We start from the raw sequence: 135,622 nt of genomic DNA, 5'->3' as shown, positions 1-135,622 counted from the left end.
CCGCCCCCCGGCTCTCTCCGCTCCCCCCACGGCCACCTCTGACCCTGGGAGCGCCTCGCCTCGAGGCCCCGAGCCCTGCTCCCCTCCCCCCGCCCAGCCACCGGCCTCGGGCCCGGTGCCTCCCTCTCTCGCCCCGATTCCCCTCTCTCGGGCCCTCCTCCTCTCCCTGCCTCCTCCGTCCCTCAGCCCTTTCTCCTGGCCCCGGCCGGTCCCCCCAGCAGTATAGGTAGGAGTAGTAGGCGGTGGAATATAAAAACCTTGGCGATTTGCGCCTCGATCAGGGAGACGATGTCCTTGGCGAAGGGCACGTTCTCCTCGGCCAGGATGGTCAGCATGTTGATGTGCGGCTTGCTGTTGAACGTCAGGTCCTCCAGCGACGACTGGTAGTCGCGGCACGCGTCCTCCCGGGCCTCGCTGCTACCAGCGCTGCTCTCCGGGGCCGACATGCTCCTCCGACCGGGGCCCGCACCAGGACCCGACCCACCGACCGACGGCCCCCTCCCCGCGATTCCCCTGCCGCCGCCGAGCGACGCCGCCCCCCCGCCGCTGCCGCTGTGCTCCTCTACCGCATCCTCCGGGCTGCGGCTCCGCTGCGAGTGGCGCCGCCGTCCGTGCCGCCGCTGCGGTTCCGACCGCCGCCGGCTCAGTCTCAACGCTCACAAAATGGCGGCGGCGGCTACGGCTCGCGAACCGCTTCCTCCAACCGTTGCGTCATGTGAAATTGGGCTCAGGAAAACGGCCGGCGGCTGGGAATGCCCCTTTTGTTCCCATATCGCGTCCCCATTGGCTGACACCTCCTCCGCTCCGGCTGTGATTGGCTCGGCCTTCAGGAACACGGATCTGATTCGCTGGAACCGCCCCCCGCGCTGATTGGTTGCTGCTCCAAAGCCCAGCCCTCGCCCCTGAGTCCCGACTTGCGATTGGTTGCTCTTCCCTACTCCCCTGCCCGCTAACTCGCTGGGCCTAACGCTCCCGCCTACCCTTTCCGTCTTCAGTTCTGATTGGTGCTCTGGAGCAATCCCGCCTTTCCTCCTCACCCTGCGTTTTGCTTCTGACCCTCCCGCTGCCCCGGGCTGCGCTCGCTATTGGCCAGCCGTTAGCATGGCAACGCGGCTGCCCGCCGCCCCGGGGGAGCGCGGCCTGGTGCCGCCTCGCAGTGCTCGCGGGGCGGCCGGCGTCTTCCCTGTCCCTCGGGACTCCCTGCCCTCAGCGGGAGGAGGCGAGCCCCGCCCATCGCACACTCTTCACCTGCCTCCCGCGTTGGTTTTTTAGCACGTCCAGATGCTGGGAGCCACCAGCATGCTTTCATGCTTTTGGGCTGGTGTAGTCGTGGTAACAAAACATGCTCATGAGGTTCGCCCAAAGATGATAATAAAGCTTGGTTCCTTGTGGAAATAAACTTGTTGGCGAAGTGTTTTCTACACAGCCCTTCCGAAATGCTGCACGTTGTACTCACCACTTCTCCTTTGCCTTGACAAGAAAACGAAACCAAAGTTTCAGTCTCTGCGAGCCAGGCTGGCAAGGCCCATGACAAATATCAGTTATGTACCAGGAGTCGAGCCATAGCGTAAACTCAGTATGTTTGGCCAAACTACTGTATATTGTTTGGCTCCCTAGGGAAAATGGGGTGGGGAAATCTGGCTCCTTCCCAAACTGCTGTAGTTGTAAGTTAGAATCCTTGCTCATGCTAATTACTGGAGTAAAACCAATAAAATGAGCAGAACTGCCTTGGTGAGGCTGTCATGGGGTCCAAAGCTGCCCTCAAAGGGCAAACAGGTTTACCTGTTTATCTGCATGGGCTTATTATGAAGCCAATTGCACCTCAACAACTACAGCAAGAAATTGCCCGTGAGGCCCCCATGTTAATGAGCTGTGGGAACACTCCTTTCTTTAAGCACTTCTTGGAACGTTCCTAGTGGCACAGAAATGCGTAGTGAATCTATCATTGAACTGCCTAATGAAAAGTTGTTTATTACTACAGGAATTCATAGAATTACAGAATCATAGAGTCACCAAGGTTGGAAAAGACCTCCAAGATCATCCAGTCCAACCGTCCACCTACCACCAATATTTCCCCACTAAACCATGTCCCTTAGTACAACATCTCAATGTTTCTTGAACACCTCCAGGAACAGTGACTCCACCACCACCCTGGACAGCCCATTCCAGCACCTGACCACACTTTTAGAGAAGAATTTTTTCCTAATACCCAACCTGAACCTCCCCTGGCACAACTTGAGGCCATTCCCTTTCACCCTATTGCTGTTAGGTGGGAGAAGAGGCCAACCCGCACCTTGCCACAACCTCCTTTCAGGCAGCTGTAGAGTGTGATAAGGTCTCTTCTGAGCCTCTTCTTCTCCAGACTGAACAATCCCAGTTCCCTCACCCGCTCCCCATAAGACTTGTGCTTCAGACCCCTCACAGCTTTGTTACCTGTCTCTGGACTGAATTGTCATACCAATAGTATGTCTAATGTGTGGATTTATCTTTGCCTGCAAAAGCATTCACCATACACTGTGTGTTTTAAACTACCTCCCAAAAGCAAAGACATCCCATCAGCTTTGCTGAAATCACTGTTTAGAAATGCTTCTGGGACAAATATTTGCCACCTCTTCTCATCCCATTTGACATAGCTGTCAGTCTTTTTTTTGTCCAGATGCAGCTGAAGTTTTTGCTGGTATAAAGCTCATAAAAAAGCCTCAGGAGTAGACCTAGTAGTGGCACATGACCTGAGAATCACCAGTAACTGATAACTAAGGAAATCTTGCCGGATAGTTGTGATATAATAGTGCTACATGAGAAAATTTATCAGGGTAAGAAGCCATTCAAGAATTTTGTGCTTTCAATAACATCTACAGTTTTACTTCTCCTTGAGTTGGTGCTTGAGCTGGATTTTTTGGGAAGTTTGATAAAATTTCTTTGAACTGTTTTGCGGCTAGAAAACTACAAAATAAAATAAAAATCACAAAACCATCTCTAGGCACTCAGAAATGGCCTTGCAACTTTTATTCTTGTATTGTAAAACCAGTCAATAAATCAGTCAATCACATTTTTGCTCTTAGAAAAGAAAAACACAAATACTACAAGAGACAAACACTGTAGATTTTTAAACATTGGTTTAATGAGATGCAAATTACCTCAGTGTACATGAGCTGAAGTCCTTTGTTCTCCAGCCCAGATTCACTTAAGGAAGCAGACAGTGTTTCTTTGTGGTTCCTCCCAAAGGGGGAAATACTCTCCCTTCAAGCCTCCAAAGCAGCTCTGCTGTCATAAGCATTATTCTTCAGTCCTTCATCTGCACAACAGTCTCAACCAGCAAGTTTGCCAGTGCAGTTACAGTGGAAGAGCTGGTAAAGCCTCTCAGAAATGGGACAAAAGTTAGATCACTACAGTATATTCCTTCTGTCAAAACTGCAAAGGATGTTGCTCTTGAAACTACATCATAAGGTTTTCACCAGCAAACATATTGCTTGCTGAAGGTTGTTCTAGTCCTGACATTGCTAAGTCAGCAAAACTGTAAATATAAGCCATGCCTCCAAGCCCTGCCAGTCAGATCACTTGTTGTCCAGGTTATGTAGGACTGGTACTGCTTCTCACGCTTCTATTCACATTTAGAGTTGTACCTTGTTGACCTCTCTCAAATAACCACAAGCTTTTTATAGCTGGATTATCTCCTATTTAGAGCTAAGCACCCGGGTTACTCTGAATGTGAGAACCTGGTTTTGTTTGTAAGGTCAAACCATAGGAAGCACTGGAAATGCAAACTCTGGAAAGCCCCCAGAAAATTCAGTTTACTCTTCCAGTGTTGGTGGTGGGCAAGCAGTGAGGAAGTATGTTCCCACACGGTGAGGGAACCATCTGCTAACATTTCTGTGCATATGAAGTTCAGCATGTTATAACTTTTCTAATATGGTTTGCGTTTCATGGCCTCAGAAATTAAGACAACCTGAATATATTCAGTAACAGATCATTTGATATGCTGGTAATTATGAAAAATTCAAATACTGACTTACTGAAAAATATGTTTAATATGTCTAGACAAATCTGCTAACCTGTATCATACTTCAAAGCTTTGCAAGATAGTCCTGACAGCTTGTAATTTTCATAACGTTTTCATTGAGATGGGTTGCAAACAGCAACAAGCCAAGACCAAATGCTAATGACAGGTAGGGATAGAATTGTTGAATCCTTACATCCCTTTGTTGATCTACAGTAAATGCAGCGACATAAGAGTGAGATCTCTGAAACATTTTGGATAATATTAACGACCCCAGTGTCTGATATATGTACCTAACACCAATGCTGTAGGCCTCTGACTTGAGCTAGCTGGCTACCAGCAAGGGCCTGACCGCAGCAGCTCGTGTGGTCAGCAGTGGCTTGAGCAGATGTGAAGAGCGTGCTGAGCTCCCACAAAGGCTTGTGTAATCTTTCAAAACACTGTGTTGTCACAGCCGGGTTGTTAGCTGTACCTGAGTTAGTCTGAAAGGCCTTCTTGGGTCTTTGAGAATGAAGGGCTCAAGGTCTAGATATATTTTGCTTTGGCATTTCCGTGTCATCTGCAGCTATCCAGGCAGATATTTATGACTGCTCTGCATTACCTGTGACTGCCTGGGTGACATTTTGCTGGGTGAGGTTCTGGGTTGCTACAGAAACTGTCTCTGCAGATCCATTCGATCAAGCAAGGCTGTAGTGACAAGACTTGTGCTTTCAGCAGGAACATAAATAATTCACATTTTTGCTGCCCCGCTCTCCTTGCCTTCCCTACAAGCAGACTAATGGCTCGAGGGAAAGCAGCTGTGATTAGCTGGAACACATGTATCAGAATTAAAGGTGTGTTTACTAAAATATATTTTCAAAACATTTTGAGCCAGAGCCCAATATTTTTTTTTTTTTTTTCGGAGAAGGGCAACGAACAATACTCCCTGTCAGCAGTTTTTCAGAAAGATAACGGGACGAGCTCCTCTTTCAACCCAGACTGCTCCTATCGCATCGCATCACACCCACCAGATACCCCCCGCTGCAGTAAGCTACCAAGGAGCGGCTGCTTTCCTGACTGATAGAGCACAGCCGCGTGCCAGCCGCCAGCCTCCTCCCCTCAACCCACCCAGCTTCTGCTCCTCTGATCGGGAAGTTCAGCTCCTGTGACAACAAGGTCCACTTTTACAGCCAGTTTCAGTGAGTTTGGGATAGATGTCAAAGAACGTGAGATAGATGGGATCATCTGCAGCAGTGTTTGGGCAATCCTAGTTCTCATCCACCCGAGAGCCTTGTGAGTGAATTCCACGCGGGGAGATAGCGTTCAGATTGTGTACGGCCTTTGCTAAAGTCATGGCGCAAGCTTTTTGTCGTGTTTCAGTGTGGTCTGATAATAAGGACACTCTGTAGTATGTAATACGTAACCTCTAGACAAATAATTTTTGGAATAAGTCCTTTAGATGTTAGATGTCATTTCTCATCTCTAGCAGTCAGCTGCATCTGCTGGAGGCTGTGGTTCTGGGAGCTGCCATGCAAGCAGGCAGCCCCTCCTGGCCTGACCACAGCTGTGTCTAGTCATGGGATTATCTGTATTTTCTGGCGTTTCTGTGCATTGAATCCTTACTGAATGTTGTGAAGCGTGCGTGGGAGACTGTATCTGTTTTTCTTAGGTCCTCTTTTCAAATTGTTTGTAACCTGCCAGCTCTGTGCAGCAAACTATACAGAGCCTGGAATGCTCGTTCTGGTCTCCCTGCCAAACATCAACAGCATGTGGATCCACCTCGGGGCACAGACCTGTTCCAGCCACTGGGATCAATGCAGATGCCATTTCTAGCACCAAAAGCAGGGGCAAGTGGCAATGATGGATGAGTGTTGTGATCCATTTATTTTCCAGATTCTTTTGGAGGAAAAAAACAACTGCCTCACCAGCTCCTCCTCATCCCGTATTTGTGCCACTGATGGATCATGCCTGCGTGTTACCTTGGCATAGAAAGAAAAGTGACTGCAGTAATGAATCCATGGTGGCTGCTACTCCTTTCTTTCTAATCTCCCAAATGCTCACAAACAACGTTTTATCTGCTCCAGACTGAAGGAACTGAAGATGACTGGTCTTTAGCTTGTCACTTCCAAAAGCCAAATGCCTCAGACCCTGCTCCTCATTGATGGCATGAAAGCTGCTTGCCTTATGTTAACCCACTAGAAAAGCTGGAGGTGGTTTACATAACACGTGTGCAGCCAGCGCTACCGCTGCTCTCTGTGAAGCCCTGCTGAATTGGCTATCTTTCAGGCTTTTTCCCTCTCTGAGTATCTTCTTACCCAAACAAGGATTTAAACTGGTTCGAGAAGATCTTTTTCTGGTAAATTTATGTTGCTGATGTCTTCGTCACCTGCTACAGAAATAAAGGTATATATACATATATAAAGGAACCGTAATCACAGAATTGCAGGGGTTGGAAGGGAGCCCAAGAGGTCACTGAGTCCAATCCCTCTGCTAAAGCATTTATATATATCTATTATATATATGTTGTTTTCTTAGCTAAGTTTAAGATTCTCTTTAATTTAACAGAAGAACACTGCTCATCAGAAAATGCATGGTTTGTCTCTGAGATGCAAAGCAGTTTTCCCTGAAGTCAGCGGATCGGATGGGTGGTGTTTGTTCCTCCTGGCACTTTAGTTAGATTAGAAGGAACCTCTGTGAAGTTAATTTGGTGTTGCTCCTCGAGGTATTTTTCTGGGAAGAAAAGTTGTGATTCCTGGCTAAAAATCTCTTCTAATTTGCTTATGTACCAGGAAGTGTTGATTTTGAGGGTCCTTCTTACACTACTAGACTATTGCTTTATATTGTGCTAAAATTTTTTTGTGGGTGTACGGAATTGTAGAATCACGGAATCACAGAGCTGTATGGCTTGGAAGGGACCTCTGGGCGTCATCTAGTCCAACCCCTTTCAATCATTTAGGTTGGAAAAGACCTCAAAAATCACCAGGTCCAACCATCAGCCTGACCTACCATGTCCTATCACTGCTCCGTGTCCCTCAGTGCCACATCTACACGTCTCTTAGATACCTGCAGCGATGGGGATTCCACCAGCACCCTGGGGAGCCCGTCCTGATGCCTGGCCACCCTCTCCATGAAGAAATTCTTCCTGGTATCCAACCTAAACCTCCATGGTGCAGCTTCAGATCACGTGCTGTGTGTTGCAAAAAAATTAGCAGTGTCCCCCCCTCTATCCTCAGAATGACGTTTTAACTCTTCCTTATTCAACACGGCTGCGTGCCAGCAGCATTGATGCATGACAGGCACTCTGTCTTTTCTCACTCCCATCCAGGATGGCTTGCACTGCCGTTCATTTCACTACCAACCGCTCTCTTCCCTCTCTAGTTTTCAATCTGGAAAAACAACAACAACAACAACAACAACAACAACAAAGAATGCACACAAACAAAACAAAACCAGCATGCATGGCCCATAAAACAAATATTTTCGCAGTGACTTGAGCTTGCATAGTCATTAAACAAAATTGTTGCTAGCTCAACAGGATAAAAGCTTCCAAGAAACCCATCTCTTCAAATTCCAGCCTGGACAGTCCCTCTCGTGTTAAAGAATATTAAAAATAATAATGTAAAGATCCACAGTGGGCTGGACTCTGCGGTCACTTACAGCCAGGTAGCCGTGTAACGCGTTGACTACCAGCACATTGTCTCTTGTGGTCTCAAATAGGCTCTTCCCTTATTCTTCAAACAGGATTTTCCTGTTGCTGTGTGGGGGCTGGAAGGTTTAACTACAGTCTGACTCTTCCTGTGATTGTAATTGGCTCCCAGGAATCCTGGCAGATATTGAGTAAGGGTGGAATAGCCTTCCTAGGGCCAGCTCCTGTCATCACAAAACAGCTAAGCAAGCAAACCCCAACCCCCCAAACTCTTTACATTAAAGAATAGTTTTATACTTAAGCCTATTTTGTATCTCCTAAGAAGATTAAAAGAATTAAAGAGGAACCAGGCAACCTGTTTAGTCCATTTAATATTAAGCATATGACACATAGCTTCATCTTTTGCAGGGCCAGAGTAAGCAGAAGGACATTGTTACACACCTTTTATGCTGCTCTTGGCTTCCAAGCTGTCTTCATCCATCTTCAGAGGATCTCACCGACAATGCTCTTCTTCAAGAGCATCACAAAAGCCCTGGGCTGATTCCCAAGCGCTTTAACCATCCATTCGACTGAGTTCCTAACAGGGAAAAAACTCCAACAACAGTTTATCTACATGCTACAGAAGGAAAGGAACACCCAGCTAAAATCCCTGTCTATTCGCAGCGCTGTGCTTGTCCAAAAAAATGCTTCCAGGAAATGCTATTCGACGTGTTAATCATAAACAACCCGGAACACGCTGAGGTGTTCTCTTTGCACTGGGAGCATCAGGCAGGTTGGGGTTTGCTGTGAGGATCGCTGGCTGGAGGTGCTCCAAGGGAGGCAGCGCTCTGGGCAGGTTCCTCGTGCGGTCGCGCTCAGCTCTCGCCTTGGGTAGGGCCTACAGCACCCGGTGAGTATGGCACAGCGTTACATACCTCCAGACAAGGGGTGAAAGGCACGTGTTTTGTCATTAACCACTTCAGTGCTGTGAGAGGAGCCAGAAACTACCCTCATGCTGAAGCATACCCTGGGTATTCCATAGACGTGCGTACGTACTGAGGAGCTGCTGGAGTGCAGTGCGACAGCAGTGGGTTGCCCAAATAAAACCTGGGTCTATCCAGGTGAAAAATGGATCATCGGGAGCTGGTTTTTTCCTTCTTTTCTTTTCAGCAGAAATTCTTGCTTCCCCTTTTGCCCTTTTTTCACTTCACGCTGCTTCTGCATTAGGAATAAGGAAGCACACACGTACCTATTTTTTCCACCCATACAATGTGAAATGCTGCAAAACTTACACACTGGCACATTTATAGGGACAGCAAATAGGATTTGGACAAGCTTTACTCATGTTAAAAAGGGCCCCATGCTGCAAAATTTGCAAAACCACAAGCGTTTAAAGGGGAAAAATCCAACTGATTAATGTAGTCCAGTGCAACTTGGCTCTAGTGAGGTGCTTTAGGAGTCTTTCTCTGCCTTGTCCTCATATCACTCTTTACCTATGTACCCAGCTTGTGTAAATATGAATGATCGTGATTGCACCTTGATGCTTCGAGGCCAAAGTTTAGCAATGGATTTACCTTTAGATCACTACGTTTTGCAATCCAGTCTTGCTTTATAAATGGGCAAATGAATACACTAAGCACCGGGCAGCGGAACACCATTTTCAGCTTTTAACTAAGGAATTCCAATTGTAATCTTGCATGACAGCTACAGGAAGGCAAATGCATTTTGGAGGTAATAAACATATAATGATATTAGCAGCATGGTAGAATCAGCAGAGCACAAAACACAAAACACTTAACTCCAGGAAGTAGATTTTTACTGGAGCATGCAAGTACTTTGAAGCAGAGAATGCTTCTATTCAAGCAGAACAGAAAGTTCGTAAGTGAATCTTCCAAGGAACAAGATAGATAACAATGAACAGAAATAGATATAGAAAATGAACAGGCAGGAACAGAACGGGCACCGCCTCTGCAGGCTGGAAATTTGGCAGAGCGGCAGTGGCTCTTTTGCCCTGCAGGAGTTGGCTGCTGCCCTACATAATTGCCTACTTGGTCCTGTTTCAAACATAGGTGTTCATTATGGGCAAATATATTTGGCAATTGTTTATCTTGTATTGATTAATGGAGGTGAATAAAGACGTGCAAGCGCGTCCAAAGGCATGTACTTACAATTGATAAACAGCTCCATTCCCAGCAGTGCAAGATGGAAACTATCCTGGCCTTTGGTTCCAGGGATGCTGCAACCTATGCAGTCACTCGGTAGGCGTACGCAGGAGGCTCAGGATTTCACTCGCTCCGGAGCTGCTGCCTGCCTTCGGAGCCCATGGCCTGGGTTTCAACACGATGAAGTGAAGCAGCTCTCATGTCCTGGGTATGGACTGCGTCCAAAGGGAGAGTGCGCAAACATCAATCTCCCAAAGCGCATTGCTTGGCTAATTTACACTTAATTTCACCAGACTGATTAAAAAACAAAGCCGTGCTCTGTATTTTATCTGATTTTGATGGCAATTCTAGTTAAGTCAACAAATTAAGAGATCCAAATTATCCAGTCACCAAGTTAATACAGCAGATAACCAGATTACGTACACAATTCTTTTTCTAACCTTATCTCGGAATTTAACGAAGGTCTGGTTTTCTTTTAACCAGGAGAACCCGGCACCTGTTTAGCTAATCGTTTCTGGACACGGTTAGCATGTCACTGGGCACTGGTGGCTGTTGGATATTCAGGGTGTATTTGGATCTCAGCACAGGCCAGTGATGCATGCAGACAATAGCTGCACCCTCAGCTCAGCGCCGGGTGATCACACAGTGCCTGTGCCACCGCTTTGAATCCCACCGTTACCAGGCAGTAGCAGTTTGATGTTGTGCTCTGGCCGTACTGGATGCAGTAACAAAAGGTCTTTTCAGAGGTGGAACATGCAGATGATGGCTGAATCACCTCCGACAGCAGTTTGCAAACAGCACTGGATTTTCACTAGGAGGGATGGTGTTCAGGTTTCAGCAGCTATAAGAGGCAGGGCTTGCCCTCCTCCTCTCTGGCTGCGGCTTGGTGACACAGTACATGTGACGTGGGGTTCCTGCTCCACAGCAGATAATGCACACACCCCTCCCTGTCTGTCTCGTTCTCCTGCACCTGCTGCTGTGCCCATCCCAGAGCTCTCTTTTCCAGGAAACTCTCCTAAAATAATTCGGGAAGGCAGAGCCCGATGTCCATTGCATTCTGGGATGGCACTCATTTTCAGATACATTTCAAAACTCAACATAGATACCTTAGAAATCACTAAATTGCGGCCCCATCCAAAGTGCCTTGAAAGAGGTCACGTTTTGAAATTAATTTTGCTAATATTTGCTAGTTAACTTTACATAGATGCCTGCAGTCGTCCTCATTTCAGTGGCATTGTTAAGCAAAATCTGACGCACGGTCTAGTCCACGAAATACATATGCCCATTCTCATACACGAAGACTCCTGTTCCTCTGCGCACTGCCACACGCAGTGTGCAAGGGTTCTGCCTTCCGGGTGAGACTGCAAATGCAAGACCTCCATCAGCACCCATTTTGTTCTATGAAAATAATTCATATTTATTCAGTACAGTAGCTCCTCACAGCCGTTCTTTCCTTGTCAATCCCTGCTGCGCTCTCAGCATTTTAAAAGCACTCTGGATCTTTACTGCAAAGCAGCAGAAGAAGTGGCAAGAGCTCGCAGCTCATCTGGTTAGCTTTGGACCTAAAGAACACGTCTGTTTAGCATTTTAGAGGAGAACTTTCCATCTGTAGCTGAGCAATTCAAGTCTTCTTGACCCAGTCATCAGCTTTTTAAAAGCCCATGATGTTTTCCTCTTTGTGTGTGAGGGGCTGCTCAGGCTTGGGAAGACATGGGCTGCAGCACCTCTTCTAGAAAGAAGGGCTGAGGGAGCTGGGTTTGTTCAGCTTGGAGGAGAGAGGGCTCTGGGAAGACCTCATTGCAGCCCACTAATACTTAAAGGGAGCTTATAAACAGGAAGGAAATCTACTTTTTACATGGGAAGATAGTGATAGGACAAGAGGGATGGTTTTAAACTAAAAGAGAGGAGATTTAGATAGGATGCTGGGGAAATTTTTCGTTGAGAGGACAGTGAGGCCCTGGCACAGGCTGCCCAGAGAAGCTGTGAGTGCCCCATCCCTGGAGGAGCTCAAGGCCAGGTTGGATGGGCCCTGGGCAGCCCGATGTGGTGGTGGCAGCCAGCCCATGGCAGGGGGTTGGAACTGGATGATCTTTGACCTCCCTTCCAACCCAAACCAAATTTCAGGGACAAGTGAGGTAAGGAAGATGAGAGCTTGCCCTCCAGCTTCACTGCTGCTTTCAGTAAGCTCTTGGATTCCTGGGTACTTGGTTCAGCTAGATTTCTGCGAGATACAAATGCTCTGCATGCTGCTTAGCACCTCCAAAGTTCTAACATTGATCTTTGTGTGTTAAAAAATTGGCATGTTTTATATACACTTGGGTTTTGCACTGCCGATTTCTCTTAGAGACAGATGTATCTGTCGGAAGCCACCCAGGCCAGGCAGCAGAAGGGTAATGAGTGGTATTTTTGTCTGCTGTTGTACCAGTACGTACTTCCTTCCTTCATCTTAGTCTGCAGCATGTGTTGATTCAGTAGAAAACCAACCCCTGTAATAACTGCAAAGACTTTAATCATCGCAGTCCCAGCTAGTTGTAGTGCTTGTTTTACTTCAGCTAAACAGGAGTTCAAATAGCTTGTGAATAGATGTTTTCACTACAGTAAGTTCTCTTTCCCTTGGCTTCTCACAAGATGAAACATCATAGCATTGCCGCGAGGCACAGATGAGACATCTGGAGGAAAGGCAAAGCTTGTTTTGCACAGAAAGCATCTCTTTTTGAAACAGAAGTAGCCCCTCCTCCGAGCATGTGTTCTCTTCAGACATGGCACAATTTCCCTATTGCTAATGTCTGTCCCATCCATTCCTTCTTGATGTTGGCAGAAGGTACATCTGCATTGACTTAGTGGCGACAAATTCCTGCTCTGAGAAAGTAAGGTCCCACTGGGAAAGCATTAAAATGTTCCACAGGAAAAAAGCATCATGTCGCATTCATATTTCTCTTGCCAAAGATTTCTGTCTTGACAAAGCAAACTGTCGGCATCCACAGGCACTGCCTTTCAAACGTGGTAAATCGTTGTCTCTTTTGCCCTACTAATGTGATGTTGCTTGTTCCATCCTTCCTCTTTCTCTGCAGGATAATACCTGAAGAAAGGTTTGGTTGCAGGAAGGCACGGTGACCATACAACTGACATATAGATTATGTGCAAGTTCACTCCGTATCGGCTGGGTCCAGAGATAGTCAAGACCAACACATCACGTGTGGCACTGGGGAAGAGATGAGCAGGAACATCTCAGAGGCAGAAAAGAAGCAACACCGCAGCTCTGCAGCCTCCAGCTATTTGTCAGCGCACCCATCAGGCTGCACAGCCACTCTAAATGTTTCCAAAACTAAACTAAGCCACTCTGAGTACGAAATGGGAGCAACCACCGTGCTTTACTTAAACCCGTGTCATTTAAGTAGACAAGGGATACAATTCCCAGCTGTGCAATTCCGATGGAAGGATTGACGTTGTTTTCAGACACGTCCTCGATGTCATCCCTTTCAGGTCAGAGGGCATTCTGCAGGGGTTCAGGGGCGTTAGGGTCTCGCTCCAGAAGGCAGAAATCCAGCACTGCGGGGCACTGCAGTAGCCACCTTCCGGCTGAAGCCAGAACTTCATGGGTACCTGCATGCGTTGCACTATGGGAGGAGAAGTGGGGGTCTTGGCATGCAACACAAAGCAGTCTCTTTTTTGGGCAAGAAACCACTTCAAGTTGATAAGCAAGGGGGGAAGCTGCCCATAAGATGCCGGAAAAACTGAGGACAGGAGTGGTTGCTGCCATGACACGCTTACGGCAAAGAGATAGGGCATAAGAGCATATCACTGTAAGCCCTAAAAAGCCAGAGGGGCTTGTGGAGATGGCAGAAAAGACATTCATAGAGGACTGCAATCTTTGAGGCTTGTTTTCATGGGTAGAATTTTGGACAACGGGGTTTTGTTACTCAACAAGAACTAAAGCTCTCCATTCAGCAGGTGGAACTCAGTCATGCTAGGAGTTGAACTCGACTGTACAAGTAAGGGCATTAATGGGTGTGACTTCAGACTGGAAGGAAGTCGGTCTTGGTAACTACAGATCTGCAGTACAGTTTTAGGACACACTTTCTTTACAGTTTGGCTCTGTTTAACAATGCAACAAACACTGTCATCACAATGAGACTGCAGCCTGACCTCCCCACACCTCAGCTATCCATCTACATGGGTTGGCCATCGTAGGGGAAACAAAAGCAAACCAGAGCTTGCCTCGGTGGAAAAGATAAAGGCTAAAACGCTGGTATAATTTAACCTTGCTTTAGGGAATCAAAAACTAGAGCTCATAGTGAATGCAAATACTCATTCCCCAAATGAACAACCAGACACAGCTCATCTTTTAGCATTTTATTGTAATTTCAATCAACAGTGATGGAATTCAAAACTCTTCCCCAGGACCGAGCAGCAATTCATCCAGAAGTGATGTGCCCAAGTCAAACCTCCTCTCCACTGCTATCAACCCAAAGTATAGGAGGCGGCAAATGAGAGAGGCTGCTCAGGGAAGGCTAAAGGTTTACAGATGACTCAGTACTTCACTGCATCACTGCAAACAGGAAGAGGCTATTTTAAAAATAATGGGTCATTTCCATAACCTGAAAACCCACACGTACACCAACAGGTCCTTGCAGTGAGGAATCACACGCCAGGTTTTCCCTATTGTTAACCTCAAACAGAGCCCAAGCGATGGGCACGCTTAAAACCCTGCAGGTAGCTGTGCACAACCTTGTGCAGACTGCAAAGCACTGGAAGAGCCACAGCATACACTGCTGCCATGAATACATTCCTGCGTCTGCAATAACCTCATTTTATCCTTCTGACTCTTTTCCTTGATTCCTTTTAATCATTCCCATGGCATTTATCTGCCTTCAAATAAATCAACCACCCTCTTTGCACTTTGGACACAGCGTTGGGAACTGGTTCAAAAGGCTTCAGCCCTGCAGAAGGCAAGGACACAGATCTGCCTGGGCGTGTTGGCTGCCACCTGTGTTTCGTGGAAGGGAGAGCCAGGAATTATCTGCTGTTTGCAGCCATCGTGGAAGATGCCTCGGAAATCTTCAGTCTTTTGCTGGAGTTGGTCTCCAGTTTGTGCTATTTCTGCAAACTGATAACAGCGTTATCTACTGTAACAGTTACTAAGGCCTCAACTGTGCTGTATGTCTGGAACCATTCAAAATGAAGACTGCTGGTATTTTGGTGAGTCAGAGCACTTTAGACAGGAATTCAGTTCTGAAAACACAGGTCCTGAACTGAAATCAAGGATAGGAATTTTTGAGTTTTTGTTCAAATGTGCCTTTTTTTTTTTTCCAACATTGTTTAAAAAAGTAGTACAGTAGGAGAGTTCCCAACAGAGCATCAAATACAGAACATGAAACACTCTGTCTTAGAACATGATAAACTTCCCTCATCACTTACTACTGCCGTTCATTAGGTACTTCCTAACAGATCTCCAGCCAACAACACCCTGAACTAGTAACACATCTGCAATTGCTCCCATGTGGAATTCTACTGATTTTACAGAAGCTAATGACTACCTGCTAATTATGCAAGTAACTGTCACGGTTTATGCCATCAGCTGAGGAATCAGATCCCACAAAATGTGATAAGCACCTACAGACCTTCAGAGATGAGGCAGGCACTACCCAACGTCAGTCACATCAGCCAGCAGACACACTGGGTGAGATGTATCTAAGCTGGAGGTGTAGGCACCTCTGAGCTGTTCTAACTTCTGCTCCCTCTGCAGTCAGCTGAGAGGAACATCTCGAGAGAGAAATTAGCGTCCCTGTAAGACAGCATGAGAACTGAGCCCATTCCTGCATTATAGTTACTCACATAATTAACTGTCTAGTCGTTAACTGTCAGAAACAGAGGGATTCCACATGAGAATAATTATACGTGCACAAATCGTGTTTGGGATCAGGCTTTGGCTAGCCTGTGCCTGCAAACCTAGACTCCCAAGTCAGGATAAGAGGAGTTGGGATGCGCACGGTCCTCTCTGCAGGTTACAAGTAAAGCTATGGACTGGGCACCTGCTACGCACCTGAAGTCTGGCGATATGAACCCCAGAAACTCCACGCACAAATCTAACAGTGCCTTAGCTTCAGTCCCTAATCAATGCTGCTAATTTATTCTGTTATCTCTTACACGCATTTTGGTCCTGAACTGAAGCAGCACTCGGAACAGCCTCTCTCATGCCGAAGCAAGCAGAGACCCACACATCTGACACACATTTTGCAGCACTGTGCACTACCTGGAGACATGGAAGGCTTCAGAGGTGCGACCTGAGCAGTGGGAACACTGGGAGGGGCCAAGCTCCCTTCCCTGCCTGTTAGCATCATGGGTACTGAGCTTCTGCAGCTGAGGAACCGTGCCGCTCCGTCCCACCACACCCACAGCCAGTCCTTGCTGGCACTGCCATTCTGCACATACAGACACCTCCCCACGATGGGCTGTGATGGGGGAGATGAGGATTTCTGACTGCTAACATGAGCCACGTGCTCTCTGCTGCCCTGTTAACAACAGACAGGCTAGCAAGCCAACCCTGCCTGAATACTGACTCTGTGAGCGCATGCATTCATCTTATTTAAAACAACATGTGGATCTGATGGCCCTGCCTTGAAAATCTGGGCTATTCTTAAAATCGTTACCGTTCTAAAGAATTAACAAAGCTGCTCTATGTCTTGGACTGCAAGTATTTTCTGTGATGCAACAAAACAGCTATAAAAATGAGTATCCGAGTAGTCACAAACTATTGCAAGATTCAAGAAGTTATATGTTACCTACAGATGCTTTCCAAGGTAGCTTTTAGTGAAGTGGCATTGCTAGTAATCTGCATCTGAATGCATTCAAATGCAGAAATACTGTAGAGTGATACTCGCGTTGTGCCTTCACTTGATACCTCCAACACGGCACTTCTGTCTGTGAGGGACAACAGACAACTTTCGTGGCTTATGGCCCAATTTTAACATTAGGTAAGTGAAGAAAAGGAAAGAAGGGAAGAAAAACCAGACCTCTTTAGCAGGGTCTGCTGTGATAGAACAAAGAGAAATGGCTTCAAGCTTAAAGATGGAAGATTTAGGTTAGATGTAAGGAAAAAGTCTTTTACAGTGAGGGTGGTGAGGCACTGGAACAGGTTGCCCAGAGATGTGGTGGATGCCCCAGCCCTTGAGATTTTCAAGGTGAGGCTGGACCAGGCCCTGGGCAACCTGATCCAGCTGTGGTGTCCCTGTCCATTGCAGGGGAGTTGGTGTAGATAACCTTTAAATGTCCCTTCCAACTCTAAGTATCCTATGATTCAGTAAGAGTATTTGAGTAAATGTGTGGACACATGTAGCTGTAATGTAAAGCACGAAATAAATGCCTAAGAAATGTCATTTATTGGCCTTTGCATAAAAATGATGGCGCAAAATGGAAGGCTTCTCTACAGATTCTTAACTCAAACACTGACTAAAAAGTAAGAATGGATCAAACTTTTTTGCCCTCCACACCTCTCTCAAGGACTGTGTGAAAAAGAGTAGAGCCAATTCGTGTCACAAGCTCAGAGCCTTCTTGCTTGGCAAAAGATTTCAAAATCCTATAATGCAAGATTTCCACACTCAGGCTCAAGAAGAACATTTGATCCCAAGGCATCCAACCTTCCTTTTTTTCTTTCCTAGAATGATGGGATGCAGCGGTTGGAGGAGCGCAGCCAGTGGAGTCACCAGCTCCAAACGGCCGGACAAATGTGGAATTACGCTAGGGCCCTCGTGCACACAGAGAGTACTGAGTGTGCTGTGTATAGCTGACAGGGAGCTACTACAGAACAGAATACACACGGACAGCCGAGGTGTTATCTAGAAAGAAAATGGTGACAACTCCAGAAGCCCTTCATGGGTGCTGGACACGAGCAAAGGAACACTTCGTATTCACCACCACGCCACTGCTTGCTGAGGAATGAGTTCCAGGCAGCCCAGGGCAGCCATCCTGTTGTGCCCCACAGCGATACACACTGCCTGGAGAACGTGCATTTAAAGACCTACCTAAGCACTGGGAAAATTCAGCTGCACGCTGGCTTCGGGAGGAATAAGACTGGGAAACTGACTGTGGCTAAGAGGCAGAACTACCCACAGCAGAGTGCATGACTGAGGTTACAGGAAGGCAAGCATATTCCAAGCCAACATCTTGGCTGTCCTGACTTGTGTCTACATTTACCTTCAGATAATGAAGAACTAACTGCAGCAACATCGTCCATCAAGGAGAGCTGCACAGCTGAGGTGCTGACAGAAACTTGTGAGAGCCCCCGCACATACCTGCTCCCGTCGCCAAGCACTGCATCTGCCTTGGTTCTCCTGACAAGGTTAACCCACAGCCAAAGAACCTTCTCAGAAACGAGAGTCAGGAAGACAGGTGGGATTAAAAACTTTAACAAAGCAGAAACATTCACACAAACTGTACTGACTGCGACACCTCCGAGCTGTTCTCAGCAGGGAATTGCCACTCCATTCCAGGTCTCTGCCAGCAACACATCGCCCTTCTCTATTTTGCCTTGACCCCCTTGGCTTACTGATTTGTATGAAGTTAAAATTGGATCAAGACATACAGGCAATATATAACATATAAATACAGAAATATACAGCAGGTAGGATTGGGCCAGTGGTCACCCCGCTACCCAAGACCTGAGAGGAGCTCGTAGCAGGCAGGGATCTGCAGAGGGGTTAATGGACTTCACTGGGACGAACTCGTTAATGACACACAGTTCCACATCCCAAGTGACATGCAGCACCCACCTGGCTGTGCAACTAAAAAACGACTAAAGCAGAATCACTACAGTGAAACCACAGGCTCACAGAGGACACGATTCACCACTGCCAGAGCGGAGATAGTAGATCACATTTGCACAGTAAGGAATTGCACTGTGCTGAGGCTGACTGCACTCTTACCAGAGCACACTGCAAAAACACTGACATGGAAAACACCTGTCCTATATGTGAAATGGCTGAGTGCCCAATTCTCTTTGTGCAAATCTCCTTTGCCATTAAAAAGAAAAGCTGTATTTGGCTAGATGTGCAGATGTAGCATGTAAATCCTTAACTGTAAGAAATTAACTGCATCATAGAATAAACGTGTACCCTCTGTAACAGTTAAAAAGTCAGAGCTTTGGGAAACCTGCTCCACGTCTTACTCGAGCTCTCCCATCACCTGTCTTGACTACACCTAGCACCACCAATGCTGCTCACAGCTTTCAGGGTTCCTCGAGCCTGGTCAGAAGGGACCAAAACATTCGGCACTTGTGCATCAGAGACCTAAAGCAGAAAAAAACACCGTTAACAACCACGTACACAAGGGATGCATTGCTACTCCTCCCCTACAGAACAAACCACATCTTGAGGTGCATGGTTTAACGAGATGGAGGCTGCAGCAGCCCAAGGACTGGCTTGTGCTGCGTGTCCAATCACCACCTTTTACTGCCTTGTTGCAAGTGCTCTCGATCACCTCGCTGACTCCCTCCAGGCTTTTGGAGAGGTCACACAAACCTCCTATGCTTCCAACTTGGGCTAAAGAAAAGCAGCCACGGGGCTGGGGGTGTAACAGACTGCTATCACTCTGCTGCTGCACACAGGCCTGCTGGCACACCAGGGAACTGTGCAGTGCGGTACAGGAGTGCAAAGGGCGAAGATAACAACACTGAGCTCCTTCAGTGAGCTGTGCCACCCAGCCCGCATCTCACAGCTGAGTGCTTGGAACTCAAAGCCTGGGGAGTCATGCCTTGAATGATCTGAGTACAGGGCGGCTCTGGTATAGACAAATTGAGAACTGGGGAATAAGACAGCAGCTGTTTTGAGAGGTAATATAAATGGTCAACGTCAAACATCTGTGCTAGTTTTGAAATCTCCCTCCTATACTGAAGCACAGCAGAGCTGCTCAGATGTGATAATCCCTTTCACTTGAGAGCCCTAGGGCTTGTGTGTGCAGGAGCAAGGTTCAGAACAGATCTGGGTTTAAGTGACTGACCCTAGCATGTCCTTCCTGTAGTTTCTGCAGGAGCAGATAACACTGTCCTTTCATGAAATAGTGCAACCAAGGGCTGCAGTAGGTACTGAATTCACTGTAGGAAGCAGCCTGTGTAAACCTGACCTACATGGACTGAGGCCAGACACAAAGGTCAGCGCTTACTAGCATTCCACTAAATCAGATGCTTAGGATGCTGCATGTAAGTAACTGGACAGCATGGAGCAAGTGAAACCATGGGAATGGAAACTTGCCCAGCAGTGTGAGCTACTCACTGTCGTTGTTTTCCAGGAAGAGGTATTTGCAGAGAAATGGCAAAACCACACACAAAATAGTCGAGTACGTGACGAGGTGGGAAATAGTCAATGAGTGACAACATACCAAACAAAAACTGGGAAAACTCTGTCAAAGGGAGGAGCAGCAAATCAGGGGATTCCAGCACAGGAGATGCTATCAAGTAACAGCTCCCAGCAGCTGGGTGCCTTTTCACATTGCGCTGTTATCCAAAAGGAAATGGCTTGTGTGTGTTAAGGAATGCTCTGACTGCTTTGCTGTTAACTCACTCACAATGCAAAAGTTTGGGTTTTCAGCTGAATCGCACCAAAACCAACACGTAACTTTGTGCCACTGCATCTGAAAGCCAGAGAACGTGAGCACACTATTCCCCATAACCAGGGACTCAGGCATCAGTAGTTTCATTGCAGGACTTCCTTATAGCAGTGCATGACTTGACACAATATGCCAGCTCTAAGTTTTACCTCTATATTACCCACGTCCATTTTTTCTGCAAACCACATGAGGGACAAGGAGCAGCACTGGAAGTCTGCAGTTAACAGAAGGGTCACGCTGCCTTACTCATACCTTTCAGTTTCCTAAAATGTACTTCTCTAAAAAGTTACTTCCAGTGAGCTTTGGATTTCGGTAGTTTGTGATTCATGAAAGGAAGAATCCCTACCTATCCCCTCACCCCTCATTTTTCAAAAGCGTGAAGATTGGCTTAAGGATTTGTCAGCTCATGGACTGCTTGTGTGGCATGGATGTGCACATGGGCTCCCCAGTGAGACATGGTGCAAACCCAGGTTCATCACTGCACAACAGAAACAGAGCTTCTTCCCAGGTCTACAGGCAACAGAGCGGGGCTTGCAGCCAGCAAACCTCAAAAGCCGACTTGCTTTGGACAACCCAAGCTGCGATCAAGTCGTGCTAATGAGCGCAGCACGCACAAACCACAGCTACACCAGAGCATCCCAAGCATTAACTTGTTCTACTCAGAAGTGCTGGGGTTCTTGCTGGGTACGTGAAAGCTGGGACACAGCCAACCACAGAGCTTACAGCCAGCCCGGGCCCCCGGCCAAGTCAGCTGGGTGTGTGAAGGCACACCTTCAGTGCAGGGCTCCAGTCCTCACAGCTCTGCGGGAGCTGGGTGGGCCAAGCAATACGATTACTTTTTAAACCACAAAATATTGTCTCATTCCACCAAGACGAAAGCTCTTTGGGTAGTGCTGGACTGCGTGGTTGTACTTATGGTCTCAAGAGAACCACCTCCACTCAGCTGAGAAGCAGAACGTTCGTCCGTTCCCACTGCTCAGGAAGTTTCTCCCGTTGCTAGCTGGGAAAGTGAGTTTCCCCACAACTGCAATCTCCTGGACGCAGACCGCATGCGATTCCGCCAAGGCCTGTCACACTGCCCTGATTAGCAAATATTAAGTTCACTATCCTAATCCCCGTCCAGTGCCAAAAATAGAGGTAACTTCCTGTTTCACTATCGCCAATGAGTCCTCGCTTAAATTCACGGAAGTTCCAAAAAAACCCTGAGGTTTCCTTTCTCTCAAAACCAGTTCCTGCGAGCCAGGACTTGCAGTAGCCTGTGCACCCCCAGCCCATGTCGTGTAACTGCTACTGAACTGCAGAACGTGCCCATGACACCCGAAGAGGCTCCTCTTGTGCTGAAAAACAGGAAAACAGAAGTTAACACAGAAACCCTCGGGTCTTCCAGAAATTTAACCATTCCCTACAGCTCCATTTATGAACACTTACAAACATACAGAACCCTTCCATTCTCACCTGTGTTTTCTCAAGTTTTCACTGCTTGAAGAACCAATATTTCATTTCCCTGAATTGTTATCATTAAGATACTTGGAAGCACCATACGGAGCTACTTACCTACTCCACCCAGGTGAATCCACTCTCTCACCTTGAAGCTGTTACCTCTCCACAAAGCATTTTGGCACGTCCTTACAGAAGGAAACCATCACAGCAGCTTCTCCAACGTCAGGCTCAGAGCAGCCATTTCAATGCGTCTGTACCTGTGTTTTTCACAGGCCCTAAAGGCAGCAGCGTGCCTGTGACGCTACAGCTCTCCCCTTTCATCCACAGGGACTGCAGACAACAAACAAAGTGGAATTTTAAAGCTTATTTACACGCCAAGACAAATAGAGATCGCGTGTGTCATCTTTAGAAGCCATTACGAAAACCTTCCCACCCAGTTGACTTGCACGCTGGCAATTACATAGGACCAACAATTAACGCAAACTGAGAGAAGCCAAACATCCTGACAGTTCTGCGAGCTGTGCTGACACGGATGGTGACTCCACAAGAACAAAACGCCTTCTAAGTTCCCCTGGAACACTTTTACACTCCATCTTGTAAAGGTGTGCATTTCTCATGCAGATTGTAGCCATGTTTCCAGTACGTTATCCAGTGAAGGCTGAATTTACAGCAACAAATTCTTTCGGGTTTTAATTAGGAGCAAGAATTTACTGTGATGAAAGCAAGGAAAACATACAAACGTGTAACTAATTGCTTCTCTGAAGAAAGAAGGCAAACACATCACACGTTCCTACTCATTCTCTGCACCCTCTTCCACGACTTCCAGCTGCTTCTCCTGATTCACCAGACACAGAGTGCTTGCTTACCTGAGCGCACTGGGACCAAAATCATTTTTGCAACAAGGAAAACTCGTCATTTCTGCAGCGTAGGGTGCTGGCACGGCGAAGTACAGACAAACACCACAGCTTAGCGGGCTCAGGACCATACAAATACTTGAAGCACCTTTCATAAACTGCATGAAACCCAGAGTATATGCATGTATTTAAAACATAGCAAAGGCAGCCCTTCAGTTCTTTTGTCACTTGAAGTCATGAAACGTTGAGGCAGTGCTTATTTCTGCAGTACGGCTATAAGCTTCTTAATCTTGCAATTAAGACCATCTGGGTCAGAAGGTAAGCGGGTACAAGCATTTCCAGACGAACAGTGTAAAAAGATTATCTAGGTTTGAGATAACACAGGTTTTAAAATTACAATCTTCTACGTTATGACCAGTAAAATCTAGACCCTGACAAATATTGGGTCCCCCAAACTCATGAAAGTGAACTACACAACACAGGAAACTCTTTTACTTGTCTCGGTGAATACGTAGCGAAAGGAATGCTTGACGTGGCAGACATCAGCAGCATCTACATTATCGGATAAAGGCACGTGGTAAAACACTGAAGTAATTTTGTCTGTAAAGCAGGATCCCTGCCTCCTCCACAGAGCAGCAGCACAGAAACAAGATGGGGGAAGGAAGAGAAAGAATGAGTGCAGGTGACATCCAGCGATACTTCGCGCATAAAAGCAAAGCATGTAGTCACTAGGCAGTTAGCCTAGACAACTTCATATCCATGTCTTCTACCATTTATAGAAAAGACACACACCCTGTCACACTACTGACCATCATTACTTGGTATCAGCTGCACAAACAGAAGCATAGGCTTAGCTTTAAAGTTTAAGGACAGCAACTGTTCTGACACATAACACTGCCTGCTCCCCCCCCCAACAAAGCTAGAAGTACCCACACAGAAATAAAACAAAGAGAGCAATGCTTTTAATTCAAAATTCTTCAGACGTATGAAACTGTAACTGGAAGTTATAGTGGCAACAGAGCATTACACTCTCTTCTTCTGTGATGAATGCAGCAAAACTGGATAAGGTGGGGGTGGGCAGAAGGTACGTGAGGTGCATGTGCTGTCCTAAGACACCTGGCCCTTTGCGGGAGGGTGGTGAAGGCAAAACTCTGGCTCAGATTCGTTGACAAAAGGGATGTGAATTTAAAGAGACAGAAGAATGGCAAGTATTGCTACAACACCGACAAATATTGAAAAACGCTGAGGTTTAGGTTTTGTGATGTGAATTACTTAACGCCTCATGACAGTCCTTCTCCACCATCTGACTGCACCGTGGGGAAGACAGACCACCATACCTGTGTAGTTATTGTGAGGTGTGATCCTGAGAAATTCACTGCACTTACCTCCAGGAGGAGCCAAAATACCTTAGAAAGAAAAACTTTTAAATCCTTTCTCCTGACCTACACCACTATTGGGATTTGGCCCGTACTTCCAGGGAGCCTATGAAACTCTCCAGCTCCTCTCAGTGGAGTATCTTCTTGAAGGAATAAAGCACTTTATTTCACAGGAATCAGCTGTAATGAGAAACCACGTTATTTAGCGCACCGTACAACACACTATGTTTCCTCCCACTTTTGAGTAAAGATTACTACAGTAATAACAAGAGAACTCGCCTTCCCGTAACAGAAATTAACCTCCCCTTTGACAAATTGATAATTTCCCCATTCTGTGACACAGAGCCCAACACAAGCAGCAGTGATGCTCAATGCAGAGCACTCTGCAAGCCATCTCCCCAAAGCAGAAGCCAGGAAGCAGGCGTGCTGAAGCCAAGACAGCACCCGAAGGCAGCGTGTTGATGAAGATTAGCCAATGCTACGCAGCAAGCACTGATTAGAAGGCAAGGAAACAAGTCAGCTTGGCCAAATCCAGACTGGCTAAGAGGTCTTAACGCCACAGAATCATAGAATGGCTTGGACTGGAAAGAACCCCAAGGACCAAGTTCCAACCTCCCTGCCACAGGCACAGCCACCAATCTCCAGACCTGGTACTAGACCAGGTTGCCCAGGCTCCCATCCACCCGCTCTCAAAGGTTACCCCATCTTACCCTCTCCCTGTGCGTGGCTCTATAGATAAAAGGACAGCGCGTTGAGGAGCGAGCAAAGCTCCTCCTGCTGGCCACGCACCGCCCTCATCAGCCACACATCCCCAGCGCTGCCACCGCCGGAATGAAGGCGCGGCCCAGCGGCCCCACGGCGGCTGGCAGGGACGCACCGTGCTCCCCGAGGGCTCCCCGGCCTCCGCGACACCTCAGCCCCGCTCGCTAAACGCACGCGAGGACAAGGCAGCTCGGCACCACGCTCCCGGGCCCTCTCCCCAGCGTCCTGCCCTCCCGCCGCAGCGCGGCCCCGGCTCGCAGCGCCCCACGCCGCCGCGCACCCACCTCGGGGGGCGCCGCTCCGCCTCAGGGCCCCGCTGCGGGCTGCAGCAGAAAGCCGCGCGGAGCCCTCCGCGAGCCGCCACGGCGGCCTGCTCCTCCGCTTCCAACCCTCCACACCACCTCGGAGCGACCGCCCAGCTCCCGCTCTCCCCCTTTCCCGACATCTTAACCCGGCTCGCGGCCGCTCCTCCTGCGCTAAAGCAATCCCGCGCCACCAACATGGCGACGGCCGCCAGCTCCCCCCCTTCCCCTCAGTCGCACCTGGCGGCTGCGCGGCGCGGGGGCTGCCGGGAGACCGAGTCCCGGCGCTCCTTCCCACCGTACGGCACGCTGGCGCGAAAAACTACAACTCCCAGAATCCTTTGCTCCATCCAATGGGAATGCAGCGCCTCAGCCTCTCGCCCCGCCCCCGCAGGCGAGAGGGTGATGTCATCGCCCGTTCATTGTGCTCGCGCTGCGCCGCCTCCCGCTGCCGCTGCCAGCGCCGGGCACGGCGGGGCTGCCCCAGTGCTGTACCAGCGCACCACGCCCCCCCCCCCCTTCCACCCCGAGGCTTCCTCGCACCGAACGCGCACCGGGAGCGGGAGGCGGCTGCACGCCGGGGTTCAGCGCCCTGCTGGGGGTGAGCGGGGCTGCCCTGCGCCCGGACCCGGGGGAGGCGGCAGCGCGGCGGGGGCTGCCCGGTGCCAACCCCCGGGGGGGACGCACCCGCCCGGCCCCGCTCTGCCCGGCTCCCGCCTCGTTTTACGGTCGTGGAGAGGGAGGAAAAATCCCAAACCAGGTGAGTGCCGCGCTCCTTTTAAAAAAAAAAAATAAAAATTAAGAACGTGTGGGATTTGGGGTGGGTTTTCGTTTGGGGTTGTTGAATTGTCCCCCCCCCCCCCCCTTCGCCTCCCCCTCCCCTTCAATGCGTTTGTCCGCACGGTGCATTGCCCAACGCGAGGAAGCGCTGCCGAGCGGGCTTGGAGGAAAAAAAAGAAAAAGGAAAAAAAATCCAGACTGAAGGAAGAAAGCCAAATTGAAGGCAAAAATCCACATTAGGGGAATAAAGCCAAATTTAGGGGGGAAAAAAAAAACAACAACGAATGACAGAAATAATTCGGCCGTGGAACGCTGCGCGTCCCGGGAGCGCCGGGGCGGGGATGGGGACGGGGCAGTGCCCCGCGTGTCCCCGCGCCGTGCGCCTGCGGAGAATGCCGTGATGTGATGATTGCTGTCTCCTGATTCCCCTCGTTTCGTGCTGCACTGAGACCGGGATGGAAGGGAAACACACAAACAAAAGGACCGACCTCTCAGAAAGTCGCACAAGGGGTTGTTTGTTTATTCGTTTATTTTTTTTCTAAGCATTTTTCTTTTTTGGGGGGTGGGGGGTGTTTTTAAGGTTTTTCTTTCTTTTTTTTTTTCTTTTTCTTTTTTTAAGGTTTCGGGGTCGGTGGTGCACGGTGCTGCAGGGTCCCCCTGCTCTGAGCCCTCTGCAGGAGGTTGGGGTCACGTCCCGGCTGCGTGCAGAGATTTCGGGTTCCGTTTCTGAGCTGCCCGATTCCTTATTCTAGTTTCCATGCTGTCAAACACAGCCTTTGCCCTGTTCATAAACGCGAGCAGGGCAGCTGTTTTAAACTTCTTAACAACTTTGTGCTCTGGCAGAACTCTGTTCTGCTGCATCCTCTTTGCTCTTTGTGAGATCTTCACTTGCACGTTGCTGTGTCGGTGCAAGATGCAAAGACACTTCCCCAGCATGGCACTCCATGGGGCTTTTCCCCTTCTCCAACCCCGCTGCTGCAAGGTCCTGGTTTTCCTTCCTTCCTCTCCAGTCCTGGCTCCGAGGAGAGGAACAGCAGCGTGTGGAGGAGTCGCCTTTGTTGTTTCATTTTTATTTTTCGAAACCATTTTTAACCATATTTATTTCCTGGAATGCCGGTTTCCTCTTTATTTTACAAGGGAGGGAGCTGGGAGCCTAATGCAGGGTTTCCCTTCCTGGCTGTAAGACTTCTCCTTTACAGCAGTGATTTCGTTGGCTGTGAAGGATGGCACTGGGAATGGAGTGACAACTTGAGAGCGTATCCCGGGAACTGCTCTGGGAAATGGTGCTGAGGATCTTGCAGGAAGGAGCAGAAGTCCGTGGTTTTGTGGTTTCGAAGTAATGACACTTCTGTGATGATGCTGATATTGGATGCTGCTTTTGTCTTTATTTGCACTTTTATCTTTACATAGATGCATTGGGAATGATGCTTGTTTTGTGAGTATCAGTTGAGTTTAGAAGGACTTGTAACAATGTTAACTTGTGTGCTGACATTTCGAGCTACTCAAGAAGCAGATTAGAGAAGTAGTGTAGAAATCTGTGCTCTAAGATGAATTTTGCTTTGCAGCACCAGAAACAAAAATGGACCAAAAGCTGCAAATCACTCAGGGGCTCAGTAATTCTGGGGCAAGCACAAAGCTGGGCTGAGGAGTTCCTTCCCTTTGAGTAACTGGAGTCAAATGGTTTCAAACTAAAAGAAGAGAGATTTCGATTGGATGTAAGGAAGAAGTTGTTTATAATAACGGTGGTGTGGCACTGGCACAGGTTGCACAGAGAGGTGGTGGATGCCCCATCCCTGGAGACACTGAAGGTCAGGCTGCATGGGCTCTGAGCACCTGATGGAGCTGCAGGTGTCCCTGTCCATTGCAGGGGGGTTGGACTGGATGGCCTTTAAGGGTCCCTTCCAACTCAAACAATTGTATGGATTTCCTAGCGAGGAATTGAGGTCTGAGGAGGCAGTGAGTTTCTGGAGGAGGAGGAGGTGGTGGAGGAGGGCTCTGTGCCAGAGGCTGAGCTTCACCACTGGGCATGGGCAGGGAAGGTGAGGGTTATGGAGCATTCCTCTGTTATGCTCCTTTTCTCCCCAGCCCCATAAAATGTAGACTCAAAGGACTGTAGGGGTTGGAAGGGACCTCTGGAGATCATTTGGTCTGAACGAGAAATCATACTAGCTGGGAATTGGATACACTCTCTAATTCTTAAAACATGTCATTTTTTTTTTTTTTTTGTTCTAGGGCAGGAGCAACAGTGTGAGTGCAAGCCTTGCTCTCGGCAAAGAGCGAGAAATGTGGCAGGGGCTGGTTTCTGCATTTTGCCAACAGCTCCAGGCAATAGGACAGGACAGCTAAGGATTCGTGGCAGTAGTGTGACCAGCGTGGCAGGAGCATGTGGGGAGGGTGCACCCAGCAGTGCTCAGGCTGTTGAAACCAGGAGGTTTGCATGGGTGCTTGCAGAGCTTGATAGCCAGAGGTTTAGCAGACAGTAGAATCACCTTTTTTATTACAGGTGGATTTCCAGTGCTAAAACCATCCATGTGTGTAGATAGAGCTTGGGGCAGAGATGTGTTCTCCAGCCCAAGCTGGGCTGGTGCTAAGCATTACGTGACCTAAGGCAGCGTTTTGATTCACTCTTCAGCTCCTGTGATTTCATTTTGCAGCAAGACACTTAGCTTCCTTCCCTCCCATTGATTCTGTCAATAGCTGACTAACTCCTCGTGTTATTTTTAATGGCTCTCTTACAGTGTGAAACAGCTGGCCTGTCGTGTTTGTCGTGCTGACCCGGGGACTCTTGGCCATGGATTTAAATTGAGAGAGTTGGGTCAAATATTTCTCGGGTGCTAATATGCTGAATTAATTAGGGCAGAACAGGGCTTGAACGTGTCCCCTGTCGGTACTTAAACAGAATCTGCACTACCTGAAAGTATGTCACTGTTACAGTGGTTTTATAACTAATCTGTGCTCTTAAGCATTGGCTCTGAATGTAGGACAAAGGCAGGGTGTTAGCAAGATTTGTGTTGTAGTGTTATTTGATTTCACCTTGTGTAGATAAAAAATGATTAGAGAGCTCGTTGCATTGAGCTCTGGAGGGATATTGAGGCTGCAAACAGCTTGAGAGCTAATTGCTGTTTGTCACCTCACCTGAAGTTACTGCTCTCCCACTTCTTTCTGTGCAGAGAGGTGTGCTCTTCTCTAATAACTTCAGGCAAAATTTAAGCCACCTCCTTAAACTAACCTAGCTATAACTTTCCTGAGATAATTAGGGAACACTTGTACAAACAGAGGAAGAAACCTTTAGTAAGACTTTACATTGCTGAAGCTATGTAGAGTGTCACTAAAATCTGCTATGTTCTATTCAAGATCAGAGGATACCCTGTTTATTTTCTTTCCTTATAACAAAAATAACTTTTTTCCTTTTTTTTTTAAAGGCACTGCTGAAGTAGAAGTTAACTGTAGCACTTACGTATCTGAATAGTGTTTTCTTTTAGATCTTGAGATGAGGAAGGACAGGAAAAGTTGTGCTGGCATGATAACGGATGAGCTTGCACGTGGTTTCCCAAAAGGCTGTATCCTGCAGAGTGAGTTTAGAAGGGGAAGTAAAAAAAAAAAATGTTAGAGGTGCCAAAGTGTGCAGGAGTCAAGCCGTGCCTGGGGGACCCAGTCCTGCTGGAGGTGCTGGACACAGGGAGGAACATGATGCAGAGCCCCAGCAGCCCAACCCGTGGCTGCACTGGGCTGCTCCTCATCTGCCAAGAAGTCACAGAGAACTGAATTGTGCTGTTTGATTTGCATGCACCGATAGGGAAGGGGCTGCTAATGATGTAGGGGAAAAAGAATGACGTGTGTCTGATGAGCAAGTCCTGCTCTGCTCTGCGCTGGGTCAGTCTGAAGACACGTGGAATTGCCAAGCCCTCTGGTCTTTCTAGCAGTCGCCCTTCTGCTCCAAATACCCGTTCATCCGTGGGTACAAAAGTGATGGGAAGTGTGGAAAAAGCTGTGCAGGACTTAGATCGGTTTTGGAGGTGAATGCCAGCGTTCAGATTTCCAGATGATCAAAGCCCAAGTGGAAGGGATTGCTGCGATTAGAAAGGAAGTCATGCTTCCAGCTGCCCAGATTTTGGTTTTGCCGTATTGTGAAGCGTGCTTTCAGTCATGAAAAGCGGACTTGAAAAATAATCATTAGCACTTCTCTGTGATTTAAATTTCATTGCCTGAACTCAGAGGGATGGCAAATAGATCAGTCAATGCTTTTTATCTAACAAGTTCTTAAAGGGAGCCAGCTTCGTTTCTAATTAGTGAGAGGTTCTCTGCAGGGCCATCTTCTGTGCTTCCAGGCCCTGATATATGGGGTGTTCATGAATGTTGTGGATGCAGCACTGGGAATATTTATTTCGAATAACTTCCTTTCTTAAAAACATGCTGAGACAAACCTGTGTACACAACTTATTTCTTGGACAACCTGATTTCCTGTTAATGACCTCAAAAAATCCAGTGAGAGGTCTCCACGCTGCAAACAGAGCTCTTTGCTGCCTTATTTTCCTGTTGCTTTCTGATAACGGGAGGGAATTTTAAATTCCACCTTCCCTAATGCTGGAGGCTGGGGATTTATTGTAATGGCGTCTGAACCTGATCACCAGAGAGAGGAGGAGCCTGCCACTGAAAGTAGTCCTGTTTGGTTCGTGCTCTGTAGGTATTAATTAAAATACCTGAACAGTAAATGCAGGCTCAGGAAAGCTTTCATGGTTTATTTGGTATTCCCCTGAGATCCTCGAGAGAAATGGGATTACTCCGTTCTGAGATGAATAAAATATTTGGATGTGAGACTCAGGTGGCCTCTCTCCGTTGCTCTGAAGTTACCATGAGAACATTTGTTCATTTTTGAGACAGAGGTTAAGAGACATAACAGCCTTTTTATTCTGGCGTCTCCCCTGAAGTCCGTGGTGTGTCGCATCCTGGGGAGTGTCAACTCTGATAAACCTGTGGTAATGAACTCAATTAAAACCCCAACAAAGACAGAAGTGATCTGTAGCTTGCACAGGGGCAGGCTCCGGGCTCCTGAGGACCCTGGGGGAGCCTGCTCCCAGTGCTTGGATTCATGGGCTGCACAGCCCGTAATAAAGATGGGCAGCGGCAAGTTTGTAGGCTGGAGGTTCAACCTGTGCGGTAACGCCTTCGAGCTCTGCTCCTCCTCTCTGCAATCTCTCTGGTTCTGTGGCATGAATACAGAAAAGAGATTCCACTACAAAGGGGCAATTTTTACACTTAGCAGCAAATTCCATGTTTTCTATCCCAAACCTGCTCGGGTGAAGTCAGTATCCATACCATCCCCAGTTCCTCCAGCCCTGCAGGCAGTAGCTGTCTCCCATACTGTAGCCAACAGAGTTTTGCATTGCCCTGTAACTTTTTAGGTATGCATCTGATAAGACAGATCCAGATACAGGCAGATACAGACATCCAGCTGTAAATATTTATTCCAGGCCCCGTTCTGTGGTTATGGGGTGCATGGAAAAAAATCCTGTGGAAGTTGTATCTGAGTTGCATGTACCAGGAGCCTGAAACGGCAGAAGCGAGGCTGGTGCCTGGTTTCTCTATTGCATTTGTCCTTGTTCTGAACAATTTGTTCCTTCTAAACAGGGAACCGTGCCCATTTTCTTCCAGGCAGCAGTATTCACATTTCGAAAATATGGTAGTAGCGTTTTGCTCAAATAGATGGATGTGTGTGTGTGCGTGCACGTCAAAACCCCTCAAATAATGTCGGATTTCTGTTAACTCTTTTATTTCAGCAGCCAAATGGGAAGTGTGGAGTATGAGCTCTTCAGGCTAGTGAGTTTGTGGTCGACTTATTTATGAGAGAGAAGCATGAGTGTGTGGCTTGATTGGAAAATGCTCTGCGGTGCCTGTAGGAATGAGGTTTCTTGTGCTCTTCGGTGCTGCCAAGTGCTGACCATCTCCCCTATGAATGTGGCAAGTATTTGGTGCAGGATCCAACCCTACATTCTGTTCTCATCTACCCCCCTGAAAAACTGGGAAGCTAAGTTAGTTATATCCACGCTGTGATCCTTAGGTAATCCTCAGTATTCCCCTTGTGCTTGTAGATCCTGGAAGCTAATTGTATTAATGAAAGTTTTCTTAATTAGGAAATCTTTTTCTTTTGTTTATATATGTATTTATATTATTGTGTGCTATTTAAGTCTATTATTTATGTACGTATTAAGTGTATTTTACGTAGTTCTGCTGCCTCAGTCCTGCAGAAAAGCCGTGTCTCATTGCATTTGCACTTGGCTGTGCACATAGTCAGTCCCCATGATGGGGACCAACCCTGTCTTGCTGGGATGGGGGATGCTTACAGCTCCTCATGGAGTTGCTGCACTGTTGTGCTTCCACCATTAATAACTTGGTCTCACACATCATAAGCCTTCAGTCTCTTGTCAGTGGCCATCCCATTTATATTGGTGTTGTCTCTAACCTGTTGTGCAGCTGGATTAGGAAACTACTTGTATAAAGACAATCTTAATTTTTTTCCTATTTTTTTGATATTTTTGCTAAGTTGGCTTTCTTGGAACAGTGTCTGCAGACCAATTCATTTTGCAGCCATGCAGGTGCTTAGCTGGTATTCAATTTTAAAAGGTCTCCTCTATTTAGAAATTCACAGAACCAGAGGATATCTCAAATTGAAAGGGTCCCACAAGGATCATCAAGCTTCTCGTCCCCTCAGTCTGTGCATACAGCCAGGATTGCCCCATCCCAGGTGCAGAATCCAGCACTTGCTCTCATCAAACTGAAGAAATTCAGAATAAATTGAGCATTGATGTCCATGGCTAAATAACCAAGGAGCGCGTTCACTGCGGGCTGAGCCTAATCCTGTGCGAGTAAAGGAGGCTGATTGTGAAATAAATATGAAATAAAGTGTCTCATTAAATTGTGCAGTTTTACTAAAGCTGTCGCCACGGGGAGGAAAAACCTGGCATGAATTCATGTTTGTTTGCTTCAGCTGTCAGTCAGCACGGCACTGAGCTTGCTGCATCCGTTTGCAGAGTGGCCGTCAGTGCCCAGGACATCCCGCTTCAATGTCAAACTCCTTGCCGAAAAATGTGTGAAACTGCATGAAAAGTGGTTTCCATCGCCTTAACGCATCTGTCACGATATTCCTTATTTTGCTTGGTGACATCAGTTCTTGGAGATGCTGGAATGCTGTGAAAAATATCTCCTGTTCAGTGTTGGGTGGTGCATAGTTAATGCACTTACTTATGTCCGTATCTGATAGTGTGGAGGGTTGGTCCTGAACCTCCATGCTGCGACTTAAGGCCGTTCCCTCTCATCCTATCACTGTTAGCTGGGAGAAGAGGCTGACCCCCACCTTGCTATGCTCTCCTCTCAGGGCACTGTAGAGTGTGATAAGGTCTCCCCTGAGCCTCCTTCAAAATTCCAGATCTTTGGGTAAGACTTTTTGCTGTCAGCCCCTACTTTGTACTGTGAGAATCTGAATTAGCTGCAGCTTGCTGGTGCTGTGGTAGTAAAAGTAAGCGGTGCTGTACCTAGGGGCAGGGAACAATGTTAGTGATTTAGGGAATGAAGTGTCTTTAGTTTCACTGCAAAGCAGTCTGTATATTGTTTGCAGTTTTCCCTAAAAGGTCTTTGCAGGCAAAACAATTGAGTTCTGCATCTACCTGCTTGGTGATTGAAGGCAAGGCGCTCCCAAACTTTGTCTCCTGGTTGCCTCCATCTGTAAAATGGAGATAACCTCAGAGGGATGCCTTGAATATTCATCAGTGATTTATTGTACGCTACTGATGAAAAGTGTTACGGGCGATGCTAATGAAGCTTTGAGCTCAGCCTCTGGTGCACATTGATCGGTGTTTCAGACATCTTCAGTCTCTGCACTGAGCACTAGCAAATTCTGAACTGGGCTTAGTCCGTAGATGACAACGATAACTCCAGTTTATGCGGGGCTTTTCCTTTGGAAGAACTCCAAAGAATTTTATGAAGTGTTATGCGAGCTCTGGGCTGCGTGATGGGTTTTGTAATGCATTCGGCAGCAGTGTGTGAGAGAAGAGGAAGAGAGAAATAACGCCGTGTGTGGTGAGGACAGCGCAAGCAGGTGGGTAAGGAGTCAAGCTATCACTGGCAGAGCTGTGGCTTGGCTTTGAGGCGATCTGGGATTCCTAGAGCTCAAGTGACTGTCGTGCAAAATGCAGCGTGTTTCTTGTGGTCTCATTGCACTGCAGTCTGGGTTCAATCCCAGTCAAGCAGAAAGAGCACTCTTTGCTCTCAGGGGTTTCCTTCTTGCGGAGCATGTGCACTTCTGAAGATGGTCGTTCTAAAACTGTGGTACAGAAATGTGATTTCAGTGATTTCTCAGCCTAGATGACAGCACGCATCATGTCCTCTTCTTACAGAAGCAGAAGGCACAGTCACTTGGAGCTTGCTCTGTACATCCAAAAGAGCTGAAAGTACAGCCCAGAGAATTTACGCTCCAACTCAAATCCCATTAACTCTAAATCCTCTTAGGTGTCGTGAATCACTTTGCAGAGATGTTGGCTAAGGTTTGATTGGGTCTGCTCTCTGAATGATGGAGCATTGTCTTCTCTGAATCGTAGATGCCAAGGTTGGGTTGTCTGAAGGTGAATGTTGTTGTTGTTTGGGACCTACGCCGTCACTGGAGAGAGGTGGTGGATTCAGCAGTGCTCTGAGATGCTTACCTCATTCACAGATCAGATGGGGAATCTGGACCTTTTGTGAGACATTCTAGTTAGCTCCTCAAACATAGTTAAGAAGAAACTGCCACTGGGTGCAGTGTAATCTGCCAGAGTGGAATCACAAGTTACTGCTTTTAAAGACTTGACACAAGGTTCAAGCTGTCAAATCATTTGTTAAGGAGAGGTTCATCAGCTCTTGTATTCCCCATGTAAGAACACATTTCGAAGAGGTTTTGAGCACTTGGGCAAATATTGAAGCTTCAAGAACTCAGAATTGCTAAAAACCAACCTGGATAGGTTTGGAAAGTGGCTAATGCAAATTAGCAGCTACATCTGGAAGTTGTGACAGGAACACAGGGAAGAAACGTGTTGCTGCTGTGTGTGCTCTTGTTGGACAGGGACGGATGTCCTAAGCAACCAGACAGCTGCAGCCAAACAGGAATGGCAAGAGCCTGACCACCATCTTTACAGAGCACACACTAATTTGGCCTCATTCCTGCTTGCCTGTTGATCGCAAGACTTGTAGAAGTCGGGTGGTTCTTGTAATTTTTGCTGAAACAGTTTTTCCTTCGGAGCCATCTGATCCTGTTAGTTAGCCAGGCTACACGATTGCAAAAGACTGCTTTCCATATCAAAAGAGAAATAAAATGTGCATAACGCTTGAAGGAAAGGGGAGCTTGTTAAATTCAGGTGCTTGTTGGCAATGTTCAACCGCAGCTTACCTGGTGTGGAGGAGAGCTTACACTGTGTCATCTTTAGGCTTGGCCTGGGCAAGCCAGTGTTTCTGTTTGGAGCACCATCATCCCATGGCTAATGGAGACATCATTAGTTGATAAAGCGCAGTTTGAGGCTTGGCTTCCTGCCTGTGCCTCCCAGTTATATATGCATACACTGAACTTTGCAATAGAAACAAAGCACAAAGAGTAATTATAGCCTGCGGAGTGATTTTATATTTGGGGTATATTGTGTTGCTGGTAGTCTTAAAGCCTCTGAGTCATGTATTCTGGTCTTTCTAGGTACTTACTTATAACTCTCTACGTTCTATATTTTTGCTAAAGCCCACCCCTCATTAAATGTATGTATTGATGACAATCAATGGCTGTATTCATGTTTAGTCTAGTGCATTTTTCAACTTTAGGATCTTGTTCATTCATATTGCTGTAATTGATCCCTCCTAGAAGTACTCTGGTAATTAGAGGAGAGGCTGATTTGCAAGCATTACTGTGACACCTATAACCACCCTATCTTGTTTTGATCCTTTCATTGCCTACGCTTATGACTTTGTGTATCATCTCAAGTAGGACCTGCTGTTTGTGTGCAAAATGAAGGAGGGGCGTGAACTTCTCATTTGCATGTTAATGGAGCTTTGTCTGGGCACGTGTTATGGGGATTCAAGCCATGCTGTGCAGGAAAAGATAACATGTCCAGTACGTAAATAACTTTGATGGCTAGTAGTTCTGGCATTGCTAATAACGCGGGCCATTTTCTTCAATATTTCACATGGACCAAGGCAATTGATGTGATTTAGGAAGAGAATTATTATGGAAAATGCTTTCCCGTAACCACCATCCATCTGGAAGAGCTTGTAATTTGTGCGCCCTTTCGAAAGTGAGGATGTATTAATTGGGTCTTAATATGTGATGTAACACACAGAAACACATTGGAAAATATTGAAGCTCTGAATTCAGAGCTGAATTTCTCGTATGTAAGACATGCATGTTGCTGGGAACGTGGGTTGTTCTCAGTAACTGCACTGAAATGCGGATGCGCAGGTTATTTTGTGAAGTTAATTTGGCTTTGAGGGCTTTGTCTAAAACATTTTATCCTCAAACTTCTGGTTTTAGAAAGGAGCATCTGTCATTTTATCCTAACCCTGAAATGGTTCCCAGTGCTGCATGCCTCAGAGTGTGGCTGGGGTCATTTGTCCTCCTTCAGAGGACGAGCTCGTATAATGGCTGTTTTGACCATAGCTAGAAAAGTCACCGTACTCCCCATCACGCTTCTGCTTTTGTGTGGGAAGAAATCCCTCTGCACTGCCACAGAAATCCCTGTAAATATCAAAAATGCATCTTACATCACTTGTCTACATCGCTCATAACTCCCTGCTTTGCTGATGTCATCGAGAAGGTGAGTTGATGGTGAGTTCAAAGCTCATGGCTCAGTGTCTCAGCCTGCTGGAGCAGAGGACGTTCTGGGTCCTCTGTGCTTCAGACCCAGGGCAGAATAAATGGCTTGAGAGTAGTGACCTGACATTTCCACCTAGGAACAGCAGGCCTCAAGAAGGGAGCCTTGCCGCTTTAAATGCGGGGTGGTTCACCAGGCAGGACTTGCGTGCGTTATACTCTGTGCAAACACAAAATGTGGCTTCTACTGGGCAAAGCTCAACAGTTTCTGGTGGGTGACAACAGGTCATGGCCACAAATTCAGGGGACGAACTCATTTTGAGCAGCAGTGAGATCCTTGCAGCAGTCATAAATGAGCTGGAGAGAGGACAGCTTGTTGCAGAGGTCTGCCCATGCGCAACCATTCATGTATTGGGGATAATTGCTGGGATTTGTGTACGCTGGGCTGTGAAATCAATGTGAAAAGTAATAACATGGAGTAAGGGAACTAGTGGAAGGGAGAACAAAGGGAAGCCCTGAAGTTGCAAATGGAACATTGTCCTTTAACGTTATTTTTGTTGTTGTTGTTGAATGGATGCCGGTGATCCAAGATGAGATTTGTCAAGGCCAGAGAAGGGCAATCACAGTAACTGAGATGTCAGGGGATGCTGAATGGGATCAGTCCTTCATTTATTAATTTCTTTATTTTAAAAGGATTCCCTGATGTGCTTGGCGTGGAAGAGCTCTCTTACCAATGGAGTTTAAGCCAGTTCTCCAAATAAACAACCTAGGTGAGCAGCAAAGCTGCCAGTTGGTGAGGCTTTGGATGCAGAGGGTAGAACTGTCCTCTGGAGCAAAGGGAGCGGAGGTGGATGTTGACCATTTTAAGCTGGAGGAATACTATAGGTATCGTCAGCTTTTGGAGTTTCAGAGCTGCCTTAGCTATCCGGAGGTTTAACGTGTGTAGCACTAGAAGTACTGAGTGGCATGGGTTAGTGGGCATGGTGCTGATGGGTCAATGGTTGGACTAGATGACCTTAGTGGTCTTTTCCAACCTTAGTGAGTCTATTCTATGGTAAGTAGTATCTTTTCGATGTCTGCTGCTTGCAGAACATCACGTGAGAACAGAAAGCTTTTCCAGCGGGCTCCAAGAAAGGAAATGGCACTGGGATATGAGGGAAGGATGTAGGCAGCTGGGAGCAGCAGGATGTGACCTCTCTGCCTGGAGAAACAATGGAAGACCATGGAGGAAAAGCCAAGCTGCCACAGGTAACTCCTGTGTTCCAACACCTGAGGTGGGCAGGGAGAGAGGCAAGAAGAAATAATAACCTGCCTGGTGTTGGTATAAAAGTTTACTACTTGAAAGGGGCATTTCCTGAGTACAAAACCCGGAACTGCTTCCCAGAGAAAAATGCCTGCCCTGTTACACCTTTCTTGACAGTTGCAGAGCAAAGACAAGAATACATGTAGGGAGGATAACCCAAGGGCAGTGGGAGGCATGTGTCATGACTGCAGAATGAAAGACAGGAAAAAGTGCATAGATAGTTAAGAGCAAAGCTGAGTTGGGAGCAGCAGGGGGATGAGTCTGTAGAAGTGAAATAGTTCATTGAAGAGAGTGTGAGATTTGGATCTGGCTACGTGGAGGCTGCTCCCAAACGTCTGACCTTGGGCAAATGGCTTCATCTGTTACTTTTACCTATCTTGCTGGTGGGTACTGAGAGCTCTGAGGTGGAAAATAAAACTCACAAAGAGATTTTTTTTGTGGTGAGGAGGACAGCGAGGTCATCAGCCTGGCGTGGGTTACTGAGTGTTATCACCACACTGATTAGAAGTTACTCTTAATTATGAAGAAAGGGGAAAAACATACATGCTGTTTGTGCACAACCTGTTTGTTCTTTCAAATGTAAAGGATGTACTCGTGGGCACATATGCAGGATGGAAGGTGTACGCTCCTCACGTAAGTTAAATGCTGAGTGAAGGTTTTGAGTTGGACTCGATGAGTCTTACGGGTCCCTTCCAACTTGGGATATTCTGTGATTCTGAGTTGTAACTTGGACCTTTTAGATGGCTCTTCCACCATAATAGCCCTCCAAAACATCAATATATTCTTCCAAAGCAGAACTCCTTTTTATGATGTTGGGATCTGTACAGCCTTCTGTAGAGGCTGGTGTGAACAAAGCTTGCATTGTGCACGCTGCGATACAACCCAGCAGCGAGCATCCAAGGCGAGGACAACCTGAGGAGTGGGACAGGCACTGAAGCCACATGTGTAGAAGCTGTAACACTGCTCTTGTTTTCTGAAGTAACTGTGCTGGCATTCAAGTTACTTTCATGTTTGACTTGCTGGCTGTTGTAAAAACGTGATGAATGAATAATTTAACCACAGTGCCATATTATATTGTTGGTTTTGGCTTCCTGCGTGCTCATCACGGCAAAGATCTAGATCTGTTCTGAAATTGCTTTTGTGCTAAGGGTGACGGGGATGATGTTCATAATTGTGCTTGAGCTCTGCTGACTTTGGGCAGACACAAGGTGACACAGACCTGCTCCAAAGAGCAGACAGCATCCTCACTGCCTTCTCAGGAAATGTACGAGCAAACGGCGCTTTCTGTCACCTTCATCATCTGCAGCTTCAGTAATTGTACCTGGGAGGCCTCCCTCTGCACTAACCCAGTTTTGTGGAGGAGAAGGGAGGCTGTAGGTTGCCAAGAGAAGAAACTTGGAGCGATTTCAGTGAGCACCCGGGGCTGCCAGCTTCTGCCCTGCGCAGCGCATGGGGCCTCTGCGGAGCGGCAGCAACCAATGTAGCAGCTTCGTGAGCACGCAGTGGAATCTTGGATTTCTTCACTGGAAATGAAGTTCTCCATTCCAAAGGCTACAAAAAGCCTTTTTATTTTTTTTTTCCTCCTCCTTCTGATGCGGAGCGCTTGTGTTTTGCCATAAGCCAACCTACATTTCTGTGCCAAAATGGCGCTTAAACCCGTCTCCTTGTTTTGCACCACAAATGGGATACTTGATGCCTAATGCCTGAATGTCCATGGTTGCTTGGGATTGTTTTGTGCTTTTGACAGCAAACCAAAAACCTGTCGGTGAGATAAAAGCATGTATTTCATTACAGATGCATGGCTTGGCTGTAGGATGTGGTGACTCCTGTAATGGCTGGCACCAAGGTTTGCGCTCCAGCCCTAGTTGTGCTCAGCTGAAGTCAGATTCCCAAATACGAGGTACAGTTTCAGCAGAATACGTGTCTGCTTTGTACTTTTAGCAAAGGTGCATTTTCTGACTTTCCGCAGAGGTGATCCAAAAGCTCTTGCTCTTGTGCAGGTGTTGGATGTGTCGATCCAGGCTTAGGATGGCTTTTGCCAACTCATCCTTGCCACTGTCCCTTCCTGGCTGCGTTTCTTCTGCCCTCGTTGTGCTGTCCCAGACTCACGGTGCTCCAGCAGCCTCTTCAGGGCATCTTTATCATAGAATCATTAAGGTTGGAAAAGACTGCTAAGATCATCTAGTCCAACCGTTGAACCACTCCCACCGTGCCCACTGACCGTGTCCCTCAGTGCCACATCTCCACGGTTCTTGAACAGCTCCAGGGATGGTGACTCCACCACTCCCTGGGCAGCCTGTGCCAATGCATTATTGCTCTTTCTAAGGAATGTTTCCTACTATCCAACCTAAACCTCCCCTGGCACAACTTAAGGCCATTCCCTCTCATCCTAGGTCCACCCTGATCCTTCTGCATTTCTAATTTTTTTTTATATATCCTCTTTTTTATAGCCAAAATTGCCTTACAGTTTCTTTCCACCACTTTTTTTTCCTTTTAAACCTAGATTTTATACCTAAAACATATTTATTTTCCCCATAATCTGTAGCAATTCCAGGTACTTCCAGCTAAGCAAATACCACAGTCCAGATGAACCCAATTTTGCAAGCTTTTGTTACTGTTTGCTTTTGCTTTTTGTCATGCATGCATCCAGTTCTTCAAGCTGGCTACATTTCAGTTGTTCCATATGTGACTATTGCAAGGACACTGAGGTGCTTGTGCTAAAAAGGAGCACCAATGCACATGGTGAAGATGACAGTCTTGAAAATAGCAGGCGTTTGGGCTCATCCCTTGGAGGAAAGCTGGATGGAAAAGCAAAGGAGTTTGGAAAGGTGGCTCAAGGCTGGAATGTGCTTGTTCTCAAGCAATTGGCTGACTGCAGTGCATATGTGGAAGTCTTTGCAAACTGTCTGAAAAGAGAAATTGGAGAAAAGAACAAACACTGACTTTGTAAATCTGCCTTCAAACTTCAGTCTTAAGGTGATGCTTCTGCAAAAGTCCCTCACCCAGAGCTTTGCTGAGCGGTCTCCCTGTGAAACGCTGCGAGGGAAAACTGTTTCACTAAATGAAAATGCCTTATGTTCAGTTTTGAGTTGCAATTGTTGTCATTGGGTAGTCTGCTCATCTGTTAAAGAACAAATGGTGTCAGTCCAAATAATTTGATATCAAGTTAGGGAACGGCGAGGAAGGAACAAATGGGAGATGTTACATACCCACACAGCGGCACAAGCACAGTCTGTTCATCTCATGCCGTTTCCTCTGACAAGCTGTATCCTAAAGAAAAATGTCAAAGTCTGTGTGCATTTAAGAAGCTGATAATGCTGGATTTTTTGTAAGCAAAACACACTTTTCTTTTGGCAGCGTGTCAAGATCTTGAGCCCTGAATGTAACTAGCTGGCAGTGGCCTCAGGGCAAAGTCTCCCAGCCAGAATGAAAGACTTTTGCTCTGCCGCATTTTTAAAGAAGAAAAAATTGTCTGGTGCCCCCTCCAGTGCAGCGATTTTCAGAGAATTTTTCTTGCTTGGAATCATAGAACCATTAAGACTGGAGAGAGCGCTAAGATCATCCAGTCCAACCATCCACCCACCACCACCATGCCCACTAAACCATGTGCCGCGGTGACACATCTGTGCACTTCTTGAACACCTCCAGGGACAGTGACTCCACCACCTCCCTGGGCAGCCTGTGCCAATGCATCACCACTCTTTCTGAGAAGGCCCCTGCTTTCTCCCTTGCCATCTCTCCCAGCATCCGCCCACTCGTGCAGCATTTCAGAAATGCTCTGTACTCTAAAATGCCAGAGGGTAGCAGTCATTGCAGGGCAAGATGCTGTGATACTCAAGGGGTACCCTGCCCTGAAAGCCCTGTTCTCTGTGCTTTTGGCTTATTTTCTGGGTAAAAGAGCCAAGCCTCTTGTTGTGGGTTGTGGTTGGAATTCCAACAGCTTGGGCAACCTCAGCGGAGCGGGTAAGGGTTAACGTGTGAGGCTTTTGTGTTGCAATACAGTGTTTCTGAGATGAAAAGTTGTGGAAATCTGCTTATCCCATCGTGGGTGCAAAGTAATCTCCTTTTGATGCATTCATACCACGGGGTCTGAGTTGCAGTCCCGTAAGCACAGCTTGTCCCCACAGAGGAGGAAGATGAGGAATCTCCTGCCCCATTTACAAAAGATAAAGGATCCAAACTAGTTGTTCTAGGCCCTGGACAACCTGATGTAGCGCCTGATTTAGCGGTTGGCAGCTCTACCTGTGGCCGAAGGGTTGGAACTGGATGATCTTTGAAGTCCCTTCCATTCCAATCCATTCTGTGATTCCAGCTGTCTTTGTCACATCCTGTTGCCTTTAGCTAATTTGCACTCCTGATCACAGCAGAGCTTTGAGGTGATGCCCACTGCGTTGCTCGCCTGTGGCTCTTGCATGCACAGTGACTTGGAGCGTGACACTGCAGTTTTGTACCCATTCGCTTTTTGGGGAGCTTGTGTTTTCCATTAGGGAAGGGGCTGCTTTGCAGTGAGCCATGTGTGCATTGTGCAGCTTCTTCAGTCCCAGCGGATGGGGGTGGGAAATGTGGCAGGAAAGAGCCTGGCGCACAGAGGAGCATCACTTCCAGCAGCTTACAACAAACATAGCCCCTTAGGGTCCTGTTGTTCCTCCCAGACAAAGGGCTGGAGCAGAGTGCAGAGGAAGGCTTACAGGAGGGGAAGGGCTGTGAATAAAACGGGCAGAAGAAGCTGTGGTGGTGAAAGGGGTGATGGAGAGCAGCAAGCACAGCTGGAAGGAGCCAGCTCTTGGGTGCCTGCTCCTGAAGTTCCAGCCAGAGGAGCTCCCACCTCTGCTCAGTAATTCTGCTCTGATAAGATGTGTGCGCTGCTGGCGGTGCAGGGTTTGCTGCGTGCCTGTGTTCATGAGCAGTTTCTAGGAAAACACTCCCTTCTAGCCATGAAAAAAGGCATTTTTGTTGTTTCCTTTCCTCCAAAACACACAAGTCAGAGAGTCGGGGATTTTCTTTTGCCATGACAACCAATGAAACTGCAGAGCTATGTGATTTCTTTATCCCTCCTATGATTAATTTTTTTTTTAAAGCCACGTTGCTGACTGAGTTGGGAAACATCAGGTGGTATTTGTTTTTCTCATGTAGATTAGGCAGCATTTTATTGCATGTTTGCTTGGGAGCCAGAGAAAGCTGGGGACATTGATACTTCCATGACTCATAGAATGATAGAATATCCCAAGCTGGAAAGGCACCCATAAGGATCACCGAGTGCCAGCATTTATCCTCTCTCTAAAAAATTGCTATCTTCTGCTCAGGAATTTCCCCAGGGTGCCAAATAGAGATTCAACACCAAAAAAAACCCGACAACACAGCGCACAAAAAAATATCCCCCGGGGCTGCTCTGTTGCTAAGGAATAGAGATAAATGGTCACACACACGGAGCTGATGTGCCACCCAGCATCTCCGTGGCTGTGGCAGTGTGTTGGTGCGGGCTCTGTCACTGGGCAGTGGCAGCACTTCCCAGGCTGCAAGCATCACGTGGGCATCGGTGCCTGCAGAGGGCTGCCTGCCGTTTGCTGCAGGTAATGAAAGAATTTTTCTGCTTCCTAATGTTAGCTCCACAGAGGTCATAACTTCAGTGGGTTGCTGCTAGGAGATCGGGATCAGGAAAGGATGGTTTCTAAATTTTTAGGTTGATTTTTCTATGTAGCTCAGCAGTATCTCTCTTGGAGTAGCCCCGAGAGATCGTGTGTGATGGAAATAAACCACGGAGCAAAGGGAATGCACGTGCTGTGCTTTGGGAGATCGTGGGCTGTGTCACAGGGCTGTCACACACTAACAGCATCCAGAGGGTGAGTATCGGTGCTGCAGAAGCTGCAGTTGTGCCGCCCTGTTCTTTGCAAATGCAAAACTCTATCAGCAAATCTCTGCAATAATTTATTACCTGGGTGGCTGGAGATGGGGAGAAGCTGAGCTTGGGAGCAGAGGTGAGCAGAGGTGAAGACGTGATTTATCAGGGCCAGACTGTTGTGACAGGTGCTGCACTTTAATGTGTGCGTACACACGAGAAGCTTGGTGCTGTGGGCTTCTGCCTGCCTTTGTCCTCAAGGTACCACTTGCTGCTCTGGCTCTAAATAATAAGGCTGAGGGACCCTTCCTCTGCAACGCTTGCTCTTGGGAACGATACTGTTGCTGGGGGTGTCACTGCAGAGGTGGGAGATCTGAAGCAGAAAGCTTATACTGAGAGCTATTTTTTTTTGCTTTTGAGGATTTCTTTTAGTGTCAGTTTTAACCCGTACAGACTCTTGAATTGCAGCCATCCACCATGGGTGGGTAACTGTACTTTAGCAGTGGGTTTGGATATGTGAAATGTACTGTCACCATCTGAAAGTCTGAGTGAATTGAGAGCTGGCCACATGTTTATTAAAATTTGGCCAGAAAATGAATATAGAATCATCCTCTAGGTTGGAAAGGACTTTCAAGATTATCAAGTCCATTCCTTACATCATGAAGAGATCTCTGGTATTCTTACAAAAACCTTATTCAGGAGCCATCATTATGAGAAATGGCCCTCATGGAGATATGGTATTAGTGATAGTGAAGGTACTTTTCTATAGAAATGGAATTCTGGGAGGTGCATGCATGGCCAGCAACTGCAGGGTTGGGATGGCTTTGTGGCATCACTCCTGTTCTGTTTCCTCATTTCAGCTGTGAGCTGCCTCTCTGAAAACAAAACCTCTCTGTATTCCTGCAGGTCAAACTGGAGCATTGCAACAAAACCTGAAAGGATGAATAGACACAGTAATTCATAACCTGCCATTGCTTTGGTTGAGCTTTGGAACGGGCTGCTCAGAGAAGTAGTGGAGTCCCAACCCTGGAGGTATTTAAGATCTGGACAGGACCTAAGGGACATAGTTAAGTGGTGGGACTTGGTAGGTCAGATTGGTGGTTGCACCTGGTGATCCCAAAGGTCTTCTACCTTCAGGAGCCACTGCCCGTCCTTTGTCCCTGGGCTCCCACTGCCATTTGGGGCCGTGAAGTCACCTGCAGCCTAGATCCGAGCGGAGTAAAATTTCCTTCTGCTCTCCCATCCCCAGAATCCTTCCCATCTAGGTTGGGTTACAGCTGGCAGGGCTTGGGAATAGCTGGGACCTTCCCTCGGAGTCAGCAGGGCTTAGATCGGCATAAACCAGTTGTGAAGCTACACCCAGCTCTCTGTTTTTTCCCCTTTCTTCCCCCTCTGAACAATTTGTTTTCATGAAACATCTGCTGCTCTGGCAGATTCTTGTCGTTAAAAATATTCTGGAGCCTTTTTTTGCAGAAGTGCAGCTGCCTGTGTATTCCTTATCAGCTCAGTTGAAGGTTTGCTGTCAAATGAGAGCATTTTTGAGGGGAAAATGCTTGCGCTGGCAGTGTGATTCTGTTATGAAGCAGAGGTTTGTGCGTGCAAGTACGTATGCAGTGTGCTTCCTGGATGGAAATGACTGAGGGTTATGAATTGCTTCTGGTAACTGATGCTATTGCATTGTCTCTGCCATCTTAACAGGGCCCTGGAACTCCTAACTCTTATTTTATTGTACTCTTCTGTCACTGCACGTTCAAAAACCATTAAATTCTGGAAATATTCCACTAAAGTGCAGCAAAGCCCTTGGGAAGGCTTTGTTACAACACTCCGGGCTGTTGCAAAATGTTTGAGGGATGCTGCTTAGGGGTCAAGATCCTCAATGAAGTGTGACATGTCCAAATAAGCAGGATGTGATGCATTTATTTTTTTCCAGGAAAACCTGATTATTTTTTTTTTAATATGGTTTGTACTACAGCTGCAGTGTCTTGGCTTTTGCAGTCTTGGCTTTGAGTGTCGCTGCTTGTAACTGTAGTGGGAGAGCGTGCATCTCCTCTTTAGAGATCTGGTGATACAGGATGCAGACTGAACCTAGCAGAAACGAGTAGCAAGATACCGTCTGCTCCTCAGGAGGTGTAGCAGTCTGAATATTAATAACATCAAGCCAGTGGGTGAAGTGTGGTGTCAGGAAGGATTTTTTTTCTTGCTTATTTCTTCTTCCCTTTACTGCTGGTATTGATGATTTACTGTTGTATTTTGGAAATGCTACCTGTAAGTCCAATATATCTGTCCTAAGCCACTGATCCAGGAGCCCAAACCTAAGCTTTTTGTGGATCCTGTTGTCTGAACAAGCGTCAAACTTTCATCTTATTATAACAGTTAGCTTTTTGATTGCTACAGATAGACAAAGATCTTCTACCATTCACCCATAAGCCCACATTTCTGTTTTTGTTGCCAAAGCTTTTTAGTGATGGCACATAGAATCATAGAATGGCCTGGGTTTAAAAGGACCATAATGATCATCTAGTTTCAACCCCCCTGCTATGTTCAGGGTCACCGACCACTAGACCAGGCTGCCCAGAGCCACATCCAGCCTGGCCTTGAATACCTCCAGGGACGGGGCAGCCAGCTTCCTTGGGCAACCTGTTCCAGTGCGTCACCACTCTGAGTGAAAAGCTTACACCTAATATCTAACCTAAACCTCCCCTGTCTCAGTTTAAAACCATTCCCCCTTGTCCTATCACTATCTATCCTCATAAACAGTTGTACCCCTGCTTGTTTATACGCTTCCTTCAAGTACTTGAAGGCCACAGAGAGGTCTCCCCGGAGCCTTCTCTTCTCCAAGCTAAATAAGCCCAGTTCCCTCAACCTTTCCTCATAGGAGAGGTGCTCCAGCCCTCTGATCATCTTGGTGGCCCTCCTCTGAACTCATTCCAAGAGCTCTGCGTCTTTCTTGTGCTGAGGGCCCCAGGCCTGTATGCAGTACTCCAGATGGGGCCTCACAAGAGCCGAGTAGAGGGGGACAATCACGTCCCTCTCCCTGCTGGTCACTCCTCTTTTAATCACATCTTGCCTTCAGAGTGTTGCTGAATTGTTGTTTCATCCCCACTAATAGAGGTTGGTGAAGCTCATCCTCAGCAAAGGTCAAGGTTCTGTTGTCACTCTGAGGTGGATATCTGTGTGATGCGTAGCTGTCAGCTTGGTGCTCAGTAATCTTTGGTTGATCACAACAACTGGGAGAAGTTGCTCAAGGACTGGGGAAATAAGTGTCACTTATGCCTTCAAAAAAAGCTAGAATGAGGAGCCAGGGAAGTAGGGGCTGGTCAGCCTTACCTTGATCCTTGGGTAGGTGTTGAAGCAGCTAATCCTGGAAACCATTTCCAGGCACACGAAGGACAAGAGAGCACCAGGAGTAGTCAGCATGGATTCACTTGATGGAAGTCACGCTTGACCACCTTGCAGAGTTTGTGTGATGAAACTACAGGCCTGGTAGATGAGGGGGGAGCTGTGGATATTGTCTACATAGAGTTCAATGAGGCCTTTAAAACTGACCCCTCCAAGAGCCTCATAGATAAGCTGATGGTGTCTGGGCTGGGTGGGCAAACAGCGAGGTGAATTGTCTGGATGGCCCAGCCCAGAGCCTGGTGATCAGTGGAGCAGTCTACTTGAAAGCTAACAGCAAGCAGTATACCCCAGGGGTGATACTGGGCCCGGTCCTGTTTAATATCTTTATTAATGATCTGGATAATAGGGCAGAGTGTACTCTCAGGGAGTTTGCTAATGACACAAAACTGGGAGGAGTGGCTGATGGCTGTGCTGCCATCCAGAGGGACCTTCGCAGGCTGAGGAAATGGGATGTATCAGGCAGAGCATTGCCATCAGGTCGATGGAAGGCCTGCAGACTGTGGGTTGCCATTGTGCTGGCCCAGAGTGGCCTTGCTGGTGGCTTGGCACAGCATGGCATGACATGAATGGCATGGAAGAGCATGGGACAGGAGCTAACTGCAGCCAGGAGCCCACAGCCCAGGACACAGCGTCGAATGCTAATCTCAGCCACATGAAAGCAAGATTAGAAGAGGTGTAATTAATTAATTGTTACTTCTACTAGGTTTGATGGAGAAGCAATGTAAATCACAGGTTGGCTTGAGCAGGAGTTAAGAGGTAGAAATAACTTTTTTTTTAGTTAAAAAAGCATTCTTACAAAACAGAAACTTATCAACAATTTAAAAAAAAAATTCAGACTATAGTCTTTGACGCAAACAAAACCCAATGGTAAACAGCAGTGAGATTTGTCTTTGTCTTTAAAACTCAATAAAGTTTTCTTGGACATGCTTTTCTAACCCACACCATCTAATGTCATGGAATCATAGGAGTTGGAAAGGACCTCCGGGGATCATAGAGCCCAACCCCTGCTAAAAGCAGGTTCCTTACAGCAGGTTGAGCAGGAAAGCATCACATTTCACAGTACAGTTATGGCACTTATGACACTGGATAATGATAAAAACACTTATGCTGCATTTGTAACCTCATTTGAGTCACAATGTTCTGGTAAATATCTTATACAAATCTTTAGTTATGATAGCTTTTCTCTTAGCAAAAATGCTGGTGTCAGACAGTCTAATGCGGCAAAAATTGTATCAGAACTCTGTCACCCAGTGCCAGAATATATCCATATATGACTGTGACACCATTCAAACCCATGCCAACCCCATGAATGAATGCACCTTGAGATTTCTTTGCATTTTCCCCGCATACCTTTCTTCTGCATCAAAATCGATTCATTCCGCCTTTGGCATTATGACGCCAGAGGCTGTTTCCCTTGGGGATTGCACAGATAGGGGTAACGTAGCTGGTGTTGCTACTTCTCCTTTTGGTTCACCTGTGGTGGAGCGGCAGCTGCCCAAAACACAGCTCTGTAAAGGGCAGGTTTTTTCCCTGTTGCAGAGAGCTGGACACACAAAGCTTTCCTGGCTTTTCTGTGCAAAGCACGGTCCAGTTGATTCTTGGCTGTGGTTTTAAAAAATCTTTTTTTTTTCTTCATTTGGGAAAAGGCTGCTGTTTTTGAGTGGATAAAACAGCATTTTTGGCTGGATTTCTGGCAATGCAATTTTTCCACGTTTGGAAGTCAGCCTGTCTGCTGTGCTGGCTGATTCTTTAACCTCTTCCATGCAAAAATGCATTGCAGTGCAGTATACAACTTGATCTTTGGAATGATTGTTGTGCACATCAGCATGTTTTTCAGTCCTAATAAATGATTTTTAAAAAATTTTTCAAGTAGTATGTGTGTGATTTTTCCTAAGTAATGCAGAAATTAGATTAGTTCATCTATCCGTGTGAGGAGCATCATCACTGATTAACAGTTGGGTCCTCAAATATATCTGATGGAGTGTAACTTATTATCTGTGTGGGGGATCTTGCATTTCTGTGGCCGTTCCCAATGCCAAAGAGCGTTGTAAGTGTTATCAAGTGAAGATGATAGAAAAAAAATTGAGAAATTACCTTTCCAGAAGATGAGAAATTTAAGTGAGGATTCTGGACCACAGAAACTGATTTGCCTGATCTCTCCTGAAGAGCCTTTGGTAAGACTGAGACCTTCAGTGATGTGCCTAACCCAAGTACCACCCATCCTTCAGCCATCCAACAAAAAGTGATTAGTGAGGTACGTTAATCCCGCTTTTGATGCTGGTGCTGGCAAAGCACCATGGAAGATGTTAAGGCGTGTGGGGGATGAGCAGGGGATCTGAGACAGCCATCATGGCTTCACCAAGTGCAGATTGTGCCTGACCAATGTGCTGGCCTTCTGTGATGGAGCGAAGCCATCAGTGAGTGGATGGAGGGAAGACAACTGATGTTGTCTACCTGGATGTCTGCAAAGCCTTTGACATGATTGGGCACCACATCCTTGTCTCTAAATTGGAGAGAAATGAATCTGAAGGGTGGACTGTTCGGTGAATAAGGAATTGTTTGGATGGTTGTTGTCAGGGCCAGAGAATTGTTGTCAATGGCTCTATGGCCAAGTGGAGGTCAGTGATGAGTGGTCCCCCAGGGGTCTGTCCTGGGACTTGTACTCTTTAACATCTTTATCAGTGACATAGGCGATGGGATTGAGTGCACCCTGAGCAAGTTTGTGGATGACACTGAGCTGAGTGGTGCAGTTGATATGACAGAAGGAAGGGATGCCATCTGGAGAGACCTGAACAAGCTTGAGAAGTGGGCTCATGAACCTACTGAGGTTCAGCAAGGCCAAATGGAATGTGTTGCACTTGGGTCAGGGCAATCCCAGATATAAGACTTCACCCTGCACTGGACATCATCTACACAAAGACTTTTTTGCCATTAGGGAACAACAGGAGTGCCTGAAAATCCAAAAACTGCTTCTAAATGTGAGATCTGCAACCTACAGCATTAAGCAGAAAGGGCAGATGGAGAGGACAGTCTACAGTTCGTTGTCTGTGAAAGTTGGTATTTGCCCATGGGCCGTGCCAAAGCTGGGCCTTCTGGTGCTGTGAGCGTGGGCATCACCTCCAAGCATCCTGCTCTCCTGAGCATCTTCTGCCCAGTGAAGCAGAGCTCCTGCTCTGGGCTCTTCTGAGAAACGATATTGGTACTGGATTTACCTGGTGAGGCACGAGTCACTGGTCGGGGTGTAACTTACACATACTTCTTGAGGCCAAGGAATGTATGACCCAATTGAAATAGCTCAGCGAGCTGCAAGTTTTCCCTCATGGCAAAAGAGGTAAGGGGGAGAGCTGTGTGCTCTGTGCTGTCACTGATGCAAAACCCCTCAGCTTTAGCGTTTTTATTAATTACAGAAATATCTCTGTGAGACACGAGAGCTTGTACCTGCCACTGAACTCACTTAGTTTCTGTAGAAGAAATAGCCTGATCAAAGGCACAAGGAACAGGAATCTCAACAAATAAAATTCTTGGGTAGGGTTGAGGTTTTCACAGTATGCTACTTTTTCCAGTTGGAAACCTTGTATGCAGTGCTGATGGGGCTGCAGCATGCAGGGCAGCCCTGCACATCCCTGTGCTGTGTGCTTAATGCCTCCTGGGAGCATCAGTTGGAATTACTGAGCCAGAGTTTGTCAGTGGTGACAAGTGCCTGGCAAGCCTAATGCACCTTGCAGTGCTGGATGTAGTAGCTATCTCTGCATGGAATATATACATCTGTGCTTTTGACTGGGAAATCGCGCTTCAAGGTATGGAATTTCTGCACTTGGAACCCTCTCCCTTCCTGTGAGGGACTGACCTTGATGAAGAGACACATTTAGGATTGGCAGTGTGCAGGCAGCTACATGCTGCTCCCCTGAAACAGCAAGCGTGATGGCAGGAGACAGGAAACATCAGGCTGTGCAGTCCCATGTGCACGGGATAAATCTTTCTCCTTGGATTTGGGAAAGATACCCCTGGAGTTTGAAAGTCCCACCTGAAGGAGAGTGTGGATCCCACCTGCAAGTGGCTTTGCTGCCACCAGCGCAGAGCAGGGCTGTGGCATGGCTAATCGCAGCTTTAATGGGGATGAAATCTTCTTAATTCTCTGTTTGGATGGAAAGAAAGTTCAGCCTTGTGGAGAGAAGGAGCGAGGAAGGTGGGCAAGGGCACGGGAGGAGATCCAGGCTTCTGCTTCTCAGAGGGACACGAGCCGGGCTCGTGCTTGGCAGGCACAGGAACCTGCTCGAGCTGGCAGGTGCTCTGGAAATAGAAGTATTTCATCCTGCCTTATGTAATGCAGCATGTCCAGAGCTGAGTCCCCTGCAATTTTCTGGCCCGCAAGGGATAATTTTCTGCTTGAAATCTTAGCCTTAGCAGTGAATTTCCTTGATCATATGGCATGTGCATTCAATGTGATATCTGTATACATAATTGCTGCTGTTTGAACTTCAGTTATTTAGGTAAATATGTTTATGGCTGTTGGGTGATTAAGAGCAGAAAATCTTTGTTCTTTGAGTTGTATAAATACATCCAAATGTGCCCTGCCCTACTGGTTAGCTATGGCAGTGGAAGGGGCTGCACATCCGCCTCTGCATCTAATTGTAGTAGGTAGTAAATGCATACTGTGGGGTTAAAAGGTAGAGAGGACTGGAATGTGTATTATTGGGGTTTCTGACTTCATTTAGCGCCTCAGTTTCAGTTTTTATCCCTAAATGTGAGAAGCCTCTGCAGTGTGGATTGAACTGGCTGTGGATAGTCATGCATGACCATGCATGGCCCTAAGCCTGCTCTGATTTGGGGCCAGTGGTACCCGACCGTGGCTGGTAAGCAGAATGTGCCCATGGAGCCTTCTGACGCATCGTGAGGCTGTAGGGATTGATAATCCATGAGAGGTGAGCATGGGCTCAAAAGCCTCTGCAACTCAGAGGGGACCGAGATACTGCAGGAATGTAGAAACAAGTTTATTTCTGTTTTGTTCTTCTAAAACAGAGGCGTTGAAACACTCGTTTAGACATAAAAGATTTTTGACTTCAGATGAAGGCTGCTCATGTTCCCTCAGGACGCGTTATCTGGTGATCTGGTGTGCAGAGGTTGGCACTCCTTGAGGTCAGCTGAGTTAGTCTTGATCCTTTGAAGTCTTACACTTCTCATGGGCCAAAACGACTGGGGCAAAACCATCATCATAGAGTCTGCTCTTGTCAGGCTTAGAGGTGAAGAGTTATCCTCAAGCAAAGGAGTCAAGAGAGAAGAGCCAAACGTTTCAGCACCTAAAACCCTCATTCATACTTGTGTGTTTTGGGCAGGGACTATGATGACTCACTAGTGTGAAAGCTGGTGAGGGACATGCAGGGTAGAAGTTGCCTCCATTTGAAGGAGAACCCAATCGCTTTGAAGCCATGAATACCTCCCAGCTGGTTTCTGATCCTCTGCCCTGTGTTTCTGCCACTTATTTGTTACTCAGAGAGATTGAGTATGGCATGGTCTCAAGTTGCACCAGGGGAGATTCAGGAGAAATTTCTTCTCTGAAAGGGTGGTCAGGTGCTGGAATGGGCTGCCCAGGGAGGCGGTGGAGTCACTGTCCCTGGAGGTGTTCAAGAAACATTCAGATGTTGTACTGAGGGACGTGGTTTAGTGGGGAAATATTGGTGATAGGTGGATGGTTGGACTGGATGATCTTGGAGGTCTTTTCAAACCTTGGTGATTCCATGGTCAAAGCCAGTCAGAGATGGGGAGGAGTCCTCTGTGCCCGTCCAAGGTAATGGGTGAAAAATTATGGCAAAAAGAAGATAAAATAATTACTTCAGATGGTAGAGAGGGCAGTAAACTGAAATGGACCAGGGAAAATATTAGGTGAACAGAGCAAATTCAGGGAAAAGACATCACGTTGGGGAATAAACTAAAACATGCATGGAAACGATATTCCCTAAAGCATGTATTTGCTGCAGAGAAACTCCTTGCCTTGTGAACAGAAGCAGTTAGGAGTGTATCTCCTCCATCAGCTGTGCAGTTTCACATTTAGAGACAATGAAGAGTCCATGGCAGGGTAAAGCAGAGGGCCAAGTCCTGCTGACCATGCTTACAGAAGGGTTTCAATAACTGTGACCCTGGGTGAAGGAAGAAGGACTATTGGATCCCACTGGTTCTCCCTGCATGGTGTAGGCAGTCCACAGCTTCTACGTGTCCTCTTTTTGGGTTTTCAGGTTGGATATTATGAAAGGTTTATTCTCAGAAGGAGTGGTAATGCATGGGAACAGGCTGCCCAGTGAGGAGGTGGAGTCACCGTCCCCTAAGGTTTTCAAGAAAAGGGTAGATGTGGCACTGAGGGACATGGTTAGTGGGCATGGTGGGGGTGGGACAGTGGTTGGATGAGGTGATCTTAGTGGTCTTTTCCAACCTTAATGATTCTATGATTCTTACTGGAGCTGGAGCTTGCATGTGGGAGCTTGCCCACACATGGGAGGAAGGACTGAGGAAGCACCTATCCCTGCTCAGTGCTTTGTTACGTGTGGATCTCTACAGCCTTCTGGTTGAATTAGAGTTAAACCTTGAGAAATGCCAGAGCACTGTCCTGCCCAGGGAAATCCCCTGAGCCTGCAACGTGCCCTGCCATCCTAAGGCTGTGGTGCCATGGCAGGGCCACCTCTGCTGGTGCTCACTCAGCTTTGATTCGCCCAACCCGGATACTTGTACCCCCCTGTAACTTTGTGCCAGCCTTGAGCTTTCCTCCTCCTTCATGCCAGGGCAGGGCATGTCTCTGGCTCGGTTTGTGGTCAGAGTGGAGGTTTAAACAGATGTGCTGGGTGGGGAGGGCTGGTTGAGGCGTGGATGAACATCCCACCCCTGCCCTTCAGCTGCAGCCCCAATGCCCTGAAGCACAACAGTGATACAAGGCATAGCCCTGTGCCTGCAAACACAAGAAAAAGGAATAGAACAAAAAAATAAGGATAAAAAAAAAGAATCCTATGCTTTAAAAAGGAAAAAAAAAAAAAAAAGTAGTGTGTGTTATATTGCCGAGAGCGGGCAGAGGTTGGGACACATCTTCCCTGGGGAGCAGGAGCATTGCATGCGACTGAGTCAGCGGGAAAGGTCACTCGGCCAAAAGGCTGGGGCTGGGAAGGAGGAGATTTCATAAGGGAAACTGCTGCAGTGTTTTCGTGTTCAGTGCTGACAGCGTGACAGCTCAGTGTGTGTGCACATCGGAACACCAGTTCTTGTGGGTGGCGGGCATAGGGCAGCCGTGGTCAACCTCAGCCGCCCTTCGAATTTCTTCTTTGCTTTCTTTCTCCCCTCCAGTTCTCCCACGCCCACTGCACCCTCTTCAGTTCTGGCCTTTAATCTCCTCGTCACACTGTTTGTTTTACATCTCTGGCTTCTCCTCCAGCTCCAGTTTGGGGGGCCATTATCACATCTGATTAGTCTTGGAGCCTAATGAAGAGGATCAGACATAACTCCAGGGTATGTCTGAGCCATTTAGCCTTTCTGAGCTCAAAGATCTGCAGAGCAAGTTTATTTTTAAGGTTCCCGAGAAGATAAATTTGAATGTTGGATTGTTTGGGATACGAGTAATATAAATGAAATTGCTCCAGGGTAGCAACGTCCTCTGGGATTCGAAGAATCCCAGGGATAATTATCCAGTGCTGAGTAAGTCTCGATAGTCTTGAAATAGCTTTTAGGAGATGATCCCATTTTTCTTTGTGCTGGCTGGTCTGAAAGCTCAAAGCCATATATTAGCACTTGATTATGAGAGGAGCGTCGACGCGTTCCTAACACTGCACTATCCAGGGAAAGCCAGGCATGGAAACACAAAACTCTCATATGAAATAACAGCCCTGGGAAAACAAACGGTAGCATTTGGAAGCCTGCTTTTTGAGGTCCTGCTGCTGCGTGTTGGAGCAAGGTGAGGTCAGAGCATCCTCAGGGCTGCTCCAGCTGTGTGCGGCACCGCGCAAGGAGCAGGCTCTGGCTCAGCAGTGACGTGGCTGTGCAGTGACTCAGCTGCGCCCTCCTGACTGTCAGCCGGTGTGATGCAGATCATTAGTCACTAATTGGTGTGGTTAGCCTTTTTTTAGGCTCCTGAAGAGGCCAAGGGTCGCACTAACACCAAGCAGATGAATTGGTCTTTCACCTTGCCAGCCTTTGGGTCCATCAGGTGATGCGCAGAGAGCTATTTTGCTGTGCTCTGTCAGGCTGACTCAACCTTGTGAGCCAAATGGGGCTTGACAGAGGACAATTCCCTAATACTCTTTTTCTTCTTTTTTTTCTCACCGCCCTCCATCCCCTATGCTGCCCGTCTTTGCTCCATCTCCTTATCCATAACCTCTGCGTACCAGTGGATTGGGTACCACACTCAGATACCCAGATGACGGCTGTGGATCTGTCTCTTTATCAAAGCCTTCTATGCCATTACCCCTGACCAGTCATGAGGACAGGTTTTTGCCACCAACTGCGATACGTGCATTTGCTTGAAAACTCTCTTCTCTGGCCATGGCACCAGCAGCACCCTTGGGTGCACTGGAAAGGAGCTGTGGGTCTGGCATCGCTTGCTTGGCTGCAGCAAGCTCTGCATCTGTGCTTGGTCCTTCCCATGCTTTAAAAAACCAAAGGAAGCCCTGTAGGTCTTCCCCGTGTAGGCAGCCCTGCCCTTGTCCTGTGACACTGCCAAAATTCCAGTGTGAGCATCCTGGCAAGGAGCTGCACAGGGATGTTTGTGGCCGTGCTATGTTCCCCTTCATCTCTTCTGTCTTCTCTTCCCATTTGACATTTATGCCAAGCTATTCTCATAAAGTTTTGCTTTGGTTTTATTTTTATCCAATTTCCCAGCACCCTCCCCTCACCCCAGCTCTGTGTGCCCTAAGCTGAAGGCAGCACTGATGACTCACAGGATGGCACGAAAGCCAGAAGCTGGCTGAAGCCATGCAGCGGGTGACGCTGCTGGAGCTGCATGGACTCTGCCTGTGCAGTGCCACCAGCATAGGACAGGCTTGTGTCCCTTATCTGGGGAGGCTGCACGTGCTGGGGAGACCTTTGTTGTGATAGTTGGAGGGATAAAGTCCAATGGGAAAGGAAGGGCATTTCCCTGGCGGGAAGGAGTCCAAACTCAGAGCCGTCCCGCAGCAGAACTGCACAGCCAGCGTGAGGACACCGCTTCAGCCACAGCTTTGGTTCACTCTAGTCATTGTCCCTCCCTTGCAGCTGCGTAAATGAGTATGGAAGATTATGATTTCCTCTTCAAAATTGTTTTAATTGGCAACGCCGGTGTGGGGAAGACCTGCTTGGTGCGACGCTTCACCCAGGTAAGGTTGGGCGCCTGTTGGCTGCGGGGCGTTGGGTGGGAGCGTGGGTGTCTCTACCAGCACTCCATCTCCATGGGGTTTTGTTGTCCATGCTTGTGTCCCTGTGTCACCCGCAGTGAGGTACCAGCACGAGCACTGCATCAATACTTGGTGCTGTACGTGGTCCTGCTGGGGCTCTGGCTATAAGGACCTCCTGGTGCTCTCTCCATGGACTTTCTCATTCCCATCCCTCTAGGGTGGACCAAGCTGCTGCTGCACAGAGCTCTCCCTAGCGTTGTCTATCAGTAGTCAAATTAATTAGTCTGGATCCTGGGCTATCAGCCCAGGGTTTTCTGTTAACATCAGACCCCCTTTAGGGTTTACACCTGAGGAGTTAATGGGGGCACTTAATGAGTTAAAGCAGTGTGAAATGGTGCTGGCAGCAAAATGAGACGTTCTGGCAAGAATCTGTGCTCCCTATGTTTGTGGCTTTACATACAGCAGCTCCCAGAAACCTTTCAGTAACAGTGGGGGCTGGTGAGACCGTATCTGCCTGGTTGCTGAAAATGCAAAGGGTTGAGAACTGTCTTTGCTTTTTTTGTGACAGAATAGCAGGGAAGGAAGCAGGCGTCTGTAATTTGGGCTAAGAGTTTGCATGATGCACTATGAAATGCAACTTATGTGGTTTTTTTTGTTTGTTTTAAAGCTAATAATGTTAAACTTGCTCTCTGATTGCCTGTACTAGCTGATGGCAATGAAGCTGGTCGGACCAGAAGGGTTAACTGCAAAATCTGCTGCCGCTACTCCTTGCACTTTGGCAGCGTTGTTGCTGCTGTAGGGGATGGCTGTGCCCCAAAACCAACACAGCTTTGCAGGCTGGGACTCCAGAAATCAAAAAGCTTTGCTTGTTTCTATTTGGTTGGCTGTCCTCCTCCTTTCTGGAAGTTGAGAACTTCCAGCTGCAGGCTGTGCTCTGGGAGGAGGATCCAGCTGCTCGGGAGCTGTTGGGGGTGCCTGGACACTCCTTTGAAGGTTCCCATCTCTTTCAATCAAGGCAGTGGAAAATTGGATCAGAGAGCCTTTGCCTCCTGTGCACTCAGAAGAGGCAGGAGGGATTTTCCCCTCGCCTTTTCCCTTCCTGCATCATAGAATCCTAGAATACCCCAAGTTGGAAGGGACCCACAAGGAACTGCAACTCCTGGCTGCTCATAGGACCACCTAAAGTTCAAAGCTGGGGAAATGTCATTTTTGTTTAACTTCCCATAAGACCTGGCAGTGGATTTTGTGGCTTTTCCCAGTGGGTGCAGTGGGGATGGGTCAGCGTGCAGACCCTGTCCCCACTGCCTGAGGCAGCAGAGAATGCAGTCGCGCCTTTCAGTGCAGCTCCTTCAAGGATGTGCTATTTAAATGATGGAAATAAGTGTCTGGGGAACTGGGCAAGGGAGGAGCAGGGATGGGGACACCCAGAGGGAGTCTTGCCTTGCTACAGAACTTGTTTAACAAAACTGTTTTCTTTCAGGGGCTTTTCCCACCAGGCCAAGGAGCCACGATTGGGGTTGACTTCATGATTAAAACCGTGGAGATAAATGGTGAAAAAGTAAAGGTAGGAACATGATGGTTTTTGTTATAAATTCATCTGGTGGCGTGATAGTTTGGCTTTCTTGCTTCAGCCCTCCTGCTGCTAGGTTTGTGCACATGGAGAGGAGTGAAGAGATCACAGTACCGGTGCTTTGCTCAACTGGTTGAAGTGAGCTCTTCCACTCTCCAAAACAGGGTGTTTGCAAACAAATTATCACCTTGTCCTCTGCTACCTTCAGAAACTAGCCAGGGTATTGTTTGACAAGGAGCTGGGTGAAAACACACTGGGACCCAAGCTAACGCTTTAATGGGAGCTGTGGTTCAGTTCCAGTGCCCAGAGACGCTGGCTGGTGCCTCTTACACCATTTGAGATTTCACCAGAGCTATTGTGGTGTTCAAGACCTGTGAGAAGAGTATGAAGCTCCTATGTCAAGGTGGCCAGAGTCCCCGAGCTGCTCCTGGAATTATTTTTCCTGTGTTAAATACCTGTCCACAAGCATTGAAGTGAAAAACAGCATTTTTTCCCTTGCTGCCTTCATCTTCTCTAGTGGTGAGCAAGTGGGAGGGTGGCAGCAGTGTGGCAGTGGCTGGATGTGAGATCAAGACCTATCTTCAAGCTTGTGGAAGTGGTGGGATGGAAACAGTGGGCTTGGGCAAATTTTCAGTCCTGCAAATTTTTCCACCTGTGTTTTAGTGCAGTTTCTTTTCTGTTTGTAGTAGAACGTCAGATGGAAGTCAGATTTTAAAAGCACCTTGCTGTGTGCGTAGCTGTACAAACCTAGCAGGTGGAGGACGGGAGGTGTAAATACCTTCATCAGATACAGACTGGGTTAACATTCAACACATTGCTGTGCATTTGGGACAGAGCAGCAAGTAGGAAAGCGCTGAGCATCACACATAGCCCTGTGCTGTTGGTGCTTGCTTTGATGGCCACAACGCTCATGAGCAAGTGTCCGATATAATGGAGTTGGCTGGGACACGGTTGATGCATGTTCAGGCTCCTAGAACAGTGGAGACATGCACTTTTCTGAGCCCTGGAGCTAGTAAGTCACAGAATCATAGGGGCTGGAAGGGACTGCTGGAGATCATCTCGTCCAACCCCTGCTTAAGCAGGCTCCCTAGAGTAGGTTACAAAAAATGAAGTACAGTGGAGTTTCTTTTCACCTTACCTACCTGCCATAATCCAGCTGCCTTGAGACTCTCCTGGTCAATGGAGGGAGAAATGCAGTCTTGGAGGAAGGCTTTCCCATCCACTACAGACACCTGTCCCTTCCTGGATGCTTCTCTGCTGCCATCTGTGTGTCCTGCCAGGTGCAGATGGAGCACCAACAGCTTTGCTCCTGTCTCAGGTCCAGGTTTTGAATGGCTGAAGTTAGCAGAAGTCACCAGCGTTGGGTCTTGCCGAAAGGCAGAAGGATTCCTGTTTGCTTCTTGAGCAAGCAGCGCTAGTGAGAATCAACATTTAATGAGCGGGAAAAGCGGGGATGACTCACAGCATGGAGTGGAAAAAATGACATCTCCATGCGCTGAGGCACTGCTGTGAGCTCGTGGAGCCGTGCCCAAGCCATGAGTGCCTCTGTGCCGGGCGGCATCTCCTGCAAGGCTGCTGGGATCCAGGGGCAGAGCAGAGCCGAGCCATGCACCAAGAAGGTTTTCAGACTTACAAATAAAAGAATTTCTGGGAGGAATAACTCTTTAGCTTTTAAAATTGCATTGGAAAGTCAGTGGAGAGGGACTTGCTAGCATGAGTTGTATGCAGGCCATTTCATATGGGAGGCTGCTAAGGGTCGCTGGCAGGTACCCCGGACAGCTCTCTGCAGCGTAGGGGTTTATGATCTATCTGATCATTTCTAACTGAACTAAATATATGTGCAGTGTGTGCTCTGAGGGGCTACACAAGTGTGGTGGTAATTACAGTGCCAGTCCCCGATAACCATCCTCACTGCTACAAACATATGGCTCTGCTACATGCACCTGTGATCTTATTGCAATTCCCTATATGCAGAAAGCTGAACGTAGGTGCCAAGTGCTGGGGCAGAGGGAAGCATCAGCTGCCTCTCAGGAAATGGACATCCAGGTAGCTGTTTCCTGCAGGTGGAGTCAGCCCTGGCCAGCAACAAACCGTCTGCCACTTTTGATTTCCAGTGTTACATGAAAGCAGTATGGTCAAGCCTTTATCAGTGCACAGATCTTCTCAGTGAAGGCAAAGCACTTATCTACTGAGAGTAACCAGTAGGCCAGACTGTAGGTATTTTTCCTGGGAAAGAGCTGGACGAGAAGTGTAACAAAGTTGTCAGTACTTTCTCCATCTGCAGAGTTAGGAAGCTGGTTTGTTTTGAAGGGGACTCACTTGTAATCTCAGTCTCCTGTGCACGTCATGTCACTCCTGGTTTTGTGTGGCCCTTAACTGCAGGTGCCACTTAAACACAGCTGTGCCAAGAGGTGAAGCACAAGGCTGCCAGGAGCTGTGAGCCAACAACAAATGCCTTTCTCCGCAAAAATGTACTTTTTCAAAATCATATCCCACATCTGAAAGCGGCTAAGGGGGGCTCTTGTTTCAAGCTAATGTATTTGTGATGAGTAGCTGACATAGTTTGACTTTGGAACTGGACTAGAATAAGGCTTCCTCTGTTGTGGGCTGCTGAATATATGGAAAAAATCTCAAATACTTAAACTTCTTCTTCCCAAAGTACACAGGGTTCTGGCTGGAAATCAGCCTTTCACATACTTAATTCTGAAGAGGGGAGCTTAAAAAATAGAGGCTGAAGCAGAGCAATGCTCTTTTATGCAGAAATGTGTTCCTTCTGAGTGGTTTTCTTCGCTGCCTTTTTGAAAAGTCGTGGTTTTGGTGGCCCACCAAAAGCTGTCAGATGGTCGAGTTATGAAAATGGTCTGAGTTCCATTCGCAGTGGGGAATGAATGTTGTTTTTCTGGACCTAGAGGGCTTGGCAAGCAGCGGTTCAACTCGTGACCTCTGAGCTGTAGTTAGGGATTGTGTTGATCACGTTGGGAAGGGAGGCGGCCAGCAGCGGGGTGGGACGTCTGAAGGAAACGTGTTGGAGGCCCTGGATGAGCCTGCGGATCTGAGCTTTGTCCGCCCTGTGGTTTCCACCCTCCAGTGCATCATCTCGGGATAAATCTGTGACTCTGAAAGCTCGAGGAGAGACTTTCCTGTTGCTCCTGCGACAGACCCTGCTGTGGGTCGGACCGCAGGGCAGGAGGAGACTTTCTGCCTGCGTCGCCCAGGCCAGCAGCTCTGTCCCCATGAAAGCCCCATGAGCGCTGCGGGGAAGTCGGCAGCAACGCCAGCTGACTTTGTGCCTTGCATTTCAATCTGCAAAGGCAGAAATGGAAACAAAAAAAGGGCTGGGGGGATGGGAAACCAAAGGGGAGAAGAGCAAAGCACTTTCTCAGCAGTGGTTGTACCCTGAAGGCGTTTAGGTCAAGAAAAAAACAAAAAAAAACAACCTTTAAATTATGTTTTTTCTCCTCTCCCCCTTGTTATGCCAAAAGCTGCAGATCTGGGACACGGCGGGACAAGAGCGATTCCGCTCCATAACGCAGAGCTACTACCGCAGCGCCAACGCCTTGATACTGACCTACGACATCACCTGCGAGGAGTCCTTCCGCTGCCTCCCCGAGTGGCTGCGGGAAATCGAGCAGTACGCCAGCAACAAGGTCATCACCGTGCTAGTGGGTAAGCGGCCTGGAGCGGGGTGAGCTGCCATGCAGGGTGCTTGGTGACAAAGAAGTGGCGTCTGCTTCGTGCGGTGATGCTCGAAGTGATGCAGCAGGTCTTGCTGCCATGCAGAGCTGGACCCACAAGTGGATATATGTGGGTCATTCCTCCTGCAGATGACCCCAAGGTGCTGATGGAGATGTTCAGGACTCTACAGCTGCCTGTCAAAGCATAGAATCGTAGGATCATTAAAGTTAGAAAAGACCTCTAAGATCATCTATAGTCCAACTGTCAGCCCATCCTCACCATGCCCACTGACCGTGTCCCTCAGTGCCACATCTCCATGGCTCTTGAACACCTCCAGGGACGGTGACTCCACACCCTCCCTGGGCACCCTGTGCCAATGCGTTTCTACTCTTTCTGAGAAGAAACTTTTCCTAATATCCAATTTGAACCTCCTCTGGCACAACTTAAGGCCATTTCTTCTTGTCCTATCGCTATTACCTGGGACAAGAGACCAACCCCTTCCTTGCCACAGACTCCTTTCAGGGCATTGGAGAGAGCTATCAGGTCTCCCCTGAGCCTCCTCTTCTCGAGACTGAGCAATCCCAGTTCCCTCAGCTGCTCCCCATAAGACTTGTGCTCCAGATCCTTCACTGTCTTTGTTGCCCTTCTCTGGATGTCCTGTCTCAAGCCTATGCTACTGCATGCAGAGGTGGATAATTGCCACGGCTTGGTTCCATGCAGGACTGAAGTGTTGATTGTGCAGCTCTACAGAGCTAAGAATGGGAACTTATCCCTTGTGACTCCCAGTTCAGATCTCTTCATGTAATTGAGGATATGTTCAAACTGTTGATGTGTGTAGAGTGATACTCCCCATAGCTATGGACAGCGGAGTCTTGGCTCAAATGTGGGAACGAGCTCAGGATGCAATAGCTGTGTGCATTTTAGCATTCATGGGTGAAGCAGAGATGGAAAACTGGGTATTTCTGCATGGGTTTTAGGGAACCTTAAAAGTCAATACTGAATGCCATGTTACTCTATAGCAGCTTCAGCTCAAGCTGAAGCAGACCTCAGGCCATCTGTCTGCTACAAGCAAGGTGAAGGTTATTTTGCTTACTCACGCTTCTCTATGCTCTGCTTTCTGTACCTGATAGTCAGAACTTGGCTTTTAAAGGCCCAAGAATATGTAAAGAGAAATAGAAATGTAACTTGAGGAAAGCCAGAAAGTTTCACTCTGCAGTACCATTTTTTCCTATAGTAGTTTGTTGTTTACGAGAAAAATCCAGAGCATTATAAAATATGTTCAACGTGTCTTTAAAGATCTGTTGAATTTTACATGCCCTGATAGTATTGCAAGTGAGCCTTGGGATTTAAGGAGCTTCCATGCAAGAAACTCATTACACTCCATAAGAAGAGTATGGCACATGTACAAATGGCACAGAAATAATTAATGACTAACGAATGTATACACGAATTTTTAGGGAACATTAAGTTAATTATCTGCATCTGCTGCATAAAATATAAATGATAACTGCCATAGCACCCACTTTGAAGACGGTAACACCCATAAACTGCTTTGAGCGATAATTTGTTTATAAAGGGTAACTTCAGTGAGTCCAAGAATTGCTTGGTCAGGAAAGAAGAGGGATTTTGCATGGAAGGAGGGCAATGGGAGGTGGCTTGCCTTCTCCCATGGATGCTCACGCCAGCTCCAGGCACAAGGCTGGGAGAGGTTTCCTCCTGACCCTGCAGAGTAACTGAACACAGCCCCCTGCTATCCTGTGCTTTATCTTCTTTGTAAGATTAATTTATGGCCCTAAGATTGTGTTTGAAGTGAAGTGGTCAGTAACAAGCTGTAGCTGTATCAGATGTTGGTTGGAGACGTTAATCAACTCCTTGATAAAACGAGCTCTGGAGGAAGGGGCTGGTTCCTTGACCCCCCTCGCTCTGTGAGCGCCCCAAGCCCATCCATGTTCCAAGCCAGATTGCTCACAGGGATATTTAATTAAACTAGGAGTGCACCTTCTGCACCAGACTCCCTTAAAGCTTGTAATGACATGAGGAATATCACATTTAGTGTCTCACATGCTGTAATTGACAGTTTAAGTGCTCCTCAGAGCCAGAACAGGAGAATTTTCAATAGATATTAAAATGGAAATCCTTTAACGTCAGTTGATAGCAGCAAACAAATGCACTGGTGCTAAATTAAAGCTGACTGGCTTGGGTGTTCACAGGGCATGTTCCATTAAGTGAGTTGATATTGAATGAACCTGGACTGTGGGTCGGGGAACCAATTATTTGGAAGGGAGAGCACTGAGAGTTTCGCATTGAAAGCACTGTCCGTGCATACAGAATCATGGAATCATTTGAGTTGGAAGGGACCCTTAAAGGTCATCCAGTCTAACTCACTGGCAATGAACAGGGACACCTACAGCTCCACCATGTGCTCAGAGCCCCGTCCAGCCTGACCTTGAGTGTCTCCATGGATAGGGCATCCACCACCTCTCTGTGCATCCTGTGCCAGTGCCTCACCACCCTTATCATAAAAAACTTTTTTCTTATATCCAGTATAAATTTCCCCTCTTTTACTTTGAAACTATTTCCCCTTGTCCTGTCACCACTGCTACAGAGTCTGTCCCCTTCTTTCTTAAAGCCCCCGTTTAGATGCTGAAAGGAAATAAGTACACTACCAAACTTTTCTGTATCCCAAACTGTCCCGAACTTCTGTTTATTTTGTTCTGAAGGTCAAATTAATTCCATCTCTACAATCTTCTACCAATGCAGGTAATAAGATTGATTTAGCTGATAAGAGGGAAGTCTCCCAGCAGAGAGCGGCGGAGTTCTCGGAGGCGCAGGACATGTACTATCTGGAAACCTCGGCGAAAGAATCGGATAATGTGGAAAAACTCTTCCTGGACTTAGCCTGCCGGCTGATCAGCGAGGCACGGCAGAACACCCTGGTGAACAATGTCTCATCCCCCTTACCAGGAGAGGGGAAAAGTATCAGCTATTTGACTTGCTGTAATTTTAATTAAAGAGCTGGCATGCGATTCCCCATCCGCCATGGGCCCTGAAGATTTTTCGTCGGGATATGTCTCCTTGGAGGGAATTCCACCTTGACCCATCTGACTTCCTCGCAGTCAGGTCGCAGACCTAGAAGCATGGCAGGCTGACAGCTCCAGCTGCATGGCAACGTAGCAGAATATAACGTGGTTCAAATTTAATTTTTCTTGCAGTCTCTGGAGTGGGTTAGGGGAAAGGAGAGTTGCACAAGCGCTTCATGTGATGCAGAAAATGAGCTATCGCGTTTCCTTCTGGGGGAGATTAGAGCAACCTCTCTTGGGGAAGATTTGGAAGAGGTCAAAATCTCTCTTACAGAACAATGTGTTTGTTCCTTTTTAAAAGAAGAAAAAAACCAACAATGAGCACTGACCCAGGACTGCGCTGGCAATCATCCGCGCTGCCAGCTGAGTGAATTCTTGGGACGTGTATATAGTGTCTTTGTGGAGGAAGGTGTTTGAAATAGTGTTATGTCTCTCATCTACAGGCACTTTCATGAACATGGAATAAAAAAAAAAAAGGTTGTATATCTCAACATTTTCAAACAGCAGTTTGAGAAGACATGGATACGGCTCAGTTGCTCCCTTTGGTGCTAGCAGTTCAGCAAATGTTCCATAGACCAAATGTAGTCTTACTACATTGCTGTCCTCTGAATGTGTAACCTAGACTGATTAGGAAAAGAACACTAATAAGCACTGTTCATTAAAATCTCATTACCTCTTTTTCTAGGCCTGATCATAGCGAGAAATGACTGTGCTTCTTTGATATCCAATGCAGGATGAAAAGACTGCCCAGAATTATAATAAACATGTAGATGAGAAAATGTCCCTCCTCTAATTGGTAACGTCCAAAAGTGAGAAATGCCCTGGGAAACGTTATTGGCGGAACTGCAGAAGTGCACCAGACATGACCAAAATGTTCTGCGTGCGCTGATTGTGCAGAAGGGTTCAAAGAGAGCACAGTTCAAGTGGCAGCCTGCAATATGCCTCGGTTAAAAATAAAGCTTGTAGATAAAGTTCCTGCTGGAAAGGCAGGCATACCATTTTGTAGAGATTTTCTTTTTTTAATGCTAAATGGAAATAGCAACAGGTTGCAAGTGGCATCGTTCTATGTCTGACGCATCTGGCGATCACCTTGTGGAACTGTTCTCTAAGAAGTCCTTGAAGGTATCTTCTTGACCTCTCCTCTCTGCTAGAGTAGCTTTCACATTCAGGGCTGTAGAGTCATTTAATTTACTTGATGCTTAGTGCTCTTAATCTCAGACTCCAGCGTATGCGTGACTATTTAGGCATTTTCTTTCTCCAAAACCCCTGAAGTGGAAGCGTTCTGGAATTTGTGTTACACCTCTAGTGCCATATGTGAATGATGCAAATTTACACGCTGACTTGAAAGCAAAATGGGAGGGTATTGAATGCGCACATGGAAAGTGATTTTTAGAAGTTTGAGTTCAGTTTAGCTGATCCGGATATATCTCTCTGTGCAATTACATGGCTGTGATATGCTGTAATTTAAAGTTAATCACCTTAATATCATTTGGCATTTACTGAAGACTATAACAGAGCTTTTGTATTGACATGAAAGCTGCCAGTAAGTTCCTCTTGAAAATAATAATAAAAAAGAAAAGTGGCATTTTGAAATGCTTTTTCACATTTTCCTGAAAAGATTTCTTTGGGCTGTATCATGGCGTGCCTTTGATCAGTAACGGTGACATATGTCTTTGAGAGAGAGGGGATAGTTGTATCATACGGCCTTTTTTAATATTTTCCTGCTAATTTTACGTCACTTTCTTCTTTCATGACTAGTGCTAAAAATAACGAAGTAGAAATTGTGGTACAAATCTTGCTTGTCATTGAGGTAGGACTTTGCAAAGTGCTGCTGCAAGCGTTCCATGCTGGGGAAGTATCACCTGACGCGCTGGCCTGGTCCTTTTTGGTCTCTGCTCATGATGTCATCCGGAGGATTTAGAAATGTGTGGGACTTCATGGCTTCTGCTCTTCTGAGTTGCGTGGTACAGCTTAGAAGAGCGTGAGCATTCCCCAAACTCAGCTTGATTTGAGCGCGTGCTGACCACCCACCTCCAACACAGCTGCTTCTGTTTATAGCAAGACTCGGGGTGTTACAGGTAAGGTAACACTCAAGTTAAAAGTAATATTACATGTGTTTAATTCCTAAGAGCTCTTGCTCTCCAGCTGCTGGGCTTGAGAGTATATAATTGAGAAGAGTGGCAGGGCTCTTTGGTCAGGCTAATTGAGGAGGAAGGAGTCTGCCCTCTGAAATACTGGTGGGCTCCTCAGCCTGGCTCCCAAAACCATCAGAGCTGGGCAGGTAAATCTCATTGAGTATCAGTATCAGTGCATTTTCAAATGCTCCTTGCATCACTTCTGGAGGTTGTACTCTAACACATCATCATGAGTGAACAAATCAAGCTAACATTGTTTTCTTCAATTCTCTTGGAGGTTTCTAGAAGGCAAGGTCTCTTTTCCAGTCCTTTCCTATTATGGAGACTGGCTACCTGCCTCCAAGCATTGGTTCTTATTGCTAGCAAATCTCTGTGCAAGACCTCCACCTCCAGACAGGGATGTGCTCTTTCAGAGAGGTGGAATGCTGTGCTGAGGCCGATGTTGCATCTGACTCCTCCAGGGACAAATCTGAAGTGATTTCTTTCAAAATTCTATGTAGACTGTTAAGAAATTGGAAGGAAGCAAGGGTGGTATGTTTGATTTTACAAAGTAATAAGCCAAAGCTGTAGCTTGAAACACATTTTTTTCTGCGGTAACAAACACAGTACCAGTTCAAGAAGCAGTATTTTATTGCAGCAGCTCCTTTGCTGGAGTGATTTTTCTCTACCTTCTAATGTCTCTCTGCGACATAAAGCCCATCTCTCCACCTAGCACTGAGGACTTATCTTCAAATCTAGCCCTCTGCTAAGGCTCTGCAATCAGAAGAGGAGCTTTTTCAACTGCTAATGACAACATATGTTGTAGCAGATTGATCAGAGAGCTGAAAAATTAAAGGAGACTTAAAAATACAAATCCCAGTTATCTGACAGTCATCTCTCCAACTCTGACCAGCACCCAGCTGATGGCTGGGTTTCTGAGAGAGCTGTCAGTAAAAGCTTTGTGATGCTCCCCGGGTTGAGTGTCCAAAACATGCACAGAATTGATGTGATGGGCCAAAGTTGACTGGGAATGTTCTCTGCTATTGAGAGAGCATGGCATTGCTTTTGGCATAGCTGCTAGGTTTGGATGCTTCTTCAGGGTGATACACTCACAGTCATGGTGTAATCATCTTAGTTCTGGGTGAATATAGGTATTTATAGTAGTCCCCTCATTAAACCTTTTCTTTAAATGTTTTGGCACATTGAATAGCTCCAAGCAGAAGCCAATGTTGGATGGCCAACAGGTTTTCGGATGTTCTTTAGCAAACCTGTTTGGAGAAATGTATAAAAGCATCTCCTGAAAACTAGATGGTTTAAGCTCTGTTATCCCATTCTGCTATCGATTCCATCTGGATGATTTTGGGTAAACCTCTGAATGCTCTGTGCTTCTGCTCACTCTTTGTGAGGTATTTCCGTAAGTGTTTTCCTTTAGGCATTTACTGTAATGTGCTGGGAGAAGCCACAATTCCCTTCTGTTCTTTCTCAAGTTCCCCATGAGAGAGCAAGTGCTAGGAAAAGAAAAACCCACAATGTCCTGTCTGCCCTTCAGGAGAAACATAAAAAAATGAAATGATTGGGTGCCTCTTCCTACCTCCCATCTCAACTGGCTGTACAGGTAAGTCACTTGAGCTGCAGTGGGATATGTGTTCGTGCTGAATGCTAAATGGCTTTGTGATCATTATTTAATGAAAACCACATGTAACGAGTTGTCAGACAAGATGCTTTGTTCTTTGCTGTAGAACGCGTGAAGCAGCCCTTACAATCTGCGAGCCTGCTGGTGCTGTTTGTCTTTTTGGAAATAGCTGTATCGGTAACAGTGGGCTCCTGCTAGTCTACATTTAGCGGTTAATGGCTATTGAATTCCTTCAGCATCAGTAATAATAGCCGCAGGCAGAGGTTGACACAGCAGACAGTGATTTGAAAAGAGGGAAAGTCGAAATTAGTGATGCAGAAGCATTGTGGGTGTACACAAGTGGGACGACATGCTTTCCCCAGCTTTTGCTGGCAAGGGATGCAATTAGTTATAGTCAAACCCACTGGGTTTTGCATTGTTCCTTATCCCTAAGGACCGCTGTTTGTTCAGCTGCTTTTCCACTTGTCCTGTCTTTCCAGCATGAAGAACTGACCGTAGATCATGCTGAGATGTTGAGCAGACATAATTTCTGTAGTCAGAGACTGAATTCACTTGGGAAACAGGTGAAATTCTCTAGCCATTAAAATAAGCTGAACAAACATATGGGATGCACAGTCTTTTGGGGGTGCCATCATGGCCTGACAGGACTGGAGATGCTGAGAAAACCTCTCCTGGCTGTGGGGCATGCTGGGTATACAGCCCTCTGCACAAGGGGAAAGGTGTGTAGAGCTCTAAGATGGTCCTCCTCTTGGGATTTCCTCAGTCTAGTCCTCTTTAAAAATGCATCTGTGACTTAGATTTTGATTGCTGTGGATTTTAATAAGGGATGCTTTGAATTTGAGCCTTACCTGAGATTCTTCTGCCTTATTGCTTTCAGTATCCAAGAACCCAATACCCTCATACCTGGTGCTCCCACCAATGTCTATCAAGCGGAAGACCTTTTTGAGTTTATTGAGTTAGGACTCAAAGATACTTTGTATTGCTGTTAAGCACAAATGGAAACTGCCCAAAATGTTGATATTCATAAGGGCTCACCAGAAAACCTGCTAGAGCCAAAGAAAATATTCTAATCACATCTAGTATCATAGAATCCATCGAATGGCTTAGGTTGGAAGGGACCCATCCAGTTCCAACCCCAGGCTGTGGGTGGGTTGCCACCCACCCTCCAACCTGGCCTTGAGCACCTCCAGGGACGGGGCACCCACAGCTTCTCTGGGCTGCCTGTGCCAGGCCCTCACTGCCTTCTGAATAAAGAATTTCTCCCTGACATCTAATCTAAATCTCCCCTCTTTTGGTTTAATGCTGTTCCCCTTTGTCCTATCACTATCAAAGTGAAAGCCCAGTGAAAGATGTCATGTCAAGATTTGGCTCTGAAGCCACCCTCTCTTTCCTTGTATCAAATCTGACCTCTTCTTGCCATGGGTAGTAATTGCTCTAGTTGCTGTTCACAAAGAAAGGATTGACATTTTGAAGGACAGTGCTGTTTTCTGATGGCAATGAGCAGTGGGGAGCCACTCGCTTGGCTTCCCACAAGTGACCAGTGCATCCTAAGGAAAGCAGCCCAAAGGGAACCAGTCTTTGAAATGCAATCACCCACTTGAATTGTAGCTAAATGTCCCATAAAGGTTATAGATCTTCCATCTGCCTCCATTTAGAATTTATCTTGGCTGGGAAAACAGACAGCAGGGGCTGCTGCCTTGCTCTGACTTACCTCGCTCACAAGCTGAAAGGACCCAAGGCCTCCTGCTGCCAGCCATGCTATATCTGGCTGAGATGGATGGCCGGCTGTCAGCGCCCAGGGATGTGATCGCACCCTTTCCCCTCTTGTGAATAAGTTGTAACTTAAACCAGGAGTAAAAAGTATGCAGTTAAGAGTGCTGAGTTTTTTCCTCCAAGCTGGGAGCCATGGATCCAAATATCATCATGCCCCTCCAAATATGGAGGAGGTAACTGGGGAAAGATAACACAGATATAGCTGAAACCGAGGTGACAATGACTAAACTGGGCTGGAAATTTAGCTGGAAATTGGCATCCTGATCTAACTGTGGGTGTCCATGTTTGTTGCAGAGGAGTTGGACTAGATGGCTTTTAAGGGTCTCTTCTAACTCAAACTATTTTGTGATTCTGTGAAATGTCAGTGATGGATTGTTCTGGTTTTAGGAGTATAGCAAGGGTTAAGAGCTTAGCTCTCCTGGCTGTGGATGAACGGTAGCTGGCCGTGCTGTACTCGGGTTGTTTTCACATTAATATCAAGCTATTAGCACTTCCTGGATGTGATCGTGTCCTTTGATTCTCCTTTTCCAGCAAGTTCAGAAGATAATTTTAGCTCTGATTAGGGCTATAATTAAATAACTGAGTCTCAGGCTGGGGCAGCAGGTGCTACCCGTGCCACTGCTTTTTCCACCGCTCATCCTGGGGGAACGTTCCCAAGGATGTGTGTGTTTGTGAGCGCACCACAGCAGTGTCCTGCAGAGCATCTCCTGCAGCCCGGCCTGCTTGACTTCTCTTTCTTTCTCAGCTGTTTTCTGATGTACTTGTGATGCGGCCTCACCTCCAGCACTGCACCACAACATAAGAAGGACATTAAACATCCACAGAGGGCTGTGGTGAAGGGGAAGGGTCTGAGGGCAAGGTGTGCGAGGAGCAGCTCAGGTCCCTGTTGTGCTCAGCCCGGAGCAGAGCAGGCTGAGGGGAGGCCTCATGGCGGCTGCAGCTCCTCACAGCGAGCGGAGGGGCAGCGCTGAGCTCTGCTCTCTGGAACAGCGACAGGGCCCGAGGGAACGGCATGGAGCTGTGTCAGGGGAGGGGCAGGTGGGGGTGAGGGAAAGGGTCTGGCCCAGAGGGCGGTGGGCGTAGAACAGGCTGCCCAGGGCAGTGGGCACAGCTCAGAGCTGCCAGAGCTCAGGGAGCATTTGGATGCCCCTCTCAAACATTGGGTTTGGTTTTTTGGTGGTCCTGTGTAGAGCCTGGGGTTGGACTTGATGATCCTTGTGGGTCCCTCTCACCTCGGGATATTCCGTTTCTCTATAAAGTACTCTTACACTTTCAGAGGATGTGATCAAGGGCTCTGGTGTCACATGAATGCAAATGCTGGAGTTCTTCAAAGGCAGCTGAGCTTTTAGGGAGGGGAAGCAGAGGAGTGGGGAATGCAGTTTGGGTGTTTTAGTGCAGTTTGGTTTATGACAGGGATGGCGGCAGCCATCTCTCAGGCTCTGCTATTGCTCAGCACTGGCCTCCACGTAGCACTGGAGGGAAAAACAGCTCCTTAAGCCAGCATTCTGGGGGAGAAGAGGCCACCTAAATGAAAGCAGAGAGGAAATCTGGTGCTCCTTGCTGTGCTGGCTTTGAGCCTCTCTCTCTTTGGATTCTAGAGAAATAGTTTGAAATGTGCACAGCTTTTAGCATAATGAGATGCGCCGCAGCTATGTCACATCCCTTTCATTCCCCACAGCTGTTTACAAAAGAAAAATAAATAAATCAGCCCGCTGGGATGGGAGCAGCTGCAGTCACTCAGCTGTCAGTGCGGGACAGGCCTCTTTCTGCTCCGCTTTTATTTCCACTTCACTCTGTTCTGCTGCACACATTCGGCTCTTCTGTGAATTTGCAGATTATGAGGGTTTGTTCCCAACTGCCTTTGATCTGCACAGAAAGACTCACCCAGATCTGCTTTGAATCTGTTAATACACTGAGTAGGCATTTTAATTTTCTGTTTCCTGATTTGTTTCCCTTTGTCATGTTACTGAAGTGACAAGTTCTTCGTACTCTGCCTCACGTTTGGCTTTTTAAGTCTAAAACGTTTCCTCTTTCCTGAAAAGCTATGATAATTTTTAGCAAACTTATCAAGGTGTTTTCATTTCTGCAGAAGAAAAACTGAATTGCTCTCAGCGTTGATTACTAACAAATCAATCCTGAAGCACGTAATTCTTTTTACACTGTGAACAAAGTGCATTTTATACCATCATCTGCAGCTTGAATTGTAGTTTAGAAGCCTGCTGAAGCCCTAAAAGCTGCATTTTGTTTGCAGCTTCCATGCCAGTGAAATCACAGCATTAAAGGAATTTCCTGGGCTGGAGCTTTTCCCACACATTCAGCTGTTTTGCAAAGACCCGCTGTCTTTTCCCGCAACAATTGTGAATTTAGCACAATGTACAGAATTCTAGCAAGAACCCTGATTGCTCAGACGCCCTGAACGTGTGGCCAGAAGGATGAGGAGCAGACACACTTCTTGCTGATCAAGCACAACCATTTCAGTGGAGAGAATGCACTGTAGTTGGTCGGGCCCTTTTTGTCGGGTGGCTGGGATAGTGCTGCCTTTGGGGAGGGGAGGTGTCAGAGGTCGCCAAACTGTGAATCGTGGACTGTCGGAAGCATTGGACCTGTCCGTTTATTTCTAAGTTCCTGTTGTCAAGTGTGGCACAGTGGGGTTGAGAAAGGAATGTATTTTGGATGACCGAGATGATGAATGTATGATGCTTCATGTTTATTTGTAATGTCCTTTTTATACTTAGAAATTGCTGACATCTGTAACTGTATGTAAATAAATATTTAATCCTTTCCAGCTGGTGTTTAAAGTGTCTGATTTGATTGATTTTTGTTAGCCTTGATCTGCAAAGCAAAGTTGCCTTTAACATAGATAGGAGGCAAACCGATTCCCTTTAGGACGTGATTTAATTCAGACCCACAACGGCCAAGGATTCTGCTCGAGTTCACCACCCCGCGGCCCTCACAACAAGGGCAGAGGTACAGCTGTTGTCCATGGGAGCAATGTCCCTTTGCACTAGAGGAGCAGAACAGAATGTATTTACGATCGGAATGTTCACAGCTGTGTTGGAAACACCAAAGAAATGCCCATCGCAGTCACTAGAGGGTGGTGTTTGGCAGAGGGAACATCTACGCCCGAAGTCATTGCAAACCCGCAGCTGGTTCAACTCCTGCCCTAGAGGGGATGCTGGGGTTGTGTGGATGAAGGCCATGTTTGAGCTGGTTTATGTTCTTTGTCCTAGTGGTTTTATTTTGTTTTGTTTTTAATGCTTCACCTTGCTCTTTTCATGCCCGCAGCTGGACTGGGAGGAGAGAACCCCCACCGAGCACACCTCTCACTTTCAGCCTTTTGGTCAATGTATGAAGTTTGCACTTAGGCTCATCTTGGGGATCAGATTTCTCCCTTCTGCTCACGTTTGTACTGAGAAATGAGCTGTGAAGCCTGAAGCCACCACATGTCTTTTATTGCCTCTTCTGCTGACTTTGAAGGTCTTTCCTCGGTAAATGGCCGGCGTGAGGGCTGGGCCATCTGCTCCGTGTTTTGCCGGGAAGCAATAAAACAAGAAAAGGTACTTGGAGAGGGAAAAGTTGCTGCAAGCTGCTAGGTATGAACTGGATACGCTGGAGGAATACAAAGGCTTCCAATGACAAGGGAACAACCCGCACAGGGGGAGAAATGCTCCATCTTCACGTGCACAGATCCTTCCTCCAGAGCACCCAGGGCACTCGGCCCCAAGGCGAGCTCTCTGCCCAGGGCCTGGTGCACAATGGAACTTTCTGGCCTCACCGGTGTGCAGCAATCCTGCATAAAACAGAAGGCTCTGACAGCTCTACATTCATTTCAGTGGTATCTTAGAGACAGTCTTGTCTGAAAATCAAGTCTTGATTTGTGGCTATCTAAACTTAGAGAATCAATCACGAACTTGGTGAATTTTTTTTTTTTTTTCAGTTTTATTACCTTCAGCGTTAAACATGCTGTGTTTCACATTCTTTTTTTTTTTTTGCACGCACAATTAAATCATACCAGCTTGTACCAAAGCTACTGCTTACTGTAGTACGGGGAGATATTTACCACTGAAGAAAAAAAACTCACGCTGGGTGAAACATTTCCCAGCAAGGTGCTGTCAGCTACACGAAGCAGAAGTTCTGGCAGCGGTTTAGGGCTAGATGCATCAGGTCTGCCACATCGCTCTGCTAAGATCTAACCCCCGTGGTAAAGTGGGTGCTTGTCCAGTTCATCACAAGCAAGCACTTAAAGAGCCAGTGATATCATATGCTCAGAGCATGGAGGAGGCTGTAGTTTTAAGCAAAGCATTTATTGCTTAGGATACCAATTTCTTAAAAACCCTTTCAGCGATGCCTTCCCTGTGCTGAGTGATAGAGTAATGCTTTCTTTCCATTTATTTCTTCTGCATAAGATATCAATTCATTTGCCATTTCCAGATAGGCTGCATTTCCTCACTCTTTTGAGGAAGAGTGGATGCTGAATGTTCCAACACTTCACCTACATCTCAGCTTGAAAAAAATGAGACCTGTAAATGCTCACACATTTACATAAGTCTTTATTGCACTGTCTAGAGTTAATTTGCAACAAAGTAACTCAATGATTTTCTTTTCCTCATCTCTGTGGCGCAAAGCTCTGCAAATATAATTGATCTTAGGCAGACATATGCCAAAAAGCATATAAACAATGTAATTGTTTTTAAACAGCTCTTTCATCCAACTGAGTCCTCCCAAAAAATCATATAAATAATCTACAATAACACAGCATAGAAATATCATTTTTTACTGTTTTAGCTTATGGAAAATAGGGCTCTGTGCTTGGAAGAACAACTCAGGAGACCAGCCTGCTGCCCCTTCCATGAAAACCCCTGAATAATTTGCATGTGAGCGGGGATTCTTTCCTTCTGAAGAAGAACAGCTTTCCAGGACCGTGTCGTTTAAAAACAAAGCCTTGGCAATACCTGCAGGCACAGGAGTTGCTAGAACTGTGGCTGTATTCACAGGGTTGAATCTCTCACTCCTGAAGCACACACCTTTTTCGCTGTTCTCTTTGCTTCCAGAAATAGGGCTCCTGTCAGCGTGCTCACAGGTCAGCTGTAAGTCCCAGCTAACCGGTTTTAATGTTAAAGATGCAGTTGGTTTAAAGCTCTTGTTTGTAGATGGAGGGGTCCACTCCTCAAAATTGGCAGGTGACTGGCTGTTATGGAACTGCTGTGGGACAGAGCTCTTACCTTCTGTGTCATCACTGCTACTCAGCCTTTCACGTTTCACTAGCCTGCCAGTAAGCTGCTGTAACAGAGTGTTTTGAAAGGAAGACCTAGATCGCTTGCATTTGGAATGGACTTTAGTTGGATTTTCAGGGGTGAATACAGCGACAGAAGGGCTGCATTCCCCAGCAGGCCACAGTTTTTGGAGAGGTTTGGCCACGGGAGTTGACTCTGAATAAGGAACAAAGTCTTGAGCACTAAGTGAATTGCAGTCTGAATCATAAAAGGAGTACGTTACTGGTGTACTGTGCTTACGAAAAGCAAGAGGGGTCCTGTGTAGGGAGGATGTCTGTTTTGAACTGTTAGAAGAAACATCTCCAGGAAAAAGCACCAGTTTGGGAGTTGTGACCTCTTCTGTTGAAGGATCTTCCTGTGCCAAAGAGTTACAAGACTTATTTAAGGATTCTACAGTTTTTGCAACCTCACTTGCATTTGCATCAAAGAGATCAGCAGAAGCATTGTAGCTCCCTTCAGGGCAGCTACCATTCCATATCACCTCTCTCTTATTTACACTTTTGAAAGCATTTACATGTAGCTCTGTCAGTGGTTTTAATTCTCTTTCATGTATCCTTCTTGTATCACTGAGAATTGCTGGACCAGAGTCCCATGCCCCTGCGCATGTAAGATCTTTTCTTTGGTTTGGTGTACAAGAAGAATTTTCTTTATTCTCACTGCTAGCTAAACAGTTACCATGTGCAGGATGCACACAGGTGGCTCTCTTGTTCCTTTGTAAACGAGTTTCTTCATGTTCAGCAGAACAATGCGGGCTGACAAAGGAACAAGCTGACTTTGAAACTTCAGCATTTGCTTCTTTGGACTGTCTGCTTCTTTTAGAAGCAGAAGTCTTGGATGTAACCTGTAGGGACTGTGATGGAGTAAGTAGATGAGGGTGAGGTATAAAACAAGATGCTCCACATTCCTTGTCAGCTGAAGATAAAACACTACTCAAAGACTTATGCTGCAGCACCTCATCACTCAAAGGATTTGGACTGGCCTTTAGACAAGCAAATGATACGCTCTCCCAACTGTCTTTCTCTGCTGGTGGCAAGAACCTCCCTGATACACTCACTTCAGGCAAGGCACCAGCTACTGGGGTTTGCCTGGGATGAGATTTGTTAAGATTTATACTCAACTTGCTGCTTTCAAGAAGGGCACATTTACCTACACCAGGATTAGGTGATGTCACAAAACTCTTATATTCTACTCTGGCTAAAAATTCATTTAGGCTTTCTGAGAATGGGAGCTCATCCCAAAGCTCTGAGTCTGTCTGAGATACTCCAGTTAGATTTACATGATTAGAGGGTGAGGTATGTCTCTTGTAACAAAGCAACTTTGGGGACTTTCCTTGGGAAGAATAATTTCCACTATTAGTCTCTGGGTAAATGATTTTTACTCCAAAGTCCAAGGGATTTTGTAACAACCTGGAACTGTTTTGAAGTGAACACTCAGTCTCTGAAGAAGAAGTTCTCTCTAATTGATCAGTGGCAGAGATTCTGTCAGCTTGACTAGGCTGTGAACTTAATTCATTATCCTCCTCTTTATTCCCTTCCTTCACTGAAGAGCTGCACAACTGTGAATCCAAAAGACTTTGATTGTTAAGGCTTACACTGCACGATTCTGCAGAGACAGGCCTCCCCTCTTCTTCATGCTGTTCACTCATCAGCTTTCCCACTTCCAGAGTGGGAAAATCTTCTGCTGTTACCCAAGCAACAGATGAAGTCAGGCTGAAGGACTGCTGCCAGCACCCGAAAAAACTTTCTCTGTCACTAGATTGAACAAAACAGGAGTTTCTGCTCCAAACAGACAAGCTACTGAGTTCACTGACAGGTTCATCTACTGGAGCTGAAGACGCATCAGGTAAGTATGAGCTGTTATTATTGCTCCTGAATTTCACAGACTGCAGGAGCCGACGGAAGTAGCTGATAACAGTAAAGCCAGTAACAGCAGCATTTGGCAGGAAGATCTGGCAAGCTGTAAGGTTTTTTGTACCTCTATTAATTCTGGAACCATTTTGCAAGATGCTGCTGGCAGCAGAACATGCTCCATCTTCACTTTCGTAACCCTGAGGAAGGAAAGAAAATAAAATAGTATAGTGCTTTTTTTTAAGACAGAAAAAATAATTAAGGCATGTCTTCTAAGTTGGGCTTAAATGTAGGTCTCCCTTTTTAGTCAGAAATGAGGGGAAGGGAAGACAAAACAGTCTGTCACACAAAGCATAACTCCCTCAGAAATAAGCACTGGCAAAGGCTATAAAGGGCATCACAGTAAGAGGTACTTTCCTTGTTGCAATTACGCAATTTTGGAGCTAGAAAAATGACCATGAATTCTAAGGAAGGACTTCACGGAATTTTTCTTCCTCCTATCAGGGCACCGGGTGCTCCAGGGCTTCCTCCAGTGCAGTTCTGTGCAAGTGGCCAGCTGCCTAATGCCCGTGCTCTTCTTTTATCTAGGAGGCAGCGCGCAGTACTTGACGCAAAGCATTCTGGTACCAGATACATGACTTGGTAGCTCACCTATCAAAGCCAGCATGGTATTTTCTCTGTGCTACCTCTACCTCTTGTGTTCAAGAAACGTTTAGATGTTTAGTTTTATCTGGGAGAGTGCAACTATATGCACAACTGAACACCATACAGAAATGTTATAGCCAAAGGCTGAACAAATGGTCTTCGAGTATGTGTTCAGAACATGTGTGTGGATGAGTAGCAACAAGGTTATTGATATGCAGAATGATTTCTCATATCTGTAAAGGCATCAAACAGAGAGGTGGTGAATGGCTCTAGTAAGAAGTTTAATCCATAAGGTCTTCACTGCTTATGCACAGCATGAGGAGAATCTCAGCTCAGGTACAAGGCTTGTTTACAAGGGAGAGGAAAAACACCCGTGCCAGGTAGGATTTATAATATGAACAGCTCTCAAGAGCAGCACTTGAAGAGCACTTAAAAGACAGTTCCCATGTAAATATTCCTAAGAACGAATATTTTGAAGTCTGTTAAACACATGGAGAAACCACAGATGCATATGTAGAGCAGCTGTACTTTATCAGCATTTTTATAAACTATTAAATCCAGGAATGTTAAAATGCTGCAAGGGGATGTGTGCATTTCCCTACATTTTAGGAACCAGGAGACTACGCAGCGTACAAAGAAGTCTGTTTCAAGCTTGAACTGTACGTTTTGCTTTCTTTTTTTTTTTTAATACACTGATTCCAAGCTGTTAGTGAAATGCACAGGAGCTGGCATTGCTCAGCCTCTCTGAGAAGCAGCCCGCCAAGCTGTCAGGCTGACTACTGCCATTCAAGATGACTTTTGAACATGTCTCATTTATAATAACACATGAATCTGAGGAAGAGGAACAGAGTAATTCCCATACCCAGGCCCTACAATTTCTCCTCAGAATAATGACATTCCAAAAAGATGTCTTGATAACACAGTTTATGACTCTAGCTGGATACAAGCTAATGAAAAACTCAATACAAGAGAGTAACATGGATTAAAAATTACCTTCACTCCAAATATAAATCTTTTTCCAATGAAACAGGCTTCTACTGCTTGAACTAACACTTCTGGAGATGCAGCTTTGTTTGTTTCTCCTGACAGCTGATTAAAGTCCTGAACACACCTTGAGTAAAAACACACGGGTAAGCAATGCAGCAGAGGAAGCCTGACACAGCATTTCAGCTGTAGTACAGGTAGAACTATAGGTAGCTACTGTGTTAGAGTCAACTGAACAGAATGAAAACAGGCAATTGAGAGCCTATAAATCGTTCAGTTCATTTAATTTATTACAATGAAATAAACTAACGCTACTTTAATAGCTTATTATACATACAGCTTTTGAGTGTTCCTTGTGTGTCTCCAATTTTTGTATCAGCACAGTTGTACTGCGGGGTGTGGTTTAGTGGGGAAATATTGGTGGTAGGTGGGTAATTGGACTAGATGATCTTGGAGGTCTTTTCCAACCTTGGTGATTCTATGGTTCTATGACTTCTCTTTTACAGTACTGTCATACATGCTGCTATTTCTGATACATCCTTTCTGCCTGCATATTTACAGAGATGGCAGCATCTATATTAAGATATGCAAATAGTTTTGGTGTTCATGGTAGCGCAGCAGTCTAGTGTAGAATGGCAACCATAAGGATATTATTAATGATGTTAATATGGGAATTAAAAAGTATTCATCTGTGACCCGATGACAACACAAGTCGGTGGGAAAGAACATAGAGACACAAGCAGTGAATGTATCTGAGTATCTTGTTGCAGCAGTTTCAGATATCAGAAAGTCTGAACTTGATAATGTGGGTGGTCAGGCTCTAAGGACTAACAGCCTCTCTTAGAAATTCCTCATTGCTTAAGGAACACCTGTTTTTTTCTTTAATACAACCAGCTTTACACCTTTTTCTTAATCCAAACCATAAACCAAATAAACAACAAGGAAACAAACAACAATAACAGCCCAAAGGCTCTATGTTTACCTTAAGAGTTTTCTTCTGAAATCTTGAGGAAAAATTATGTTTACCCCTCTGGAAAAGGCAATTTACTTTTGATGAAGAAAATTCCATCTTCTCAAATTTAGGAAGCAGGGCCCAAGGAAGAAGCCCAGCCAACCAAAATATGAAAATTAGTTGTTTTCAATAGATAAGTGGAGGATCTTTTATGTGGAGTAATCCATCTCGAAATGTCAATATTTCAGGAGGAAACCAAACTCAAGCACTTTCTCAAGGTGACTGGTACCTGGGAAATGCTGGCAGGGAGCACTTCAGCAGCTTCTTCCTACTCACCTCCCCACCATCCAAGCTCACCATAAATGCTTTTTGGCTGAAGAAAAAGCAGCAGGTATATAGTTAAAAGCAATTAATTCCTTACCTCTGCAGATTTCCTGCAGTGACGCCAAAGAATGGATCTAAGCAACTTCCAAACACAGTAACGTCAAACAGATCATGAGTGTCAGCAATCTTTAGGGACAATCTATATCTGTAGCTTACGTCTTCAGCTTCACCTGTGCAGCCACACTTCAGACAGTTAAACCTGACAGGAGAGAGTAAAAGAATAAAAGAAGATCAAACACGTGAACTTCTGTTAATCACCACTGAGGTAAGAACTTATCGGCAGTTGTAAGTACTACTAAAATAATGGGTCAAATATTCCATTACAAATTTTGGGATTTTTTTTCCTCATTCTTTATCCCCTGAGGTATTAATATCAGCTCAGTAAGGGGCCTGTCTTACTACAGAATCCCTCTGGCTTATTTATAGATTTATTAAATGCTAGCCTGATGTAAATTCAGAGATACAGTGGGCTCTGAATGACCTCTGGGGGAGTCACTCCAAATTCCTTAGCATCTGTGTTCTGTTCCCTTCTAGAATTTCTCTTTCTATAGCTTTAGCATAAAACCTAGATTTAAAAAAATCATAAGGAAACAGTTCAGTTGCACGTTCAACTTCAGCATGTGAAACAACAGATAGTCTTACTTTGCAAAGCCAGCTCCTCCATTTTGTGCTGATATTCACTGATTTATTCTTCCTCTATGTGTCATTAATTTGACATAACAGCGGGGGCAAAAATGAAAGCTCGTATGTTTCTGGACACACAGTAAGCAGAAGCATCTTACAGGACTGGCCAACGTGTTGAACATACAGAACAAGAAATAAAATGTAGGATTTGATTTGCAGAGGCTTTCAGCTAATGCCTTCTAACCTAGGAGCAGCACCGAAGAACTGATCTGCAGGGGATGCAGTTGGAAGCTATGAACACACATCATTCATTCTCTTACACTGTCCTTCAGTACTGCATGGCACTTAATAGAAGTCTTGATGCGTAGTGATCTCCAAACTGCTACAGGAATACAAAGAATCCCACGTAGTGCTAATGTCAGCTATTTATGCTACTAATCACTGATTTCTTTGATTGCTCAATTATTGGTAACATATTGTTCAGACCTGAGAGCTCCCAGGCCTCTGACAGTTAGTAGGATTGATGAGATACAGGACATACCTCCTAGAGTCCAGTATCAGCCTCGACAAGCAGCTTTGGCAAGCAGGGTAGATGAAGCAGGAGTTCTGTACGGAAATCACAGAGGCAGCCAAGAGTTGTCTTGCACTACTCATGTGCTCCCAGGATCACCTGAAACGGGGAAGCCAAAACAGTTCACTGAGTTCTCCTGTTCTGAGATGTTAATGCAGACTGCTTTTAGTTGGGTTTTCCCAACGCTTTGAAAGGCAGCCCTCAGGAAACAATGACCTCTGTGAATGGCAGCCCCATTCAGACACTTACCACTAGCCTTAACCCTTCAAAAGAAAAAGAGAAGATACATAATAAGAAGCAAATGTTCATGACATTTACACATCATTTCAGCTAAATCATGTAAATTCCTGCTCATTTTGGGGGAACCTTCATTAGAACACAGCTTGAGCACTGCAGCAAATTTATTTATGACTTTTTTGTTAATTTAGAATGAAGTCATAACACGACTTATAACATGGTATGCATGCGATTCTGTAATCACCTTCAGTACAAGTGACTTTGAAAGGAGAAGGTGCCCAGCAAACCTCAAAAGGGCTTGCGATAGCGATTCCAATTCCTTCTCTTTGAACCAAAAGTACAGTCTACAGTATTTACCACTGGCAAAGAGATCATGCAGATCTGACAAATACAGAATCATAGAATCCTTAGAGTTGGAAAGGTCCTCCTGAAAGCCATCCAGTCCAAATCCCCTGCAATGAACAGGGACACTGCAGCTAGATGAGGTTGCCCAGGGCCTGATCCAGCCTTGCCTTGGAAGTGATATATATGATGAACCGAAAATTTAAATAAAGAAGAATTAGTTCATTTTTATTCATTCATATTTTCCTGCAGAATTACCTTGCCTTTATTATCACCATGTTGTACTAAATACTGATTTCAGGAAGTTCCCCAGTTTTAGGGCTTTACCTCTTTTCCTCAGCAGATGCTAGAAACAAGCATAAAATAAAAACAAAAGAAAGACCATACAAAGACCATAAGCCCTATAAAAGAAATGCTACCCAGCTGTTCTTGCTTTAAAGATGCTCTTTAAGATATTGGCTGTGATGCAGCTTCACATATGTACAGGACAACGTGGCTTATACAAAAGAAGACTCCAGTGTTGAACGCCCTGAGCTTCCTTTGCTTCTGAGACCCAACTCCAGAGACATCCCCTGTTTGTTTAGTACAATGGGAGAAGTCAATACAAGTGCCCAAAGCATGAAGTCTACTTCTGTTCTCCAAAGAAACAAAATACTATTGTTTAAATTAAGGGCTTCAGTCAAAATAACGTACAGTTCATCCAAGACAACTGAGATCAGTGTACAGTTGATTGTATATTCTCACGGTAAAGTCTGCATAAGCGACAAGGCCATTTGCTCAGCACAGTATCTCGAGATGCCAGTTTTAGATTAGAGAATGTGGCAATGGGCACAGACTTCCCGAACGCCTAGCAAACACCTCACGTTTCCCACTGGAATGTGGGAGATGGAGCGTAGCATTTACGTTTCCCCACAGACCATATCAGGGGATCCCTTCAGAGCAACAGAGCCAACACCATCAGCGACGCATCCAGCAGCGCTTGCTGCCCTCTGGTGTGCAGAAACAAACACACGCGTGCGGATCTTACGCTGCCATGTTTACCTTAAGGCTTCGTCACAGGAACAAGCAGCCCTCAGGGCGGCACGGAAGGCAGAGGCCGGAATGCGACTGCCGTGAGCGTGCTGCAGCCTCGAACAACACAGCTCTACGCCTCAGCCGCGCTCCCGAGGCTCGGAGGAGAAGCCGGAAGGCGGAAGTGGTTCGTTGCTAAGGGCCGTTGCTAGGGGCGGAGACGATGCGGCCCTCGCCCAATCGCATCTCAACGCGGGGGCCTGGCCGCCCCACTTCACCAATCAGAAGCGAGGAGCTCATCCGCGAATGGGAGTGGGCAAGCAGCGTGGGGGGCAGATCACGTGCGCCAAACAGCCAATCGCTGTCTCCTCACCGTGCCCAGACTTCCTATGTCGCTCCTGCCTCCTCAGCCAACCAACCGCGAGAGAGCGCGCGAGTTTACCGCGACCGGCAACCAATCGGGAGCCCGTCCCGCTTAGTGCCCGCCCACCACGTGCGAGGGCATAACCCCTCCCCTTCGGGGCCGCCCCTCAGAGCGCCCCGTGCGGGGCTGAGGCGAGGTACGTCCCCCAGCTACCGGTGGGCGGGCGAGGGGCGGGCCCGCTATAAAGCCGCGGGCCGGTAGCAAGCCCTCGTTTACCCCGGCGATGCTACAGATGTTGTGTCTGCGGCTCTTCCTGCTCCTCCTTCTCCTCGGGTCGCTCGGCGCGCTCCTTGCTCCCCGCCGCCGCCGGGGGATCGTGCCGCTGCCTGCTCCGTACGTCACGCGGTACCTCACACAGCAGGTAGGAGCCCGCCGCGCTGCTGCGGGTCGTGAGGAGATCCGGGCTCCGGGCAGAGCCCGCCGAGGGAAAGCTCGACAGGACAGGCTGTGCTTGAGGGGCTCCTGGGGGCGGGGGCTCAGGCAGGGAACTCCTGTGGAGGTGGAGAGGTGTTTTCTTCAAGCAGATGATTGTGTTGTGGACTGAGTACTAGTATGTTTTTAGAGCTTCCTGGGTGTTACTGAGCTGTGCTCAGTTCTTCTGGTAAAACTTAAACATTCTGTTGCCTGCACTGTTATAGGCACCTTTGCACCCACATCTGAAGCTCTGCAGCTCGTTCTAAGCAGTCAGCTGCACCCTGACAGCGCTTCCAAATAACAGCTGGGTGGCTTTTGTTCACCTTAAATATGAAAAAGATTTCTGTTGTTACTCTGAGCTTTATTTTGCTGACAGCTCCAGCAGTTCTCAGTTTGTTGGCAAAATCCATAGCTTGTGTCCAGAACAGAGGTGTCTGTGACCGTAGGGTGACTTATGTTGGAAGAGACCTTAAAAACCATCTAGTTCCAATCTCCTGCTGTGGGCTGCATTGCCACCTGCTAGATCAGGCTGCCCAGGGCACCATCCAGCCTGGGACCCTACAAGTGCTGGTATGCTTTCCTTGAAACCTGCTTGTTTTTATGCTTTCCCCAAAGCAGTCAGCAGCTCCTTCTGACGTGTCAGGGAATGTCTGCATCTTGATCTTCTGTCTCATCTTGTAGGGGAAGCAATGGTTCTTCTTAACTGGGAAGCATGATGAGAGGTCACTTGTAGTAGTGTCTGCCTTTGGCTGGGGGCAGGCTTGTAGCCTTGCTCTGAATCTCATGCTCTGGTCTAAGTAGGGGAGCTGTGGGTGTTTATTGCACAGAGTTATATTAATTAAACATTTCTTGTTAATTTTATAGGAGGTGACTTCAGAATGGGGGTTTCTTCCTTCTGGAGAAGTGAAGGCTCAGGGGAGACCTCATTGTGGCCTGACAATACTCGAGAAGAGCTTCTAAACAGAAGGGAAAACAACTTTTTACATGGCTGGAAAGTGATAGTGCAAGGGGGATTAGTTTTAAGGTAGAAGAGAGGGGATTTAAATTAGACATCAGGGAACTTTTTCACTGGGAGTTTGGTGAGGCCCTGGCACAGGCTGCCCAGAGAACCTGTGGATGCCTCAACCATGAGGATGCTCAAGGCCAGGTTGGATGGGGCCCTGGGCTGCCTGATCTAGTGCTTAATTTAGTGGTTGGCAACCCTACCTGCAGCTGGAGGGTTAGAACTAGGCGATCTTGGAAGTCCCTTCCAAGCTATTCTATGCTTTCAGAGAGAACAGGCATGAAGAAAATAAAAATGAAATTTAGTGTCTAGGACCCCATTGTTAGAGTTGAGAGGAGGGTGGGAAGCCGTGTTATTGGGGAAACTTGCACTGGGATTGCATTTGTCTGTAGTCTGCGTTTCTGGTCTGTGTGTGGTCTTCTTCCACACACAGACCAGACTCAACACACTCTTCTGTGTTGAGAACATCTCTATCAAATGCTTTTCAGATGTTCAGGTAGTGATTTGGGTTCCTCTTCTAATAATCCTTAAACTCGTTAGCCCATAGGATATCGCAGATACCTTCTGCAGCCTGTGGTCTGTATTGGCCAGGAAATCAATCCGGTAGTAGTGTTGTAACTTAAAGCATGACACATAACTGTAGCATGCTGGTTGTTACCTATTGCTGCCTTAATATTGGTGGTAGTCATTCTGTGCCATGATCTGAACTGCCCTTTGTCACTGTGCTGCCACACTTCTGTCCTCACTCCCATTCAGTTGGGAGTGTCACTTGCTGATTGTCCCCAGGTGCTGGCAGAGGCAGCCTGGGTGCCCTCCAGCTGACAGCAAAGTGGCAGAGCTGCTGTGTGCCTGAGATCTGCGGATCTAGGAGTAGGCAGATGTTGAGAGAAAGGAAGGAAGAATCCTAGTGACTTTGTTATAAAGATGATGGCAGATCTTAATCCTTTCAGTCTCTCCCAGGTTTCCTTCCCTTACTGCAAACAGAATCATGCTGTCTGTGAGTACCTGCTGTGGGAAAGAGGATTCCTACCGACAGACCCTGGAATATTCATTTTCCTTCTCCAAATACTTGGTACTGCAGAACGTGGTGGGAGATATCTGTATATCCATGGTTTGTTTTCTGGGTTTTGTTTTGGTGTATTCCTGCTTTCGGATTTGAATGCTTTTGCCTGTCACTTGGAAGATGTAGGCCTAGCATAGGAGGTCTAATCACAGGGCAGGACGTAAAACGTTTTTTTTTTTTTATCAGTAGCACAGCATGCAGGACCTATCCTACGTATAGGACAGGCAACAGCTGAAGGCTGCTGTCTGGAAACTCCTAATTGCATTATGATTCTGTAATGGAACATAAATACTATGATTACCATATTAAATAGGTGTGATGATAGTTTGCTGCCTCTCGGGGTTGTTGATTTTTAATTATGTATGTTGAAGTTGCTTAGGGCTTGAATCATCTGCCTCTGTTCCGTGCTGCTGTTTCTTTTGTGGCTGGTGTTTGTTCTTGTTTTTCCTGTTGATGAGTTTATTATCAGTTGGGATTACTTATACAAAATCATGTACTGTCAAATTGTTTTTATAGTGCAGCAAAATATGCTGGAAACATTTCTTACGCCTATTTATATTTAAAAAACACTTTTTGAATATGACTTAAATATTTAATCCACACAAGACAACTTTGTGAAGTATGGATAGTGGCTTGCTTGAATCCTGTCACTTAAAAAGTTACCTACTGAGCACTGTAAATAATTCTCTAGTGTTGCACTCTAGAGAACAGAATTTTAGAAGCTGGAAACTTTCACATAGAATCGCAGTTTAAGTGGAACTTCTTGGCGTGAAGGCCTTTGGCATTGCTTGAAGGTCTTGTGTCAGCACTTATCGACGCTGAAGTCTGTATTAACCCTGGTATTTGTCTGCTTTCATTAAAAATGGGGAAGTAACGGAAACAGAGTGAACTTGCATTGAACTTCTGTTTACCATGTCAAGTGTCCGGCACCCCTGACAGCAGGGTTAAAGTCCAGAACTTGAAGAAATAAGTCAAGCAGTGCCTGTCAGTGTGACTGGGACTTAGCTTGTGTGTGCCCTGGAATGTGTCCTTAACAACCTTTATTATCTTGGCTGGGGACATTTTTCCCTCAGAATGCAACTGATGCCTTAAGGCCTCTGCTTCTCCATTGCGTGAGTGTTGTTACCCTGATAGAAAGATTCCTCATGCTGCCACTAATTGGTATGCAGCCACTGGATGAGGAACTGCCATCACCCACATCTGTAGTCAGCAGATGGTATCTGTACTGGGGAAGCTGATCTCCTTTATAGCTCTGTTAGGCTAGTGTGACTTCTGTTGGTAAGACTAGTCTTGCTTATGCTTTAGTATCTCGCTCACCAACTTGCGGTTGGTGTATTAAATTAATCCATTTGTAAGTGAACTTAACAAAGATGTAAGATGTATGGGGCTGCAAGCAGAAGACCACTCTGAATAGCCTTTTTGTAGGCAGCTGTGGCAGTGACCACAATGAAGAGTCACTGGCAAGACACTGAAGCATTTGAGAGCTGTCTCCTCCAAGTAGAGATAATCTCATGATGGGGAGGGTTTGAAGTCAGGCAGCTTTTCTAACCGTTTTCTAACCTTTGGGGAGCCTTGTCTTGCACCTCTGGATTCCTGTCTTCAGTGCACATACCAGTGTTATAAAAATGGAAGCTTGAAAACTTTTAGTGTGCTAGATGCAGTAATGAGGGGATGATGACATGAAGCTAGTGAAATTTAAAGGCTTCTCAGTGATTACACTGTCCTTCTAGAAAAGAGTAAATCATAGAATCACAGAGGTTGGAAAAGATGTCCAAGATCATCCAGTCCAACTGTCTGCCTATCACCAATACTTCCCCACTAAACCATGTCCCTTAATGCAATACCTAAACATTTCTTGATTACCTCCAGTGGTGGTGACTGCACCACCTCCCTGGGCAGCCTGTTTGCTAATGCTCAACCTGAATCTCCCCTGGTGCAATTTGAGGCCTTTCCCTCTTGTCCTATTGCTGGTTATGGGGCAGAAGAGGCCCTCACCACAACCTCCTTTCAGGTAGTTACAGAGAGCAATAAGGTCTCCCCTGAGCCCCCTCTTCTCCAAACTGAACAATCCCAGTTCCCTCAGCTGCTCCCCATAAGACTTGTGCTCCAGACCACTCACAGCTTCATCACCCTCCTCAGAATGTGCTCCAGGGCCTTGATGTCTTTCTTGTATTGGGGGGCCCAGAACTGAACAGAGCACTCGAGGTGCAGCCTCACCAGAGCTGAGTACAGGGGGAGTTACTTCCCTACTCCTACTGGCAGTGCTATTTCTGATACAAGCCAGGATGCCATTGGCCTTCTTGGCCACCTGGGCACACTGCTGGCTCATGTTTAGCTGAGCATTGACCAATACTCCCAGGTCCGTTTCCTCTGCACAGCCACTCTGCCCTAAGCAATGCGTGGGGTTGTTGTGGTCAAAGTGCAGGACCTGGCACTTGGTCTTGCTGAACCTCATCCCACTGGCCTCAGCCCAGCTGTCCAGATCATTCTGTAGGGCTTTCCTTCCCCCATGCAGATTGATATTTCCTCCCAACTTGGTGTCGTCCGCAAGCTTGCTGAGGGTACACTCAGTGCTCTCATCCATACTAAACAGGACAGACCCTAACACCAACTCCTGGGGAGCACCACTTGTGACCAGTCACCAGCTGGATTTAACTCCATTCACCACCACTCTGGGCCTGACCATCCAGCCAGTTCTTTACCCAGTGAAGAGCCACAGGCTGCCAGCTTCTCCAACAGAATACTGTGGGAGACAGTGTTGAGGGCTTTGCTGAAGTCTACCTAGACCATGCTAAGAGCCTTTCCCTCGTCCACCAGGCAGGCCATTTGATCACAGAAGGGGAGCAGGTTGGTTAAGCAGGACTTGCCTTTTGTGAACCCATGCTGGCGGGGCCTGGTTTCCTGGTTGGCTCGCATGTGCTGTGTGATCTCACTCAGGATGATCAGCTCCATAATATTCCCTAGCACCGAGGTCACCCGTAGTTCTCCAGATCCTCCTCCCATCCCTTCTTGTAGATGGGAGTCATGCTGGCAAGCCTCCAGTCTGCTGGGACCTCTCCAGCTGACCAGGAACACTGATGGGTGGTCCATTTGGCCTGGCAGTCACCTCTGCCAGCTCCTTTGGCACCCTTGGGTGGATCCCATCTGGCCCATGGACTTGTAACAGTCCAGGTGGAGTAGTAGGTCTCTAGCTGTTCCCACCTGAGTCGTGGGGGGTTTATTCTGCTCCCCATCCAAGGCTTCCAGGTTGGGGTTAGAGTACTCTAAGGATAATCAGTCTGACTTCAAAGAGTCAGAAGAGGCACTGAGAACCTCAGCCTTTTCTTTATTCTCAGTGGTCACTTTCCCAGCTGCATCTGGTGAAGGATGGAGGTCCTCCTTGGCCCTCCTCTTACTGTTAATATATTTGTAGAAAAGTTTTATCTTTTACCCCAGCGTCCAAGTTGAGTTCAAACTGGACTTTTGCTTTTCTCATTTCTTTTCCTACTTACCCTAACAACTTCTTTGTACTCTCCCCAAGTTGCTTCTCCCTGTTTCTGCAGGAGGTGAACTTTTTGGTTTTTTTCCCCTATTTGAGTCTCGGGGAAAGTTCCCTGTTCATCCACACCAATGGTCTTCCCTGCCGGCTCATCTTGCCGCACAGGGGGACAGCCTGCTCCTGTGCCTCTAAGACTTGCTTCTTGAGGAGCATTCAGCCTTCCTGGACCCCTTTATCCTTCAGGACTGAATCCCAAGGGCGCTTCCCTACCAGGGTCCTAAATAGTTGAAAGTCCACCCTCCAGAAGTCCAAGGTAGCAGTTTTGCTGCTCCTCTCCTGACTTCACCAAGAACTGAGGGCTCTGAGAGCATGTGATGATTTTCACTCAGTTTGTTAATTGATGGCTGTGCAAAACTCAATGTGGTGGTGGGCCCTCCACCACAATCCCACTTTGTATGCGCATCACTTATTCTGTAAGCAGTTGTAAATTGGCCTGGGAACCAACGTAGCATGTACAAATAAACTGCTGTTCAGCAAGCTTCTGCATCTGTTCTTCCAGTCAGATTCTTCCAAGGTAAGTCCTGCCCACTGTGTGGCCATTTCCAGAAGATTGGTTTTTGGTGGCATTGAATCACTTTCTAGATTTCGTGGCTTAGTAAATTCATGTAGAAGTCTGTGTTCAAACACATCTGTGCTTCACATTGTGCATATGCAAAAGGCAGCTCTTCAAGTTTCAGAAGTAATGCAATTTGATCTCTTCTGGCTACATCAGGTTTCTTTAATGGCCCATGCTGTGTTACAAGCTGAACTTTTGAGGCAAGGAAAATGAAAGCATTGACTGGAAGTGCAGAAAATTAGCAAATAGTAACTTGTAAAAATGAGAATCCTGATTTCAAGTAAATAAAACTTGAGAAGGAGTGCAACAGAGAGAAGATACCTCTCCCAGAGAAGGGAGAAGACTGATTTTTGGGAAGTGCCAGTTCAGAGGAAGCCAGTGAATCCTAGAGTCCTCCTGCTCTCAACTGTGAGACACGGATTATCTTAAAGATCCTAAAGCAGGTTGAAATCAGCACTTCCAATTCTGGTTAGCAGTTTTCTGGCAGCCTATTGTGACTCAGGTTGGTGTCTCAGAATAGCAACACGTGTTGGGAATGGTAAGAAAGGTTTGTTTGGCATGTCTGGCAACACAATACAATAGCACTTTAAACTTGTGGCAAAGGAAAAAACAAGGGATTTTTATGTAACTTCTAATTGGTACCAAGGGGCTGTGTCAGTGTTCAGAGCAGTGATGCTGGTGTTTGTTTTTTTTGAGGTGAATTACTTGGCGTGCATGTTTTACTCATCAAGTACTACAAGGGTACTTGGCAGCTCTTACTCTGTGATTTCATAGTGTGATTTGAAATGGGAGCTGTAAGCTATAAACCAGGTCTATAAGCAGAAACAATAGCGGTCATTCAGTGCACAGGAAAAGAGGGAAGTACTTGTTAGAGCCTGTCAGTGAATTTTTATTTTTATGCACTACTTATCTAGGGGTCACAATGCAGACATAATCTGCCCAAATTAAGCAGGAAACACTTAATTTCCTCACAACATGCAGCCTTCAGTCAAGTGAGCAGTTCATACTAAGGGCTACTGAAAGCATTGGTTGCTATCCTCTCTGAAAAGAAGCGTTTCTAGCTCGAGCTTTAACCATTAAAAAGCTGTAGTGGGCTCCTGAAAGATTTCCGTCAGTCCTTTTTAGTCCCTTAGACTTTCTTTATTAAAAGAATAAAGAAAACTGCATGTGGCTGAAGTAGCAAGCAGTTCATAAGCCAGGTGTGCACGAGGTCTTAGCGGAGAGCAATCGTGCTAAGGTGGCTGAAGTTACCTTCAGTCGTGCCAATTGCCTCAGCTGTCACATGGGATTGTGAGGACTTAAAGAAACAATCTGAAGAAATACCTACATCTTCTTTATTCTGTAAATTCTGGAATATGTGGGCTTTTATATCTGAAGCAGTTAAACTTTGAAGGATTTCAATTGGAAAAGGAGACTGAGCTCGGTGATATTCCATGCTTGCCGAACAGTTACTTTGTTTCCTCAGCACAGAAAGTCAGAATTAAACAGGGATGGAAGAATGGAAATGGTGTTTCTTTTCAGCACACTTAGTAGGCTCTGTCCTCCTTGGCTCTGTGATACCGGGGTTAATTGTCTTCCTTTAACTTTTCAGTGCTGACCCTGGGCTTGGTTCAGCCCTTCTGAGGAGGTGCTCATGGCGTGAGGCCTAGGAAGAATCTCCGGACACGGGGTGTTCACTGAAAGGCCCGGGTGTGTGGGATGCAAGTGTGCAGGCAGCTACGATACCTGCCCTGGCTTCTGCCTCTGGTAGGGACACACTTGGTGCATCCCCTTTCATTTCTGGTAAACTTGTTCAGCTTCCAAAGGGACTAAATCTTCTCACATTGTGAAGCAAGACAAGGACGCACCAACTTTCTAAAGGCATCCACAAAGGGTCTGAGTCTGTGGAAGAGGCAGTTGTAGATAGCAGTTTCCATGCAGCAGCTTCCTGTTAAGACAACAGGAACAGAAAGTGATGGGTATTAGGCCCTCTGACTTCTTCAGGACTTGGACTGAGGCCAGGCTGAGCTAAAGGAAGTGGGTGAAAGCAAAACAAGCACTAACACAACTTCTGATTTATGCCTCAAACCAGCTGCTTGTTTTTCCTTGCCTGACTCCCTGAAAGTGAGTTCTTCCACAAAACTGTTCAAAACTGTGGGCTGCTCTGAAAATGCTGCCTTTACTCTGCTCGTTTCTACACAACGACAAATGCCTGGCCACCTACAAAGGTAGAGTTTTCAGTCCTTCAAATCACAGTTACCAGGGGTGAAATATGGAGTTACTGTAGCTCTTAAGCAGTGGCTCCTGTCCTATGAACTAATGGCAGTTAGCTTTTTGCAAATGCCTGTGGAGTGGTTCTGTCTGTGCCAAACAGGGCAGTTTGTAATGATGTTCTCGCCTGGTTTTAAGTGGAAAGAGGGGAAAAAAAAAGTAACTAGAGTAGTGTTCTTGGATTAAAATCTAAGGGTCCCTATTTAGAAGGGAAAATGATGGCTTTGCCATGAGAAGAAAACCTGTTCCAGCTTGATTCTGGGAGGTAACTGCACTGGTATCAAGACCCACTGTGTATCCGTGTGTTTGCCTCTCAGCCACTGGAGGTCTTCTGTAACAGCTGGCACAGCAGACATGGATGTTTCTGCTTTACAGTAGAGCAATTGGCAGGAAACCTTTTCACCTGCAGAGACCAGAAGGTGTTAATTCCCTGAATGCTGCTGATCTCATCTTTCCGCTTCCTGGTGTTTGGGAGCCCAGCACGTATGCAGTTGCTCTGCAGTGCTTGGGTGTGCTGCAAGCTTGTCAGAGGAGCAGTTGCTGTCTGATTCTGTTGCTATTGCATAAGTGCTCTATGACTAACTGCAGCTTTCATGCTTTGTTTTCCAAATTGTTTCTTCCTCCTCTTGCTCACAGATGCTCAACGGAATTGGTAGTTATTAAAGAAATGATCCACAGTGGCAAGTGTAAAATCTCTAGCGCTTGGTTGGTCTCAGATGGAGCTAACTGGGGCTGTTCAATTCAGTGAATGGCAGCTGCTCAGGTTTTTGTCAGCGCTTTGACTAGTTAGAAGAAGAGCTGGATGGATAACATCATTTCTCTGCTTATGTTCACCTCATCCAAGTTTTTCCACGGATCCCCTAGGTAGTGTGGGATTTGCTGTAGAAAATAAAACACAGTAGTGATTGAGCTGCAGCTGAGAGAGTAGCAGAAGAGCAAGTTTCCTTGTGGCTTTGAAAATATGGGAAGTAAAACAGATGCAGCTTGAGTTGAACTTCTAAGAAAGTAGCAGCTTAGGTTCTAGACCTTTTTGGAGAGGGGTAGAGATTAATTCAACCAAATCAAAATGCTGTCTTGAATTTACTTTGGAAGATTTTGTCCTACGGTGCAGAATACGACTAATTATTTAAACACCTTGAGCAGATCTGGAATACACATCTTATACTGATTAATCAGTGACATATCAAAAGGATATGTACATTCTTTTCTTTCCTCCTAATGTTAATCCTCCAGATGTGGTGGATTTGTAACTTGGTCTGGAAGGCAGATGGAAAAAGTTGCAGGCCTTTGTCTGTTATGGATCTGAGAGACCTTTCACAAGAGTGACTTCAGCTCTGCTGGCATTGTGCATCTTGGTGCGTTTCATCTTTATGCTTTGGGCAATAGAGCTCGGACCTGTTTGTTCTGTACTCCTTGCTCCATAACCTGTCCTGCTGAAGAATTTGGCCAGGATAATAGTGTCTTGACTAGAAGCATCGGTGGCATCAACTTTTGGTGAGTAGATTGCCTATTTGTTCTACATTTGTGTAGCTGATTAATTCTCAGCAACACAAGCTCTCTGCTGCTTTGAGCTGCGAGCAGGGTTAAGGAGAGTGGGCAGGAAAGCTGGCTGCGGTGCTTCTTGCCAGCTGCCTTGTTCACACATTCCCTCCTTTCTGCTGCTGCTTTGCCACCCTGGAGTCAGGGGCCGAAAATGTGGGGAGGGCATGGAACCTCTTGGGTTGTCCTGCCAGCTGGACAGCGTCCTGTGATTGCTGGAAGGTTCTGTACCTAAATAACTGAAGCCTGAACGTGTTTGTGGAGTTCTTCCTGGTGGGAAGGACCTGGGGTTTCAGCTGTGGCATGATGCTACTAATAGCTTGTGGAAGTAGAGACTCACTTGTTTGTGATCTCTGTAGTTGCTTTGGTTTCTGAAATAAAAATAACCCTCCATCATCCCATGTTTGGGAACTGTTTATTTCTAATGAGGGTTGACCTGGGCAGCCTGGTGCTTTCCTACAGCATATCCTGTAGCTGTTGAAGTGTTCTTTGGTCTTTTTCATCTAAGTGCTTTGTCCAAACTGTGTGTCACGGGGCAGGGGTAGAGTTCCTGTCTGAAGCTTTCCTCATCTCTGCTTCTTAATCACTGAAGTGATAAATGAGTGCCAAAAGCAGACTTCCTGAAGGGGTTTCCACCTCTCTAGAGAAGATGACACGGTTCCTGCAGGGCAAAAGAAGCTTCAATAAAATACACAAAGCATGATTGGAGTCAAAGGGCAGTGTGTTCACAAGGACACAGTCACAATGGGGGAGATCCTTCCATTACAGGGATTTTGAACCCCCAAGGCAAATCCAGCCTCACTGAGCTGGGAGCTAGCTCCAGCAGCAGGAAAACTGTTTATCTATGTTGTAACTAGTGAAATGGAAGTTGGAATCCATAGACAAAAAGCTTGTGTATTACATCTGCATGTTTTATTAAATTAGATCTAATGACAAAAACCTGAATTGCTATAAAACCTCTGAGTTAGAGAGAGTATGAAAGATGGCAATGACATCAAGATTGTCTCTGAATTCCAATGTGACTTATTTGTAGGATTTTGAAGTTAGTGGGTCAGTGTGGCCTGATGCAAGAGAATGCAGTTTGCATCACTGTGCTCTTCCACAGAGCATCAATTGATCGAGAATGTCAGAACTGGTGCTGATCTTCAATCTCAGGTGCCCCTTACACAAGCAGTAGCCTACTGTGCAAAGAATGCAGAATTCAACTGGTGAATACTTTGTAGAACAGCTCATACTACGCTTTTAAAGTGGGGAAAAAATAAAGCAAAGCTTATCTTGTCTTTTTTGTTTTAATTCTGTTGGAGTAATCTGAGAATCTCATGACTGTATGAGATGAAAGTCAAGGGCTGTATTACACAAACATGTACAGCAAGAGGAAGGAAAACAATAAGAACAGTGTTGGGGAGACAAGTATTTTAATGTTTTTATCTCTGCTTCCATGTCTCCCAAAAAAGGTAGGCAGTGTATGTATCGCTAGTGGTACTTCACTGCTGCAATGGCTTTTAGGAGCTTGAATATTTGATTGCATGTACCAGCACTTGCAACAAAACTTTGAGCCTCCTTGAATACAACCCTACAAAGATGGCAGGGCAGTCTCTGCCTTCTTGAACTTCCAACTTAGATGGAGGAAGCAAAGATGCTAAGAGGAAACAAAGCTACTAGGGCCAGGAGTCCCCCAGCCTGCCAGGAGTAAAGCTGGGCATAGCAACGCGGTGGTGAAATCCCAGGGAGGCTGATGCCTGCTGCTGTTTGCACAGGAGGATATCCTCAGCCTATCCTGCATCTTCCTGTCCTCAGGAAATAATTCAGACAGGATGAGCACTCAAAACAACTTCATCAACGCTTGGAGAGTGAAGCGTGCCTCTTAATCCCCTGGCTTTTCACCAGTAAAACAACTGACTCAGTTTCAGATGAGACATCTAAATTTGGAGACATAACGCTATCACGTAGAAAACTGAAATGAGGCATGACAGGAAGGCTTTGCTTGAACACTTGCCAGAGACTCAAAAGTGTAAAACCATCAGGTACACATTTTCCACCTTTAGTGACATCAAATGCTTTTTTTGTTAGATGCTACTCTATGAATTACCTCTATGAATCCCCCTCACTGCAAGAAAGACATTGAGGCCCTGGAGCGTGTTCAGAGGAGGGCAACGAAGCTGGTGAGGGGTCTGGAGCACAGGCCTTATAAGGAGCAGCTGAGGGAGCTGGGATTGTTCAGTCTGGAGAAGAGAAGGATCCAGGGAGACCTCATCATGGCCTTCCACTACTTGAAGGGAGCTTATAAGCAAAAGTTGTAGGAATAAGAGAATTGCAGGGGCTGGAGGGGACCTTGAGATCAAGTCCAGCCCCCCTGGCAAAGCAGTTCCCTACAGTAGGTTGCACAGGTAGGCATCCAGATGGGTCTTGAATATCTCCAGAGAATGAGACTTTACAACCTCCCTGGCTGCTCTGTCACCAGTACTGTAAATAAGTTTGCACATTTGTATGGAACTTCCTATGTTCATATTTTAGGCCATTAGTCCTTGTTCTGTCACTACACACTGCTGAGAAGAGGCTGGCCTCATCCATTTGCCTCCCACCTCCCTTCTAAACATTAATCAGATTCCCCTCTCAGTCTTTGTTTCCCCAGGTTGCTCAGCCCTTCCTCATACAGCTCCAGGCCCTTTATCATCATTTTGGCCCTCTGCTGGACTCCTTCTGGGAGACCACTGTCTTTTTTTTTTTTTTTGAACTGGGAAGCCAAGAACTGGACGCAGTATTCTAAATGTGGCCTCATCATGGCAGAGTAGAGGGGGAGGATGACCTCCCTCCATCTGCTGGCCACATTCCCACATGGTCTGATAGCAAGAGGACAAGAGGGAATGGCTTTAAACTGACAGATGGGGGTTTATATTACGTGTTAGGAGAAATCCTTTACTCAGAGGGCAGTGAGGCCCTGGCACAGGCTGCCCAGGGAAGCTGTGGTGCCCCATCCCTGGAGGTGCTCGAGGCCAGGTTGCATGGGGCTCTGGGCAGCCTGAGCTGGTGGGGGTGTAACCAGCCCATGGCAGGGGGATTGGAACTGGATGATGATCGAGTTCCCTTCCAACCCAAGCCACTCTGATTTTGCTCTCCCATCTCTGTAGTCATTAATGACCTTAAGGTGCTGCTGAGAAGGAAGTGGGTTTTAGCCCACGTGTCCTGTTTTGCTGTTGCACTTCATTCAATACCACAGGTCTGAATACTTTCAGAGTATATTAAGCAAACATCTGTACAATAACTAATGAGCATCTGTTGTGCCTTTTTTCCTCTTCCCTGGAGGAAATGTGTGTAGCAGGGTGTCTTGTTTGGGGAAGTCCATTTAAAATCAAAAAGCATTTAAAAAAAATAGTCCTCTTTGAGAGGTCCGCATAAGCACAGGACACGTGCACATCCAAGGTAAGGTCAGAGAACTGTGCCACGTCCTTCGAGCAGATGGCAGAGAGGTGGAACAAACCGGAGATGGCTCCTCATCCTGAGCAGATGAGATGTTGCTGGAGGAAGTTTTTTTTGAGCTGAAAGATCAAAGCTGCTGGCTCAAGCCATTCGCCTGGAGCTCTGGGACCGAATGGCCCATGTGGCTGTGAGCCCGCCTCTTCTTCTAATGAACCTCAGTGAGTGCAGTTCTCAGCAGCTGTGGCCAGGCTTTGTTCAAGAGGCAGCTGGCTCCAGGTTGCAGCCATTTCACAATGTGTTGTGTTCATGTGTATATCTTCCCCAAATGCTTTGCAAGTCTTTCAGGTCAAAGATGTTGGGAAGAAATAGGGTGATTTCTCTTTACTTAGTCTACGTTCCTGAAGACGTTCCTATGTGGAGATGAAATTTTCTTGTTGCTTTCTTTGCTTCAGAGTTGTTGCTCTCCAAAGTATTCTCCTCCTGCGTACTGCAGGTGACAAAATCTTGCCTTAAATTTATTTGTGACTTCTAGCTTCCAGTACTCCTCCTTTCTCTACTTGAATCCTTTTATCAGAATCTGGTTCTGTGTCAGAGATAGCGATGCATGTCCATCATAGTTCTCATTTGTACAACCATTATTGTATTGCTGCTGCGACTGTATCCTTCTAACCCAATCTTCTAGGTAGCCTTTGTGGAAGCTGTGCACTTTAGGCTGCGTCTGGTTTGGATAAATCATGCAATTGTTTCAAGGCCCGACTTGCCAAGTCATACAGAGACTTCATATGCCAGAGGAAGTTTGAGGAACAGAACAACAAAGAGATGCTTTAATCCAAAATTAAAAAGAAGGCAACAGTTGAAGAGGCTCATGACTTCTGGAACAAGGACTACCACAAAGCTTTTTGCTGTCATGAAAATTAAAAGTAACCCTCAAATATGCTAATCAACCTTAACCACTCTTATTGTTAACCAGCAGTTAAGGATTGTACTGGGGGGAAAAAGAAAACAGAACAGTCTAATGCACTGTATTTGATACAGGATGGGGAAAGAAACCACTTGCTGAATGAGAGCAGGCAGCCCTGAGCGATGCTGCGGTGTGCTGTGGCTACACAACAGCTCCATCTGCTGTTTTTTCTCTTCTGTTTCTGTCTATTGTTTCACTAAGCTGCCTCCATTGAAGATTTTGACGCATAACCTTGCAGGTCAGGAGAACTTGAATATGTTTGTGTAGCCTCATAGTTTGTACTCTGGCTTCAGGCAGGAAGGATGGAGAATCAAGCTTTAAGGCAGGATGTTTAATTTTAGATGATCCCATAAAAAGCAGATAGGACACGTAAGCCTATTTTTAATGGTCTAGAATCATCATATGGTTTGGGTTGGAAGGGACCTTTAAGATCATCTAGTTCCAACCCCCCTTGCTATAGGCAGGGACACCTCCCTCTAGATCAGGCTGCTCACAGCTCCATCCAGCCTGGCCTTGAGTGCTTCCAGGGAGGGATCATCCACAACCTCGCTGGGCAACCTGTGCCGGTGTCTCACCACCCTCATAGTAAAGAATTTCTTCCTGATATCTAGTTGTACTTGATAATACTGTTGGAGTTTATTAAACTTTGTTAATTTGTTAGATCAACCTTAGTTAATCTCTCTTTAATTGCCCCAAGGTCTTAGGACCAAAGATTTTCACTTACTGAGCTTGTTCAGCCGATCTACAAATTACTCTTGATTATTGCTGATGTAGAAAGTGAGATTAAATTTAACAGTAACTGTGCAAATGAAAAAAGAGCAGGTGAGTTATTGGTGGAAAATAAGCTCAGCATATGTTGTTAGTACTGGAATTCAGTGAATAAACCTTAAGGGTGGGCATGATAACATTGCCATGTACTTATATGCCTAAGTAGCAAACTGTACCATTGAGCAAAACTGTAAAACACACAGAAAAAAACATAAATAACTTAGTTGTGTTTCAGCCTGACAGCAGTCATGAAGTTCGCTTATTTAGGATGAAGAGCCTGTCCCTTGTGTCAAGGCAATGCACTGGTCAGGCAGTGGGCTGGAACACAGCTGTCCTCTTGCTTCAGGCTCACCAGGGTTCTTCCTTAACTCTGAGAGTGAGTGAGCTTTGAGAGAGTGGGGAAAATACACTTTGCAGCAATGTGTATCGTAAATTCCTGCGCTCTCTATCCCAAAGCATGCCTAGATATGTGGTACAGAGTGGTTGGATCGTGCAGGTCAGGAGCTGGGCAGCCTTTCCTGAGCTATTGAGGGGAACTGGAGTGCTTGGAGTTGTGTGTGTGTGTCTTGCTTTTTAACACTAACTTGTGTGTATTCTCCAAACGGGATGGGTTCTGTGAGCATCTGAGGTTCAGCAGAGCTGTGGGTACAAAGGCAGATGGCTGAGCAGAGGTGTTCAAGCCAGCAGATGTCAGCCTGTTACCGCAGGCAGCAGCATGAAAGGGAAGAAATGATGCTTTCTGCTGATGGAAGTCAAATACTGGAAAGTAGAGGTCATCTTCAGCTGATGGCTAAAAGTCTTGTTGATTTGGGAATACATGGAAATTAGATAGCATAGCTCTTCTGTTTAGTAAAAGCTTGGGTGGGTATCTTTCTTCCAGAATAAGATCCTGCCTGTATGGGAGCTAACTATAAAAACAATTTTAATAAGCTTTCCAGAACGGATGAATGTTTGGTGAAGGGGAATAATGCATGCAAAGCAATGTGAATGAAAACTGAAAAACTGACCTGTGAGATAGAAAGTGAATTTCTAATAAGCCAAACCCCACAGCTTTATGCCTCAAGTTGTGTGCGCGTTGACTTAAAATATTTCTAGGGCAGTGGAAAGAGGGAGAACTGGGGAGGCTGTGTGAACTGCTGAAAATTGCAAGGAGAGGAGGAGAAGCACTTGATAAAACTACTGGAAAAGTCTGTCAATAATACAGGAACTGGAGAGAATTAGTATTTTTCTAAGAATAAGAAGTAAACGTATTCTCACAGGAATGTGAATTTTGATGTTATGCCAAAAGAGTGAGTCTGAAGTAACAAGGTAAGTGAGGAACTTTTGTTTTATGCACTGTCAGACAGTGACTGATTTTCACTAAAGTTTTGTTAAGTTAGACTTTACCAGTTAGGTATGATACTATTAAAAGAGCATGTGGCTTTTATATCTGAAAATAAGTTTCTCCTTAACTGCGTAGACCTCTAACTTTTGTTGGTTTCCTTGTAAAGCAGAAGAATGTTACATTAGGAATCTGAGAATATCAGTTAATGTCTTTTATCCCAGTGAAACTCTTTCTCTTTTCTTTATTTTTCCTCTGCAAAGTGACTGTCAGCGCTTGTGCTGTGGATCCAGGATCAATTCTCTTTCTGAAATTGGTGCTGTCCCTTGTTTTGACAGATCGATCACTTTGGGTTTGATGAAAATCTTACTTTCCAGCAGCGATATCTGATAGCAGATCAGCACTGGAAGAAAGACAATGGACCAATACTGTTTTATACAGGCAATGAAGGAGACATCACATGGTTCTGCAACAACACAGTATGTACAAATTAGATCCTTGATTTTCAAATTGCAGTCCTTCTTTCCAGCAGTGACCTACTGAAAAATAAGAACAAGCAAGATGGCATCAGCATCATTATCATTTAAAGGGAACTTTGCAATAGTGGTTATGACAGTTTCAGGAGAAAGAGTAAGTTGAAAAAGCATAGGAAAGGTTTTAGGGGATTTGAGGTCGTGTTTGACGTCCACAGGAATCAAAGGGAAGCACTTGCATTTACTTCCTTGAGTTGTAAAGAAAACCTGAAGAAACATTCCATGGTGCTGGAAGCTAAGAATGTGAGAGTTTGGACCAAACTACACCAATCCCATTACTTAGAATGCTTCTGAGTAAAAAGAGGGGGTTTGATTGCTTTGTTTTGTTTTGTTTTCCTCTAAGAAAACTAATTAAAATGAAGTGATTGAAGAAAAGCAAGTGAAAGGAAGGTGCCTAGAAATTAAGAATAGATGATGCTTGTTCCCTCACAAAATCCATGGAAGTTTTTACTTCCCTGATGTATAAATCATAGAATCACTAAGGCTGGAGAAGACCTCCAAGATCATCCAGTCCAACCATCCATCTACCATCAGTGTTTCCCTCTAAACCATGTCCCTCAGTACAGCATCTAAACGTTTCTTGAACACCTCTGGGGATGGTGACTCTACCACCTCCCTGGGCGTGCAGAATGGAGCATAGGCATTTTCCACCTATTTCAGTATAAAATCCAGTGGTGCAACAGGAGCTGGCGTGTGCAGGGCCTGAAGTAACCAAGGACTGCTTGTGCACTTTGTTCTCTGAGCTGGTGGTCTGTCTGCCCCTTTCCATAACTAGTGGGTGGTAAAATGTTGCTGTCAACAAGTAATAACAAGTTGTTGTGATTACTTATCACTTGAAAATAAGTGTGTTTCAGTTATTTATATTACTGCTTATTGCCAAAGACATTTTTTTCTCTACTGTAGTCCTAATTCAAACACACGTGCTTTTTTCCTGTTTTGCTTTTCGGTTTCCTAGGAATTAAGGTTGTGTTGTGTAGGAGTTGTGGCAGGATTGCCCGAGTGTACTTACACAACAAAGATGCTGCGAAGCATTAAGCAATGTGCTTTGTATATTTATGCATCTGGGCAGTTGTCTACCTTCAGTATTTTGTTACTTGAGTGATACTTTAAAACCAAATTGCAGTCTGTCTTCCTGGTTGTATTTTGATGGCAATATCTTCCTAATCAAAGACCAAAATTCAAGGTGCAATAGATTGGAAGTAGAGACTTTTAAACAAGGTGAGTCAGTCACTTTCAATGTGTATTTTTCTCCAAACAGGGTTTTATGTGGGATGTGGCTGAAGAACTTAATGCCATGTTGGTATTTGCTGAACATAGATATTATGGAGAATCCTTGCCCTTTGGAAATGAATCTTTCAGTGTAAGTGTCGTCTTTGCTTTCTTCTTTGGATGTGTTCTATAAAAACAAAAAAAATCTGCTTATTATGATTCTTGTTGGTGCAGCAACTTCTTGCCTGAGTAATATATGCTAGAAATCAACAACTATCCTCTTTTTCTAACTTATAATTGTAAATTTTAATAAAATCTAGGATTTTCTAGCAACTCAGAGGACACCTGCGAAGATTATTTAGTTTGTCAGGCACAATTTGCTAACTCAATGTGTAGTCTGGAGAAAAGAGACTGCTGGCAGATATTGCTGTTATAAAATGCTCCTGTGTTCTTTGTCTCAGGATTCCAAGCACCTGAATTACCTGACCTCAGAACAAGCTCTGGCAGACTTTGCTGTACTAATTGAGTACTTAAAGGAGACCATTGCAGGAGCCCGTCACAGTCCTGTCATAGCCATTGGAGGGTCTTATGGGGGAATGCTGGCAGCCTGGTTTCGGATGAAATACCCCCATGTTGTAGTTGGGTGAGTTTACTACTCTGCTCTGTGTTTGAGCAGGACATTTGTTACCTCCGTGCTGTAACTGTTACAGTATTGGGAGAAGTACTGTAATTCAAGCTGGCTTCATTTTTTCCACTATTGGGAGGACAAACTAAGTCCCTTTGAATTTGGGAAGAGATACTGTCTGCCTCAAAGACGATTGTAGGTCAGCAGGTACTGGATAGCCTACACTTTCAGAGATGTCTTATTTGTTTTGTGTTTTAAAAAAAAAACAAACAGCAATTTGGAACATCGACTTTGCACGTCCTGGTGACTCGAGGCAGGTTTTTGATCTCTTCAGTGCCTTGTTTCCTCTGTTGGATACAAGAATAGTAATTCCGTTCCTGTTGCCCGCTAGGGAGTAGTTCTGGGCAAAGGCTGTCTACAGCTGAGTTTGTAAAAGCCTAAGGAGAGAATTAGTTGCTAGATGACATTTAGCTTACTTTACTGTTTGTCAGAATTTCCGCTTGATATATTTACTGATGTCTTTGCACTAGCATCCAAGACTTGTAACTTTCAACAACCTTTGTGTGCAGACCTACAGAAGAATTTTGCAACATTATGGGTTAGTTCAGCTAGGGCTGAGTGTCTGAGTTGAATGATAAATGCTGCTTAAACAGTGGCTGTGGCAGAAGTATTGCCCAGAGGACAGGTAATCACATTGCAGGGGTTCAGGATACATGTGTTTCTCCAAGCACTGTTGGTTTTATATTCATTTGCAGAGCACTGGCGGCCTCTGCCCCAATCTGGCAGTTTGGTGATTTGGTTCCCTGTGGTGCTTACTTTACCATAGTGACTAATGATTTCAAGAAGAGTGGGACTGGCTGCTCAGAAAGCATCCGGAACTCCTGGGATGCCATTAACCGCCTTTCCTCAACAGGTAAGACTTTACCACTATGCCTTCAAATGGTTGTAATGTTTAGGATTATGTTACAGCTTCATAAAATTAGTGTCTTTACATCGTGCCTTTAACCTGTAAGTGTATTGTTGGCGGTGGTTAGATTTTTTTTTTTTAAGCTATATTCTTGGATGCATTCAGCATTATCTTTGTAAATGGCTGTTTTGTTGAAGCATGTGCTTTATGTGACACATGGTGGGATTCGGAATCCAGAGCCAAACGTTCAAGATCAGATGAGCTGACAGTCTCTTTTTCTTAAAAGTAAATAAATCCTGATAGGATGAATTAGCCAATTTGTATCAGGAGAATGGAACTGGAGAAATTCTAGACCAGGTAAAGAAAGCAAAGACAAGAATTTCGAGATCTCTTTCATAGATTGCATTTTGAGCTAGCTGGACTGAAGTTTTTCATTTGTTGGTAGATAATTGCTTCCTATCCAAAAAAATTGAAGGCCAAATGACCTGTCAGTCCTTGCTTCTTGGGTAATACTGCCTGAACTGTGACAGATCCATAGCTATAGTGTTCAGATTGCATTCCCATCAATTTAGCAATGTTGAATAAATCTCTTGTATCCCACGTGCTTGTATGTGGGGTAATTTCACCAGATCAGCTACACTAAGTGAAATATTTTAGTAGCAGCACAACTGACCTATGTGATAATGACGCAAACATATTAACTGTAATTTTTTTTTTCTTTTTGTATTAAAGATGCAGGTTTACAGTGGCTTTCCAGGACGTTTCATTTGTGCAGCCCACTGAAAAATCTTCAGGATGCTGCTATGTTGAAAATTTGGCTGAGTGAAACATGGATAGACTTGGCTATGGTGGACTATCCCTATAAAGCTGACTTCTTACAGCCTCTACCAGCTTGGCCTATACGGGTAATTGAGGACTGATGCCTTGGAGGAGTGATTAAAGCCTGGGCTTTTGAAGTCATTTCCACTTTGTTTAACTCTCCTTCTCTCTTGTTTTGACTAACTGCCACAGGTTGCATCAAGAGCCAAGAATTCTAATCAGGAATTGTAAAGTTTTGGGTTCTTTGTAATAGCGTAGACTGCACAAATGGAACACTGCTTGATGATGATGCTCAGGTGTTATAATAACATAGAACGATTCTGATAGTGGTTTGAATGTACTTTGAAAAGAAAATGATATCCCATCAGGCATTGCGTATTTACCTGTAATTTTTTGCAGATTTAGACTCCTATCTCTCCTCTTAATTGCAGGAAGTTTGCAAGTTCTTGAAGGACCCCAGTCTCTCTGACAAATTGTTGCTGCAGAATGTTTTCCAGGCAATAAACATCTACTACAATTATACAGGAGAAGCCTCCTGCTTTGACATGTCTGAGACTGCAACAAAGAATCTGGGCCAGTTGGGTTGGTACTACCAGGTGTGCATTGTCCTCTTAAAATTACAACTTAGTAACTGTTTTTTGGGGGGCTAGAGGAGATGGGAATTCATCCAGCTGTTAAGATATTGGACCTGGTATAAATTGATGATGCTGTGTAAACACCAGTAAAGACCCTGCTTGTTTGTTTATTGCTTTAAAAGAACCTCGTTCTTCAAAAGCAGGGAAAATGAAAGGGATTACAACAACATTTCATAGACAGTGTCATGGATGATCCATGTTTGGAGAACATCTGAAAAAAAAAAAGCACAAGCTATATCTCTTTTTCTGTCTGGCTTTCAACTTCAACACCTTTCTATGCATATTTTTTTATCATAAACCCTGTAAACTTCTGAAGACAGGTAAGCAGAAATGGACTGAGGTAGATTAATTGCCACAGTGGGAGCTACACTGGCTTCCAGGCTACAACCTTTTTCCAAGGTCAGGAAATCTTTCTGTGTGAAAGATGAAGCTTTTACTTGATACGTGTATTGTGATAGCTTGATAGTAATTGCCAGTCAAATTCTGTGTGAGCCTCTTTATTTAAATACTGCACAAATAGCTCTTGGACAGTCCCTCATTAATACATTTTGTTGCTCTGCTCTCTCAGGTCTGCACTGAGATGGTGATGCCCATGTGCACAGATGGTGTCCATGACATGTTTGAGCCTCAGAAATGGGACTTTGAGGCACTTTCAGATGAATGTTTCAGGCTGTGGGGAGTGAGGCCTCGCCCCTCTTGGATTCTTTCTATGTATGGAGGGAAAAACATCAGTTCACACAGCAACATCATCTTCAGGTAAGCCTTGTTTGTCTTCTATCAGTTTAGTCTGTTAGTGCAGAGTGCCTACTCTGAGTAACAGAGGGATCTGTCTGCAGCATTCCAGCTGAATAAATTGGATTCTATCAAATAGAACTTTCTGCCCCTGTGGATTCCTTATCTCGTGGCCAAAGTCCAGGTTTCCCATATGGGTAAATCTGTCTAGCTTTTAAAAAGCCAAAGCACCATCTCTTCCATATCAAAAGAAAGTGTAAACAAGCTCTAGCTGTAACGTAGGATGTTGATTGCTAGAATTGTTGCTCTGGATGATAGTCTTGTGGACTGCAAGTGTTACATTCCTCTTTAATTTTGATTTTCAAAAAAAAAAAAAAGAAATTAGGGAGCTTTCACTTCCAGTTGCTGCTGTCTTTTAGTGGTATGTAAGCAAGTTCCAACAAAATCATGCAAGGTCTGAATGTAAAAAGCTGTTCCCATTGTCGTAAGGCATGCAAGTAATATAACAGAAGTTTGTCTAAAACCACTTTGTACGTGAACAAAACATAAAAGATTGTTTCAGTACACTATAAAATTGTGTGTGCTTCTTGCTATTCAGTCTTTTCTTATTCCTAAGGTTAAACTCTGCTCAGCTTTCGATAAAGGGAGGTTCCTCTAGCTGCTCTTCTGCTGTGAAGGGATTCTAGCTGTGCACAGCTTAACACTTGGCTGTTCATTAGGTTCTCACGTGGTAGAGAGACAGTTAATAAACCCAGCTGAAACCTGCTCCCTCAGGAGCTGTGGTTCTGTACTCATGGCCCACGGCAGGCATCTCCTGGCTATACTGCTCTGTGCTCTGGTTCACATTGTGCAAGGCCTTTTCAGGGGAGAAAAAAAGCAACACTTAAAAATTGGAATTAATGTCTTGGACTTGGTAAACAGTTGTCAATTTTAAAGTAAAAGTTGTCTTGAATTGGGAGTTCAGCTGTAAAGTTTGGACTGTTTGGCTCCAAAAGCCTGTTGATTTCCTGTCATTTGTCCCTCGCTGTTTCTGTCCCAGCAGGATATGTGCTCCAGAGTGAGAAATTCCACCCTTTTTGGAAAGCTTTTCCATTGAATTTAAAAAAAAAAAAAGTTGATTTAACTTAATTTTTGTGATGTTGCTGATTTCCAAGGTTTCACAGACTTGTACAGTAGAAATCAGCTTTGTAAGTGATAAACGAGCAAACAAATCTAAATAAGTGTTTAAGAATTTATGCCTACTGGGGGAGATTGAAATGGAGAAAAGCTTGAAAGCAACCAAATGAATGAAGTAGTGCTGTACACACAAAGCTCTGGGTGTCAAGCTGGGTTGCCTCTCTGCAAACAAACACATTGTCAGCGCTGTACATTTTATATAAGAGCCCTTTATCCTCAAACACCAGAGCACTTTACAAAAAATATCCCTATGTCTGCCGGGGGATGTGGCTCCCTGGGGTTTAAAAGCACTGCATTAGCGCTGAGGAACTTGCACAACGGTTTTGCACAGGAAGGGAAGAACACTGCATCTGAACAGAACCACTGCAGGGTGGATTTACCCAGCCACGATGGGATTTGGCCAGTATACTCTATACACTGTTCTTGCTGTTCCTCCCTCTGCAAGCACCACATCATTCTGCAGATCCATGTTATCTTGTACCACTTAGGCACCTTCTAAGAGGTTTCTAATTAAGATGAGTGGATCATGCCTGGGTGTGTCAGCTTTTAAGCTGAGGTACTGTCTATCCAGGTCTGTGTGGGAGGGGGAGGCTGACAGGGAAGGCTCTGTCTTGAGAAATACTGGAGCTATCTGCAGCAGAAGGCATCACTGGAGGGGGAAGAAAAGGAGTAAAAGAATGGAAGGCAAAACAATGCCTGGCTGAAGAGAAAGGTGAGAAATTTGGAAAAGAGACCGGGGCAACTGTGGAGGATGTACAAAGAAAAGTGTGCACAAACAGTTTTGCTCAGATTATGCAGAAGTCTGTCTTGTTCTGGGTATAGCTGGAGGGCTGATGAGGCTCTAAAGATGTGATAGGGAAGGAAACTTCTTGTGGGATAGGCAGGACCCTACTTATGCTGTCAGGAAAGTATGTTGATTTAAAATCGGGACTAGTGCTGATATTGCACATTGAGATTCCTTGTTCTGAAGCCCTGCTTGCCTGACCACTGCAGGAAAGGAATTGCCGACTTTCTTCTACTTCTGTTTGCATCTGCAAAATTCTGTGAGTTGGGCAATGATTACTCATGTACAAGCTTAGCTTTAGCATAGGAGTAATCCATTTCTGTTGGTACCCAGTTACTTTCTTCTGTAAGACTTTAAGCCTCAGGATGACTTGGTGACAAGCCCTCTGTCCCCCCTCCTGGGCAGCTCTCACTTCTCAAACTGCGTCAGTGCCTCTGGTGCCATTGTTTGGCAGGAGCTGCAGAGGATGCAGCCAGCAGCTCCCAGAAAAGCCAGGGATTGTTGTTTCCTTGTGGCATGCTTAGCTTCCACGTGACTGGGAGCAAAAGATCCAAGTCCATGTACATCCTGAGTCTCTCAGCAACTCATCCTCCTGTTGCCACGGTGCTCTGCTGATTCAGATGACCTTTTAAATCAAATGCTTTTTGCTTATTGGGCAGCTTTGTGTGCTTTCTGTCTTCCAGATGCAAAATGTTTCTCTTAATTGCAGTCACATTTTAAACCACTGAAAATTAAGAGCTGTAGATTGAAGACTTTTTTTTTCAGTGGAGAAACAAATGAAATCTTAGATTCCATCAGATTTTTTACTATTATTTCTACACTTTTTCACTTGTTATTGTCTGTGATTTCTGGTGTTGCCATGTACTTTGTTTTCTTTTTCTAGTATGTCTCTCTGTCCCAAGGTGTTCTCATTTCTTAGATCCTTCTAGAAACTTTCACTGGCATATAGAAGCCAGTCTCTAATGTTTCCTTTTGTGGGCAGATCCGGTGTGTTAACTGAGCAATAGATCTCTAGATTCATGTTGTTCTATAAGTATATAGAAATTGCTTTCTTTACAGAGAGAGATGTACCGCATATGGGAAGAACAATGCAGTAAAGGAAAATAACCCAGTAATACCGACCACTTCTGAAGTCCAAAGCTAGGAATAAAAGATGCAAAACTTACCTCAGTTCAGCCATTGGCTTGCTGTGTGGACCAGGCATTGTTTGGAATCAGATCTGCAGCACAAGGAATGCTTTCATTGACTTGGAGAGGAGCTGTGCATTGCATTAAATTCTTTCTGTCACAGAGGAAGTGTAGTTGGAGATAGGTTCAGAGGAACATGAAACTTTCATGGCAAAGCCTCTGGGATGGATCTGCTGCCATCTCTCTGTGCCACTACATGTTAGTATTGGAACCAGCAGATAGTTTACGGTGGCACCCTAGCCTTGTTTAAGCTACTGATAGCTGTATAACTGTTGAGAGGGCCTCTCTGATGAGAGGTGAGCACAGAGCATGGAGGCAGGCTTGAGGTTTTTTTTTCTGTCACAGTCTGCCAACCAGTTGCAAGTCAATGTGGATATGTTGATGTGAACTGCAGCCTCACATCTGTGCCCTAATGAAGCATGAATTCCTTACAGCAATGGCGGCCTGGATCCGTGGTCTGCAGGTGGGGTGACCCAGAACATCACCGATTCCCTCGTGGCGATCGTGATCCCAGATGGAGCTCATCACCTGGACCTACGTAGCCGCAACCCTTGTGATCCCAAATCTGTGCAACAAGCTCGGGCCTTGGAAGTCCACTACATGAAGCAGTGGATTGAAAAGGCCAGGCACCTGCACTGAAGTGGTACTGTACTGACTGTGGCTGTTACACCTCTGGCTTTGCTGGGAGCAGGGCCGGCTCTCATCGTGCATGCTCTCAGTGTTCCACTTCTGCTTTCTCATCTGTGTTGCAGCGCTCACTGTTGCTTGTGCCCACAAGAGAAGCAGGCAGCACACAGATAACCTTCAGTCAAAGCGTGTGGATTGAGCTGCCTGCTCCGCGTTGCTTTCTCCTCTGGCTTTTCTCTGATGCTATAGAGCTCCTGCTCTAGGCCTGATGCCTTCCTTGCTGTGCTAGATAACTGTCCTCACTGCTGGTATATACAATGGATTAAAGGGCAGTGCAGTTCATGTTGATGCCAAACTCCCCCTGTGTTCAGTGGGATTGAATTTCAGACATCTCAGCCCTCAGCTGGTGTAAATTGTCATTATAAGGGCACAGAGAATGAGGGAACAGAAATCGTATCTTACTGCAGTTGGAGAGGTAGGGAAGGCATGGGCAAAAACTGGCTGTGCGGTTTGTGAGGAAACTAAACAGCTCCTGCCCTTTGGAACTGATGCTGGGAAAGAAATAAATCTTTATTTTTTTAAGTAGTTTTCTGGAGGTTTACTAATCAAAGCTGCCTTAAATGGCTTTTCCATTCTGTTCTACACTGACTGGTCAGGGCTGGACCCAGACTCCTTCTGCTGGTAACTCGCTGAGCATGCGCAGTCTGCATCAGGGTTTTTATTTCTTCCTTTGCTGTTTGTCCTATTCCTGAAATGCCACTGTGATGACGGTTGCCAAAGAAAACTCTGGGTGTCTTTGGTGTGCGTATGTATGTGTATCTCTCACAATCACTTAGCTTTTTTTCAAATCAGGAAGCTTTCAAAGCCATTCTCTTGAAGAGCAAGTGTGACACTTGTGCTGGGTAGATCTTACGAAGTGACAAATAATTGGGGCTGTGCCTTGTGTGGGTTCCTCCCTCCCCCCCATTCTGTGTATTGTTCAAATTCTGCATGATCTGTTTGCTGATGGCTCCTCAATAGAAGCCTTTTTTAAAAAAAAAAAATTGTTTGCGGGACAAACTATTGAAAACACAGAATGCAGCTATCCTCTTGGAGCAGGCTAAAGCATGGTGCTGAGCTCAACAAGCCAGGTGCACTGGGCTTTCTGTAAGGCTTCCAAACCAGACAAACCGCTCTGATTCATGAGACAGCATATTTGACATTAATAAATGGCTGGGGCAGTCCCCTCATTTTCCAGCTCTGGCTTCATTCACACTGAAGCCCTTCTTCAGAAAGGCTTCTTTGCAGTTTAAAAGACAACTGCATTTCAGGAAGACTCAGGCAAGGCTCTTAAAATTCCAACTCTGTTGAAAAGTTTTCTCAGCTTGGCAGATATGCCTGATAGTTCAGTATTTTCCTAAGACACCAAGTGGTCTTTTCTGTTAGCAGTCTCCTCCTGCCCTCAGGGAACAAAGTGAACCCAATGTTGAAATTTCATCCTTTAATACGTACCTGTGCATCTTCTTTCCATTGGAGTTCCTGATGTTCTCTCATCTTACTCTAATGAGTTAAATCTCAACATAAATGCTGCGTTTGAATCTGAATGTCTCATGCTGTCTTGAGCAAAGTAATTAGAGAATGTAAAATTACATTAACAAAATTATATTTAGAACCAAAAATTGTTCAGTTTTATTCAGTCTTTTTCTAAACCTTGCTGTCTGCGTGGCTTCAGCAGTGAGACTCCTTTGAGTCTGGTGCGCTTTGGATCAGCGTTTTGCAGCTTTGACCAGCTTATGAATTAGGTGATTTGCTTTCTGTTCTTATCAGTTGTTCCTTTTTTTTTTTCCTCGAGTAGCTGAAACCTTGAATATGAATAATATCTTAAGCATTCAGACCTTGTCTTAAATTTTATGTACACATTAATGTATGCTGGTGAGGAGCTGCCCGTGTAACTACCTCATCTAAGAATTAGTTCTTCTGATTGCTCGTGTAGGTGAGAACAACACGGGCCTTGGGAAATTGCTGACTTCTTTTTCCAGGCATATTTTGATGGGCCATAGTTCATCTCAATCTTACTGGAATATTTCATCTCAGTCCCTTGGTGTGTGTCGTGAATGTTTTGAATTTAAAATGTATGTTTGCTACTGACTGAGGAAAACATTAAAAAAAAAAAAAAGGAATGAATGACTTATCCAATGCATGAATCTTACTGATGCAATTGCAGTTGTATCAAAAACACATTAAAAATGTCAAATGCGAGTTTCTGGAAGTGGATTTTATTTTGCAAGGACAAATTTGTTTGTGCTCCACTCTGGGAGTGGGAGGAAGTCGAAGGTGGCAATCAAGTTGTACGCACAGCACAGCTCCAGATGTCAGGAGTGTCTGTGCACTCATTTGGTCATGTTTGCATTTCAGAGTTTTTGCTGACCATTGTGAATACAATCCTGCTAGTTGCAATGAGGATAAACCATCTTGGTTTTAGCAGCTTGTTTTAGTCCCAAGTATTTCTGATGTAGCAAAGACAAAAATGGTTTCAACTGGCAGCAGCTTGCAGCACTCAGGGAGGGTGGGGGCTGACTGCACTACACAGGGAGCTGTCAGGGAGGGCTGAGGCTGCAGCATTTTGGGAAGGCACTAAGTGGTTTCTGCTTGAAGCTTGTACTTGCAGGCGCTTTCAGCTTTGCAGATGATCAAATATTGTATCATCAAAGGAAGCTGTAGAAAGGAAAGCCTCCTCCAGGAACCTCGGATGTGATGTCTAAATTGCAAGAGAAATGTATGCCAAGTGGGAATGCAGGGCAAGCTTTGCCTCCCGTACTGTGCCCCAGCTATGTTGTCAATGCTTTAAATAAACACATTGTTGTTTGACTTCTGTTCCTAAAAAAAAAGAAAGCTGTTTTGTTTTGAGTCTAATCTCTAAAGGAATCATCGATGACCTAGAAAGCTTTCTGTGCATTGAAGACTTTGCATGCTAGGTGCGTTAGCACTCTTCCAGGACTAGTGGTGGATCTTTCTGTCTGTCTGATGCTTGGGAGGGATGGCATCAAACCAGTGAACAACTTTGCTTCACTGCTCAGGTAACACCACAGCAAAAGTTCTGAAATTAGGACAATGTCTGGGATACATTTACAGTGCTTAATTGCATTTCAAATTTTCCATTGTTTAAAAAAAAAAAAGTTATTTTATGACTTTAAAGATGTTTGCATCTACTTGTAGCTTCCACCGCTACCAGTAGGCTCGTGCTCCTCTGCCATTTTAATTCCTCAGTTTCACTGCCTCCAGGTGCTGAGGGCATCAGCCTGGATGCCCCACATCAGCCTTCACTTTGTAAGCACAAGGCTGTGTGATTCACATTCTCTTCTCTGTGTCCTTTAGTAGCGCAAGTTCAGTAAGGAATTTGCTTTTTCTACCCCCGATTCTCATGCTGACAGCTCATTGTATTGCTCATCGGAGCCTGGCCGCAGTGGGGACCTGCTCTGCCCAGGGACATCAGCTGGCTGTCGGGGTGCTGTGGCTGTAAGGTGTGGGCACCTCCACAATGTGCTGGCCCTGGGTCTCTGTGTGGTACCGGGCCGTTTCCTCGGTGGGGAGCAAGCGCTCCTCAGGCTGCCCCCTCCGCTGATGGCTTGCAAAATCTTTTAGCACAGTCCCCTGGTTTAGAAAGCAGGGGCAGTGCAACCCAAAGAGGGGGGATAGCAAATCCCTTCCGTTTGTCTTGTTGTTTTCTAATGTATGCGACCTCTCTGGGTGGTTTAAGCGGTTTAGGTACTTTCTATAAAAGGGATCTTTTAATGACAAAACTAATGTGATTATCTTACCGAGTGTGAGAGGCGTATTCAAGGTTTAAAGAAAATCTGTTAGAATAGCTGAATGTATCTGCTTAATCCTTTCTCTAATGTGAGTGGACAATGCTCTGGGAAGCAATTGGTCTTTCTTTCTTGGAGTAAATGCCTGATTTCCAGAGGTAGGAACTGTTTGCAGCTTTTATACCCTTACGCTTCACCTTCTAGAGAACACAAAGGCACAGGAGAGAGGCAGGGAGCTCTGAGAGGCAAAGATTTTCCTCAAATAGCCAGGGGTGTAACCAACCCCGGGCCCATCCTGCCGGCTGCTGAGCACCCTCTGCTCCCTTCGACCACGATGTGAATGGAGGGCCCTCCTTTTACCAGCCTGCAAAACCCAATCCCTGCAACACAAAATGCAGAAGGGGTTGCTGAGCACTTGGGGAGGCTGAATTGCAGCTATCATCTGTTTTTGTGTCACAGAGCAGCACTTCTCGTGCAAAGCCATTGGCTTTGGGAAATTCTCCAAAGCTCATGTTTTCTACATCAGCCCTTTGGAAAGGTTTGGACTTAGAATCATAGGATCTTGGAATGGCTTGGGTTGGAAGGGACCCCAAGGATCATCAAGTTCCAATTCCCCTGCCACAGGCAGGCCCTCTAACTTCCAAAGCAGGGCCACCAACCTCCAGACTTGTGCAGGGTGAAGCTTCAGCAGGGGGAACGTGGCTGTGCTGAACGAGGACAGCACAGAGGGGTGATGCTGCAGAATGCAGGAGGATTTGCCTGGTACCAGCCTGGCATTACTCAGCTGCTTTGCCCTCCATAGGATTGTGTCTGTGGATCTCTGATTTCCCTACATTTAAGGGCTTCATGTGCAATCTACAAACTAGGCAGTGTCCTAGAGTGAATTTTCTGAAGGAGGGAAGAGCAGTTTGTAAACAAAGGCCTTGGCATCTCCCGAGCAGGCTGCTGTGTGATCAGTAACCGGAGGATGGTTCAGGTTGGAGATACCTCAGGACCCAACTTCCTGCTCACAGCAGGGCCAGACCAGGCTGCTCAGGGATGCAACCCTGAAATCCTACAAGGACAGAGGCTGCTCAGCCTCTGTGGGCAACCTGCTCCGTGTGGTGGAAATGTTTGACATCCAGTCTGAACCTCTTGTTGCAGCTTGTGTATAGTCTCATCTTGCCACCATGTACCATGGTGAAGAACTAGCCCTGTCTCCTTGATGGCCCCTGTAGGTACCAGGGGCTGTTGCTGGGTGCCTCCAGAGCTGTCCCTCCTCCAAGGTTCCCCATCCTCCTCCCAGGACTGTCCTGGTGGCCTCGCCTGAACTTGCCCCAGTTGACCAGTGTCTGCTACTGGGAGACTGGATGCAGTATTTGATTGATGGGCACCACGTGCCACCTAGTGAGGAATGATACCTCACTGGATCTCCTGGCTCTGCTCCTTCAGCTTGGTCACTTTGCTGCCAGGATCTGCAGCCGGCCCCAGCACAGCTGGTTGTCCATCAGATATCCAGGGCCTTCTTCACAGAGCTGCTCCTCAGCCCAGCTGCATCACTGCAATGAGTTATTCCTTCCCAGGGCAGGCCTCCATGCTTAGTCTGATTGAATTTCATGAGCTTTTGTTGTCTCTGTCCTTCAGACTGTCTGAATGGAGCCCTTCCTTGAGGGTATTAACTGTTCCCTCCAACTCGGTGTCATCTACAAGACTAAGAAAAGCTGGAGAACAAGAAACCTGTGAACAATGCATTTTCTTCTCTGTTAGAGATGACTGTAGCTTGGACTATTCTTAAAAGCTCTCACTTTCTGAAGTATTTGCAACGTTGAAATAAGGCAGAGTGCCATCCTTTCTGACTAGCTTCAGCTGGTAGGACAAGGCAGGACAGCCCTACACTTCTCCACTCTCAGGGCCCTGATGTCCAGAAGTCAAAGTGATGGGTTTTAGAACTGTCATTCAGTCAGCACAGTCTTGGTGTTGTGATGAAGAGAAACCCAGAAATTTCTACAAGGGTCTGTGGACCAGCTTTAACAGTTAAGAAAAAAACGGGATGCAGAAGAAGGGCTGCCAGGGTTACCTCCTTGCAAGCAGCAAATAATTTATTTTTTGAGGATCGTAGAATCATAGAAATGTTTGGGTTGGAAGGGACCTTTAAGATCATCTAGTTCCAGTGTCCCTGCTATAGGCAGGGACACCTCCTGCTAGACTAGGATGGTTCATGTGTTCAAATGAGTCTCTGAGAGAACTGTGTATCACCATTACTGTATCACAGGTATAATACAACCATTTTGTAATTGAGGAGTTTGGACCAGGATAAGTCCAGAGAGGTCTTGATTAAGGAGGAATAGTAAGTCGTCTTGTATTCTGTCGCTGCCCACGTCATTGAGTGGTGCTCCAGGGCTGCTCACTGCCCCCAGGGAGGTTACCCAGCACATCTGGCCAGATGCTGGGGGACTTTCAGGAATGATGGCAGGCATAATCCCATGGACCCCTATTTCTAGCACTGGGCTTCCTCAAGGACCCAGAGCTTTGCTTCCACACCTGCATGTGCATCAGTGTGACAGGACGCAACCCAATCTCCTGCTGTGTCAGATGCCTGTTGGTGTTCCTCCCAGCATCCCACAGATCTGCCTGCTCAAATCTTCTTGGCTGAGGCAGGCTTTGGTGGTGTAGAGCCATATTGCTTTGGTCCAAGGGCAGAATGGTGCCTTCAGCTCTATGAAATGTGTATGTATGTGCAAACATGCATGGGAAAAATAGGATTCCTCCCAGAAAAAGAAAGGAGTGATGTTTTCCCTGGCAGCCTCCTGATGTGTCTGACCTTGAAGACTGGGGTCCTTGGCTGCCCCTCAATGTTTCACTGTGCGTCCCCAGAGGGTGGGAGAGGAAGCAAGGGACGTTATTTCCTTGCAAAGAGCAGTCAGTCCTCTTCTTGATTACCATGAACAGGGCCATTAAAATGGCCACGCCCTCCTGGGCCAGGCTAGAGGAGAGCGCAGGCTCCCATTTTTCCTCCCAGCAGATGAAATCAGCACTTGCTACGCAAACTAGACTAATAAATGTTGGGGCAGCGGGAGGTGAGTGCATTCAAGTGCGAGAGCCTGAGTTATAGCGGTAGCCTGCTGAATTCCTGGGTCACAAAGTAATTTACAGAACAACCCAAATGTCATTCAATAATTATTCAGGCAGCCCGGAGCCCAGGGGGCACAGCCTCCCGCTGGGTGTATTATTAATACCATCAACAAGCAGCAGGATGTTGGTGCGAAGAAAAGAGCCACAACACGAGCGTGTGAACCTATGGAACAAATGGAAACCAGTATTAATAGGATATTGTACTGCTCCCTAACGAGTGAAAAATCTCTCTATCTTGTCCTAGCGAGTTGTTCAGCAAAATCTGAGTGTCTCCACTTCTGACAGCGAAAATTGCTCTTGGTGCTTTGCAGCAGAAGGGAGGAAGATTGGTGTGCTGGTGGCCGCCCGTTTGTATCTCCCGGCCTCTGAGATAGTCTCCATGGAGACTGACAGGGGGAGGTGGTTTCCATGCGCCCCAGAATAATTTAAATTAATATCCAGTGAACAATGTAAACCTTCTCTTTGACGTGGCGTGGGAATAAGCGGTCACAACACTCAAACTGGGTCAGCTGAGAAGGAAGGTGGTGCCCCAGCCCAGGGTGTGATCAGCACCAGGGGCTCAACCTCTGCTATCTCCGTCCCTCCCACCCCCATCCTCCAAAACCCCTGCAGTTGGCTGCAAAGGTGCAGTGAGGAGATATATGGGCAAAGGCTGAAGTGAATTGAGTCTGAATCATAGAGTGGAATCATAGAATGGCTTGGGTTGGAAGGGACCTTTAAGTCCTTCTGGTTCCAACTCCCTGCCACAGCAGGGACGCTTCCCACCAGATCAGACTGCCCAGGGTTCCATCCATGTGCATGGGACAGAGGTTGTCGCTGCTGACTGGGAAGTGCCCTGGGCATCGAGCACTCCTGGAGCATTGCTGAGGTTGCTATGGGAACAGTAGCGTCAACACTTTGACTTGGGATACGTGGACTCAGTAGTTCTCTTTGGTCCTTCAAAGTGCAGAATGATTAAATTGGAATGCTGGCATAGGTTCCCCAGAGAGGGCGTGGAGTCTCCTCCTTGGAGACCTCCAAAAGCCGCCTGGACATGGCCCTGGGCACCCTGCTCTGGCTGTCCCTGCTGCAGAAGTGGCTGGGCCAGATGGACCCAGAGGTCCCTTCTAACCCCAACCAGTGTGGGATTCTGTGAAATCTCAACAGAACTGTGCAGCAAAAAGAAGCTGGCCACGTAGAGCTGCCCAGACTGGGCCAGTTCATCCTCCACTGGGAGAACGTGCAAGGTCATCAGACCAGAGAGCCCCAGAGGTCCATCAGGAAGACACTGAATGCATTTAGGGCCCGCAGGGATAGGCAGTCCAGGAACATATGTGGATGGGATCTGTCTGGACGTTGGGAGCATGAGAGCTCTGTACTGCAGCCACAGCCTGAGAAGGAGCTCAGCCATACGAACTGTTTCAGTGGACAGAGATGGCTCAGCTTTTCATGGCCTTTTTCAATGTTTGCCCATTTTTCGAAGATGTTTTTTTGCTTTGCTTTTACTCTGCCTGTGTAGAGACGATGTACAGAGGACTCTGATGTTGTTCCTATACTCTGGGCCCTTCACCTCATCCACGGCTTACTGACACACTGCTTGTGACATCCATCACCTATGTACCTCCCTCCTTGACTTCTCCATCCCATTTGCCATTTTGTGCCTGTGCTGTTGGTGAGACCCAGGAAGAAGCAGCAAGCGATATGTTTTTCTGACGTTAGCACCTAAGAACAGGATCACCAAAAACACCTTGATTTTCCCATTTGTGCTAATGCACAGATGTTGCTGCTGATATTCAGAGAATCACAAATTCATATTCCCTGGACCCCACTGAAAAATAAAGCGTGTTTTATCCTTGTTCCCCAAGTGCCCAATACAAATGCAAATCAGCTCTGGGCGTAGATGTTGGCTTGTTTTTTTCCTGGCTGCCCATCAGCCTGGTGGGGCTTTTCTCACTTGTTTTGCTCAGTCCCTTCGTCCTCGTGTCTGTGGTGAGGGTCAGGGACCTGCTCCATTCCCACACCTCTGCCCTCCTCCTCTTCCTGCTGCTGCCTGGTTAAAGCCCCTCTGGTTGTTAACCCTTTAAAAGGTTCCCCTCTGCAGCAAGGAGAGCTGATGGGCTAAAATCAAACCAGCATCCACTTGTATTTCCTAAAATCATAGAATCATAGAGTATTCTGAGTTGGAAGGATCATCGAGTCCAACTCCTGGCTCCACACAGGACCACCCAGAACTCAAACCTCATGTGTGAGAGCTGTGGTCAGGTGGGCTGCTGAGAACATTGGAGTACTTTACATTATTGCTTTGCTGCATCTCTGCCATGCAGAATTTGGCTCCTGGACAAAATTGGGTAGGAGGCCATGGCAGTGGCAAGCCGAAGTCTGGATGGAGGAAAGTGGCTCTGAACTTGTCTGTGGCTCTAAATAGGTCAGTGCTATTCAGGTAATAAAATAGCTGAATAAGGGACTCCTAAATGTCCCCACAGAGCTGAGTGCAACCAGTGCTTGGCCAAAGCTGGTGTCCAGCCACCTAGTACATTCATGCCCTATTCAGACAGACACAGATTCTCTGTGCTGCTTGGCTTTTTTGAAATAAATGATTTCTAACTAACTGCATTTAAAGCTACAGCTGAAGAGACCCTGATGCTGGATCAGATGCACCCAGGATTACCGCAAAGAGGAGTCACATCCAAAGCCAGGCTGCAGCATCCAGACAGCCCCGGCGAACCAGCAGATCTGTGCTGAGCATCACTGCTTGGCACAGCCTGGCTTGGTGCCACCGCATCCTCCTGCAATGGAATACTGACTTACTCCTGAAGTGAGCTGTGGCTAAGCAGGAGGGAAACCTTGCCAATAGGTTCTGCCCCATCCCACTCCGTGGGGCTCCACCAGGAGGTTCCCGCAGACTTTCTGTCCCTGTGGCTCTGGCTGCGGGTTGAGGCTCAGTGTGATCTGGGGGCTCAGGGTTGTCCTGAGCTGCCTGGGGTGAAAGATGGATGCTAGGAGCCACCAGATCCTGATGCCACCCTTCGTCCCCTTCTCCACCAGCTCAGCACAGATGCTTGGGTGCTGCAGCTAAACTAGTTCCTAAAAAAAGACCTCAGAGTTAAAAAATCCATTTGTGTGTGTTTCCTCCTTTTTTTTTTTTTCTTTTCATCTTCTTTCCTGCTACTATTCAGCATGAAATAACTCTCCAAATCAATCTGGAAGAGATCGTTTGAAACTGTTGCTGTTTTCCCATTGCTAATTGCTGCTCTGAAATCCCATTCAAATTGCTCTAAACACACAGTGTGACGTTCTGAAGCTTAGTGCCTACCAGGTATTTTCCCTCCCAGGCTTTTATTTCCCTGCAAAACACAGCCCTGGCTCCTGGTTAGCTTTTAGTGGGACAATAGCATCCCCTCAGTACATCTTGTTTCCGAAGCAGAGCTATGTTTTGGCAAGAACCAAATGCTGCAGCTTTTCTCAGGGCCAATGGCACAGATCGGGGCTTGTGGACCCAGAGATGAAGCAGTTAATTGCCCGACTGGGAAGGAGGAAATTTCTTGTAAAAATCCAGAATCTGGTTAAACAATGTGGCCTTTTATTTTTCAGCCTTGGAATCAAGCCTGGCTGCCCTTGTAAACAAAGAAAGGGAAGAATCACTGAACCAACCCGACACATAAAAACTGCCCATGTCTGTCTTTGAAGTTCCCTTTATGTTGTTTGGAAAACTTAGGATTATAGAGGTTTCTTTTTTTTTTTTTTTTTTTTTTTTTTTTAAGAAAAGGAGGGATGGGAGCTAAGGGAAACTTTTTTCTGAAGCAGAGCAGAAGTCATTAATTAAGTATCCCATTCAGCCCTGAGGCACCGGCTCATCAATCAGATTTCTTATTAGCATTCTGATGACCCATGCGACCCCCGTCTCTGTACTGTCTGTAGGAGGACATGGAAAACCAGACCACACACCAAATGCAGGGGGATTATTCGGTGCTTGTCCCCATTCCGGGGGGACCAAGCAGGGAAGAGGGATGCTGCCAGATGTTGTTGGTTTGGGTTGAGCCAATCGTAATGACAACAATAAGTGGTGGCTGGAGGAGCAGCCCCGGGAGCTGGGAGGGGGAAATCGGCGGTGTCTTGTGGGGCTGGGACATGGGGATGGTGGCATTGCATGGTCCTCCCACGCCTTCTGTGGTCACAGTAGGGCCAGCTAGTGCACAGTGAGGCTGAGCAAGCAGTGATGGTACAAATCCAGAATGGCTCTGGAGGGAGAGATGAGGATTTTAGTACTGCGATCACTGGGTTCTTGCTCCCAGTTGAGAAATGATTAAACTGAAAATGTGCTAACGGCTTTAGGCCAACCAAATAGGGGATCTTAGTGTCCTCACAGGGAGTAAGGATGCCACATAGAATCACGGAATCATTAAGGTTGGAAAAGACCTCTAAGATCACCTAGTCTAACCCAGGCCCACCCCACCATGCCCACTGACCACGTCCCTCAGTGCTGCATCTCTGCAGTTCTTGAACACCTCCAGGGTTCGTGACTCCACCCCCTCCCTGGGCAGCCTGTAACAATGCCTCACCACTCTTTCTGAGAAGAAAATTTTCCTAATATCCAGTATTACCAGTCTTCAAGCCTTCCTCCTCCCAGGTCATTCCGACAGTAAAAAATTACCTTTCTTAACCTAATTATACCTTTATAATACTTTTATAATACCCAGTAGATAAACATCCTTCTCTTTGAGGAGGGAGAGGGCTGCTGTCACTGTGTCAGCCAGAGCTGAAGGGGACATCGGGGGACATCGGTCAGAGATCCTTCAGAATGACCTGTCTGCTACAGCAGCTTCATGTCCTCTCCTTGGCAGAGGCCAGAAGACACCCTTGGGAAGAGCTGGAAGAATTGGACAAGCACAGAGTGATGCATGCCCCCTAAATGTCCCCATCCTCCTGCAATCCATGCCTTGGGGACCTCTGACTGCATAGCTTTCTGAGCTCTGTGTCCCAGATGGTACCTTCTGGTCCTGTATAAATGGTGACTGTAACACAAGACTGTCTGAGACGTTTGTCAAAACATTTTTTCTGCAGCCACAGTCAAAATCATATCTGCAGTTTGTCTCATTTTCATGGTCCTTGCTAACCGAAGTAGCAACCCTGAGGTATCCGCTATGGCCCGTGACTGTCAGTTGTCTTTGTGCGGTGTGCCATGCTATTCAATACTCAGAGTATTTTGAATTTAGATCAATTAAAATGCCAGATATTTCTCTGATGATGTAATTTTTCCCAACAGAGTAGACTGGGAAGCAACAAGTATAAAAGACAGGAAGGGAAGAATGTGGTGTACTGGGGAGATAGTGCAGCAAAAGAGATCAGATGGGGAGAAACTTGCTATGTGGAAGAACAAAAAATGCCCAGTTTTGAGAAAGAAGGCTCAAATCTCTCTCCAGTGCACTAAAGGAGGATGTCAGTCTGTCTGGGTGCAAGTTTGGCAGCTGCTGAGCTGGTCCCTGGGCCATCTGATGCAGCAGTCAGATGTTGTTTGCAAACACTGCATAAATTAAATGCCATGTACACTGAAAAAAATTTAAACAGGATCCCTGGTGCCAGCAGCTCCTCTTATCGCTTTGAAGCCTGTTTGCATTCCCTGGCAGATAATCACCATGACTAACAGTTATCTGACACAGCCAATTTTACCAACAAAATCTGTCTTCTGACCTTAACTGACTATTCACAGAAATGACAGTTCCCACCCCCCAGCAATATAAATGCTAACAAAGTTCTCAAATCTCCCAAGGAAATAAGTGGGTTCAGGGACACTTTGTCTATTCAAACTAAGATGTACTGAGTGCTCCATACAGCTGGATGGAGGGGCTGAGTGCCTTTTGCTTCTCTGCCTCAGCATTTGTGGCAATTTCCTTCATCTGATTTATGTCTTTTGTCTTTGCGCGGTGCCTCTTCAAATATAGAAAGACTTGCCTTCTAGTATAGAAATACTTTGTGCAGCTGGATGGCTAAATCAGAGAAATTGATGACTTTCTCTGCTGTTTTCTAATATTTTTTTAATTGTCCCATTCTGCTCTGTGCTGTGCGGCCTTACCTTGAGTGCTGGGTTCAGGTTTGGGCACCACAATAGAAGAAGGACATAAGCTATTACAGAGTGTCCAAAGGAGGGCTATGGAGATAGAGAAGGGTTTGGAGGGCGTCTTCTCAGTCTTTTCATCATGAGGCCGCACATCATGCAGGGATCTGGGCCTGAGACCTGGGAAGGAGGAAAGACCAGAAAAGTTGCACATAGGTCTGCCTGTGGATACTAAACTTTTCACTGTCAGATTTCTAACCTAACAGGACTCTGCTGCCCAGATCTATACTCTTTTTTGACCCATATTTCCTTAGAAGTCCATTCAGATCATGTGCCCCTATGAGACAATGGGCAAGAGGGCAAGGAGCACTCTCTGGCTATGTATAGCAACCTTTGGTACACAGTGAGTTATTTAAGCACTTGAGAGTTCACATATCTTTCTCAAGAACTGAGTTCCTTCAGTTGATCTGCCCATCCCTTCCAAAATCCAGTTTGTTTTTCTTTGCGTCCTTCTGCTTTCTCCCTCTGATTCTTCCTATATAAAGCCCATACGTTCCCATAAACTCATACCGTGCTTCTCAGGAAAATCCACATCTAAATAGTGAGTCTCAAGCCGTGTGTTCACTCTGCAGTGGCCTGTATCTAATGGTCCTCATGCAAAGAGCAAAGCTGAAGGCCCAAGACTGCAGAGATGGTCCCTTGTGAAAATAATCACTGTCCTCCAGACAGGACTATACAAATTGCCTCAGGTATTGGAACAGGCTGGGCAGGGAGGTGGTGGAGTCACCGTTCCTGGAGGTTTTTAAGAAAAGAGTGGATGTTGCATTGAATGACATGGAATAGTGGTATGGTGGTGACGGGTTGATGGTTGAACTAGATGATCTTAGCGGTCTTTCCAGTCTTAATGATTCTATGATTCTTTGAAACTTGAATGCACAGTGTTTGCATTCTCACATCTTGTGAATATGGCTATTTGTGAGAGGTCCCAGGCACAGAACTGGCTCAAGTCATCAGCAAAAGTTTTCCCACTGGCAAGTAGCCTGAGTCCCCTCATCCTTCAGGAATTCCAAGTTGTTTCTCTTTTTCTTCCGCATGCTGCCACCATAAGACCGAACTTAGCCTGTATTGATGACTCTCCTCACCCAAACTGAATGAGCTCTCCATGTTCTCATTCAAATCTCTAATAAAATTTCCTTTCATAGGACATAATTTTAATCCCTGCTCCAGAGAAGATTCATTTTTCTAGAGCATCCAGCTGTACAGAAAGCTTACCACATCTACAGCTTTCCAAGGCAACTATTTGTCATAGTGCCTGCACATTCTTGGCATGAGCTAATCATGGATATTTTGAGATCTTATTGAACTTATTTAAGCTTGTTGAGTTAGAAATGGGAGTAGGAGAGGTTAGACAAGGAGGAGAATCTCTAGTGTGATGCTCTACATTTTCCAGTTTTGGTTGCAACTCAGTCTAAACCTACAATGAGCATAAACAGTTAGCGGGGGAGTTAGCGGCAGGGAGTTTACCCTCTCAAAAAGGAGTGTGGTGATCTCCAGATGGATAGGAAGCATTTTTAGGATACTGTGGGCAACTGCTTTGCATTGTTTTGATGCCTATAGCTCCAAAGGAAGGTGGGCAGAGTTGGCAGATGCCCTGATTGAATAATACCTGAGTGAACTTAGTTAAATGGGGTTGATCACGGGGACTCTCTTCCTGGTCGGTGGGAAAACAGGCAATCATAAAGCAAGATTCAGCTTCAAAGCAGACCACTAAATTAGGGCAGAAAAATTATACCGGAGCTGCCTATCCTCTCCCTCAACAAGAAGAGGAGCTGAGGGTGAGAATCTTACCTGAGGTCCTCTTTGTCAGACACTATCAGTGGTTTTTGGACTTTTTAATTGCTCATTGGAATCTGTGTTTGGCAGCCTGGTGGGTAACACATCATGGATTTACAGAGACAAATGAAGGCTTCAGGGATCGCTGTGCATGGGTGCAGGCTGCGGTAGATGGGTCCTGCTGCAGCTCTCCATGGAGGGAGCACTGAAGCCCTTGTGTGGGTTGCTTGATGTATAAATCATAGAATAGAATCAGAGAATTGTAGATTCATTAAGGTTGGAAAAGACATGTAAGATCATCTAGTTAACCCAGCCCATCCCCACCATGCCCACTAAACCATGTCCATCAGCACCACATCCCCACGGTTCTTAAACACCTCCAGCAACGGTGACTCCATCAGCTCCCTGGGCAGATGCTCCATCCTCCAGCCAGGATCCCCTTGGGAGCAGCGAGAACAGCACCAACATGCAAAAAGGGGAAAGCCTGAACATCTTGATGGAAACCCAGGCCCCTGCCAAGATCCAGCTGGCACCTCACACGAACCCCCGACATACGTGGTGGTTTGGACACACCAAGCAGGAGCAGCCATGTTCCCACCACCGGGCACGTAGAGATATGACAGCATGCCAGAGGGTCTGCAGGGGCTGAGGGGGATAAAAACCCCTGACGTAGAATTTAAAATGTGCTCTAACCTTTTCTGCAAACTGAAAGCAAGAAAAATGCTCATAAAACTACTCTTTGTGCACAGAAAGAAGTCCGTTTTTATACTGTTGCTAAGTTCCTTATTGTTTTCTGGCTGTTTTTTGTGTTTCTGTGGCAGCCTTTTCTGTGGGCCTCTTTCAGTGACTTAGCTATATTGGCCTGCAGATAATTAGATCAGTGCTATCATTTTCACTGTCCTTTTTCCTCTGGGGCGATTTGCATGATAATGGCAGTTTGTGCTACTCTCTCTCTCTGTCTCCCTCTCTCTTTTAACAAGGCACCATTTCTAAACATGAAATAATTCAGGGGACAATCTGTGAGTGGCTCTGTTAAGAAAAGGCTGAAAACATCTGGTTAAGAAAGCCCTTCTGGTAACGAAAATGTGACATTTTTGTCAGCTACAGCTCTCCAAATGAATTCTTTTTTTACAGTATTTTCAGACTGTGTGTATTTTCTGTACGCAAACATCAGAGAATGCTCCCACTCTTGGTATGTATGTGTATATAATGATTTATTATGTATTTATCTAGGTAATTCATAGATAGTTAAGATATTCTGATTTCTGTCTTAAACATTAATGAATACTATGAACATTTAAAAGGTAGCTCTGTGCCACCAAATGGTTTTAAATACTTTCTACCGTGAATGAAGACTTCTGTCCAGCAAGATATGCTCAGATTCCAGCCTGAGAATAATCCCATCGAAACCCAGAGGTTAATTTAGGTGGCTGACACTACATGCTGGCTTGTGTTGTGCTGATTTACAGTCTGGGGCCTTCTGAGTGAGAAAGATGATCCAGTAATGAGATATCTCATAGCAATTATAACACATTAGAAAAAAAAAGTTTTCTTTCGTAAGTACCACCATTTCAGTACCTGAGCCTCAGCATGCAGTGCAGCAACGGAGCTGCTCCAGAGGTGCTAGAGGTAGCTACATTTCTGCACGTGCATTGGATGAGCTGTGGCTGTGCCAGGTTTGCTTAGGAGACAAAAAGGACTAAAGATTTATGATAGCATCGCCATAGTCTCATGTACCTGAGGTCACCTCCAAACTGAGGCTCATCTGCATGGTTGAAGCATCATCTCAGAGACAGCTGGAGCTGGAAGAAGGGCTGAGCCCAGGCCATGGGAGAGGTGGAAGAAAAAGCTGTACTTAGATCATAGCAACACAGAGGGAAGATGCCATATATCATAGGAAGATTTTGGCATAGGATTTCATGGCTCAAGAAAATTGTTTTTTCCCGAATGGAGGACAAAGAAGTTGGGGCTCTCATTGACTCACTCAATGACACTCAATGAGAATGGCTTTACTGGGAACATGCCTTCATTTTTAGTGACCACTTGGAAAGAAATGAAGACTATTTTTGCATCATTTCCTAAATCCTCATCTGCTGCATTCAAGCAGCTCCTCTCCTCCCGAAAACCACACAGCACGTCCTGGCAGAGCCTCTCAGGGAGTCATGAGGTCACCTACACTGGTTCCATCAATAATTATGCAAAATGTAGGTAGAAGACTGATACTTTGTAGCTATTCTCTTCCTGAATGCTAACGTTTTCAGAACGTGTGAAAAAAATACTGAATCTACTAAAGGTAACTTCAGTGATGACCTGAAAGCTTGTTTCCACCACCTTCACAATTATCACAGAATCATAGAATCACAGAATTGTAAGGGCTGGAAGGGACCTTTAGAAACCATCCAGTCCAATTCCCCTGCTTCCCTACAGTAGGTCGCACAGGAAAGCGCCCAGGTGGGTCTTGATTATCTCTAGAGAAGGAGACTCCACAACCTCTCTTCACACAAGATCATAAGTAAAGTGTGTAACACGGCCGTGGAACAATAGCTAGGACTGTTCAGGTGAGGGAGGATGAGATGGCTCTGATGGAAGAGCTGATTCAACACTAAGCAACCCCAGCAACCTCACTGAAATATGGAATTCCACCCATAAAACCAGGAGGTGAGTCAGGCCCAGCTGAATGATGGACTGTTCTAATCATCCAGGATGATTACAACATGTGGGCCGTGTTTTATCCGAGTCCTGCACTCCTCACATGGGCAAAACCACAAGGTTGTCCTACATATAACATGATCCCAGAACTAGGCTCTGTGGGATTGGACCAGAAAAATCCCAAAGATTTCAGAAAATATCAGCAAATAGGAAATAAATTCATGGATGAATTTTTGAGCTTGGCTGCAGTGGAAAATATAAAGTCAATTGGATGAAGGCCTAAGCAAGCAACCATTTCTTCACCAGAAATTTCCCTGCACTGTATTCAGGGAGGAATATATTCCAGAAAAAGATGAAAAACACAGCAAGGTGAAGAGAAGGAAGGGGAAACTGTGGCAGGGGAATCCAGAGGCTGCAAGAGGGAAATTGGGCTTTATCTGCAGGGTGCTAAGTCTGCATTCCCATGTTTGCTAATAAGTTAATTTGAATAAAATAGCACCTTACAAAGCTGAGGCCTTCTACAATATGCAGTGATTTAAGGCAGATAGGGACTGGGTAAGCCACACCACCTTCTATCTATACACATTTGCTGCATTTAGGTAGATACAGTCACTCTGCCTGGCTTATGTGGAATATGCCCTTCAACACCACTTCTGATTTTACTGAATATTTTATCATCGGTTTTTCTTTTCTTTATTAGCAAGGAAGCAAACTGGTGTGGCTTCACATTTCTCTAACTGTTGTCAGCATAAACTTCCTGAAGATTTTATCCTGTTTGCAGAGATTCGGTGAAATGAAGATTTTTTTAGGTCAACATTTTCTTCTGGCAGACTGAGCCTGAAGTGCACTTTATTTCCCTTTAATTTAACAGCTCCAGCAGCTTTTCCAGTTAAATCGACTGTTCATTATTGAGCCCATTTATGAAGGGCTGTGCAGTGCAGTTTAATGAATCCCTGGCACAAAGCTCCCTTTCAGTGTGGGGAAAGAATAGCAGCCTATTTAGGTCCTGTAGGGCTGTATGTCAAAGGCTGCCTATAATACTTGTCAGGGAAGGGCAGAAATTCCCACTGATATAAGAATGTGCAAGAAATCAACTTGCACAACCAACTCACAGATTAAGACACGAGCAGGAAATGAGACTGTAAGTTTTGGATAGTGACACCTGTTTGGGCAGCAAGACTTTCCCATAACTTCATAACCATATGGGCTTGTATAGGGGAGCAGGAAAAAAAATAAATCCTCCCTCCCCTGCTGCAGAGATGTTCCTGCTTTCACGCCGCCTTCCTGATGCTGCGGTGAGGGGAAAAGGAGCGCCGGAGAGCGGGGGCTTGGTTTGCCCTCTACCGGAGGAGGTTTGGCTGGTGATGGGATGAAGCTTGGGATGATGCTCCTTGCTCATGTTCTTGGCATGAAATGTTTCCTTTGGGCTGGATCCCACTGCCCATCCCTGGGTTAGGATTCCACAAACAACTTCTGCAAGTGCCCGCAGCTGACACTGTAATGCCAGGCAAGGCTTGCTGCTTCGCTCTGCCCGAGGCAACCTTTCCTGGCCTGCTCAGTTTGCAGAGGTAACAAACTGTTCCCTCACCAGAGGCTGATTATGTGCTGGAGAGCTGGATCTGCTGTGCAGGGCCTGAGCCAGCGGGCACCGCGCATCCTCGCCCCCCCTTCAGCTTGGGCTGTCAGCATGCCACTGGCAAAAGCCAGCTCTGCTGCCTGCACAACCTTGGTTTCATCTTCAGAGTGGAGTGGAGGCACCAGGACATTGTCTCCAAGCATTTCCGTGTTTGATCCCAGCTTGCAGAGCAAAACTCAGTACTTGCTGCCGTGCTTGAGTTGAGCAAGCGCAGGCAGAAGACGATTGTTGGCTCGCCTGGCCACTGGGCACGAGAGATGTTTTGTGGGAATAACCAAACAGCTACTTCCTTGGGAGAAATGAGATTTCTGTGCAAGTTGTTACATCATGTGGCTTAGCAAATTTCCCTCCAGGCACTGCTCAACTTGAGGCAATCAGCTCTGCTTGAGAGAACATGGAGAATAAGCATGTTTAATGCAATTATGAAGGCTTTCTAAAGCTCCAGACCTGGTCTAGAATATGTAAATCTGGCCGCCTAGCATGACTGAATGCAAACTTTGCTTTGCATGCCTGACAATTGTTTTAATACTCTCCAGTTTTTTGGAGGTAATAAAGTTTCCCGCTAAACCATCTCCGAGCTCCCAAAGCTGTTTAATTGAATGAATTCAGCCCTACAGAAGACAAGCCAAGGCTTTCAGCTTCTTTCTCTGAGCCACCGGATATTTAGCCACTCTGCATACAATGCCACCCCGCCTCATTAGCAAGCCCCTTTAGGGCCGCTCTGAAATATTGCTGCAGTAATGCCGAAGCAGCTCCCAGCCTGAGGACAGCTCAGCTGCTGGGTCACGCTGGTCAGATTAGAAATGGCCCTGAGCTGGGCAGATAGTGATGTCCCATTTTCCAGGCTCTGGTGCAATTTGAAGTGGCCTCAAAGCTGCCCAGCAGAGAATGCAGGCGATGTGTATGTTGTTCTTTACATTTCCCCATCAATAAGGGAGCTCGGAGCAGGCTGCAAAGCTTGACAGGGCTTGACGGGACCCGAGGGTAGCTAATCCGTGTCGGCTGTACTCGAGCTAAGTAGTTTAAATCCACCTCTTATGTCGCCATTCTTATAAGGAGAGTTATACGTTTCCCATAGCTCGTCCTCTGAAGCAGGGATCGATCTTCTCCATGCAGAGATTTTGGCTGCAGCCAAACCAGGTTGGAAACAGACCCTTGGAAACAATCTGAGTGTTTTAATTCAGCGCTGAAACTTGCTGTGAGCAAGCTGCTGCAGTGAGGCACTGCGTGAGATACTGAGAAAATCAGCACTTCGGTTTTGTAGAGGATACTGAGTCTTTTTTTCTCACATGAAATATGTGCTTTCCCCTCTTTTCTCATTCCAATACTTGTTTGTTTTGCATTCAACCAGTGCTGGAAACCACAGTGGGGTGATCTTGGCTGGATTTTCCCTTTTCCCACTGAGCAGTCTGAGGAAGGAGCTTGCTTCCCTTTTCTTCCACAGAGTTTTGCTTTCTGGCTTTTCAGTTCTGCTGTGTTTCTAATGAATTGGTGCAGACCAAGGAAATTCACTTCGTTTCAGTCAAAAGCAGATATGTCTCTTTATTCATATTCGGACAAACAAGCTCGCCAAAAATGAATCTGGGGTTCAAAGGGCTGAGATGAGTGCTAAAGATCCCCGAGTCCATCTCCTGGCTCCATGCAGGACCACCCAGTATCCAAACTCTGTGTCTGAGAGCACTGTCCAAGTGCTCCCTGAGCTCCGGCAGCTCTGGGCCGTGCCTACGGCCCTGGGCAGCCTGTTCCATGCCCACCGCCCTCTGGGGCAGACCCTTTCCCTCACCCCCACCTGCCCCTCCCCTGACGCAGCTCCATGCCGTTCCCTCGGGCCCCGTCGCTGTCCCAGAGAGCAGAGCTCAGCGCTGCCCCTCCGCTCCCTGTGAGGAGCTGCAGCCGCCATGAGGCCTCCCCTCAGCCTGCTCTGCTCTGGGCTGAGCACAACAGGGACCTGAGCCGCTCCTCGCACACCTTGCCCTCAGACCCTTCCCCATCTCTGCAGCCCTCCTGTGTAGGGATCACAGTGCTTTGCTCCAGGGCGATGTGTACACGTGGTCCGGGGGAGCCAGCTGGTGCCGTGACCCTATTTCGGGGTGCTACGTGACTGAGGGTCGCGTACCTGCCCCGCTGGGCCGCGACCCACCCGCCCCCCGACCGCTGTCCCCGCCCGAGGGCTCCGCCCGCCCTACCCCGCTGCCGGCGGGAGGCGGGGATGCCCGGGCCCGGCCCCGCGCTGGTTCCTCCTCCTCTCCCGCCCGCCGCTTTTTCCCCGCCGCCGCAGCCGCCCCCGTCCCGGTGCAGCCCTGCGGAGCACGGCGCCGCGGCGCCCCGCCGCCGGCCATGGCCGTGCCCGCCGCGCTGCTCAGCCCGCACCACCTCCTCTCCTTCTGCTTCCCCGCCGGCGGCCTGCTGGGCTATGCCGACCTGGAGAAGGGCTATGAGGGAGGAGGAGGAGGAGGAGGAGGCGGCGGCGGCGAGGCGGGGGACTTTAAGGAAGCCACCCGGGAGCTGCTGAGCTTCATCGACTCTGCCTCCAGCAACATCAAGCTGGCGCTGGACAAGCCGGTGAAATCCAAGCGGAAGGTGAACCACAGGAAATACCTGCAGAAACAGATCAAGCGCTGCACCGGCATCATCGCCCCGCCGCCCGCCGCCCCGCCCGCCGCCTGCCCCAAGCCGCCGCCGCCGCCGCGCCGGGAGGGCTCGCAGGCGGGCAGCAGCCTGCAGAGCCGGAGCCTGGCCGCCCTCTTCGGCTCCCTGCAGCCGGGCCGGGGCTCGGCGGGCTCGGACGGCGGCGGGGCGGCGGGAGGCGGGCCGCGGAAGGTTCCGCTGCGGGACCGCAACCTGCCGCCCTCCTTCTTCACCGAGCCGGGCGCCAAGGAGACGGAGAAGGGAGGCGGGGCGGAGGCGGCGGAGTTCTTCGAGCTGCTGGGCCCCGAGTACGGCGCGCTGCTGCCCGAGCACGCGGCCCCACCGCAGGACGCCTTCCCCGCCGCCCGCCCGCCCGCCGAGCTGGGGCTGGAGCACGGGCTGTACGAGGCCGCGCCGCTGCCCGCCGCCCCGCACCCGCTGCTGGGCGGGCTGCTGTACCCCGAGCCGCCCTGGAGCCCGCCCGGGCCCTGCAGCCCCGCCAAGAAGCCGCCGCCCGAGGCGCTGCGCCCGCTGTACCCGGAGCCGGCCGCCGGCGGCGACGCCTTCGGGCCCTTCTTCCCCGAGTGCCCCCTGCCCCCCCCGCAGCTGCCCTACGAGTACAGCGGCGGCTTCCACCGGGCGGCCTACACCGGGCTGTAGGGCGGGGCCGGCCCCGGGCCGCGGGCATCTCCGCGTGGGACGAAGGAAGGAGGGAAGGAGCGGCACGGCCCGGCCGGCGCGGGGCGGCTGAGGGCGCGGGGCTGCGGCGAGGCCCGGGGGCCCTCGGGGCGGCGAGGAGAGCTGGGCTCGCCCGCCTCGGCAGGTGCGGGGCTGGCGGACCCCCAGAAGCGGCCCCGGCTCCCGCTGGAAGGGCACCGGCGTTCGGGATGTCTCCGTGCTCCTCCTTCAGCCCGGGAGACGCTGCGTTGCGCCAATAAAACTGAACCGTTCGAGGCCTTCAGGTGTTTTTCTAGCGAGCGTTAGCGTGCGGTAGGGCTGCGTGTTAGTAGGCGGACGGGACGCGACGGACGCGTCCGACGTGACACCGCGACGGGGGCCGCGCTGAGAGGCGGCCGCGACCGCTTGTAAACGATTTCGGTTTGGAAGTAAAACTCGAGTCAACCTCTGTGGTGTGTTTCACGTCATTCCCAGCCCCGCTGGATTTGCAGCTGAGAACACAAAAGGGGAGTGAAAACGAAGCGAAAGTAAACGAACACATACGCTGCTGCCAAATCTGGGCTGTCCTGAAATCTAACGGTGTCTTGCAGGATCTTGCGAACAGAATTTATGTGACAGCGTCGGCTCTGGACAGAAGCGTACCACGGCTATGCCATCCCTGCAGACGGTTGGATGTCTTTCAGGAATGTGTCAAAGCTCGGAAAGCAACGCGGCTCGCTCTCATTGTGTACAGGAGATTATTTGATAATCGTTTAAGTTATGTAAAAGAGTCTATGATAGGTCCTGTAAAAATAAAGCTACGCAGTAGATCTAAGAGCCATGCTTCTTAGTGGTGTTGAAATGCAGCGTTCCAGTGTTTTTCACCGCGCCTCCGTCCTCTGTAAGGGTTTCTTGGCAGCAGTTAAGACAGGCGGTGCTTATTGTCTTTCCTAAATCTTTTGAAACGCTGTATTTTATCCGCAGCGCCCCGTGCTTGTTTTGCCTTCATTTGTACCGGCTGTTGCTTTAACTTGCTTGAAAGAAGGGAATGCTAATATGCTACAAAGCCCGGGGATGGAAATGGTTACAGTTATGAAAACAGATCAGAATGCTCTGAGGTTTCCCATTGAGATGCGGGTCTTAAAAGGCAGCCCCCCAGCCTGGCTCCCCGCCAGCCCCAGCGCCTTGTTTGTTTTTGAAACGGGATTCACATACGGATAAGCCTGAGGTTTTCCCCTCGGCGCTGACAAATCCTCGTGCCGCCTTCCCACTTTTAAAAGTTATGCGAAAGGTAAAGCTTTTTTCATTCATCCAGCTGGATTTAAGCCTTAAGAGACTTAAGGTCAGGATCCGGAAATAAACCGTGAGATAATTTGTTTCTGAAATCGCCTTAATTTTACTTTTAAACAGCAAGAACTGTAATGTATACGTAGCTTAAACCGCCTCTTTCCACCCCAGAAGTTGCCTGAGGTGTGCGCAGCTTTATGGAGATGAACCACAATGGATGCTCCCACGTCCAGCCGCTGGGCCAAGCCGAGCTGCGCACTGCACTGCACTGTTAAGGGAACGCGCTTCTCAAGTTAATTTCAGCTTCACGAGAGCGTGTGTGCGAAGCAATGGGCCGCCAGTCCAACCGAGGTGGCTACAAATCAGGTTAATCCCGCGTGGCCGCTGCTTTGGGTGGTAGGGCAGCATCCTGCTGCCCTCGCTTTGGCACACCTCCCGTGGAAGGCTGTGGGAGTTTGCATTTGTCAGCTGCGTGCGGCCGAGTCCGAGCGTAGCTTACGGGTAACTACGCTTTAGGTTGGCTGCGTGAGAGCGACTGTGGGGTGGTTTTTGTTGGAGAATTTTTCTTGTTGTTGATCATGCTTCAAGCATGTGAATCTGTAGCATGTACAGGCACTGCTGGGAGCATGTGAGTTTGATGGTGTTGTGTAACAGACCTCGCTGCCCAGCTCTCTCACCTGAGCTGGGCAACTTCATCATGCAATGCTGCCTGCTAAGGAAAAAAAAAAAAGCCTTTTTTTTTTTTTCATTTAGGATTTCACTGAGCAATTTATTCATTTCACAAGCCCAGTGTGCAAATGTGTGTTTATCACGGATCTCGTCCTGAAGACTTTGTGGCCGTCCTTGTCAGCTGCCTCGCAGACTTCAGTGGAATATTGCTCAAAAAACATCGAAAAGAGGTCTTCAGGAGTAGCCTCAGGGATATGCTGTGTGGAAGCTGCAAACCTGAATGGTTTGGTTCCCCACAGGCCTCACTCATCCTTCTATTTTAAGTAGCAACCTGATGGAGCTGTAGGAGTCTCTGCTTGTTGCAGGGGATTTGGTCTAGCTGCCTTTTGAGGGTCCCTTCCAGCTCAAATGATCATGTAACTCTATGAAGGAGAGATCTGACCTGAAGCTGCTTCTCGCTTTTGGGTGCTCTGCTGATGGTCTGGTGACCTGGGGTGCTCTGAAGGAGAGCATCAGCCTTCTCGGGTTAGATCTTGCCTCAAAGCAGTGGGAGAAGCAGCACTATGGCTGTCAGCGAGGCTGGGCCAGCTTAGAATCAGTCAGGGGGGTTCCTCTTTATGGACTTGGACTTGCCAGAAGTTGTGGCTCCAGAAGTCGTAACAATTCTCAAATGGGGATTTTCAGATTATCGGACCTTATACTGGGGAAAAAATAAAGTCAGTATCCCTCAAAGCACTGCTGCATTTCTGCCAGAGGATGCACTGAGGAGTACCTGGATGGAGCTAGCAATGGCCGGGCTGCTCCCAGTGCTTTGCCCACAGCAGAGGCTGAGCAAAGGGCTCTGTGCCAGCCCTAGGAAGCGCTGCCCTCTGCTCTGTGCGCTGCACCTCCCAGCCCCTTGTTCTCTTTTCAAGTGAGGAAGCTTACCTGTCTTTAATGGTGTTTTACTGATAAATGACCAAGGGTTCATGATGAATAGCTACTGCTGCAGCTCAGTATTTTGTTACTTAAACAGCTTGTGTCTTTTTCAAAGTACTTTCAAGAAAACAGAAGGATTCTCTCATTGTTTTTGGATGGGCTCGCTAACTTTGAATGACCTGAGTTTAGGATTGCTGTAATACATTATGACCCTTGATGATAACAAGTCATAGAATCATTAAGGTTGGAAAAGACCACTAAGATCATCTGGGCCAACCATCAGCCCATCCCCACCATGCCCACTGAGCATGGCCCTCGGTGCCACATCTCCACAGTTCTTGAACACCTCCATGGATGGTGACCCCACCACCTCCCTATGCAGCCTGTGCCACTGCCTCACCACTCCTGAGAAGAAATGTTTCCTAATATCCAACCTGAACTTCCTCTGGCACAACTTCAGGCCATTCCCTCTCATCCTATCACTGTTACCTGGGAGCAGAGGCTGACCCCCACCTCTCCACAGCCTCCTTTCAGGGAGCTGTAGAGAGTGATCAGGTCTCTCCTGAGCCTCCTCTTCTCCAGACTGAACAATCCCACTTCCCTCATCCACTTCCCTTAAGACTTGTGCTCCAGACCCTCACAGCTTC

At 46.6% G+C, this 135,622-nt stretch overlaps 5 protein-coding genes and 1 long non-coding RNA gene across 10 annotated transcripts in view; 3 read left to right on the top strand and 3 right to left on the bottom strand.

The window, feature by feature from the left end:
- PCF11 (PCF11 cleavage and polyadenylation factor subunit) overlaps positions 1–746 on the bottom strand; it is a 20,386-nt gene extending 19,640 nt beyond the window's left edge. The window contains exon 1 of one of the 2 annotated variants that reach the window (XM_021382447.1): positions 258–746. In XM_021382447.1, coding sequence (XP_021238122.1) covers positions 258–446 — 189 coding nt within the window. In that variant the 5' untranslated portion in view covers positions 447–746. The remainder of the gene's footprint in view (positions 1–257) is intronic. The other variant, XM_021382438.1, reaches the window with a different exon arrangement.
- LOC110390874 lies at positions 17,124–25,422 on the bottom strand. Of its 2 annotated transcripts, none has more exons than XR_002433919.1 (2): positions 25,337–25,422; positions 17,124–24,212 (listed from the first exon to the last, which is right to left on the bottom strand). It is a non-coding gene; the product is annotated as an uncharacterized LOC110390874 (long non-coding RNA). The 2 variants fall into 2 exon arrangements; XR_002433918.1 differs by lacking the exon at positions 25,337–25,422 and adding an exon at positions 25,079–25,329.
- RAB30 (RAB30, member RAS oncogene family) lies at positions 25,575–66,486 on the top strand. 3 transcript variants are annotated; one of them, XM_021382411.1, is made up of 6 exons: positions 25,575–25,856; positions 44,735–44,860; positions 56,450–56,550; positions 58,049–58,132; positions 61,621–61,804; positions 64,574–66,486. In XM_021382411.1, the coding sequence occupies exons 3-6, from the start codon at positions 56,458–56,460 to the stop codon at positions 64,822–64,824; spliced, it is 612 nt and encodes a 203-aa protein (XP_021238086.1). In that variant the 5' UTR covers positions 25,575–25,856; positions 44,735–44,860; positions 56,450–56,457; the 3' UTR covers positions 64,825–66,486. The 3 variants fall into 3 exon arrangements, with proteins under 3 accessions (XP_021238086.1, XP_021238082.1, XP_021238094.1); XM_021382407.1 differs by lacking the exon at positions 44,735–44,860 and having other exon boundaries at positions 25,576–25,856; XM_021382419.1 differs by lacking the exons at positions 25,575–25,856; positions 44,735–44,860 and adding an exon at positions 39,787–39,892.
- DDIAS (DNA damage induced apoptosis suppressor) lies at positions 74,939–83,504 on the bottom strand. Its single transcript, XM_021382387.1, has 5 exons — positions 83,314–83,504; positions 81,664–81,792; positions 80,536–80,697; positions 79,172–79,289; positions 74,939–77,733 (listed from the first exon to the last, which is right to left on the bottom strand). Exons 2-5 carry the CDS (start codon positions 81,774–81,776, stop codon positions 75,187–75,189), a joined length of 2,940 nt encoding a protein of 979 aa, XP_021238062.1. The 5' UTR covers positions 81,777–81,792; positions 83,314–83,504; the 3' UTR covers positions 74,939–75,186.
- Positions 83,795–112,009, top strand: PRCP (prolylcarboxypeptidase). Its single transcript, XM_021382395.1, has 9 exons — positions 83,795–84,068; positions 100,876–101,016; positions 102,329–102,430; positions 102,741–102,922; positions 103,660–103,817; positions 104,544–104,716; positions 105,062–105,226; positions 105,834–106,021; positions 109,579–112,009. Exons 1-9 carry the CDS (start codon positions 83,931–83,933, stop codon positions 109,781–109,783), a joined length of 1,452 nt encoding a protein of 483 aa, XP_021238070.1. The 5' UTR covers positions 83,795–83,930; the 3' UTR covers positions 109,784–112,009.
- Positions 131,072–132,938, top strand: FAM181B (family with sequence similarity 181 member B). The gene is made up of 2 exons (XM_021382383.1): positions 131,072–131,440; positions 131,614–132,938. Exons 1-2 carry the CDS (start codon positions 131,154–131,156, stop codon positions 132,380–132,382), a joined length of 1,056 nt encoding a protein of 351 aa, XP_021238058.1. The 5' UTR covers positions 131,072–131,153; the 3' UTR covers positions 132,383–132,938.

Source organism: Numida meleagris, chromosome 1 (assembly GCF_002078875.1).
Source record: "Numida meleagris isolate 19003 breed g44 Domestic line chromosome 1, NumMel1.0, whole genome shotgun sequence".
Lineage (NCBI taxonomy): Eukaryota > Metazoa > Chordata > Aves > Galliformes > Numididae > Numida > Numida meleagris.
Note: the sequence above shows the minus strand (reverse complement) of the source record. Positions and strands in the feature narration are given on the sequence as shown.

What these genes read in the sequence shown, in the direction of transcription:
- RAB30 (XM_021382411.1), top strand. Translation starts at nt 56,458, where the DNA reads ATGAGTATGGAAGATTATGATTTCCTCTTCAAAATTGTTTTAATTGGC. An exon ending in TGGTGCGACGCTTCACCCAG is followed by an intron (nt 56,551 to 58,048) that starts GTAAGGTTGGGC and finishes GTTTTCTTTCAG; the next exon opens with GGGCTTTTCCCACCAGGCCA. An exon ending in GGTCATCACCGTGCTAGTGG is followed by an intron (nt 61,805 to 64,573) that starts GTAAGCGGCCTG and finishes CTACCAATGCAG; the next exon opens with GTAATAAGATTGATTTAGCT.
- DDIAS (XM_021382387.1), bottom strand. Translation starts at nt 81,776, where the DNA reads ATGAGTAGTGCAAGACAACTCTTGGCTGCCTCTGTGATTTCCGTACAG. An exon ending in ACTGCAGGAAATCTGCAGAG is followed by an intron (nt 79,290 to 80,535) that starts GTAAGGAATTAA and finishes TTTTTACTCAAG; the next exon opens with GTGTGTTCAGGACTTTAATC. An exon ending in GATTTATATTTGGAGTGAAG is followed by an intron (nt 77,734 to 79,171) that starts GTAATTTTTAAT and finishes TTCCTTCCTCAG; the next exon opens with GGTTACGAAAGTGAAGATGG.
- PRCP (XM_021382395.1), top strand. Translation starts at nt 83,931, where the DNA reads ATGCTACAGATGTTGTGTCTGCGGCTCTTCCTGCTCCTCCTTCTCCTC. An exon ending in AGTTGGGTTGGTACTACCAG is followed by an intron (nt 105,227 to 105,833) that starts GTGTGCATTGTC and finishes CTGCTCTCTCAG; the next exon opens with GTCTGCACTGAGATGGTGAT. An exon ending in CACAGCAACATCATCTTCAG is followed by an intron (nt 106,022 to 109,578) that starts GTAAGCCTTGTT and finishes AATTCCTTACAG; the next exon opens with CAATGGCGGCCTGGATCCGT.
- FAM181B (XM_021382383.1), top strand. Translation starts at nt 131,154, where the DNA reads ATGGCCGTGCCCGCCGCGCTGCTCAGCCCGCACCACCTCCTCTCCTTC. An exon ending in AAACAGATCAAGCGCTGCAC is followed by an intron (nt 131,441 to 131,613) that starts CGGCATCATCGC and finishes ACGGCGGCGGGG; the next exon opens with CGGCGGGAGGCGGGCCGCGG.